General features: G+C 38.9%; 4 protein-coding genes across 16 annotated transcripts in view; 2 read left to right on the top strand and 2 right to left on the bottom strand.

Moving 5' to 3' along the window:
* CAB39L (calcium binding protein 39 like) overlaps nt 1-12,820 on the bottom strand; it is a 114,219-nt gene extending 101,399 nt beyond the window's left edge. The window contains exon 1 of one of the 3 annotated variants that reach the window (XM_045567124.1): nt 12,682-12,820. The gene's annotated coding sequence lies outside the window, so the exon portion shown is untranslated. The remainder of the gene's footprint in view (nt 1-12,681) is intronic. The other 2 variants (XM_045567128.1, XM_045567122.1) reach the window with 2 other exon arrangements.
* A 120-nt stretch (nt 12,821-12,940) lies between these two features.
* Nucleotides 12,941-59,718, top strand: SETDB2 (SET domain bifurcated histone lysine methyltransferase 2). Of its 2 annotated transcripts, XM_045567117.1 has the most exons (15): nt 12,941-13,498; nt 20,108-20,479; nt 26,802-26,927; nt 28,154-28,219; nt 33,254-33,347; nt 42,274-42,496; nt 42,620-42,837; nt 46,714-46,830; nt 47,586-47,755; nt 50,147-50,372; nt 50,742-50,841; nt 53,313-53,406; nt 56,443-56,783; nt 58,585-58,673; nt 59,254-59,718. In XM_045567117.1, the coding sequence occupies exons 2-15, from the start codon at nt 20,464-20,466 to the stop codon at nt 59,369-59,371; spliced, it is 1,998 nt and encodes a 665-aa protein (XP_045423073.1). In that variant the 5' UTR covers nt 12,941-13,498; nt 20,108-20,463; the 3' UTR covers nt 59,372-59,718. The 2 variants fall into 2 exon arrangements, with proteins under 2 accessions (XP_045423073.1, XP_045423071.1); XM_045567115.1 differs by having other exon boundaries at nt 42,274-42,837.
* Nucleotides 59,719-62,624: 2,906 nt separating this feature from the next.
* Nucleotides 62,625-93,777, top strand: PHF11 (PHD finger protein 11). Of its 3 annotated transcripts, none has more exons than XM_045567119.1 (10): nt 62,625-62,978; nt 70,445-70,566; nt 75,796-75,903; nt 81,712-81,845; nt 85,795-85,844; nt 87,750-87,817; nt 88,612-88,678; nt 89,363-89,494; nt 90,513-90,584; nt 91,308-92,588. In XM_045567119.1, the coding sequence occupies exons 1-10, from the start codon at nt 62,759-62,761 to the stop codon at nt 91,418-91,420; spliced, it is 1,086 nt and encodes a 361-aa protein (XP_045423075.1). In that variant the 5' UTR covers nt 62,625-62,758; the 3' UTR covers nt 91,421-92,588. The 3 variants fall into 3 exon arrangements, with proteins under 3 accessions (XP_045423075.1, XP_045423074.1, XP_045423076.1); XM_045567118.1 differs by lacking the exon at nt 91,308-92,588 and adding an exon at nt 92,942-93,777 and having other exon boundaries at nt 62,836-62,978; XM_045567120.1 differs by lacking the exons at nt 70,445-70,566; nt 91,308-92,588 and adding an exon at nt 92,942-93,777 and having other exon boundaries at nt 62,848-62,978.
* Nucleotides 93,778-96,564: 2,787 nt separating this feature from the next.
* RCBTB1 (RCC1 and BTB domain containing protein 1) lies at nt 96,565-142,998 on the bottom strand. 8 transcript variants are annotated; one of them, XM_045567111.1, is made up of 13 exons: nt 141,933-142,039; nt 136,151-136,329; nt 126,168-126,334; nt 125,633-125,783; nt 118,974-119,140; nt 115,274-115,432; nt 112,589-112,696; nt 112,036-112,178; nt 110,829-111,019; nt 107,270-107,396; nt 105,480-105,631; nt 104,860-104,990; nt 96,565-98,864 (listed from the first exon to the last, which is right to left on the bottom strand). In XM_045567111.1, the coding sequence occupies exons 3-13, from the start codon at nt 126,291-126,293 to the stop codon at nt 98,724-98,726; spliced, it is 1,596 nt and encodes a 531-aa protein (XP_045423067.1). In that variant the 5' UTR covers nt 126,294-126,334; nt 136,151-136,329; nt 141,933-142,039; the 3' UTR covers nt 96,565-98,723. The 8 variants fall into 8 exon arrangements, with proteins under 8 accessions (XP_045423067.1, XP_045423068.1, XP_045423066.1 ...); XM_045567112.1 differs by lacking the exons at nt 136,151-136,329; nt 141,933-142,039 and adding an exon at nt 142,980-142,998; XM_045567110.1 differs by lacking the exons at nt 136,151-136,329; nt 141,933-142,039 and adding an exon at nt 142,980-142,995 and having other exon boundaries at nt 126,168-126,337.
* Nucleotides 142,999-144,179: the final 1,181 nt, after the last annotated feature.

The following is a 144,179-nucleotide window of genomic DNA, read 5'->3' as shown; positions in this document are numbered from 1 at the left end:
TCACCCTACAGATAAAATACTTTCAAAAAAGTATTACAGCAACAATGATACTACTGAATATATCTTCCTAAGAAGGTACAGTTCAAAATCTACATTCTAAAGTCACTAGAAATTGTTCCTTTTGTGTGGTTATGTCAGCAAAGTGCTATGCAGTTATATAAACTTGTTTCAGTTCCTTTTCACATTTTTCTTTTCATTCCACCTTTTTATTTAATTTTATTTTTGAGCATATAAATATACATGATTCTAAGGTCAAAACTATTAATATATTAACAAGTTATAATTAAGGAAATCTCTCTTCCATTCTTGGCACCTTTCCCCAGTTCTTTCCTTCTGCCTATAGATTACTCTATATACTTAATATTCCCTTCCCTGCCTTTGGTTTTTTTTCTACTTTACAATATATTCTTCAGATCATTCTGTATTGATACATAGAGACTTTCTACATTCTCTTTTATGACCTCCAAGAAAAAGGGTTACTTCGAAAAGGCATCATCTACCTGGTGATTGTTTGGATGCACCTTAGTTTATCCAATCAGTCCCCTATTAATGGGCATTTTGGTTGTTTCTAATCTTTTGCTAATTACAAGTAATGCTAATGTGACTAACCTTATACAATGCCAGTTTATATTTTATTTCAGCACTCTTCTTTTTTTTTTTTTTTTTTTGAGACAGAGTCTCACTCTGTTGCCCGGGCTAGAGTGAGTGCCGTGGCGTCAGCCTAGCTCACAGCAACCTCAAACTCCTGGGCTCAAGCAATCCTTCTGCCTCAGCCTCCCAAGTAGCTGGGACTATAGGCATACGCCACCATGCCCAGCTAATTTTTTCTATATATATTTTTAGCTGCCCATATAATTTCTTTCTATTTTTAGTAGAGACGGGGGTCTCACTCTTGTTCAGGCTGGTCTCGAACTCCTGAGCTCAAAAGATCCTCCTGCCTCAGCCTCCCAGAGTGCTAGGATTACAGGCATAAGCCACCGCGCCCGGCCTTCAGCACTCTTTAGGACAAATTGCCTGTGTCTAAAGACTAATGCATAAGTAATTTGGCTGGATTTGTCACATTCCCTCCTATGCAGTTTGTCCTTTTGTCTCCCTACAGCAATGTATAAAAGTGCCTGTTTCCCCACAGTCTACAGAGTATATTCTACAACTTTGGAATTTTGGCGAGAAATGCTTTAGAATAGCTTTAATTTGTATTTCTTATTGTATGACTAAAGTTGGAACATCTTTTATCTGTCTGTCATGTGCATTTCTTTTTCTGTGAACTCTCTTCTCATATCTTTGGCCCATTTTTCTATTGGGTTGATGGTCTTGTTTGCCTGGATTTTTAGGAAGTTGTTTTCATTAAGGAGACTAGCTCTTTGTGATACATGTCCAAATATTTTTCCCCACTTTGTTGTTTGTCTTTTGACGTTGCTCGTGGCATTTTTTGCCACTTAAATACTTTTTCTTTTAATATAGTGAAATGTATCATGGTTTTTATTTTTTTCTGAGAGTGAGTTATAATTATAAAATCCTTGGTTTTTACTTTCATAGACTTTAAATGTGTTGTTCATGGCTGTTTTGCTTTCTATGTTGCTAACCTCTTGTTTTCTGCCTGGAAGCCCAGAGGAATTTTTCTTCATTATCTTAAAAGTCTAATAGTTTTTTAGGATGTGACTTGGACCTGACCCTTCTGGGTCAATTTTCCCAGTACACAATGAGCCCTTTCAATATGAAGAGTTGAATCCTCTCTTATTTCCAGAATGTTTTCATGGATTGAAATTTAAATATTATCTCTGCTATTGTCTTTTCTTCTTAGGAACTTTAATTTTACATATCTTTTATACTAATCACTTTCTATTTTTTTACATTTCTTCATTTTCATTCTCTTGGCTGTCTTCATGGCTTTTTCAGTGCCCCTTATATGTAGTCAAATCTTTTCTCCCTTAGGTACCTTAGAATTTAGATTTATTTTAAAAGATTTTTCTTTCTTTTTTCATTTTATTTCCTGAGTTTAGTAAATTCACTTTTCACAACTTCCTCTTTTTGTCCATTTGTTTTAGGGTTATGAATTTTGGATTGGAGACTTGTTATCTATACAAATGCTAGTTTAAGGATATTTAATTCACATACGGGTATTGTGCTGTCGTTTTCTTTAGCTCTACAGTTGAATGTTTTGGGGAAATTTTTCATCAGCTAAAATGTTTTTACCCTCATTTTGTTTTCTAGTTAAAGTAACTGTATAATGGGTGTTGTCTGCCATCTTCTGTTCAAAATGAAGTGTTTCATTTTTCCTAAACCGGGTAAGGGTTGTGTATAGACAGGAGTGAGGGATTTGGATGAGTTACCAGATTTCTTACTTCAACAGTACCTAAGAAAGTGTTTTCTCTCTTTCTTTTTTTTTTTTTTTTTTTTTTGAGACAGAGTCTCACTCTGTTGCCCGGGCTAGAGTGAGTGCCGTGGCGTCAGCCTTGCTCACATCAACCTCAAACTCCTGGGCTCAAGCGATCCTTCTGCCTCAGCCTCCCTGAGTAGCTGGGACTACAGGCATGCGCCACCATGCCCGGCTAACTTTTCCATATATTTTTAGCTGTCAGATCATTTCTTTCTATTTTTAGTAGAGACAGGGGTCTCACTCTTGCTCAGGCTGGTCTCGAACTCCTGACCTCGAGCCATCCACCCACCTCGGCCTTCCAGAGTGCTAGGATTACAGGCATAAGCCACCGTGCTCGGCCTCTTTTTTAAATCAATGATTCCTATTTGGGTGGAAGAAAGGATGTTCTAACTTCTATTCTGTTTTCTTCAAGATCCTTAATTTCTACTACTCTTCTTTCTCTTTACCATCAAGCCTCCAGTTGCACGGTGCCCCTGCCAAGTCACCCTCTTTCCCCAGAAGCAATACTTTCCTGATACTTTGGTCCCACTTCCTTTCAAGTCCCTACTCTTTATCTAACAGGTCTCACACCTCTTCCCCATATTTCCCTATTCAGGGTGGGCAGTCCCTTTCTGGGAGTTATTTTACCTGTGTTCTGCTGCCCCTAGGGCCTGCTTCCCTCTCCTCTTGCCACTTTTGCATGGGCTCCAGTGTTCTGCTGGATTTCCATGTTGATTTCCCTACGTGCCCACAATTTAACATTATGCTATTTAGGCAAAGATGATAGTGGTTTAATTTGCTCTCCTTATAGATCTGAATGCTTTTTTTGGAGGACATATTGAAATTGCCCCTACAAATTAATAAAAAGGGGTGCAAGGCGAGAACTGTGTTAAAGGCCTAGCTAAAAATAAGGCACAGGCCTTGCTAAAAATAATGATAATGATTAGCCACTGGCCCGGCGCGGTGGCTCACGCCTGTAATCCTAGCACTCTGGGAGGCCGAGGTGGGTGGTTCGCTCGAGGTCAGGAGTTCGAGACCAGCTTGACCAAGAGCGAGACTCTGTCTCTACTAAAAATAGAAAGATATTATCTGGCCAACTAAAAATATATATAGAAAAAAATTAGCCGGGCATGGTGGCGCATGCCTGTAGTCCCAACTACTCGGGAGGCTGAGGCAGTAGGATCACCTAAGCCCAGGAGTTTGAGGTTGCCGGGAGCTAGGCTGATGCCACAGCACTCACTCTAGCCCGGGCAACAAAGCGAGACTCTGTCTTAAAAAAAAAAAAAAAAAATGATAATAATTAGCCACTGTCCCCCTGTTTACTTCTTTATAATTGCCACTCTGGAGCCACATAGCTGGTGATCATAAAGATTCTTAGCTTTCTCCATAGATAATATCAAATTTTTGCAACCTAGGAGTAGTTTCTGAGATATCTTCCAGGTCCTGCCTTCCAGTGGAACAGGTGACCTCCCCAGACCAGCAACCCATACGGAGGAACTAACTCAACTGGTCTTGTGACCCTCACCCAAGAACCTGGTCAGCAAAGAAGACAATTTCTGCAAGCCTATGGTTCCGCCCCAAACCCAGCCAATTAGCAGATTCAATTGCCTACACCAAACTGTCTTTTAAAAACCCTGTCTCCCAAATTCTCAGGGAGGTGGATTTGAGAAATTTCTCCCATCTCCCCACTTAACGCTATGCAGAATAAACTCTTTCTCTGCTGTAAACCCTGCTGTTTCAGCATATTGGCTTCCTCTTAGCAGGCAAACGAACCTGGTTGGGCAGCAACAATACGGACAGATGTGCACCAGACAGTTGCTATCATCCTAGCAAAACTTGCAGTCAGCCATTTTTAAAAATAATTTTCTAGTTTTATTGCCTGTGGTCAGCATTTTATTTGATTTTTTTTAACAGGTTTTGTTTGTGGTCCAATAGATAAAAGATGTTTATAAATGTTCCATGTGCAGTTAAAAAGAAGTATTCCCTATTAGTGGATTCAGAGGTTAATGTAAATCTGTAAGATCTACCCTACTGATTATATGACATTTTATCCACTTATTTTGACAGGTATATTAAAGTCCCTATCAATAACTCATTTCTATCTGTTCTTACATCTCTTGTAGTTTATTGTGAATTATAGCCTTTAGCTTATAAAATGCCTTCACCTTCAAGCCTTTACTTTTCTACCTGGACTTGAACTCCTAGGCTTAATGGATGCTCCCACCTCAGCCTCCTAAGTAGTTGGGTTTACAGGCATGTGCCACTGTGCCAGGCTTCTCAGCTTATCTTTATGCTTTCTGGCCTAAATTCTGTGTTGTATGATACCAAGATGACGAACCCTGCCTTTTTAAAAGTAGCATTTACCTGGTATTATCTTTGTCCTTGGCTTTATTGTTACTAAAAATAGTTTTTAATTATTCTTAGTTTATCTTTAATTCCCTTTATTATTCATACTTTTTACAGCTGTACCTTTTTTTTTTTTTTTTTTTTTTGAGGTAGAATCTCACTCTGTTGCCTGGGCTAGAGTTTCCTGGTGTCAGCCTAGCTCATAGCAACCTCAAACTCCTGGGCTCAAACAATCCTTCTGCCTCAGCCTCCCGAGTAGCTGGGACTACAGGCATGCACCACCATGCCCAGCTAATTTTTTCTATATATGTTTAGATATATATATGTTTCTATATATGTTGTACAGCTAACTTCTTCTTCTTTCTATTTTTATTAGAGATGGGGTCTCGCACTTGGTCAGGCTGGTCTCGAATTCCTGAGCTCAAATGATCTGCCCGCCTCAGCCTCCCAGAGTGCTGGGATTACAGGCGTGAGCCACCACGCCTGGCCCAGCTATACCTTTTGTATACAGCAATCTGAAAATCTTTTTTCCATGAAGTTAAGCCCATTTATATTTATCAATACACCTGTAAAGAGAAAACAAACTCATTTCTCTATATACTCACACACACATCTGACACCAAATAGGTGAATTTTCCCCACACATCAAGCAATCCTCCTCTGGACATCAACTGGGTGTCTTACAATTCAATTATGACACTAGTCATAGTGCACACCCCACAAGTTAAGGGCTCAATCTCACATGACTGTCTCCCACTTCAGACACCAGTTGCAAGTCCTAGGTTGTGACCTGTACTTCTGATACCTGGCTCTAAATCGGAGGTTCCCATAACCCCCTCCTTAGTTTCATTAATTTGTTAGAACAGCTCAAAAAGCTCAGGAGAGTGCTTCACTTACTAGTTTATTATAAAGGACACAACTCAGGAATGGCTAAACAGAAGAGATACACAGCTCCCATGCCCTCTGGCATGCCACCCTCCCAGCAAGTCAATGTGTTCACCAACTCAGAAGCTCTCTGAAATGTATCATTTAGGGTTTTTATGGAGGCCCCATCATGCAGGCTCGATTGATTAAGTCACTGGCCATTGGTAATTGAACTCAATCTCCAGACCCTCTCCCCTCCCTGGGGGTGAAAGGGTGGGGCTCAAAGTTCTAATCCTCTCATCACATGTTTGGTTCTTTTGTAAATCAGTCCCCATCCTCCAAGTCACCTCATTAACATACTCAGGTAAGTTTGAGAGGGGTTATTATGAATAACAAAAGACAATCCTCTCACCTCTATCATTCAGGAAATTCCAAGAGCTTGAGGAGCTCTATGACCGGAACCAGGGACAAAGACCAAATATACATTTTCTCACTGTATTACAGTATTACAACCTGTTATTTTTGGTGTTGTGATAATTTTCTATGTTCTGTGCATTGTGTAGTGTGTGTACACAAATGTTAATACATATAGAGAATGTAGCACTATGTGGTCTGTTCTTTGCTCTTTTTTTGAGTGGTATATTTCTTTTAGTATTTAGGAAATTTTTGTGTATTTTGTTGTGGTTAACTCTGTATTATTATTATTTTTTGAGACAGATTCTCACTCTGTTGCCCGGGCTAGAGTGAGTGCCGTGGCGTCAGCCTAGCTCACAGCGACCTCAAACTCCTGGGCTCAAGCGATCCTATTGCCTCAGCCTCCTGAGTAGCTGGGACTACAGGCATGCGCCACCATGCCAGGCTAATTTTTTCCATATATATTTTTAGTTGGCCAGATAATTTCTTTTTATTTTTAGTAGAGACGGGGTCTCACTCTTGGTCAGGCTGGTCTCGAACCCCTGACCTTGAGCGCCTGCCTCGGCCTCCCAGAGTGCTAGGATTACAGGCGTGAGCCACCGCGCCCGGCCCGTAGTATTATTTTTATATAACATTTTTCATTCCCCCACCCCTTTTAAGATACTGTTAGGTCCCCGCTATAAGCAATAACAAAATTAGGTAGTAACTTTCTCTTCCCTCCCTTCTCTCTTACCATCTAGCTTTGATCTGTTGGGAGGTTCAGAAGACGATACCCCAAAGTATGGCACTTTGGCACGTGAAGCACTTGAATTTAAAGAAATTGAAAGGCCTTGGAAGCTGCCTTAGAATCAAGGTCTCTCTGACCTTCCCTTGTTACTCCTCCCCAAAGGCAGGAACAGTATTTCTCTGAAGTTCTCTTATTTACTAAGGGAAGATTTCTAAAAAGAAATGCCATTGCCTTCCATTCTGTCTGAAAACTCATTAAGCAGGGAAGATTAATTACCAGAAGAAACTTAATGTCATCATGATGCTCACCTGGACAGACTTTTCATCTATTCTTTTGAGAGCTATTACCTGAGAGACTTTAACTGCCTAATAAGATAACCAACCATGGTTCACAGTGCAGTTCCACCCCTCACCTTCCCATAACTTGTCACCACCTCCCCCAGAGCCCATAGGAACTTTTCACAGGCCCATTCATCTACCCTAAAAATCATTTACTTTTCCTCTAAAATTGTCTACATCTCCCACTTCCTTCTCCCCTATGAAGATGGTATTTAACCTTCAACCATTTGGCTGTTCTTTGAGTTTCATGTTTTGTGTGATTCCCATGCACTTGCATGTTAATAAATTTCATGTCTTTCCACCTGTTCATCTGTCTTTTGTCAGTGTATTTCAGCAGATTCAATTACCAAACCATCAGAGAGAAAGTTTAAATTTCTGCCCTACTGATCACGGTATTATTTTTATTAGCGTTTTATCTTATACATCTGCGTATGCTTAAGCTTCCATCAGTCAACTTCAAGTGCTATCATTTTCCTCTTAGCTAATCCCTAAGCAGCAAACAACCATATTCTACTTCTCATTCACTCTCCCCTTTTCCTATTTTTTATGGATTATATTATTTATACAATGTTAGACTATACAACACTTACATACTACTCTATCACCACTATCCCCATCTTTTAATCATGGTGCAACACATGAAATACATTCATTTATCTCCACCTGACCTTATGCTGAAGCTTTTCCAATCATTTTGTGATTGTCTGAAATTTGTTCTCTAGTATATTCTTCAGGAAGGATTCATGAGAACAATATTCCTTGAATTATTTCATTTTTATAAACATTTTTCAATGCCCTAAATTCTTGAAGGATAGTTTGGTGACATATGAACTATGTATTTCTTTGAATACTTTTAAAAATATTGCTTTGTTATTATCTAGCATAAAATGTTCCTGCCCAAAAATCTAATCCAATCTGATTTTCTTTCCAACTGACTTGGTCTTTTTTTCCATGGATGCAAAAAGGTTTTATTCTTAAAATCCAACAATTTTACAAGACCACATCTCAGTGTTAACTGTTGTGGGTTGATTTCTCCAGATTTACAGTGTGCCTTTCAACATACGTAGATTTAAACCTTTTTTAGTGTTAAGTGTTCTTGAATTATAGTTCTAATAGCTTTTCTGGTTCATTGTGTTGGTTTACATTTTTTATTGTGGTATAATAAACAGCATAAAATTTATCATTTTAACCCCTTTTAAGTATACAATCCAGTAGCATTACATATACTCACAATGTTATATAACCATGACCATTATGCTTTCGTTTACATTTGGGGAATTCTATTTATATACGTTTTGGCTCTCTGCCCGTCTTGTCACCTCTTGACTCCCTTTTAAAAATCTCTTTGATTTTCTTCACTTTTCTCCTTTCTATCCTTTATTTCTGCTTTCTGTGAGGCACATTTACTCTTGCTTTCTAATTTAATCATTTTTAAATGTCTCCTTTTTCCACTTATTTCCTGAGCTATGTCAGCTCTCATTTTACATCCCTCTATGGTCTAGCCAGCTCATTCCTGAGTTCATTCTATTTCTGATTTTTGTGGTTCTTTCAAAGTCTTCATCTTTTCCTTCATTTCTCTTAGTGTATTCTGAAATATTTAGATTACCAACCATATTCCCTTTTCCCATCAAAACTTCATGAAATCATAACAGCAGTGATGAAATTGTTTCTTAAAGGTTTTTGGTTTTTTTTTTTTTTTTTTGGTGACAATGTAAAAAGGACTTCAAAAAATTACGGTAAGGAAGGAAATCCTACTCCTACCACCACTTGCAAATATTGTGTCCTCTACTACAGCGCATTTTACCCTTCCATTTAAGCATGTGGTATGTAACAGCAGGATGTGAAGCAGCCATGCTGGTCCACAAGATGAAGCTGCATCATAAGGATAGCAGAGCAATAGGCTAGAAGGAGCATGGGCCCCGACAACTGTGTATAGCAAAGCTACCTTATCAGCTAGCTCATGCTTTTCCACTGGAAAGAAATAAATTTCATTTTTTAAGGCTATAATTATATTTAATTTCTCCATCACAGTAGCCCAATCTATATCTTAACTAATAGAAATTCCAAATAAGAAGTATTGGGCTTTCTCAATAATATAATGGCATATAAAATTTTTTTTAAAACATAAGAGCAGCTAAATTAGGGCAGGGCAGTAAGAATCGAAAGATGAAGAGGAAAGCCATTTTGGAGACTGAAGCTATTGAATATCCAGTTGGACAAGAGAGGTAAGTATTTGAAGTTTTAAATCTGAGCCACAGAGAAGATACCTATACCATTACGCCCTAAAAAACATAAAAGAAAAAAAAGAGTTGTATACAAATTGAGTAGATTTAACTGTCCAAAAGGCTATGAGAAATGTGTATTAAGTGCTCAGAGCAGAATTTGAGATAGATTTAGGGTCATTTGCATTAAAATGATCGTTTAAGGAATGGGAACAAAGGGAAAAAAATCACAGAAGGTTTACTTAAGATTCTTCTATCCTCTAATAAAAGCAAAATATATAATACTTCACATTTTCTTCTTTAAATGAAACAATCTGTATGTTGTACATGTTTATCTAACACACATTGTCAGTTAATGGAAATCTTCATGATTCAGGCATTCAATTAGTTATCATTGATTAGCTCAACACCACAAACTGCAGTGGTCATTTTGACCTTTATACAGTTTTAAGTCAATTTTTATTTTTAGTCACATTGTTTAATTTATCCCCATAATGGACCATATTGGTTAAATACTAGAAAGGTGATGGTGAAATGCCCAAAATTAACGAGGAATATAGAAACATTTCTGCAAAATCATTTAGATTTTTAGGCCGGGCGCGGTGGCTCACGCCTGTAATCCTATTTGGGAGGCTAAGGCGGGTGGATCGTTTGAGCTCAGGAGTTTGAGCTGGTGAGCCTGAGCAAGAGCAAGATCCCGTCTCTACTAAAAAAAAATAGAAAGAAATTAGCTGGACACCTAAAAACATATAGAAAAAATTAGCCGGGCATGGTGGCGCATGCCTGTAATCCCAGCTACGGGAGGCTGAAGCAGGAGGATTGCTGGAGCCCAGGAGTTTGAGGTTGCTGTGAGCTAGGCTGATGCCACAGCACTGTAGCCCAGGCAACAGAGTGAGACTCTTGTCTCAAAAAAAAAAAAAAAAAAAAAGAAATCATTTAGATTTTTAAAGTAGCAAATGCAAGAATTCCAAACAGATCCTGAAAGTTTTTATTTATTTTTATGCTGTTATATAAACAGATTTTAACGTATATTCTGTCACAAAACACTACATTCATTTAAAAGATGTTAGCAATTTTTTCTTTTACAATTAAACAGAGTACATCACTTGAAAATGGGACAAATTTAAACTTGTATATACTATGAGATTTCATTGGAAAATTAACATACCAATCTAGTGAAAATCATTTTTAGTCATTTAACATAGTTCATGCAAAAAATGACGTTTTAAAAAATTTCTAAAGATCTTCAGATTATATATTATGAAATCTAGAGGACTATATTCTTCAAAGAAAGACCTAAAGATATTTGCCTATTTTAAAATTGCTTATCTACTTCAAAGTACAGAACATATTCGTGCAATATAGTAAATTTAAAGTATTTTAGGCCAGGCACAGTGGCTCACACCTGTAGTTCTAGCACTCTGGAAGCTGAGGCAGGACTGCTTGAGCTCAGGAGTTTAAGACCAGCCTGAGCAAGAGTGGTGGCATGTGCCTGCCATCCCAGCTACTCATGAGGCTGAGTGAGGCAGGAAGACAGTTTTAGCCCAGGAGTATAAGTATGCTGCGAGCTAAGATGACACCACTTCACTCTAACAAGGGTGACAGAGTAAGACCCTGTCTCCAAGGAAAAAAAATGTGCAGTATTTTGACTTTAAATCATATTTAAAAAAAGAAACTAGAAAAATAATAAATTTTCTTCAGCAAAAGAGATTTAAGGCACTGAGGTTAAGTTTGGTATTCATCTACTGGAATTTTATATGCTTTCAAGAAAACAATGGCAAATAGAGCATTATTGCTTGAGGGCTCATCTTAATTATTTAAATTTTTCTATAGTAAGATCTCGTAACAGATTTCTAACAAAAATGATTATGAATCAATCCTTGATATTATTTGCATGCACAAACTGGAAGAAATAAATTTAATCCAAACTGAAAGTCAAGTTTTCCAGAAAACAAGTTAAAAAATTATTTTTCAGTTAAGCTAAAAAAACATACCCTCCATATCTCCCAATTACTGCATTCTTTTATTCGTTCATTCAACAATTACGTTGTCTAATATATGCCCAGCAGTTTTGTAGGTGAATGAGATACAAATGTTTCAGCAAACATTTACTGAGCTCCTCCCATGTCATTGTTTCTTACTCATGATCTCTTCCCGATGCTGATAAGATGGTTTGTATTAACACTCACTTTAGCCACCAACTCAACACTAAATTACCGATATTTGAACTTTTGCAACTTAGATTTTATAAGGACCTTGGATTAAAAAGTAAATTAAAAAACAAAATTAATTTTAAGCTCGTTTTGCTTTGTTTTTGGTCTGTTTTTTAGTATTCCTGTCACAAAATGTCTACATCATGTACTGTTAACTCGGCTAGGTCATCAACTGACCCTGAATCACTGAAAACTAAACTCTAGGCAATAAAATACATATATTTGCTTGCTTCTCATGCGTGTCAAAAGTGCTAAACCTAATCACAGAATATTAGCCTTTCATGGGCTTGGTTTTCAGATCCAATAAATTTTCCCCTCAAATGAGAGACGATGGGTACCTTCCACTTTGATATAAAAAGAGGACAATGAGGTTTAATCCTCTTTCCTCCCACCCCCAAAGAGTTCATGAAGGTGCTTTCCCCTCACAAAAACCTCCTCCTGCTCCGTGACGAAGTAACTAACCATGTGTCACGGTAGACCCAGATAAGATTTATAAATCTTCAACACATTGAAATCTGGGAAATCAAGATCTGACAAAATGCTTCCTTCACTTCCTGTTTCTGCAAAGACCACCACTTTCTAGCTTTTAAAAAAAGACCGCTGCTGGAATGCTTGCCCGCACGCTAATGAACACCACAGCCAAAGTGCAGAACTTGATACCCACTTGGCTTTAAATGCTAATTCTTGAGAAAAGGAAACAGTTTAGCAGCTGCTGTCTCACAAACGGCAGAAGATGAAGAGATGTCTTTTGAACCTGAGGATAGCGGTGAGGCACTCCCCTTCCCTAACCAGCTTTGTTCCTTTCTGAACCAGGCAGTCCATGAGCTAGGCTCCTTTGTCAATACAGAGGGGGTTGAAGGTCAGAATCTTTCCAAGACAGATTGCTCAAAGATCTCCCCGAATCCAAGGAATCAATGTTAAGGCATCAAAGCCCCCGCCTAGTCCCCAAAATGACCAACAAACCAAAGCCTGGAATCCCACCACCCCCACCATTCCTCGCTCTCCCTAGCCAAAGATGAAACTCAGGCCGAGAAAACCCATCTTTTCAAGCAAGTAAGAAGGCATCCAACCTCTTTCCTTACGTCCCTCCTCTCCCCTACTCTTCCCCCGGACCCCTTTACAACTACAAGCCGCTACGTAGGTTTCTAACCCCCAAGAAGCCCGCTCTCAGCCACACACAAGATGGCAGCCCCATACCTACCGGAGGAAACAGCTGCGCCACCACTCCAGCGATGCCGGTCTCTCCACTGCGGGTAACCCCATTGGCCCAGCCAGCGAGCGCGAGACAAGCCGAGAGCGATGGCAGCCAATCAGGAGGCGGCGCGCTAGGGCGCCGCTGCTGTTCAGACGGGATGCGAGTCGAGCCTGTGAGGTGTGACTCGGCCGGGCGGGTGACCAATGGGCTCCCGGCCAGTGCCTTCGGTGTCGGACTCCTCCCATTTAGTGATCGGGTTAGGTGGGGCTGAACATTAGAGGTGGCGCACTACCTCCTCCCCGGCTGAGGCGAGGAGGCACAGTTGTTGCAGAGGAGAGGGCTAAGGAATGGAGTACTTCCCTGCCAGGGGGCACCTGGGGCCGTAGGGTCTCGGCGGCGTGCAGTCGGAAAAGAGTCCAAGCGGCGGAGGAATCTAGCTTTGCCAACAGCAGCGGGCGGAGTGCAGCCTTCAGGTGCGGTGTGAAAAACGGAGCGGAGCCGGTGTAGCCTAGGCACGGCCTTCGGTGGCCCCCCGACGGTTCCTTTGGCCAGACTGTCAGAGGACCTGAAAACGCCGCGGAGTCCTCGCGCTTGCATCCTGCCTTCTCCTTGCACCCACGTGCAGTCCCGGGCTGGAGAAGGGACCGGGGCACGCTGAGTTCTCAACCCCCATTTCCATCTCTGTCTCTTGGTGCACACCTTAATGAAAGTTGATTCCTAAGCAGCTGGGAACCCGAGGCTGTAAAAGGGGCTGCAGGAAATGGATAGCAGTATAAAATCCAGAAGCAGAATTTCGAGGTTTAACCACTGACCCATTTCACAGGTAAGATTACACAAGCCCTAAATACAGCAAGTGAAATCATTTATCCAAGATCATGGAGTTGAGATTAGAAACTAAGACCTCCTGACTCTCATCAAGCACAACCCAATAAGTAATTAAATAAAATGAGGAAAGGTATGTAATTAATTGTGTTCTTCGGCATTGGGAAACCTGCAATAAGTTCTGTAAATACTAATGCATAAAGCCAAGGAGAATGGGTAACTTTGAGGCGGTAGAGTGTAGTAAGCAAAACATGAGGTCTGCAACCAGGCTGCCTGGTTCCTTACTTTGCTTTTGTTACCTAAAGTATGATACGCCTCATCAGAAAAACTGGCATGCTAGTTTATCCTACATGTTTGTTATGCGGCTTAAATTGGTACACGAAGTATTCAGAAGCGTGACTGACACGTGGTTTTATATTCAGTAAACGTTCATTACTGTCATCATATTTAAAACATAAGGAGCCGAGAAGAAATGGTCACGGCGTCCTAAGAGCCTATTTTTAAAAACAAAAGGGAATCATATACTGAAATGAAGCAGTTTGCCAAAATGAAAAAGAAGGGGGAAAAGAACACATTTTAAAATCTCAGTTACTCTGAAATATTAACACTGGCTGTCTCTGGAAGATGAGAGTGTGATTTAAATTTTCTTCTTCATGGTTTATTGTATTTTGCAAATTTTCTTAAATATGTTGTCTTTTGTAAGTTCACTTATTTCAAATTTTCAGAAGGTGTGAACAACACTGGTGAGAGCTTTTTTAAAATAAAGCTATTACTCAGTGTGCTTAGGTGGGAAGTATAAGTTGGTAGAACCTTTCTGGAAGGCAGTTTGACAATATGCTATAGAAGGCTTTAAAATGGACAATTCGTTTTTGAAAACCTACATATACTTAATTTTTAAGATTAAGTACGTTTTTACATTCTCTTTTTACAAAATTAAGAACCTTACAGACGAACACTATCCAGAATCCCTGAATGTCTCCTCACTCTTCCTCCTCCTCCCCTCACCCCCACTGAAGACTTTGGTACAGAGCCTTAAAGTCCTCTTTTATACTTTTTAACATTTTTATATATTCTGTGTATGTGCATTTGTAATTTTTTTTGGGGGGGGTAGAAACCGGCAGGTGAGAAGGGGGGGGAATCTCGCTCTTGCTCAGGCTGGTTTCAAACTCCTGAATTCAAGTAGCCCTCCCGCCTTGGCCTCCCAGAGTGCTAGGATTACAGGCATGAGCCACTGCGCCCAGCCAACATTTGTACCTTTTTAATGGAAATAGTGTACTGTATCATTCTATGACTTTATTTCCTGACTGTTTTTGCAGTGTATACATGTTATTTATAGCTCATTATAATATTTATGGACCATTTCTTTTACCTGATGCATAGTGTTCCATTGTATGACTGAATTGTTCTGTTAATGTAATATATTTCTCTTTGTCGGTTTTATTGGTTTTCATATTAAATCCTATTTTGTTTGATATGTGTTTTATATATAGAAAGAGAGCACATTTTGCCCTTCTTTTGATGGATATTAGATTGTTTCCAGTTTTTCACCTTACAAACAGTGCTGCAAGGAAAATTATTGTGTTTTCTTTGCACATGTGCTATTTCTCAAGAATATATACCTAAAAGTGGAATTGCTTGGTTTTTAAATTATGGACATTTTTTAGTTTTAATAGGTCATCCTAAATTTGCCTCCAAAACACCTCTACTAATTTCCACATCCCACAAGTAGTTGGAGTTTAATTTCCCTACAATTTAGACCAACACAAGATCTTATCTTTCCCTACAGTTTAGACAAACACAAGATATTATCTTTATTTTTGTCCATTTGATGGCTGAAAATGATACTGATTTTTAATTTTCATTCTGTGATTTAAGGTTGGATTATCTATTCATATGTTTGTTAACCTATAACTTATAAATATAAATTTCCATAATTTCTTTAAAAAGCCTATGTTTCTATTGGGTCATCTTTTTCTTAATGATTTAGAGAATTCTTTATGTGTCTTAATTACTGTGTATCCTGTATCATTTTTAAAATCTCTTATCTGTGGTTAATTATGACTCCTTTTTGTAGCTTTTTAAAAAATATGTCACAAACATTTTCCCTCAATTCCTTGGTTGGCTTTTGACTTTACTTTTTGTTAGTTTTATTTATTTGTTCTACAGATAGATTTTTGTCTACTTCTAATCTTTAGGTCTCTTTTTATCTTACTGCACTTCTCTAAGACTTTCAGTACAGTATTGAATAAGAGTAGTGATAGCAAGTGTCTTCATCCTGGTCCTGACTGATGAAAATGCTTCTAATGTTTCATCATTGACTGTGATGTTTGCTGCTAGGTTTTGGTAGTCTCTATAAGATTAAGGAAGTTCTCTTTTATTCCTAGTTTGCTAAGGGTACCCCTTTTCCACAGAATAGTTAACTTTAACTGTTTTGTTTTTCTGCATCTGAGATGATAGTTTTCTTCCCTTCATCATTAATACAGGAATTCACATTGATAAACTTTTCAAGTTAAATTTTTTGAGTATTCCTGGGATAAATCCTACTTGGTAGTACACAGTATCTACTGCTAGATATCTTTATTTAATATTTTTATATCTACACCCAAAAGTGATTTTGGCCTTGAATTTTTTTGCTTGTGTGTCAAGGTTATGCTAATCTCATAAAGAGTTTAATAGCTTCCCATATTTTTCCTGCTCTGTTTGTATGTGATAGAAATTATCCATTCCTTGAAAGCTTTGTACAATTCATCTATAAAACCATGGACCTGGTATACTGAGAGTGAGGGGTGAGGATGTGTGGCATGAAGGTCTGGTAAGATTTTTATTGTTTTAATTTTTTATACTTATTCATCTATGTGGAATTTTCACTTCTTGAGCCTATTTGGTAATTTATATTTTCCTGGAAAATTGTTCAGTTCATCTGTGCTTTCAAATTCATTAGTATAAAATTGTTTGAACCTTAAAATATTTAAAAAATCTCTCCAGTAGCTTTAGCTATATTTTCCCTTTGTTGTTATTTATTTTGTTGATTTTTCCCAGCTTCTTAAATTGAATATTCAATAATTTCAATTTTCTCTTTTCTAATGATTAAAATTCATGTAAGACTTAAATAGCTCTCTGCATGCTGCTTTGGTAGAATCCTTCAGGTTTTGATACATATTATTTCAACTGATAGCCGTTTCTAAATATATTTCAATTTCTACTTTGATTTCCTTAGTAAGCCATAAATTATTTGGAAATTTGTTTTTTAAATTTCCAGAGGTAATGTGGAGTAGGGGGTAACATTAATGTTACTCATTTTGATTTTTACTGCATTCGGTGACTACTTGTGTAATATTCCTTTGGAACTTGTTGAATTTCTTTTGATCTAGTACACAGTCAATTTTTATAGATTTCATTCTTGTTCCCCAACAAAGTGTATTTTCTATTGGGTGCAGAGTTCTATGCATTTGTTAGATTAAGCTTGCTAATTTATCTGTCATTTAAATCCTTTGTATCCTGATTTTTTGCCCAGTTTATCTGTCAGTTACTGAGAAAGATTTGTTACACTCCTACCACATTTTGGATTTGTATATTTTCCTTGTGTTTCTTTGTTTTGTTGTATATATTTCAGTGATATTAATTGGTTTTCATATTAAACTCTTGTTTGATATGAATGTTTCTTATATTTGCTGGTGTGTCTTTTTTCACATCGTTTCATTTTCAACCTTTCTTTGACATTTTGTGTAATTTAAGTGGGTCTCTTATTTTAAAATATCATAGCCAGGCCAGGTGTGGTGACTCATGCCTATAATCCCAGCACTTTGGCAGGCTGAGGTGGGAGGATTGCTTGAGGCCTGGAGTTTTGAGGCCAGCCTGAGCAAGATAGTGAGACCTTGTCTCTACAAAAAAAAAAAAAAAAATTTAGCCAGTTGTGGTGGCCCATGCCTGTAGTACCAGCTACTTGGGAGACTGAGGCAGAAGCATCACTTAAGGCCAGGAGTTCGAGGCTGTGGTGAGTCATGATCTCGCCACTGCACTCCAGCCTGGGCAACAGAGTGAGAACCTGTGTCAAAAAAAAAAAAAAAAAAAACATAGCTATGTATGATTCAGTCTGAGAGTCTGTCCTTTAATAGGTAAGATTAACATATTTGCCTTTTTTGTGATTATTTACATATTTGGCCTTATTGTCTTATTTACTGTGCTTCCCTTTGTATCTTTTATCTTTTTCCACTTTTTAAAATTTCAGTCTAGCCCCAAGTTTTCTTTGTTTTGTTTTCTTTTAGTAGATTCACTTTACATTTCAGCACAGTTCTTAAATTTATATTTTCCCAACAAAGTGTAATGAATATTGATTTCTTCTCTATAAAGAAGAATTTAGCATGCTTCTACTTTCTCTGATCTATTTCATTTGCTATTAAAATCTATTTTAATCCATATTTACTGAACATTAACGTGTTTTACTCATTTATTTCCTATTGCTTCTTGTACCTCCGTACTTTCTTCAAGCTTCATTTTTCTTCATAGGGTACTTCCTCATTTTTTTTTCTTTTAGAGAGTCTCTGAGTGGCTCTTTAAATGTCTATAAAAATCTCTTTTTTTTCCACCCTTAATATTGAAAGATAGCTTGGCAAGACATAGAATTGTAGGTACATACTTAATTTCCTTTAGTATTTTGCATCTGACATTTCTGGTGAGAAGTCCCCTTACTGGTCTGATACACTTTCCTTTTAGATAATCTAAATTTTCTGGAAGCTTCTAAGACTTTGTATTTTTGATATTCTGAAGTTTGTCACAGTACATCTAGTGGTTTGAATTAAGAATTTTATCCTCCTTGGACTCAGTGGACTTACGTGCTTTCCAGTTCTAAGAAATTCTTGGTCATTATTGCCTTATTTCCATTCTGTCTTATGCTTCTTTTTGTTTCTTTGCTTTGTGTTCTCAATGAATTACTCAATTCAAACATCCAGTTTACTAACTGGCTATCCGTGAGTCTGTTCTATTATTCAGTCATGTATTAAGTTTATTTCAACAGCTGGGTTTTTTTTTTTTTTTTTTTTTTGAGACAGAGTCTCACTCTGTTGCCCGGCTAGAGTGAGTGCCATGGCATCAGCCTAGCTCACAGCAACCTCAAACTGCTGGGCTTAAGCAATCCTACTGCCTCAGCCTCCCGAGTAGCTGGGACTACAGGCATGCGCCACCATGCCCGGCTAATTTTTTCTATATATATTTTTAGTTGTCCAGATAATTTCTTTCTATTTTTAGTAGAGACAGGGTCTCGCTCTCACTCAGGCTGATCTCGAACTCCTGACCTCGAGCGATCCACCCGCCTCGTCCTCCCAGAGTGCTAGGATTACAGGCGTGAGCCACTGCGCCTGGCCAACAGTTGTTTTTGTATCCAAGATATCTAATAGGTTATTTTTCACATTATGTATTTCATGGATGAGTTTTCTTTTTTAGCTCTTTGAGGATGTTAAATACAAACATTTTTGTTTTAAAATTATTTTCAGGATGCTCTATTAATTCTCTCCTTGAACATAAGTCCATTGATTTGGTGGGCTTGTTAAGTCTCTTTCATGATGTAGCCGCCTTCAGATGTTTACAGACTCTCAGTTGTGCATTCCTCTCCTCTGAGAGGATTCCTGCTCATCCATCTTTTTGCTGTTGTGATTGTGATTTGTATCATCTCTGCAGCTTCCCATCTGTTTCCTTTCCCCAGAGAGGCCTCACAAATTTGGTCCATAGAGAGTTCCCTTTTTGTTTTCAGTGTGACTCTATATTTTTTAAAAATTTCCTAACACTTCCATGAGTTTGATGTGAAAGTGGAAGAAGAATTTACCATATATTGACCAACATCTTGGGAATGAAAATTGTTGATCTTTTTTTGACCTATTAGTTCCATCTAGGTGTATATCCTAGGGAAATAATCAGGCATGTGCATAAAGTATATTTATTCTAGCATTATTTATTATACTGAAAAATAACCACAATCGAAAAAATAAAAACAACCTAATGTCTAATATAGAATCTGATGCTAATTAATAATTTATTAAAATTTAATTATCAAAATCTTTACTATAATGTATGGATTATTGACCAAAGTACATTATATAGCCACTTAGTTGTATTATACAAAAATATTAATGACAGAGGAAAGTGCAAGATATGTTATTAAGGAAAGATTATTAAAAAATTACACTAAATCCAAATTTTGTTTTAAATTATATACTGAAAAAATAATAATTGCTAGCATTTTTTGAAGCTTTCATATGTCAGCCATTATTCTAAGTAATTAAGTCTTATCAGCACAACAGTCTAAGACGTAGATGGCATTATTTTCCCCATAGAAAATGTTTTTATAAAGTATAAATTGAAATACCTTAATTGTTAGCTAACAATATAATGTAAATGTTAATCAACAAATATGTTAACCATGGGTGATAAGATTATAGGTGATTCTTCTCTGTGATATTCCTAATTTTGATATTTTACACATTTTTCTCAGTTAATAGTATTTTTGTGATGGCTTATGCCATCTTACAAGATAGAGCTGTTGTTATAACAATATATTTTTTCCTTATGTATCTTGTTCTTTACAGATATACACTATTCTTTATTGTTTTTCTTACAGAATGTTTCATGCATTTATGGACCAAAGATGGAGTTGGTTTTTATTTTTAAAAAAGGTATTGTCAGTGATCTGATACAACTATAAATATTCTCTTGAAGATGCATGGACTTGTCTTTGGGTTGGACTGTTGGTCATTTCTGAAAGTTTCTTCAATCACAGTTTCTATTTGAAAATTCAAGTATCAAAGGATATCAGGTTTAAAATGGTATAATGATGTATTTTGTTTGAGGACTGCAAATTTCACAGAGACCACAATTGGATTCCAGTTATATTCTCCAATCAAAGTGATTCATATCATTCAGTCCTTCAATAAACCTAATGTTGAAGACTCTTATATTTATTAACAACACCAAAAGATGGGAGAAAAAAATGGTAGGTTGAAGAATACATTGTTAAACTTTGTTTAAAAGTATATAGACAAGTTAAGCTGAATTGTGGAATTTTCAAGGTTTTTCATTGCAAGTAACTTTTCTGAATTAGAGGGAATTAAGGGTTTATTCTCATGTATCTACCAGTTTTGACTGTTTTATAATTAATTGTGTATTGTAATGCTATGTTAGTACTTCAGTGTACTTTCTTAAAAATAGACTTTTTTAAAAGAAAACTTTTAGTGTTACAGAAAAATTGAGAGGATAGTGCAGAGAGTTCAAATACACATAGTACCTAGTTTTACCTATGACTAACATTTTACGCTTGGATGTTACAATTAATGAACCAGTATTTACACATTATTATTAACTAAAGTTAGTTTATTCAGATTTACTTAGTTTTTACCTGTTGTCTTTTTCCATTCTAAGATCCCATCCAGGATTCCACATTACATTTGCTTATCTTGTCTCCTTGACTGTGATAGTTTCTCAGACTTTTCTTGTTTTTGATTTTTGGAATTTCATATCCAAGTATTTTGTAGGATGCCTCTCCATTGGAATTATTTTGTGATGTTTTTCTCATGATTTAACTGGGGTTTTTGGGGAATAAGATTATAAAGGTAAAGTGCCATTTTCATAACACCCTGTCAAGGGTACATGTCATCAGCATGATTTCTCACTGTTAATAATCTGCTTAATCACTTGTCCAGCATAGGTAGTGTTATCAGGTTTCTCCATTGTAAAGTTAACTCCTTTTTTCCCCATTCCCTGCTGTACTCTTTGAAATCACTATGTGCAGCCCACATTTAAGGAGTAGTAATTTATGCTTTCCCTCCTTGAGAACTGAATATCTACATGAATTATGTGGAATTTTCCTGCAAGGGAGATTTAGCTCTTCTTTCCCATGTATTTATTCAATCAATCATTTATTTATCTCAGTGTGAACTCATGGATATTTATTTTATACTTTGGGTTACAGTTCAGTACTTCTTTATTTTGTTCAAATTGTCCCAGGTTTGGCTGTTGGGAGCTCTTTCAGTTAGCTCATATCCCTTTGACATACCTTCATCAATATAGGTGTTTGCTTTATGGTACATCCTTATATTCATATTTTTTTAGCCTTAGAACATGCTGCAGGTTCATCGTGTGTATTTCTTGCCCCAGGCATTTCTTAAATTAACTCTGGTTTCTTTTTTTGGAAGATGATATTAGAAACCAGTATCCAGGTGATAGGTTTGCTTGTTACTGGTATGTCCTTGCTTTTAGGCCCTCAGCTGACAGAGCAAGAAAATAATGTATATACTAACATTTCTATATGTAATCATCTGTATCTGTATTAAGCTAAACATGAGTTTACACTAGTGTTTCCAACTCCAATCCATTATCACATGAATCATTTTACTCTTCTTTCCTTGCTCATCTATAAACTCACACTCCAGTAGTGAGAAACTTGGTTCCTACCAGCCGTCATCCATTTACTTAATTATTTAATTCCAGTATATATGTGTAGCAGTGTCAGAATTGTAAACCCCATTCCCAGGCGGGAAAATGCCTTATCATTTAGATTACAGTACTTATGTGCAGTCCTTTTGCCTTTACCTTACAGATTTCATTCTTTTCCAGAGTTACTTAGATCAGCACCTTTTCTACCCAGCCCTTTAGCAAGGTTGTTTGTACATTTGTATAATAATACAGTTAGATTCTCTTCGCAGTCTGCATTAATTCTGTGGGTTTTGACAACTATGTACTGTCATGTATCTGTAATTACAGTATCATACAGAATAATTTCACTACCTTTAACATATTTGTAATGTATGGATTGTTATAAAGATCATAGTTCTAATTTCACCAGACTATGATCTAAGCCAGTGGTTCTCAAACTTTTTTTTGGTCTCAGGATTATTTTATACTCTTTAAAGAGTATATGTGGGTAATATCTGTTGATATTTACTGTATTAGAAATTGAGAAGTTTCAAAAAATATTAATTGGCTCATTTTTAAGAAAATAATAGATCTAACATGTTAAAAATATAAAAAACAGCTATTTCCTAAAGCAAAAATATTAGTGAAAAAGATAACATTGTTTTACATTGTTACAAATATCTTTAATACCTGGCTTAATAGAAGAGATTCTTATTTCTGCTTCTGCATTCAGTCTGCTATCATATGTTGTTTTGGTTGAATGTATTGACAGTGAAGCTTCACACAGAGGAGAAGTTGGAAAAGGAAGAGTATTTTATTAGCCTTTCATGTCATTGTGGATATTTTTCTTTGTTATGACTCCAAAACTCAACAAGTAGTCATTCCTTAAAGGTTAGTTGCAGTGTGGAATCTGACATGTCATAGAGGCTTTTTTACACTCTGTTCCATTAAAATCCATTGGTCTATCTTGCACTTTGTATGAGTCTTTTACCCATGTATGATTTTACAATATTATGTAGTGCCCACTTGTGCAATATTGGTTCTGTTAATTATGCAGATATTCCAAATGTTGATAAATCATAATTAAATTTAATTGTATAATATAGAAAAATCACATTTGTTAATATTGTTACTGACCTTATTAAAAAGGTGGTTAATTATTGAGAAACTTTCAGGATGGCAGATGCAAGGTTTCCAAAATTCTGATTTTCACTTGGTAGGTTGAATTTTGTCATTAGCAACAAATATTGTCAGCTTTGTCCTTTAAGGGATAGGCTTACTTTGTTCATTGTCAAGAAAATATATGTCAGACACCCAAGTCTGAAAACCCATAGTTTTATCAGTGGTTCTTTTAAGTAAAAACAGTCTTCTATTTAAAAAAAAAAAAAAAATCAACTAGTTTAGCTGGCAAATCAAACAATACCACTAGTGCTTTTCCTTGTACTGTAAAGGCTGTACAAGTGATTATACTCATTTATTTTGCTTTATCAAAAATATTCTTAAGTGAAATTGATGGTACAAGTCACAATGACTTACTAGTAGTTTGGTGCCACTACCTTGATTCATCCTAAGACACTAGCAGTTTTACTCACCAATGCCTTTTTATACTATCAGTTAATGTCAATACAATGAAAAAGACAAATATATTAGTACTGTTTCTAAAATAGTTTGGCCTCATGAATTTGGGGATCCCCAGGGGTTCACAGACCACATTTTGCTGATCACAGGCCCAAAGATGCCTTAGAGATCCTCTATACCAATGCCCTGAAGCAGCTCAGTATATATGTTTCTGTGTACTGAGGTCATTATCAATGTATTTGGTAAGTATTCCATTAAATATTCACCTAGCAAGTGAACTCGGATTAATATGATTCATGAGCATTGACTATTTACAAAGACTATCTTAAGTGAGATTGGGAGATATACAGTATAACCATACAATTTAATTGGCTTCATTCTTTACAAAGCTGCTATACTTCTTGCTTCATGGTTATAGTCTTGCAATAAATAGTCATATCTAGCTAAGTAAAAGCAAATTTAAACAGATATTAGAGTTATCAGATGGTATTCTTCATTTCTGCAGGCAAGTAGCAATATTAATAGTATACTGAATTGATATTCAATGCAAATGCTTTCTCTTGTATTCCTTGTAAATATCTTCTAGTGAAATACACTGAAATATCTACAGTTTTAGGTTGTAACTCTTAGGATGTGTACAGTGTACAAATAAAGAGCAGAAGCAAGAAGCTAAAACTGTTTGCATTGAGGTAACCATCTGTATACAGTCTGCAGTTGAAATGACAGTCACCCAAATGTTTCTTCTTGTGATACTTAGTCTCTTTGTGCATAGTTGTTAACTGGATCTATTAGTTTCATTTATCAGAAAGTTTGGTTTCCTTTTCCTTAATATTACTGTGGCTAAAGGTTTCTATAGCAAGAAGCCAAGGAAAAATGATCTAGGGAAGATGTGAGGAACAAGTGCAATTTTAATCAGCATTAAACTTTATTATGGATAATAAGGATGTCATAAGGAACAATATATTTAAAACCCAGAACAAATAAATATGAATTGCTTAGTTACATTCATTTATTATAGAACCAGGTGGTTTCACTATTTTCTTTGATTGCCTTTGCTTTCTTATATTTTATTGCCAGTGTTCTCTTTATTAATTAGTTCCAAGACTAAGCATTTACTATTTACTTTTTGAATAATTCATCTTCAGTATTTCCTATCAGAATAATTTAGTAGCATATGTTGGCATTTCTAAGACAATTTTAAATGATAGTCACTGAAAAATAAAAATACAGTGAGTCCCAATTGCTGTCCTTCAGGATCACTGCCAAAAGCTATTTTTAAATGCTTTGAAAATCCTTCCCATCTAGATTTCCACCTCTAACAAAGATTAATCCCTAGTATGTGGTATTGAGTCATGTGCGTGAAAAGAAATGTGGTAACGATAATTCATTAAGTGCTTTCAAAATAATTTTCCCTAAAAGCAGTGATTTTTGTTGAACTTAATGATTTTAGGGACCCTGGGAAATCCCTACTTCATAAAATATTTTCCTCTCTAAGAAGAATGATCTCTCAAATTCTGTGTTAAGTAATATACAGTAATTCCTTGCTAACTGCTACATGCTTACCTGCACATCAGCTCTATTAGGTAGATACTACTGTTACTCCTCTATTTTATAGATATGGTCACATATCTAATAAATAGCAGTACTGGGATTCAGACCCAAATACATCTGAACTCCAAACCCTAGATTGTTAATCACCACTCCTGTTTTTTCCTTGACCTCTGAGGTACTACCCTGCTGGGTTTCCTTTCTACCTTCTAGGTGTCTGTGATTCCTTTTCCTTGTATTCATCCCTTACATGGTGGTATTCTACAGAAGACCCTTTCTTTTTATTCTATACATTCTCCCTAAGGGATCACATCTATGCTGTGGTGCTTCAGCAAGCATTTGTATGCTAAATGACTACAAAATTTCTGAACCAACTCTTGCTCTGGAGCCTGTGTATCCAGTTTGCTCAATGAGCCTCTCCCTACTTGAATCTCCCACCTGTCCGTCTTTGTCCGTCTTTATTTCCTACCTAAATGAATAGCATTATTATCCATGTGGTTGCCCAGTAGAGAAAAATGGCAGTCATTTTTGACTCCTCCCACTGCCACCTGAGTGATCTTTCTGAGAAACATATCTAATGGCATAAGATGCTTACATCTCTTGAGTAGCTTTCCACATAAAAGTAAAATTGACATGGCACACAAGACTCTCCATGTCATGGCCCCTACCTGCCTCCCATAAGCACCAATTCTCATTCATTTTGTCCTCTCACATTGTATTTGTTTCAAATCTTGAACCTTGTCTGAGCTGTGCTATGGGGAATTAAAAATAGGCTTAGTCTTATGTAGTACACATTCAAACCACAGTGTTAACAGGGAAACAGCATCCCTCCTGAGGCTTCTGTTTTGGCAGCAGCCCTAATTATCCAGAGTTCTCCTTTGGGTAAGGTGACTTTCCCAGTGGTAGTTGGAACTCTGGTGTCTACATCTTTTTCCTTATGAAGATTCTCCCTCCATTGCCAAACTTGAAGGTTCTGGGTTTAATTTTTATTAAGGAAAATGTATTTTTTGTAAACTCTCTGGACCCTCTCTGCTCATTAATCCTCCCAATGCCTACTCAAGCAATCTTTCTAAAATGTGTTATATCCCTCCTTTACTTAAGGCCCTATTAATTAATTTTAAATAATTTTATACATTGTAATATTTTATAAATTATAGTTAACATTTTAAGTATTTTTGTTGCTTTTAAACATGGTGTTAAGTATGAGATTTGGCTTCTGCCAATTTATTTTAAATGTCGTTCATATTTCTGTTTTCAATTTTGAAAGAATTATTTCTCTAAGAAAATGTTGATTAAGGTGTTAGCTTGCTGGCCATCGGAAATGTTGGCTCATATATATAACTTTACCTATAAATTAAAGTTAATACTAAACAGTTTTTAAAAAGCAATATTGTTGGACATTTAGTTATTTTAGTAATTATTGAGATGTTTTATTCTGAAACCATACCCAGTGGAGGTTATATCCCTGAAACTTTAAAAAATGCGTGTGTATCTATACGTACACCCCTCTGCCACTCTAGAGGGAAGTCATTTTTCTGTTTTCCAGTCAAAAAACAATGTCACTAAAGTTTTCATTATGTATTTTAAAAATTAGCAGAAATATGTGGCATACTTAGATCATATTCTTTGTGTCTAGTTCTTTGTAAGGAAAAAGTCATAGACCAGTTGAATCTTGATTTTATTTAAAAACCAAATAAGTTTTTCTGAAACATGTGCCTTAAGGAAATTGTAGTATATTTCTTTTAAACTCTTAGGCTAGTTACTTATTTTTATTACAGATGATGCAAAAACTTTCTGGATGGAGCTAGAAGATGATGGAAAAGTAGACTTCATATTTGAACAAGTGCAAAATGTGCTACAGTCACTGAAACAGAAGATCAAAGATGGGTCTGCAACAAATAAAGGTATGAAGCAATAAAAACTTTAAATATGTTTAATACTAAATATTGCCCTCTGAGAGCACAGTATAATTCTATTTCCAATATTGTTTGTAAAATTAGGTGAATATACATATTTGTGAATAATGGCTACTGTATTTTTATCTCAGACTTCTTTTTTACCTTTGTGTCTTTTAGGGGAGAATATTACAAAAGTAATATTTTCTCATTATATGACATTTGGCACTTAAAAAAATATATAACAAAGAAAAATTATCCATTACTGCATCACTCAGAGACTAGTTTTTCTTATATGTATTAAAGTACATATAACTATATTTTGCCTGCTTGAAACAGAACTTGCTCCACTAGTCTTTTGAAAGGAAAATTTGTGTTCTACGTAGGCAGTCAGTTCAGTCATCCAAGTTTTTATTTTTTCTCTTTGTCTTCAACCCTGGTTGGTTGTAGAACATAAGACTTTAATGTGGACCTCCTTGACTACATCAGGACATATGGGGGGGGGGAGTTGTTTTTTGTTTTTCGTTTTTTTTGAGACAGAGTCTCGCTCTGTTGCCCGGGCTAGAGTGCCCTGGCATCAGCCTAGCTCACAGCAACCTCAAACTCCTGGGCTCGAGCAATTCTCCTGCCTCAGCCTCCCGAGTAGCTGGGACTACAGGCGTGTACCACCATGCCCGGCTAATTTTTCTACATATATTTTTTTTTTTTAGCTGTCCACATAATTTCTTTCTATTTTTAGTAGAGACGAGGTCTCACTCTTGCTCAGGCTGGTCTCGAACTCCTGAGCTCAAACAATCCGTCCGCCTCAGCCTCCCAGAGTGCTAGGATAACAGGCGTGAGCCACCACGCCTGGCCAGGACATATGGTTTTAAAGCAAATTTCCCCCCAGACTATTCTTAGTACTTTCTGGATGGTCTTATGACAATGTATTATGTGCTTGTCAAAAAAGTTGCTACTATTTTTTGTTTTAATGTTCCTTCTCAGTCTTGCATGAGTCAAATATATGTAGATTTGAATCCAGTTCTATTACTTCCTAGCTGAATGGCCTGGAATAAGCAGTTTAACCTCTGAGCCTCAGTTTCTTTATCTCTGATACAGATAGTCACAATAACCTTGGAGGGAAGTAGTGAAGATTAAATGAGATAAATTATATAAATTGTTTGGCACAGTCGCTGGCATCATGAATAAAGGTGTTGGTGATGCTGTTTTTATTCCTTTTCTTCTTTCCTTGACAGAATATATCCAAGCAATGATTCTAGTGAATGAAGCAACTATAAGTAAAAATTCAGCTTTGATAAAGGGTATGTACACCTCAAATCCCAATCTAGAGTATTCTCTGATATTTTCTTGCCATGAAGCAGGCCAGCCTTAATATGTCAGGTTAATTAAAGATACTTCAAAATAAAATGTAGGATCCAGATTTCTAAGTTGTTGTATCAGGAACAGTTTCCTCTATTAAATGAAAAGTCCTACCTATCCAGAGATAGGAAATGCACACACCCATCTAAGCATCCTAGGGAAAGAATGAACAAATGTGCCATCTTCAAAAAAACTTCTCATATAAAGAGAGCAAATAGAGCTCTTAAGACTTTTAACCACTATAAAGCTCTTTCTGTGAGGAACACTATTAGAAAGGCATATTCTGATATAAATAAGTTGGTGGGTAATTTCTAGATTGTTTTTAGACTGTCAGTCTTCCAAGCTCTAAACAAATTAAATTTAGAAGAATCAGTGATAACATATTAAAGTAAAACTGTTTCTCTTATATTTATTTTCACAGACCAAATATATATTTCTTATTATGTTACATGTACTAACACTAGAAAAAGAAAAATTGAAGTTATTTTATCGCAATCACCATTCCATAAATCGTATTCTATCACAAATTTGCTAAAGTATTGGGGAAGTAAAATCTTTATAAGATTTTAATTAATGCTGTTAGATATTGTCAATGAATTTCAATTATTTTGTTTTACTGTCATAATTTGGAGGCTTAAGGCTTTTCAATCTCTGAAAATGTAGTCTAGCATCACCAGTCTGTTTTAAAGAAACCTTTTGTTATTCAAAAGTGTTCTCAATTTCAGTAGCTAAAGTATAGTTTTAGAAGAATAGTTTCTTCAATAATACTAGCAATTGTAGAGGAGGAAAAACTTTTTGTCTATCTCAGTAGCTGGGGGTTGGGACTGTGAATTAAACTGACAAAAGACAGATTAATGGGAGAAAAGGCATACAATGTGTTAACTTTTAATTTTACATGCACAGGAACATCACATAAAGAAGTGAATACCCAAAGCAGTGGTGAGATTTGAGAGCATATTATATACTGCCTTAATCCATGAAAGGGAGGGGAAGGAGGGGCCCTCTGAAAGAACAAATGACTTTTTAGAAGAGAAGGGAGAGAGAGGACACTTAAGGAAGCACAAATGACTTTTGAAAGATAAATGGACCCTGAGAAGAGTTGGGAGTTATAATAGTTTGTAACAGTGCCTGTCTGAATATGGTGCCAACTTCCTCTGTTCTCCTGTGATGAAAGTCAATCTCTCCTGATGGATGAAACTTCCATGGGAGGGGATTTATGACAAATAAGTTCTTTTTTTTTGGAGGATCTGTTTTTAGACAGAAATGGGGAAGTTCAGAGAAAACCTCTTCCTGCATTTGTTAATTGTCTTATGTCTTTAGTTCAAAATAATCCTTGCACTAGACAATCCTCAAGGGATTATATTAGCTTTTCAAGAGAGAGGCTTTTAACTTCACTTGTTACCAGGAGAGGTAGTAACAAGTAACCAATTCTAAACATTTTTTTTCTTTTTCAAACGATTTATTTTCCACTAAAAGTAAATTGGTTTTTGTTTTGGGTCTTTGAGGTAATTGCATCAAAAGAAAGGCTTATATTATAATTTCATATTTTTATATAGTTTGTTCATCTGAAATGTAACAAATTTATCAAAATAAAAGTATATTTGCCAGTGGTAGAGAAATGTTTTTAATTAATTGGGGAGAGTTGTGTAATTGACATTGTTGGCAAATACAAGGATTAAAAACCTTCTAGTAATAAAGTTTCATGCATTTATTTTAAAAAGAATTTTGAAACTGAGTGAAACAAAAGGACCTAGTGTTCAAGTCAAAACAAGCCATCCTGGATCCAACCTAAACTACCCAAGCTGTGATCAAATCACTAATTAACCTTTTTTTCTCACTTTGTTAGGCCGGAAAGCCTACTTAGGTGCTTACAGTGCAGGTGGAGAAAGATTTCTCAGAGATTAAGATATATCAAAGTAAAATTTATTTTATCTTCTTGCGGGGAGGGGGGGGGAATAAAGAAGGGAGACGGTGTGGCATCCCAAAGGAAGAGAAGTGGGTATCAGCAGCGAGGCCAAGTGGCTTGCCAATTTTAAGGGGGACAAACAGAAAAAAAATAGTGATGGCTGTCAGTTGATAACAAAAGCGGGAGCAGGATGTCAAAGTCCAAGACTTGGTTTCCTGCCTTTCGGTGGAGAAGGAGTTACCACAGGAGATGTGACTCTGCCTTCAAGATGTGGTGGAGCTCATTCTCCTGCTGTTTACTCAGGAACTCTGTAAAAGCAGATTCTCAAAAAAACAGTTTTGAAAGAGGGGGATTTACATCTTTTCCATCCATTCAGCTCTTTTCAGAAGTTGTGCAAAACAGAACTCCTGCAGGGTGCCTATTAGTGAGAGAACTCATAGGATTGATCTTTAACTGTTAGTAGGGAAATTGTGAGATTAGATATTTTCCCGTAGTTTTTGCAAGGCTGCCGCTTTCAGCTTATGTATAACTTTGTCAGTATTTGCTGTGTCCCCATGTAAAGGATTGGATACTGTTTTCTTGAGAGGAATTATGTCCCCTTCCCCCCTTATCCAATGACTAATTTTGAATCCCCATGTTTTTTAGTAAATCTTATTTCTAACTATGCTTATATATATTTGGTTTGTTCATGTTTGTTAATATAGATTTATATGACTCATGCAGTGAAATTAGCTGGGGAAAAATCAGAAATTTCCTAATTTGTAAAAATTAGTTGCCATAAAATCAAGTATCCAAAAAAATTTTCTAATTAGTTATAACTCTCTTCAACTATCAGATTTTAAACTTTCTTTCTTTACTGGGTAATTAAAAAGGGATATCTGTTTTCCAATTATCCAAGGAGCCAGCTGCCTTGGTTTAGAGACAGAGTCTCACTCTGCTCCTCAAGCCTTGGTTCATAACTCAAAATACTCTTTTATTTGTTGTTTCTTTCTTTTTTTTTTTTTTTTTTTTTTTTGGTAAAACTGTGCTAAAGGACCACTGTGATGACAAAGATTCTTTACTTGACCAAAGTTTTGTCAGGCTCCTGAACTTCCTCCTTGGCCTGTCTGAGTACAATAGTACTCCTTTACCCACCATTTCACTCACTTCTCAAGGTTTCAGTTACCCAAGGTCAACCATGATCTCAAAATATTAAATGGAAAATTCCAAAAATAAACATTCACAAGTTTTAACTTGTGTGCCGTTCTGAATAGTGTGATGAAATCTCACCCTGTCCTGCTTTGTCAGCCTGAGTCACCTCCTTTGTGCAGTATCCATGCTGTGTATGCTACTGTACACTTATTAGTTGCTGTCTCAGTTATCAGATCATTGTATTACAAGAAGAAGGGTGAGCACAGAACAGTAAGACATTTTGAGAAAGAGACCACATTCACATAATTTTTATTACAATATATTGTTATAATTCTATTTTATTATTAATCTCTGATTTATAAATTAAACTTAATTATAGGTATGTATGTATAGGAAAAAAACATAATGTAATATATATATAGAGAGAGAGAGAGTTCAGTACTATCCTGAGGTTTCAGGCATCTACTGGGGGGTCTTAGAACGTATCCCCTGAGTAAAAGGGGAGACTACTATACTTCCTTGTAAAATCCAATTTTAACAGGAATCCTGCTAAGTCATTTTGGTAAGAAATCCCTACCCTTGAAATTTGATCACCCTCAGTGTGTAATCAGATTCTTCCTCGTCTACCATCCCCAAGTGATGTCTGATCAACATAGTCTGACTTCAGCAAGAATCTTGTTATGTCAGTTTAGCCAGAATCCCTCTTTCCCCTGATGTTTCCACTTAATAATTTTTCCATCTACCTCCCAAACCCATCCCACTTAGCTAAAATTCCCAGTTGCCCATGCTGTATTTAGAATTAAGCCCAATCTTCCTCCCTCACTGCAAAATCCCATTGTAGTAGTCCCATACCTATCACAATAGTCCTGAATAAAGTCTGCCTTACTGTGCTGGGGTTTTTTTTGTTTGTTTTTTGTTTTTTTGTTTTTTTTTTTTTTTGAGACAGTTGCACTCGGTTGCCCAAGCTGGAGTGCAGTGGCATGATCATAGCTCACTGCAGCCTCTTGAACTCTTGGCCTCCAGCCTCACTCAGCCTCCTGAGCAGTGAGGACCACAGACACATGCCATTATGCTCAGCTAATTTTAATTTTAATATTTTTTTGTAGAGACAGGGTCTCTCTCTGTTTCCCAGGTTGGTCTCAAACTCCTGGCCTCAAAAGATCCTTCCGCCTTGACCTCCCAAATTGCTGGGATTATAGGTGTGAGCACTGTGCCTGACCCTTACTGTGCTTTAATAAATATTATTGAATAATTTTTTCTAACAAGATAATAATCTAAGTCTGGATAAGAATCACTGTTTTGCCTAAGGTCTATCAGTTCATAAGAAAAAGTCAGCAGAAAAAGTATGTAAGAAAAGTTTTAAGCCAAACATAGACTATTCCACATATCTACTTTCCAAAATAAGAACAGGAAATCTCTAAGCTTGTTCATTAAATACAAAGCTTTATTTTTATATCATAGTCATATGAGAGGGTAAAAATAGATGAAATATAAAAAGAAGAGACAAGAAATGAGATAAAATTAAGTGTAAAAAAATACGTGAAGAAATATGAAAAGACAAATAGAAAGATGAAAAGCAGTACCCAAATACCTTCCCTTCCCTTCCAAGACAGTTGTAGAACAATGGGAAAACAAAAGATACATAAACATTCCGTTTTCTGACCTTTTATAGAGCCTTAAAATGCAGATCAAGTTCAAGCCAAACTAGAGTTTCTCCAGCAGAATTCTCTTCTAAGTGATTTATCCTATCATATTTTCTTAATGTTTTTGAAAGTATTTATAGGAAATCTTTTGGCTCAATTTTGAAATGTTAATATGTTTGCTAATTTTAGGGCTCCATCTGGGCAGAATCTCTAGTTAATGAAGATATTATTTGCATAGTAAAGTGAATGATTTTTAAGTTGGTATACTGTTTTTCACATTTGTATTTTTTGTGTAGATCATATGCCCGTGACTCAGAATGAACAGGAAAACAAATCAAATACATCTCCCTCTACATCATGTGAAAACTTTCCTGAAGACTGTACATTTCTGTATGTATATAAATTACTTACGTTGTTTCTGCTTTTGCTCCTAGAAAGAGATTTACACTTTCTAAATCATTTGACATTAGAGTAGATAAAATATGTAATAAAGATTTTTCCCCATTAAAGCTTTAAAAGTAGTAAATTTTAGTATTTCATGTAGGATGAAGTTTCTTGAGTTGCTTAATAGGTTATTTGCTTGTTAATATCCCTAGGTAATCAAGTCTTCTTATAAAATTTAGTGTAAGATATCTTTGCATATTTCATTAATACACCGAAATCTATCAAGTTACTTTCTTTTATTTCCTGAATTATTTGGAGTAATAAAAAGGGTCAAAGTTTCTTTCAGTATCAGTTCAGTTTTTAGAATACATGATAGCTCTAAAGTAGTGCCAAAAAATTTTGAGGAGTAGACTAAATTTTTTTGACCTTCCTTTTCTCCTTTTACCATTACTTTCACTAAAAATTCTTCAGCATAAAGGAGAATTGTACAAGGCAGAATCTGACACTCTTTCACATAGTCTTTATTTCTATTAATAGGTAATACCTGCACCAAAACCTTCAAGTATTAATATTAAAGGGAATTTTCTGAAAGTATTTTGTGCTGGAGCAGAAAACATAGTTTCAAAAAAGAAAAAAAGTGGCTGAGCAAGGTGGCTCACGTCTATAATCCTAGCACTCTGGGAGGCTGGGAGGAGCACTTGAGCTCAGGAGTTGGAGACCAGCCTGAGCAAGAGCAAGACCCTGTCTCTACAAAAAATAGAACAATTAGCTGGACGTGGTGGTGTGCACCTATAGTCTCAGCTACTTGGGACGCTGAGGCAGGAGGATCACTTGAGCCCAAGAATTTGAGGTTGTAGTAAGCTACCTCTGCACTCTAGCCAGGGTGACAGAGCGAGACTCTCTCTCTCAAAAAAAAAAAAAAAGTGTCTTTAGAAAATTCTTAAATAGGTGCCCCAATTTCATCTGTCCTTTCAGCTAAATATTAAATTAACAAAAAAGATTCTCAGTATAGAATTTTCATTTTAGTGTCTGTGAGAGTTGTAGATAGACACTATTTCATATTATTTCTATTTACAAATACAAGAGATGTCATTACAGTTTTAGTGAGTCTAAAAGACCCCTAAAACTTATTTTTACATGCTCTCAGAGAAAGCGAAGTTTATACTTTTTATGACTCCTTAACTGGGCATTTCAGTTAAGCTCACAAAACAAATTTTTTCTTGACATTCTGACCTTTTAATATATAGCCTAAAATTTCATTAGTTTTTAAAAGCACATTCAATCACTATATCACTAAAATATAAGGATCTTTTTCATATAAATCAGCACCAAACAAGCTCTTTCACCAAATAATTGTTTATATATTTATTTAGGCAATTGTATTTTAAATCTAAGTGCAGGAAGAGTTAGCTTACTCCTGTTAAGTATCATTTTTTAGTTTAAGTTTGTTATGCCAACTTATCAGAATTTTTTTGAATTTTGGATCAGATCTTATCTAATATTTTCTGTACTTTCTAACTTGTACAAATAAAAAAGCTTTCTAGTGTTTGTTATGGTCCCTGAAAACAGTAATGAATAGGACATAACCAAAGACAAAACCGTGTAGCTACCAGAGACCTCTTTTGTTCTTCACAAAGAACTGTTCAACCAACTGTGAATTTACTTAGCTCTACTAGTGTCCCACCTACGTTTCTCTCTTATAAGGCTGTCATGGAAAGTCAAAGTTTACTGCTAGAGCATTCTATAGGATTACCAAATTTTATCAAAATTTACGAAAAACCTTATCATAAAGGAAAATTCCCTTAATTTGGACTTTTTCTCATCTAGTTGTTGATTCAGCACCTAGTGTTAGCTTTTTAAAATCCTAAGTACTTAGAATTCACACACTTGATACCCTCTTCTAGAAATTTTTAAGAGATCATTGTTAAGGTTGTCATTCTATATTTTCGGAATCTGCCTTTTTACCTTTTTTACAAAAATCAGTGCAGCATTTAAAAATTCTTTTTCCTCTGTGTTTGAAGTTTTTTCAAGACCTTGAGATTTAATTTGTTTGGGTGTACAGTCTTAAATATGTTTAAATAAACTCGGTTCTAGTACCCTCTTTTTAACTATTACAGACTTCCACTTCTTTTCATTTTTGTCTGTTGTTTCCCCCTTGAAGGCCACACTTACAGATGAAAAAGACAAAGGCAAATTTTTAAAGAAACTCTTGCTTCTCTCTGTTATCAGTCAACGTTATGCCATCTTTCCCCTAATAGATTATTTTCTTGTCCAAGCATAGCTTCAAAAATTTTTGTTGTTTCAATAGCATTTTTGGAAACCTCAGTTCTTACTGTGCTTGTGCCTTTGTGACACTTTTGTTGAAGGTTCACACCAATATTTTGTATTCATAATTAGTCATCTTTTGTACATACATATTCTTTTAAAAATCTGAGCTTCCCAGATAAATTGGTTCTCTAACTGCTTTCCCATCTCATTAGAAATAGTTGTGATTATATAATCAGAAGTTTATTTCCTGAAGAATCTCCCATCCTTCATGTGCTATATTCCCATTCAGAGACTTTGTCCATGAGATCATACCTAACGTTGTGTTGAACTCTCAGATCTTTTCAGATGAAGGGATATGTCTTATTAGGCTCAGGATTTTCTTCTTTGCCATTAAGAATTCTAAGGCAACGTTTCATTCTTAACCAGAATCATGTTGAAATAATTCCTTTTATATTTCCTCTGCAGGTCACAAGATTGTTACTTATTTTACTTTCAGTAGCTAAACCCCTTAGCAGGCCAGTGGTCATATAGGCTGACTGGCAAGCTAAATGGTCAGTAGCTTAAGCCATGGCTTGTTAACCCCGGCTCAATTGCTCAAGTTATACAATTTGTCAATGGCGAATTGACAGGGATGGAAATCTTAAGTCTAATAAAAAAAAGGCTTTCAGTGTTTTATTTTTAAGCTGAATTGAATTTCCACTGCATGTAAATGAGCTATGGAATAGGTAAATGTAAAAATGAAAATTTTATTTAAGTGATAAGTCTTTTAAGATATCTACTTTTGTGATTTTAGGAAACCTGACAATTCCTTTTTTTAATTAAGTACGTTGGTTTGTCAGGAACACATAACCTAGTCAAGCTAGCTAAGTAGTGGATTTGGTTAGAGATATAGGAGGTATGCAGCTTTGGCTAACATACAGGGTGAAAGTGGCCATGCCCCACTGCTAAAAGACAGAGGTGTAAATTTAAGCCATTTGGCTGTCACATGACTTGCACACAAGCCCAAAAGATTATTTTTTAAAAATATATACATACTTATACCTATATATACATACACACACACATATATATATATATAAATAAACTGGGTGTAGAAGAACAAAAAATGTAATGCAGCAGGCCACATAGGCACTAGAATTGGGATTGGAAAGTCCGTACCTAAGCTGGGTATGGTGGCCCACACCTGTAATCCTAGCACTTTGGGAGGCCGAGGCAGGAGGATTGCTTGAGGTCAGGAGTGTGAGACCAGCCTAAGCAAGAGTGAGACCTCGTCTCTACAAAAAAAATAGAAAAATTAGCCAAGCGTAGTGATGTGAGCCTGTAGTCCCATCTACTCTGGAAGCTGGGACAGGAGAATTGCTTGAGCCCAGGAGTTTGAGGTTGCAGTCAGCTATGATGACACCACTGCACTCTAGCCTGGGTGACAGAGTGAGTCCCTGTCTCAGAAAAGAAAAAAAAAAGTACCTAAGGTCAACGTTTATACTGTCTCAGCTCTACTTTTCTCCATCTGCATGTCATTTCTCATTAAATGGAACCATGGTTCCTTGGAGAAATGTCTGATTCCAGTCCTGGGACATCGTGTAACAGAAAACAAAAAAAAATGATCAAAGACTATTGGTTATGTTAGAATGATACAGGAACAAACTTGAAGAAGCTCCCACTGGCCAAAAAATGACACAATTTGAACATCAAAAAGAATAATCACTGTGATTATTTTAAGTACACTAAATATGTAAAAATCCATGAGTTCATAATAACATTTTAAAAATCAGTCACTTTGGCAGTTGCTAGGATATACTTATTATTCTGAATACTGGTAAATAAAGAGAATCAAGCGATTATCCTGTCTTTGCTATACCGATGGCATAGCAAAATAACCCAAGAGTTGGCAAGGAAAATCTCTCCTTTATAAAAGAATGCCAGCTGGAAAATTCAGTGGGAATGGTATCATAGAATTAGAAGGTTGTTATTTTTGCAACCTTCATCCCCTTGATCCCCACCGTTGTCCTCAAAACAGTGGCCTTAGGCCAGTGCTCCCAGACTAACTGTGGTAAGAACAGGTGTTTTCTTTTGTTTTAAACTTCCAGTTTATTGAGGAGTGATATTCTTGTAAAATGCAGTAAGATGTTGCTGCAATGTTAAATTGCTGTAAAAGTTTCTAAACCTTTTCAATTTTTCAGTTATCACAAATTGGTAGCAAATCACTGGGGCCTGGCACCACCACACCTTGAGTAGCACTGGCCTAAACAGTGGTCTTAAGTGAATGCCAAAACCAGTAAGTGAAAGATTCATAAGGAACTTGAAAATGGATTTGGCTGAAAACACCCAGACCCTCTTACTGCTAAATGAGACAGCCAGACATTGTGTGCCTCCTGACGTGACACAACAGGAAATTCACAGCACCCCCCATGAACTGTTCTTGCCACCCTTCTCCCCCCAAAAATTTGAACCTGAATCTAATCAAGCTTCTAGAATTGACTACCAGTTTACCAGGAATGCAAGGGATAGAGGAGTGAGTTAAATGATACACCGCACGCAAAGCATCAGCCAAATTCCAGAATGTGGGAAATGCTACAGGATGAATGATACGATTTATACAACTTGAACAAGTGTTATATAATGTAATGGGAGGGTTCCTTGCTATAAGGGTAAAGAGATATAAAAGGACATCTGAATCAGATACAACTTGTAGGAATGTGAAAATGGACCACTGAACTTATATATACATCTTTTTTAAGCTTTATCTGTTAGAAATACCGAATTATTTCAGGTAAAAAGATGTGATGTCATCTGGGATTGGTTTTAACATACTGCAGAAAAAGTGGGTGTGTGTTTCAGGGAAGGATAAGAAGGAGGGAAAGTAGATGAAATAAGCAAAAATGTTGATAATTATTGAAACTTGGTACCAAGTGTCAAAGATAAACAAAGCTGGACATTGGTTAAAGTCTTGAAAACAGATTTTACTCAGTAACATTGGCAGAAGGGGAAAGAGCTGAGCTCCAGTCTCATTTGTGCAGAGATGACAGTATCTTAAAGGAACAGTGAGGGAGTAGGGTAGGGAGTAGTCAGGGGCTCAAGTGAAAAATTACAAAGGGTGGGTCAGTGTAAATGTGATTGGGCCAGTTGTGTCTGCTAGCAGGCAGTTATCGAAGTTAGCATCCCATCCTTCCTGATAATTACATTTCAAAGGAATGGCTTTCATGTCTTTGAGAAAGACACTCCTGAGTTGCAGGAGATAGGTACATATAAATCTCAATGGGACAGAGGAAAGATTTGTAAACGTTAGTCGTTTTTAGTAAATGCTCTAAGAAAAAGGAGATCAGAGGCCTGTTGGCCTATGCTCATCATCAGATGTTGGCTGGAACAAACAGTTATCCTGGCAGTGATAAACTTTCTCAGGCAGACATTTTAAGAGAGGGCTGGGGTCATCCTAGGGACATGGCCATATGCTGTAAGCCATGCCAAAGTTTGGTCGTCTGTTAGTGCAGAGGTCTAAACAGACTTGTGTGCTGAGAGTTCCGCAGTTCTGACAGTTACATGGGGGTCCAGTATAGTCTCTTTTTATGAGAAAAATGCACTCTTAAGAGTTTTATTGGCCGGGTGTGGTGGCTCACGCCTGTAATCCTAGCACTCTGGGAAGCCAAGGTGGGCAGATCGTTTGAGCTCCGGTGTTCAAGACCGGCCTGAGCAAAAGCGAGACCCTGCTCTACTAACAAAAAAATAGAAAGAAATTAGCTGGACAACTAAAAATATATAGAAAAAAATTAGCCAGGCACGGTGGCGCATGCCTGTAGTCCCAGCTGCTCGGGAGGTTGAGGCAGAAGGATCGCTTGAGCCCAGGAGTTTGACGTTGCTGTGAGCTAGGCTGACACCACAACACTCTAGCCTGGGCAATAGAGTGAGACTCTGTCTCAACAAAAATTAAAAAAAAAAAAAGAGTTTTATTAATAAAAAGGTGTTTTTTAGTGTGTATTCCTGTTGACCTAGTAATTCCCCTTAAAGGAATGTATCCTAAGATGGTAATCAGAAATTTGGTCAAGGATTTACGTATAAGGATGTTCATCAAAGTAGTAACATAGAGACAAATTAGAAACATATAGGCTGGGCATGGCAGCTCACACCTGTAATCCTAGCACTTTGGGAGGCCTAGACAGGAGGATCACTTGGGGCCAGGAGTTCGAGACCAACCTGAGCAACACAGCAAGACCCTGTCTCTGCAAAAAGAAAAATAGAATAATTAGCCAGGCCTGGTGGTACATGCCTGTGGTCCCAGCTACGGGGGAGGCCAAGCCAGGGAGATCACTTGAGCCCAGGAGTTTGAGGCTACAGTGAGCTATGGTGACGCCACTGTGCCACTGCCTAGGCAACATGCCAAGACTCTGTCTAAGAAAAAGAAACAAACATTTCCAACATTAAAAGATTTATAAATAAATTACAGTACATCCTTTTACCTATTAGATTCTCTGAAATCCAAAAGCATCAAGACCTACTTGATTGATGAAGCTCTGTGAAAGCAGGCACTCATATATTACTAAAGGAGCTGACCCCATGGAGAGCAATTTGGCAATATTAACAAAACTGCTAATCCATTTACCCTGTGACCTAGCACTCCCAATTCTGGGATTGTGTTCTGTAGCAATATCTTTACATGTATGAAATTGTTATATATATTATCATTCTATCATGATTTGTGATAGCAAAGATTATTATAATAAGATTAGTTATTAAAAGATTACTGGTAAGTTCCATAATTTACACAGCTAGTCCACTGTTTTGGTCTAATATATGCTACATGTTATGGGAAAAAGCCCACGTTTATAGACTAGTTTAATTATGCACTTATGCAGAGGATTACTGTACAGCTGCAGAAAGGATGAGGCTGTTCCATATCTGCACACCTAATATGGCAGCCACTAGCTACATGTGGCTATTTAAATTTGAATTAATTAAAATTAGATAGGCCGGGCACGGTGGCTCACACCTGTAATCCTAGCACCCTGGGAGGCCGAGGCGGGAGGATCGCTCGAAGATCAAGACCAGCCTGAGCAAGAGCGAGACCCTGTCTCTACTAAAAAATAGAAAGAAAGTATCTGGACAACTAAAAATATATATAGAAAAAAATTAGCTGGGCATGGTGGCACATGCCTGTAGTCCCAGCTACTTGGGAGGCTGAGGCAAGATGATTGCTTGAGCCTGGGAGATTGAGGTTGCTGTGAGCTAGGCTGACGCCGTGGCACTCTAGCCTGAGCAACAGAGTGAGACTCTGTCTCAAAAAAAAAAAATAACTTTAAAATTAGATAAAACTTAAAAATTCTGTTCTTTGGTCATACTACCCACATTTAAAAGTGCTCAATATGTGCCTAGTGGCTACCATATTGGACAGCACAGGTATAGACCATTTCTATCAATGGAGAAAGTTATATTGGACAGCTCTGCTTTATGTTTTAAAAAATTTTTAATATATAAAATATAAATATTTTTTAAATCCCTAAAATACCCTTATTATTGCATATAACAGATACTTAAAGATAGGTAGAAAATATATAAAACAAAACCTAGTTTCTTTGTGAAAATTTAAAACCTGATTTCCCAACACATAGAATCTTTTCACAGATTTATTTTCTTAAAATCAATAACTATCCTGTTTTCTCGTGTCAGTTTCCCATCATTTTCAGATGTGGCAGTATAATTGCAAGGTGGATTACATATTATGGAAAAAATTGAGTTGGTACAATTGTTGAAGGCAAATAATGTATAGGATTCTTGACAAATTAATTTTTCAGTTAGCTTTTACTGTTTTCTGCAGGCAAAAAGCTTGAACCAAGCATGCCTGAAGAAGTAACCTTCCTCAGCTCTTTGTTGAGTACATATTCTAAATGAACTCTAAATTTAATAGGTGCTTGTAAAGTACCTACCAGAAAGTTACGTCTGTCATCCCGGCTTCTTGGAGTATTCCACAATTAGATATAAGGCAGGCACAGTGGCATGTACCTATAGTCTCAGCTACTGGGAGATTGAGGCAGGAGGATTGCACGAGGCCAGGGAGTTCAAGACTGCAGTGCGCTATAATAGTGCCTGTGAATACCCACCGGGCTTAAGCCTGGATAACATAGCTAGACTCCGTCTCTTAAAAAAATTCTTTTTAATTAGGTGTAATCTTTATATGGATGCAGGCAATCCTAAAATGTTTATTTAGAGTCTGGGTTATTTTAATGTTGTCTAAGATGAAGACAATAGGAACTAATTACCACCTTAGGGTTTGGTTTGGTTTGGTTTTTTTTTTTTTTTTTTTTACTGAGGCAGAGTCTCACTCTGTTGCCCAGGCTAGAGTGCCATCGTGTCAGCCTAGCTCACAGCAACCTCAAACTCCTGGGCTCAAGTGATCCTCCTGCCTCAGCTTCCCAAGTAGCTGGGACTACAGGCGTGCACCACCACGCCCGGCTAATTTTTTCTATTTTTGGTTGCCCAGCTGATTTCTTTCTATTTTTAGTAGAGATGGGGTCTCAATCTTGCTGAGACTGGTCTCAAACTCCTGAACTCAAGCAATCCTCCCGCCTCAGCCTCCCAGAGTGCTAGGATCACAGGAGTGAGCCACTGTGCAGTGTTTTAAAGTAGGCAATTGAACTATACATTTGTGATACTAATAAATAATTTATTTTAATAGATCTACAGAAAATGAGGAAATTCTGTCTCTGGAAAATAAAGTTGTAGACCTTAGAGAGAAAGAATCATCTTTGAATTTATCTTACCAAAGTCATGACTGCTCTGGTGCCTGTCTGATGAAAATGCCACCAACCTTCAAGGGAGAAAACCCTCTGCAGCTACCAATTAAATGTCACTTCCAAAGACGACATGCGAAGACAAACTCTCATTCTTCAGCACTCCATGTGAGTTATAAAACCCCCTGTGGAAGAAGCCTACGAAACATGGAGGAAGTTTTTCGTTACCTGCTTGAGACAGAGTGTAACTTTTTATTTACAGATAACTTTTCTTTCAATACATATGTTCAGTTGACTCGGAACTCCCCAAAGCAAGAAGAAATTGTTTCTGATGTGGATATTAGCAATGGAGTGGAATCAGTACCCATTTCTTTCTGTAACGAAATTGATAGTAGAAAGCTTCCGCAGTTTAAGTACAGAAAGACTTTGTGGCCACGAGCATACTATCTAAACAGCTTTTCCAACATGTTTACTGACTCATGTGACTGTTCTGAGGGCTGCATAGACATGTGAGTAGAAAAACAGCATTTCAAAAAATCTTCTGAATGTAGCAATACTTGTTAAAAAGTCCTGCTCTGTATCAATTTATCTGTCTTTCTATCCAAAACCTGTTAACCAAAAGTCTGAAATGGAGAGATGCATTCTCACTAGCAATAGAAAACTGTCAAATATAGTAATTTGAAAATTAGTCTTCCAAGCATGAGTATTTCCTTTAATCTCATACCGTAATCATAAATTAGCAATTACAGCAAATGCCACAGTGACAAGCACTTTACAGACATGTTTTTAATCCTCACAAAAACCCCTGAGGTAGGTAATATTATCTCCATGATACAAATGAGGAGGTTGAAACCAGTTTAGAGAGGTCACGGGACAAATTGTAGAGCCAAGATTTGAACCCATGTTCTTAACCACTGTGTTATATGTTGTATTTTACGTTTAAAAATCATTTCCTGACTAATTTTTTAAGAAAGATAATGGTGCTTATAACTAGTATTCTCTTGATCATGGTCAGTATTGACAATCCTTAAAAAAACAAAATGTTCTAACATATGAGGACTTTGAAAAACATTTTGTTTTAAGGGTTTGTAGTGTACATTTATAGGTATACAGATGTCCAGTGGCATTGAATCATATATGCATTTAATTTAATGCAAATGTAGTGACCCTTACTAGCAAAAGAATAAGAGAAAGAGAAATAATTTAAGTAATACAGATAATAGTTTTCACCATCGTCTCAGTTAGTTGGAGTACGAAGTGAGAGATATGAATCTACTGTTACCTAAGTTTGGCTCAGTTCTTTAGGCCTCTCATAGAGAAAACCTCTCACTGTGCTAAGTTTAAAAATAAGTATTTATTTTATAAACATTGCCTCTAAATGGAGCCCAACTGCTTCATGTGGGCTCTCCAGGGGGATAGAAACAGGTACTGGCACAAGACTGGGAACTGGGCTAATGTCTCATTAGCCTTAGAATTAATGAACACCTGGTTTACAACTGTGAAACCAATATGGTCAGAACCAAAGTAATGGAGAAAGCACCCAAGATAGAGGAGCACACAGGAGTAAACCCCACATAAAGTATAATTTCAAACATTGAAAGCACACAAAGATGTTTAAGACCATGAAAGCAGCATGAGTCCCAACAGGTCGGGAGAATTCACACCTAAGGAATCAGAGACAAATGTAGACTCTGATTGAAAGGGACTTTGAACATTTTGAACATACCTATTTTAAAGAGATAAAATATTTACATCCACAAAGTAAGAAAAGAAGATTATAAAAGGAAAATGAGTCCAAATGTGGTGGCTCACACCTGTAATCCCAGAACTTTGGGAGTCTGAGGCAGGAGGATTGCTTGAGGCCAAGAGTTCAAGATCAGTCTGGACAACATAGCGAGACCCCATCTCTATTAAAAAAAAATAGAAAAATTAGCTGAATGTGATGGTGCATGCCTGTAACCCCAGCTACTCAGGAGGCTGAGGCAGGAGGATCACTTGAGCCCTGTCAGTTTGAGGTTGCAGTAAGCAATGATGATGCCACTGCGCTCTAGCCTGGACAGCAGAGTGAGACCCTATCTTATAGGAAAAAAAGAGAAGGTAAATGATATATATGAAAAGAAAAAGAACCATTTGGATATGTGGAAAACAAAACATATAGTCATTGAAATAAAAACTAAGTAGATGAACTAAATGGTAGGGTTGGTATGCTGAAGAAAGAATTAGTGAATTGCAAGGCAAAACTAAAGAGGTCTCCCAAAATGCAGAGATAAAGATATGGGGAAAATAACTTTACAGGGTAAAAAATATGGAGCATAAAATGAGAAATTTCATCATATACCTGAGCATAAGAGAAAATGGGAAAGATAACATTCAAAGAGATAATCACTGAGAATTTTTCAGAATTGAAAAAAGATAGGAGTCCTCAGATTCAAAAAACCTACTCTATACAAAGAAGGGAAGATGAGATAAAGGTTCATCTAAATATATGATGGTACAACTTTAAAAATATCTGGGGTAAAGAGTAAATCCCAAAAGCTGTCAGATAGAAAAGACAGATTTCCTACAAAGGAAAAACAGATTGACAACAAACACATTTTTCATCAGAAATAATAGAAGACAGAAAAAATGGCCTATTAGCTTAAAGTGCTGAAGGAAAATAAATGTAAAACTAGAATTCTATACCCAGCTAATCATTGAAGGGGGCAAGGGTGATTTTTTTTCAATTATACAGCAATTAATGAGATGTATACCTACTTTTCCCAGCAACAGTACATTTAGGTACATCTAGAGCATCATTTTTCAAACTACAAGTTTAGTGGGATGTGAAATCATTTAATGAGCTATAATCAGCATTTTTAAAATTAAATGGTACAGAAAATACCCAAGTACCTCACACATAAGCATAAAGTTTCATGCCACTGTTGTTTCAGTTTATACACATACACATGTATATAAATATATGTGCCTATACAGGAGCATGAAGAAAATGTATTTCTGTGACTCATAGTCAAAATATTGGAAAGCCATTACCTTAGAGATGTTTACACATCTTCATAAGGATGTTCATTGTAATGTTTGTTATATTGAAAAACTGTAGGCAACTTTATTGTTTATCAAATGGGCAATAGCTAAATGGTGTAGAAAAGTTCAAAGGAGTTAACCAGATTTGTATGTAACACATGGTTCTCAAAACATTGAACAAAAAAAGCAAGTTGTAGAATAATACCTATATAAATTTTTTAAATGAAAGACTATACAATATATCGTTTGTAGATATGTGTGTATATAAAAGTATAAAGGACACCATACCAAATCTCTTCAGACTTTAGTTTTACCTATAATGTTTTATTAATTTTTTAAGAAGACCGTGTGTATATATGAGATATATATATACATATATATGGTATATATCTTTTAAATTATATACATAGGAAAAACGAGGACTAGACAAAATGCTGACAGCTAATTCTGGGTAGTGGAAATATGGGTGTTTATTATATTATTATTTGTATTTTTCTGTACCTTTCAAACTTTGCAAACCAAATCACATGGAAAAAAGCAACTATAGGTTTTTACATCTGTAAACAGAATCCAAATTAATGAATTTGTTGATTTTTTTTTTTCCCCTCTTGGAAGCAGCAGCCACCAATCTGATGTGTATTATGTATAAACAGAAAATACAGAAGAGAATCGTAGAAGAAAAGACCTTAAAGTTACTTCTTCAACAAAGGAGATTAAGATCCAGAGATTTTCACCAGCTTACCAGTAGTCACATAACCAGTTTACAGCTGATTCCAAGTTCCTTACTCTCTATTGAATTATGAATCGCTGTCAAGTTGGATAATCATTTAAGTAGTTAGACTGAAAAATACATGCATTAAAATTTATGGCTGCAAGTTTCTTGCCTGGCAACAATGTGAAAAAATTTTAGTAGCCAGGTACCCAGCATCAGTCTCTCTCTCATCTGTTTTTGTTTTGCTGGAATGGTAAAGAACTTAAGACGCCTGCAAAACTACATACCCTTGTGGATTTTACACACTCAAGTTTGTCTGTTGTAGAACAGAACTAGCAGAATTTTCACAAACTAACACAGAATAGGAAGTGAAAGGAATTCATTTTGAAAAGCTAAGGAAAACTCATAGAGTTAAGTATGTATTTACTTCAGGAGCAAATAGCGGTGCAATGTAATATATAATTACTTAAAAACTTTTGGTAGATATTGCCTTTCAAAGAGTTCTATTATATTTAGAGAAGAAGTCTATACTGTCCATGAACCAAACAACTATTCTGAATGCTATTGTATCCTTTACTACATCATTTACACCTTTATCAAGACTGCCTCTTGGTGCTTTTTTATTCTGACTTCTCCGTCTATTGCCTTTTAGAACAAAATGTGCATGTCTTCAACTGACAGCAAGGAATGCCAAAACTTGTCCCTTGTCAAGTAATAAAATAACCACTGGATATAAATATAAAAAACTACAGAGACAAATACCTACTGGGTAAGATACCTTCAGGATTTGTTACAGGGTGTTTGTATCTTTGAAGGTGGGTGCTTTTTTATTGTGGTCTACAATCTTACAAATGTTGCTAAATCTCAGTTTCTAATACCAAAAATTAAATTACTAAGGAATAAGAAATCTTTATTATTCTTGGAAATGGAAGTTAGAGACCACACATAATATCATGCAGAGTGTACTCTAACACTGATCTGCTTTGATTCTGGCTCTTATGCCTTCAGGGTCAGCCTATGTTGGATAGCCATTTCCCCATTAAGAAATATACTGTGCGGAGCTCATCTAAGCATTGGGAATTTTCAACTTTTCATGGTTGGTATTAACAAATAATAACAACTTTGGAAACAGAATTTTTCTTCCTACATATTTCCTTTTGAGACATTTGCTTCCTAGATAGATTTAAAGAGCTAACATTTACTATGCATGAGGCATTGTCTCAAGCACCTTGTAAATATTGATTCACTTAATTTTCACAAAACAGTCCTGTGAGGTAGGTACTATCACATCATCCGTACTTTTAATTGGAAAATTAAAGCACAGAGAAGTTAAATAACTCATCCAAGGTTACACAGCTAGTAAATGTGGAAGCTATGTTGGAAACCCAGTCAGTCTAGCTCTAAGAGCTTTCACATTTAGTCTGCTTCCCTCAGTAGTTATCATTGCCAGTGAAGTGACAATAGGAAGTGCTTTTTGCTTTTGGGGGATATCTGATTTTTCTCTTTTGCTTATTTTACTGACAGCATTTATGAATGCAGCCTGTTGTGCAAATGTAATCGACAATTGTGTCAAAACCGAGTTGTCCAACATGGTCCTCAAGTAAGGCTACAGGTGTTCAAAACTGAGAAGAAGGGATGGGGGGTACGCTGCCTGGATGACATTGACAGAGGGACGTTTGTTTGTATCTATTCAGGTAAAGCAAAGGTTTATTTTCAAATTATTTTGTAATAGGATCTACTTTTCTGAATATCCATTTGCCTAGTCAGGGCCGTTGAGATCTTATAAGCGGAAGAGCAGCAGTATCTAAGAGGAGCATCAGAGGAAAGCAAGTGACTGGGAACTTGAGCACTGAAGGGATGACATGCCTTAGGAGGTACCATGTGCTCCAGAAAAGAAAGTCTTAGAATTAAAACTTGGCGTGAAGGTCAGTGGTTCACCTTGTAATCCCAGCACTTTCGGAGGCCAAAGTTAAGCCCAGGAGTTGAAGGTTGCAGTGAGCTATGATGGCACCACTACACTCTAGCCTGGGTGACAGAGAGAGACCCTGTCTCTAAAAAAAGAAAAAAAGGCAAAACTTGGGTTATTGCATGAGGGTCTGTTATGTACAAGGCACACTTGTTTGGTCTGTATGGCTACACATGCTTTGGAGGAAGGGAAGAAAACTTTTTTAAATAAAAAAACTAAATGACTGACTTGCTTTAAGGTAAAGATTATCAATCAGCTATCTTGTTTCATGCTTTGAGCTATTATTAAAGTTTAACAAGTTAATTTTGTAATATCTGAATGTGATGATTCAGGCAGTAACTTTAGGCAACTCACCCCATTTCAGGGACTCTAGAGAGTTGCCTATGCTCCAGAGCAAAACTTCTCAAGCAGTGTGTTCCAGTTGGGCAGTTACTGATTCTGTGGGGCCACAGCGTCCAAGGCCAAATACATCAGTCTCCAGTAGTCTTAGCCATTTACCCCCAGCGTGTCCGGCAGAAATACTTATCTTCTGTGTGCACCATTATGTGACAAAGTTTGGGAAACAGGTTTTAGAGCCAATCTAAAGGAAATGTGCTGGACCAAGTTTTGGCAGCTAGGCAGCAGGGACCAGGGCAGTGCCCCTCATCTGAAATTTCAGGTTTACTTCAGGGAGGGCAAGCAGAAGCTTGCAGTTATCTGAATTCAGAGTAGTCACACTTATGGATCCCTGCCACACCCCAATTACAGACATACGTAGTACACAGCCTCCCTAGATGTTGGTCTCTCACGTTTCTCAAAATAACACTGGGATGAAAGCTGCCTATAAAATGCCACAGTGTCCAGGAAGCATCATTAATTTTTTTGCATTGCTAGAAAGTGCACCTCGCACAGAGGTGGGGAACCTGCAGCCTTCTGATTTCAAGATTGTTCTTTTTTAATCACCAAAAAGGAAAGAAAAGCTTCATCTTTCTCTGCTGCACTCCTTTTAATAAAAGAATTTGTTGTATAAAATTTGGATTCAGTCAAAAGGCCACACTCGAGGATCCAGAAGACCACATGTGGGTGGGTAATAATGTCCTGCTGCTAATTTTGGCTTAGTAACTATAATTTTGAGTCCCTTAAAAGAAAATGCATTAACTTTAATGAGAGTTTAATGTTATACAAGACTTAATATTATATGAGAGCTATACATACATATCACAGATTTAAGTAGGTCATTTTATTAAAAAGAGTGTAGGTTTCAAATGTAAAGCCTTTTAAAGCCTTTTTAACTAGACACAAAAGGTACAATTTTAAGACTAGAGATCACCTCTCTAATTTTCTAAAACACTTTCTGATGGATATTTTTGTTTTATATTACTATAGCAAAATCTCTTTCATATTATACCAAAACAGACAAATGATTCATTTAGATACCCTGTATTTTTTTAATATACTGGAAAATAAGAAATGCCTCTCACTGGTCTTTTGTCTATCTTGCAACAGTGTTTTTAGGATGAGTTAATGTGTTTAATCTTCATTTTAGAAATGAAGCACATAGTACAGGGTTCTTTAATCATGGAGCAGAAATAGGTATGTCTGAAAGGACAGCATTGCTAATAAACTAACAGGAAAAAACTATCAAACAGAAAGTAAAAAAAGGAGAGAAAGATCATAGCACACAACTGCCCCTTTGTTTGATTAACCACCTGTGGCTTAACTTGTTGTCTTTGAGTTTGTTTTAGTAGCACTTGAAAAGAACCAAGCAGACAGCAGGGGTTCGAGCATCCACCAGAACACATTCCAAGGAAACTGATAAAGACAGCCTGGCAGAGAAGAGAAACAAACACAGCTGCCTTCTGTTTACCTTTTTGCAGCAATAACTCTTTTTCTCTTTCTGTTTATCCCAATAAAAACCACAAACCCCTTATTCTCAGGCTGGCACAACTACTTCTTTCTTTCATGCCATGCCCTTTCCTCTCTTGGAAAGTAAAATAAATTTTCTGTTTAAAACCTATCCTGATCTTTATGTCGAGCATTCTCTCTCATCCTGCGTTGAGAGTTTCCACCCTGATGATGTCCAGTTGTTGTTGGCAATTATATTCTGTCTCATGCAAACTTTTTTACTTTTTTCTCTTAGGAAGATTACTAAGCAGAGCTACCACTGAGAAATCTAATGCTATTGATGAAAACGGGAAAGAAAAGAATACTATGAAAAATATACTTTCAAAAAAGAGGAAAATAGAAGTTGCATGTTCAGATTGTGAGGTTGAAGTTACCCCGTTAGAACTGGAAACAGATCTTAGAAGTGCTGAAGCTGAGGAATCTCCACCAAAGTTCAGTAATAATTCCAAAGAACTTATCATGTAAGTAAGAGCGGAGGATCCCAGAGTAAATATAAGTTATTATTGATCAAGAGTGGTTCTTTCTCCTTCCTGCCTTTCTTAGTGCCCTCAACCCCTACCTCTGTATATCTTCTTGCTTCACAGATGTAAGTTCAACACATCCTCATTCTATCTGAAAAGCTTTCATAGGTTTTCTTCATTTTTTTTAACATACTTCAAAAATTACTGACTTATAAGTATGATTATATTTCTTTTCTCATGAGGAACAGGCATAGATGTTCTTAGATTAATTTCCAATAATAGATATTTATGTAATAGTGACATTATATTTCAAGGTCCAATAAAGATAATTTTTAGTGATATACAGAATAACTTTTTTTTCCTTTTCAGGGAAATGAAGTATAACAATATTTCGAGAATTCAGTATCATTCAGTTATTAGAAGTCCTGAATCCAAGACAGCAACTTTTCAACACAATGGGAAAAAGATGGTAAAAACTACAAAATGTAAATGGGGTCCTTCTGTAAACATGAGCTATTAGGTTGGTAGAAAAGTAATTGCGGTTTTGGACCATGAATTTTAAATCATTATAACTAGGTTCAGACACACCTTTATTAATCAAAATAGGAACCATTACAATCAACACATTTTTGCCAATGAGAAATAAGTTTGTTTATGCCTAGGGCGTAAAAATCCATACTTTAGGATTCAACAAACTCTTGGAAAGCATTTTCCCTGCAAAAAGTTGTTGATATGTTTGAAGAAGTGGTAGTTGTTTGGTGAGAGGTCAGGTGAATATGGCGGTTGAGGCAAAACTTTGTAGCCCAATTTGGTCAATTTTTGAAGCATTGGTTGTGCGACGTTTGGTCAGGCGTTGTTGTGCAAAAGAATTGGGCCCTTTCTGTTGACCAAGGCTGGCTGTAGGCCTTGCAGTTTTTGGTGCATCTCATCTATTTGCTGAGCATATGCTCAGATGTGATGGTTTCACCGGGATTCAGAAAACTGTAGTGAATCAGACCGGCAGCAGACCACCAAACAGTGACTGTTACCTTTTTTTGGTGCAAGTTTGGCTTTGGGATGTGCTTTGGAGCTTCTTCCTGGTCCAACCACTGAGCTGGTCATCGCAAGTCATATAAAATCCACTTTTCATTGCACGTCACAATCCAATGGTGAAATGATTCGTTATTGTGTAGAGTAAGAGAAGATGACACTTCAAAACAACAATTTTTTTGATTTTTGGTCAGCTCATGAGGCACCCACTTATTGAGCTTTTTCATCTTTCCAGTGTGCTTCAAAAGCCAAAGGAACATGGTATGGCTGATACTGAGTTCTTCGGCAACTTCTTATGTCATTTTTAAGAGGATCAGCTTCAATGATTGGTTTCAACTGGTCATTGTCAACTTCCGATGGCTGGCCACTGCACTTCTCATCTTCAAGGCTCTTGTCTCCTTTGCAAAACTTCTTGAACCACCACTGCACTGTACATTCATTAGCAGTTCCTGGGCCAGATGAGTTGTCTCTGCTGCTTTGTGACCCATTTTGCACTTGCATAAAAAAAAAAAATCACTCGAATTTGCTTTTTGCCTAACATCATTTCCATAGTCTAAAATAAATATAAAATAAACATCAAGTAATATATCATTAACAAAAAACATAAAGTGAGAAATGCACATTAAAATGACATATAACATAACCACATTTACTTAAGAATGTATTCCAGTATCTAAAACGGCAAATTTCAACAATGCTAAAAACCGCAATTACTTTTGCACCAACCTAATACTATCTCACTTTTCTATCTTTAGTTCAAAATGTTTATGTTACTGAATAGTGTGTAGAATTTCTTGTATTGTTTTGGAATGGGTGGGCTGTTGAATGTTAGAACCATGTTTTATTTGCTTAGTATCCTCTGTGGCAGTTGGCATGTTTCCAGCTTAGATACATGAGGAGAGTGTTAGTCATGATCTCACAGTGTGCTCTACTGAGACTGAGAGCTATCCCATTCTGAGAATTTGTGGGAGAAGCTAAAGTGTTCAACAGTTAATAGTGATATATAATAAGAAAAGAAACAGAGTAATTTAGGTTAAATAGAAGAAGGTTTTAAGATGTAGGAAAAAAGAGATGCAACTTTACAAAGGAATCGTATCACATAATTATGAAAAGATTGGGCCATGGGGGTCACATAGGCCTGGGTTTAACCTCTAGCTCTGCTACTTACTAGTTGAGTGACATCTCCATACATATATTTCTTTTATCTGTAAAGGGATAGTAGTATGTATGTCAGAGTTATGAGGATTAAATGCAATAAACATCAGAAACTTGTTTAGCAGAATGCTTGGCACCCAAAGGCTTCAGTGTTGACCGTTCAAATACTGAGAACTTGAACCATAATATTAATAATCAACATTTATTGAACACTTAATTGGGTGTTTCTGCTAAGCATATACCCCTCTTTTAAAGTTAATGTTACTATTTAAAGTGACTGCGTTGTCTTTAATGGGTAAAGACAGGCAAATTCTTTAACCTTTTTTTGAAGTAGAACCTAGCCAATGAGTGTTTTTATCTTTGCACAATTTATGTAATAGTTGAAGCGAAATTCATAATGTAACAATATTTTCTCAGTATTTAGGATGATCAGAATGATTAGAATTGAGGGATACAGACAGATGTATTTGGATTTTAATGCTCAAAGTATGTCTTGATAGTGTTTTATAGCTGTGGCTTAATAAAGCACCTAGAGGTAGAACCCAGTCAGAAGGAATGACACATTTTGGCTCCATTAGTCTAAAGACTTCTTATGATACCAGCCTTGAGGCTTTTCAAAACTAATCCAGTACATACAGCCTGTGAAGATTGACATTTCATGAAAGAGGCCCAACTGTTAGATACTTTTTCCTGACCTAGAAAATAAAGACACCTTCCTTGTTGTTTTTTTTTTTTTTTTTTTTTTTTTTTTTTTAGGAATTTGTTTCCTTGGAGTCTGTCACCTCAGAAGATAATGATGGATTTAAACCAACCCTGGAACATCTGAACTCTAAAGCCAAGGAAGCACAAAGTAGGCTTTATTTCATTCTGTGATTCCTTCCTCTTCCGCCAGTTCATCTCTCTCTTACTCAATATCTGTGGCTCATTTTTCTCAGATTCTATAACAAACATGCTGCATTTGTGACAAAAGTTATAACTCGTCAGTGAACTATGGTTTGTGGGCGTACCACCTGTTAAGTATGGCATGTGAGCTAAGAGTGATTTTTACATTTTTAAAATAGTTGAAAAAAAATCAAAGGTGAATCATATTTTGTAACACTTGACAATTAGATAAAATTACAATTTTAGTGTTCATAAGTAACGTTTTATTGGAATACAGCCAACTTAAATTACATATTGTCTACTTTCACACCACAGCACCACAGTTGAATAGTCACTACAGAGACCACATGGCAGGCAAAGCCTAAAATATTTGCTGTTTAGTCTTGTACAGAAGAGTTTACTGACCTCTGGTCTAGTTGCTAACAGTGACTTGATGTGCAACAGGAGGGGTGGAGTGGACAACTCTGACTCTGTTAATACAATGGCCTTCAGGTATTGAAGGCCATTCTGTGGCTTTGGAAGCATTGTCCAAGGCAGCCACTTTTTTTTTTTTTTTTTTTTTTTTTTGAGACAAAGTCTCACTCTGTTTCCCCAGGCTAGAGTGACGTGCCGTTAGCCTAGCTAACTGCAACCTCAAACTCTTGGGCTCAAGAGATCCTTCTGCCTCCCTGCTGAGTAGCTGGGACTACAGGCATGCGCCACCATGCCCGGCTAATTTTTTTCTGTATATTTTTAGTTGTCTGGTTAATTTCTTTCTATTTTTTAGTAGAGATGGGGTCTCGCTCTTGCTCAGACTGGTCTCGAACTCCTGACTTCGAGCAATCCTCCCGCCTCAGCCTCCCAGGGTGATGGGATTACAGGCGTGAGCCACCGCGCCCGGCCTCAAGGCAGCCACTTTCTACTTCTTTGTTTTGGACTCCTTTAAAAACACAGACACATTATTGTCCTGCAGTAGTCTAGCCAGCACTGCTACAGAGGATATTCAGCATGACTGTAGCAAAAGGGTAAATGTCACTACCCTCTGAGTACTTGTCTTTCAGAGTTACCAGTCCCTGCCATAGTTAATATTACAATTGGACAAACCTTGTTTTGAGCACTTTTTTTAAGAGACGGGTGCTCTGTCACCCAGGCTGGAGTGCAGTGGTGTGATCATAGCTCACTGCAGCCTTGAATTCCTGGGCTCAAACAATCCTCCCACCTCAGCATCCTGAGTAGCTGGGACCACAGGCATGGGCCACAATTAAAAAAGAAAGAAAAAATAATTTTTTTTTTTTTAATTTTTTGTAGAGATGGGTCTCACTCACTATGTTGTCTAAGCTGGTCTTGAACTCCTGACCTTTTGCATTTTTATGTGTTTGTCAGTGTGGAAACATTGTTGAGAAATGTCCTTTTGTGAAGAACCGACTAGCCTTTGCTGCCTCTTCTGCCTTGCACCCTCTTTGCCTCTGCAGCCCGAACTCCCCACCTAGTATTAAAAGATAGAGATTGGAAGAAGCATGGCAGTTCCTTGATAGAAAAGGCCTATCAAGAAAGAGCATTTTATGTATTATATTTCACATTTAATGCACGTGAGCCACAATACATACTATTGCTTTTGGTTCTTTTGCCATGCCCTTTTCTTTCCTTTTCTTTTCTTTTTTCTTTTCTTTTTTTTTTTTTTTTTTGGAGGAGAAGGAACGAGGAGTTTAATTCATTTGCCAGTAAATGAGGAAGATGGAGACTCTTGTCTGAAATGCCATTGTCCTAATAATAAGCAGAAATATAGAGCTTTTAAAAGGGAGGCCATTCAGCTTCATTGCCATCTTCTTTGCTACCACGTGTATAGCAGGCACTCTAAAAATCATAAGTTATACACTTTTTGGATCAAAAATCCAAAGACATATACTAGAGTGCTTATAGGTAAGCAGTGATTAAAATGAGTACATTTAGGAACAGCAGCCAGCAACAGTAATGATTAAATCAATAGTGGAGTATAATTTCTTTGTGCCACTGAATTAGGTGGCACAAGTGGCTTTTTTAAAATAGATGATTTTACTTATTCTATCTGACATATATTCATACTTTTGAATACTCTGAAAAAATTATCTTATTGGATAAGAAAAATGATTAAGCAGTACATCCACTTTTAAAATATTATTGTGTATAAAAGTGTAATTATTCAGTGGTCACCTAGCAAAACACCAAATACTAATGTGTACAAAACCCCTAGCAGTACACTTGTCACTGTTGGGACTTGTGGAGGGTGACTGACACGGTTTTCTCTGGCCTTTCATCGGCATCATAAAGGACTACAGTGTCTCCAAAACACCCCTCTGTAACGTCTGTTTAGAATATACTTAAATGCAAATTCCAGAGTTAAAGAGAAGAAGGCCAGTTTAAAAGATCGAAGCCAGTCACGGTGGCTCATGCCTATAATCCTTGCACTTTGGGAGGCCAAGGCAGGAGGATTGCTTGAAGCCAGGAGTAGGAGACCAGCCTGAGCAAGAGAGAGACCCCATCTCTACAAAAAAAAGTAAAAATTAGCCATTGTGGTGACTGTAGTCCCAGCTACTCAGGAGGGAGGCTAAGGCAGGAGGGTCACTTGAGCCGAGGAGTTTGAGGCTGCAGTGAGCTGTGATGAGGCCACTACACTCCAGCCTGAGTGAGAGAGTGAACTCTGTCTCAAAAAAAGAAAAAAAAGAGAGTAAAGATTAAATATAGTAATGAGAAAATAACATGTAGATTCATAAAAAGGCATTGTTCTGTAGTAGAAAGCAGTCAGACTTTGGGAGCCAAACATTTCTGGGTGTCTTGCCCCAGTCCTTATTATTATTTTGGGTCAGGTGAATCTCTTAACCTCTCAGAGACTCAAAGTTTTCATTTGAAAAATGAAAGTAATACTACTTACCTAACACATTATAAGGATTAATGATAAAGGAACTGACATCTAATTAGTGTTGTGAATTTCAGCAGTATTGCTCAGCCAAGTATATTTTCTGACATTTCCTTTCAAAATATCTATTAGAGGACTCAAGTTCAAACCAAGTTGAAGATTCTGAAGACAACCTGCTGATTGCATCAGATGTGATAGATATCACTAGATGTAGAGAAGAAACTCCACCAGGGGGCAGATGTAACCAAGCAACCATATTAGATTATCAGAATATTAAAAAGGAGTTTCAGGTTCAAACACAAAAGCCTCAAGAGGAACAATCTTCAGCATGTCAAAAACAGCAGATCTTTTTTGATGAAGAGTTGCCGAATGAAACCAAGAATACTTCATCTGATTCTCTAAGGAAGTTCAGTAAAGGGAATCTGTTTTTATTGGATGCCACAAAAGAAGGAAATGTGGGCCGCTTCCTTAATGTGAGTATAGAGGCTGAGATTCATATTTCTAAGCAACTGTTTTTCTATGTTTCTTAACAAAATCATGAGGAAAATATGATATACAGACTCTGAAGCAGACTACCCGTGTTAGAGTTATAGTCCTCCATGTGTGTGACTGTGGGCATGTTACTTGACCTCTGATGCCTCATTTTCTACCTCTGTAATACAGGGATAATAATAACAACTGTCTCAGGATGTTGTGAGGATCGAATTAATTAATATAAGGTGTTTAAATCAGGCTTAGGACATAGTAAGCATTTGCTTTAAAAAGCTGTAAGAAATAGTGTGTAAGGAAAGTATTTAAATATACTGAAAGGTTTTCAGGCTCACCTGCCCAAGTTGAAAAAAATGTTTGGATGAGAAGTTATCATTGAAATTAAATGGTGGCAGGCATGACCAAGGAATATTGTGGAGTTTTGATCCCTTTATGAATCTTGCAGTAGATGAATGTGTGAAGGGGACAGCTAGTAGGCAATGGAACAATACTGGAATGGTGGTAATATGAAAGAAATAGTATTATCTTGGAATGAAGATATATAACGGCTCTGTTCAGCAGGGAAATCAGTTGCTTACATATGTCTCTCTCCAAAGGCCCTGTTTTTTACTATGATGTAAAACTTGGGTTGTATACATTCTTCATATTAAACTTTTTTGTGAAAACTGTTTTATTGAAAAAAAAAAAGCCGGCCGGGCTCAGTGGCTCATGCCTGTAATCCTAGCCCTCTGGGAGGCCGAGGCAGGTGGATGGTTCAAGGTCAGGAGTTCGAGACCAGCCTGAACGAGACCCCGTCTCTACCAAAAATAGAAAGAAATTATCTGGCCAACTAAAAATATATATAGAAAAAAATTAGCTGGGCATGGTGGCGCATGCCTGTAGTCCCAGCTACTCGGGAGGCTGAGGCAGTAGGATCGCTTGAGCCCAGGAGTTTGAGGTTGCTGTGAGCTAGGCTGACGCCACGGCACTCACTCTAGCCCGGGCAACAAAGTGAGACTCTGTCTCAAAAAAAAAAAAAAAAAGCCATACCTTGAGAAGTACTATGCCCATATTTCATTTTCCCTGGCCTCACTCCACTCTCTATCTATAGATAATCACTTTTATTACTTTCTTATATATTCTTCTAGTGTTTGTTTCTGCAAATACAAGTAAATATAAACATCTGTTCTTATTTCTCCCCTTTTTTCACATAAAAGAAAACATATTCACTGTCCTACACTTTGCTTTTTAAATTATCAATACATTCTGGACATCTTTCCATATCAGTACACAGAGCTCCTCATTCTTTTTGTGTGTTTTGTTTATAACTGCATAAAATTTCATTATGTGGCTACACCAAAGTTTGTTTAACCATTTCTCTTTAAGCAAACATTTGTGTTATTTCCAAGCTTTTACCATTAAAAACAATGCTCAATGAATAATCTTATACCTAGACACATATGCAGAGGAATTTGTAGAATACATTCCTAGATGTGGGATTGGTGAATCAAAAGAAAAATGCATTTTATAATAATGATAAATATTAACAAATTATCTTTTATAAGGGTTTATACCATTTTTGCATTTCTACCAGCAAGATATGACTGTCAGGGCTTTTTTGAATGGGTTCCTGCTATTAATATAACTGTCCTGAGCTATGATACTCTATATATTACCAAAAAAAAAAAAGAGAGAGAGAGAGAGAAAATCAGTAAGATGTGTTGGAAACAATGGTATTCTAATGCTTTAAAGTACAAAGCATCATACTTTATGCCATATCTAACTGCTCTTTATTTTTTTTAACAGCATAGTTGTTGCCCAAATCTCTTGGTACAGAATGTTTTTGTAGAAACACACGACAGGAATTTTCCATTGGCGGCATTCTTCACCAACAGGTTTGAAATTGATTTTGCTTGGGTGATTTAATTCTGAAATTGTGACTTAAAAATATAAAAAGATGATACATACTGTAGCCCCAAATATCTGGTACCCTAGAATACACAATTGTCCTAAACTGTTCCTAGTCAATAATATTTGAACACCTGAAATTTCACTTGCTATTCCCACTTAGAATTAATGCCCCAAAGGGGGCTGAGGATGTCAGTTCTCACCCAGTTCAATTCAGGGGATAAATGACTCACTGCTACATCATCTTTAAATCAGAGCTATCCCCCAACTGCTTCCACACTGCAGGCCTCACCATATCACTGTGTACCACTGTTTGCAAAATATGCTTGCTTCCTCGTGGGTATTGACAGGTTCCTTCTTACTTAGGATTTAAGTAGATTTGAAATAAAACTCAATGATTATTCTTAATAAAGGATCATTCCTAATTGGTGGATGTCTGGTGACAGGACAGATCATATTTTTGAAGATGGTTCATGATGTTAATGTGAAAATTGATACAATCAAGTGTGGTTCATTTGGTAGTTATTTTGGGTAATTTATGATTCTTTTTTAATTTATACTTTCTAGGTATGTGAAAGCAAGAACAGAACTAACATGGGATTATGGTTATGAAGCCGGGACTACGCCTGAGAAGGAAATCCTCTGCCAATGTGGGGTTAATAAGTGTAGGAAAAAAATATTATGAATATGTAGCTAATGCCTGTTCATGAAGTTACTTTATAGGATGAAATTAGAGCCATGCAAAAGAATCCTCAGTAGTGGAATTAATTTAGGTTTAGGTGCATCCAGGTAATTCCTCTCAGTTTTCCCTTGTTAGGGGGTTCATATTTTATTTCTAATTTTATATGTGTGACTTAAAAATTCCAGGAACAAAATAAGGACATTTTCATATGCATAGGGTATCTCTTGTTCTTACTGCTGTTCAACTTTACATGAGTAGGATGAAAGTGTATATTTTATAAAAAACACCACTGTACAATTTATAACTTATTTATAAATTAAATATTAAGAGACAAAAATGTCATAGCAGAACTCAGCTGTTTCTAATTGGTTTTGTGATTATTATTTTTTAGTTCATGCCCCAAAGAGCCAAATTTCATATCTTTACCTACAAAATTGATGTTTAATTCCTGGCAAATCATTTACCATTGTGAGATACAAGGTGGGTAACAGAGCATGAGCAACATGTAAGAACTTATCTTATGCATATTACTCCCAAATATTTTAACACTTGTTGGAGAAGCTCTACATCTGGCTCCATGAAGCACAGTCCATCAACCATTTGAGTGGGGCCGGGGGGAGAAGCTCTTCTATAAGGTTCTGACAAACTCTTTGAGATGATGAATCTTTTTTCCACAGATTTTCTCCACTCCTTCAATACAAACAGATAGGAAATGAGGGAATAGAAACCTGGAGGCATATGAATATTTTTGTTCTAGATAGAGTAGAGCTATAAGAAAAGGAAATCTAGAAACTAGTTAAATTTGGCTTATTTAGGGCAGAAGGAATTGTGCTGGGCAAGAATGTCACTTCAAAAACACAAGAAAACAAAACAATTCTCAGCTGCAAAATCCAAAACAGCCTCTTGGTATCTCCTGGGCATGATTTGCAAATTGTTTTTCTGGAGAAAATGGGTAGGAGTTACCACTTTACTATCGGTTACCCAGCCCAGATCACCTGGTGCAAAAGGGGACTCGGAAGACCCTAGAGTCAAAACTAATTTTATCCCTAAGAAACATACACATTTGGCTGCCAGGAACTTTCCCTGAGAACCACAACGGGGAAACTAGTTTGAAAAGAAGTAATTAAAAGTAATTCTGGTTTTTGAGGGATTTTTTTTTTTTTCCCTGTTTTGGACTTGATTCCGGGTTTAGTTTGGTTACCTTTCAAACGAAAATCTGTTCTAAATTTGGACCGAGTTTAATTTCTTAAAAATATTGAACTAGATAAAAATTGAACTTGAAATTGTTCAATTTCACTGCTGGTTCCAATCACACAGCGCTTGTGTGCACGCGGCATGGGTCTGTTGGGCAGGTGTCCTGGAGTGGTGAGGATGGAAGACAGAGTGTCACTTGCTATTGTTGTAGGCACAGGTTATTAAAATGCTAAATATTGCAAATTAAAAAAAAATAGAAACCCATTTAGAATGGGAAACCAAAGAACTAGGAAAAGGAGCAAAAAATTAAAGCCCAACAGCCTACAGACAGATGAGGAAAGTTGAGAAATCCATTTATTCACAGTAAAGGTAGAGGAATTTTAGGCAATACACAAAAATAAAGAAACTTGATCAATGTGGGAAATATTTTTGTGCAGAAGGGACTATCGTGGATCTGCCAGTATTTCATTGAGATTGCCTCTGGAGTGTCCATTTGACATTCAGAAACATGAGGTATTCTATCAATTACCTTCTTGGAGAAATTTTTCCTGAAATCTTGATTTGCCTCAGTTTTATGTCAGATCTTTGTCCTTGTAGACCCCATTATTTTCCTTTTCTCTGTTTATTCGCACATATTAGTAAAACACATCCTTCAAGGAAAAATGAGAAGTATATGTTTTTGAGTCTCTGCATGTTTGGAAATATCTTTATTTTACCCTTACACTTGATTGCTACTTTGGTGGGGTATAGAATTGTTGAGCAGTCTCTATGCCCAATTTTGAAGGCATCTGCTAGCTCTCAGTGTTGTTCCTTGAAGTCCGAAAATGTTCTGTCTTCTGGCTTCCAGGCTGACTGTTGGAAGTTGGACTCATTTTTATCTCTCTTGAAGCTTATAGGATTATCTTTCTCCCCATGTTCCATCCGTGATAAAGGTCCATTTTCATCCTTTGTACTGGGTGCCTGGTAGGATCATTCAATCTGAAAACGAATGATTTCTTGTCTCTTCTCTCTCTTTTTGGAATTCCTGTTATCCAGATGTTAGACCTCCAGGATTGGTTCTCTAATTTTCTTATCTTTTTTCTTCATTTCCAGCTCTGTCTTCCTTCTCTACTTTCCTAGGACCTTTCCTCAATTTAATCTTCCAATTCATCTCTTACTGTGTTTTTCTGGTCTCATAGTCTTAATTTCTAAATGCAGTCTTCTTTGAATATTCTTTTCTTTAAGAGCATCTGATTTTTGGCTTATAGTTGCAATATTTTATCTCTGAAAATATTTGTGTGTATATATACACAAACACATACATACGTGCATTCATGTCATTTTCTTCTTACTACATATTCTGTGTCCTCCAAGGTTTGTTTCTTTGTTTTCCCTGGATGTTTGCTTGGTCTTGATCTTTCATGCTATAGGCTTTCCTCAGAGTTAGTGATCTTGGTAGTCTACTCATATTTAAGAGTAGAACACTGAAAAGCTTATTAAAAGAGTATAGAAAAAGGCTCTTAGCTTTACCATGACCTACCTAAGCTGTACTCCCATCCTCCTTTCCCCAGGGCAAAACAACTTGGCTGCTAGGGTCTGCTCATTTCCCGTTTTCCCTCTTTTGCAGCCCCCACACTCTTGCTTCTGTAATCCATTTCATATTTGTCAAGACTAAGTTGTCCTTTTTAATGTTGTTTCTCCCTTCTTTCACCAATATGCATTTCCCTGTTTAGAACCTGCTGAAAGTGCAAGACCTCCAAAGTGCCCCTTTATTTCCTCAGCAAACCACCATTATATGGTTCTTTTCGAGAACAACTTATGTCTTAACTATAATTTAATTATATGCATTTATGTTTTCTACATGTATATTTATTATATGCACTGAAAACCTCATCTTGTATGGTGCTTTGTACCCCATGGGTGCTAAATAAAGGCTTGCTACTGGTAACTGGATTTAGGATTGGTTAATTCAGTGTCGGTTTAAAATATGGTTATGTAGGCCAAACTCAGCGTGATAAAATTTTTAGAACTAACCCTCAGAAGAGGGATCCTTTCTCCAGCTGAGCTGTGGGGGCGTTGTAGGGGCGCCGGGCGCTTTGTTTTTTTAAATCTAAGACCCCGGTCTGGAGAAGTGTGCTTGAGCTTGAGCACCCCTGTCTGCGCACCCATCTAGTTTCTTCTCGCTCCGGACTTGCCCGGGCAAGCTGATGCCTCGCAATGACAGTTCTTTTTCTTAAATACACGGATTTAAGAAACGAAACCCGAAGCAGCCGAGCCACTTCCGGGAACGCGGGCAGAGCGCGCAGCCGTCGGGCCGCCGCCGCCCCCAGCGACTGCGAAGCTATGGCCCAAGCGTCGCCGCGCCGCGCGGAGTGTGTGCGCCCCGCCGGCAGCCCCGAGGCCCAGCCCGCGCGGGACGGGCTCCCTTGCCCCACCGGTGAGTACCGCGCGAGGGCCGGGCCGGAGGCCTGCTTTCCCGCCACGGCCTCGCGGGGGTTCCGACCTGCCGCCGCTCCGGGCCGGCCCCCATCGACGGGCAGCGCTGGACCGACTCGGCCCCGCACTCGCGCGCCAGTCCGCGGCGGGAGGGGCGGGCATGGCTTCGGTGTGTCTCCCGCTGGTGACAGCCCAGGGGTCCTGCCACCTCACTGGAACTGCCGGCATCCCGCAAACCCATGGAAACCCTCCTGGCGCGACTCCACCCGCCCGTGAACCAGTATGGCGGGAGGGGTGCTCTGCTAGGGGGAGGCAGGAGGAGGCCCCCGGGGAGGGGTCTGAGGAAGCAGCCGGGAAAGCTTTCACAGAAGATGTGACTGGAACCCATCTCGCCTCCATCCAGAGGTCCCAGTTCTCCTCTGCCATCTGCTTCAGTGCTTCTGTTGGGGACCTTCCCTTCGTTTGAACGTGTATATGGACTCCTACTGTGAGCCAGGCTGTGGGGATACGGCAGACTGCCGTCAGAGAACCGAATACCAGGTGGTCAGAACCACAGAGGCGCAAATGAGGGACCCCTAACTCCGTCTGTTCAGGGAAAGCTTTTAGGAGAGGATGTCTGATCTTAGTCTTTTTTTTTTTTTTTTGAGACAGAGTCTTGCTCTGTCCCCTGGGCTAGAGTGCAGTGGCATCATCATAGCTCACTACAACCTCAAACTCCTGGGCTTAAGGGATCCCCCTGCCTCCCCAGTAGCTGGGACTACAGGCCCGCACCCCCCCCCCGCGCCTGGCTAATTTTTTCTATTTTTAGTAAAGACAGGGTCTTGCTCTTGCTCAGGTTGGTCTCCAGCTCCTCAGACCAAGTGATCCTCCCTCCCCCCCTCCGCCCCGCCCCTACCTCCCAGAGTGCTAGGATTACAGGCCACCGTGATCTTAGTTTTAAAGGGCAAATCAGCAAAGGTAGAAAGGTTGATAGGATGTTCCAGGAAGAGGATGGGGGGGGGGGACTCACAGGCTCTCCCTAGTGGCTTCTTCCTTCTACATAACCCAGCATCATAGTGTCCTAAAAGATCTTGGTTCTTCTAGCTCATTTATTATTCTAGACTGGAGGAAGCACATGACTCTGTAGTTGAGAGAGTGACACTGGGGACTTTTACATGGATAGGCATATCTTACTACCTGAACTCTTGCTAAGCGTTATTTGAAACTCATTTGGGCAACCTGTTATCCTTTGCCATCTGAACTCAGGAACCAAATGGATTCAGATAGGGAGGGATACTATAGTTGTGTCTTATATTTTAGGGAGAAACCCATCGGTTTCCATCAGTAGCTGAGACCCAAGAACAATGACCATCAGCAGTGCTCCCCAGGGGACCTCTAGGTTTAGCAACCCTGAGGACTCACAGAAACTGACCTGATAACACTACAGGATTTTATTTTTTATATTTTTACCTACAGGATTGTAGAATTCTCAAAAATGAAATTGGTAGCCAAGAAAGGTTCTACAGAATGAAGCTGCAGAAAGTTACAAACCCGAAACATGAGAACTATGACTCATTCAAACAACACAGTGATTCTCTCTGGCAATCTCTACACCCACCTCCACCAGGCAATGGATTGCTAAGGCTATAGACTCTATAAGGGTATCCTTCTCTAAGCTTCTCTACCTAGAGACGGTCTTAAAGCCCACCAGACAAGGGCAGTCCACCCAGGAGACAGAATCTGGGGTAGCCAGAAAGGATGGCCGAGGAACACATTCTGCCACTAATGAAATGAGTGAAACTGAAACTATGAATTTGAAATTAAAAAAAGAAAAAGAAAAAGAAATGAGTGAAACTGAAACTATGAATTTGAAATTAAAAGAAAAAGAAATGAGTAAGACTGATGAATAAGATTCACTAATCCTATAACTTCATTTACCACATTCCAGTAGGATATGGTTATGTTCTAGACTGGTAAACCAGTGCTGGTTTGGAGATTTAGAGATTTCCTCTAAATCATGTTCATTTTTAATAATTTTTATCTTTTTTTTTTTTTTTTTTTTTTTTTTTGAGACAGAGTCTTGTTCTGTTGCCCAGGCTAGAGTGAGTGCCGTGGCATCAGCCTAGCTCACAGCAACCTCAAACTCCTGGGCTCAGGTGATCCTCCTGTCTCAGCCTTCCTAGTAGCTGGGACTCCAGGCACTCGCCACTGCGCCCAGCTAATTTTTTTTTTTCTATTTTTAGTAGAGAGTGTGTGGGTATCCTTTCCAGTGAGGAAAACAAGAGTTTTCTCTGGGACATATTCAGTTTGAGAAAATTCCAGACATGGAAGAAGTTGGTTATAGCAATCTGGAGTTTGGGGAGGAAGTCAGGATGGAACTTCATCTCTTGTGCCTCCTCATCTTACAGCCCATCTATGTACTAATTGAATGAAATATTCATTTCATATGGTTGGCACATAGGATGTTTTGTGGCTTGATGCCTTTGTTCATGTCATCTTCTTCCTGGAAAGGAGTTTTTTTGGGTTTTTTGGGGATTTTTTTGTTCTTTTTGAGACAAGGTCTCTCTCTGTCACCCAGGCTGGAGTGCAGTGGTGCAATCATAGCTCACTGCAACCTTGAACTCCTGGACTCAAGGGATCCTCCTGCCTCAGCCTCTTGAGTAGCTGGGACAATAGGCGTGCGCCACCATACCCAGATAATTTTCTACTTTTGTAGAGACAGGTTCTCAGTATATTGCTCAGGCTGGTCTCAAACTCCTGGCCTCAAGGAATCCTCCTGCCTTGGCCTCCCAGAGTGCTAGGATTATAGGTTTGAGCCACCATGCCCAGCCTGAAAAGGAGATTTTAAACAAGTAGCTAACCGTTATAAAATAAGTTAGATCTCATCTCATATTTTATAATAAAATAAATTCCATATTAATATTTCCATTTTTAAAATAAATTAAAATTGTAGAAGAAAATAGAGGTAAATGTTTTCTAAGTGTGTCCCTCCTCACCCAGGAATAGAAACCATAAAATAAACGATGGTTGTAATTTCATCAAATAAAACATTTAAACATCTCTATATCAAAGAACATTATAAACAAAGTTAAATGACCAACATATAGGACCAACAAAGGGTTAATACGCTGACTACATAACAAGCTCTTATAAACCAATAAGAAAACAGTGGGTAACTCAATAGAAAAATGGGCTAAGAACATCAGTGCCTTAGAGAAAAGAAATGCAAATGCCACTTTATTTCATATTAAATTCACGTCTACATTATGATCCACTTCTCTCTGCACTTTCCTTTGGCTTCATCATCTAACCTATCCTAGCTGTCCCTTTATGTTTTTAAATCCAGTAGGCTCCCTGGCAGCCTTTCACCTTTGTTTCTCAAATCCTTCTCTAGGTTCTTGTGCACAGCCTCTCCTTTCCAGACTGGCTGGTTTACCATCTCTGCGCAGACCTCAGGGCCTTTTCCCACGTGGCAGGTCCATCTGCAACATCCCTCCCATTCTACACCCCTTTCTCTCATCTCCGCGTTGTACCAGGTCAAGGCCCGTGCCTTTGACAACACTCCTTGCCACAAGGAGCACTTCCTTGGTAGTTGTATTACTTTGTGGCATTTCGTCAGCCTAGCTCACAGCAACCTCAAACTCCTGGGCTTAAGCGATCCTTCTGCCTCAGCCGCCGGAGTAGCTGGGACTACAGGCATGCGCCACCATGCTTGGCTAATTTTTTCTATATATATTTTTAGTTGTCCAGCTAATTTCTTTCTATTTTTAGTAGAGATAGGGTCTTGCTCTTGCTCAGGCTGGTCTCAAACTCCTGACCTCAAGCGATCCTCCCGCCTCAGCCTCCCAGAGTGCTGGGATTACAGGCGTGAGCCACCGTGCCCGGCCTCACATTTCTTTATATCCTCTGCTGTGCTGTTCAGTACAGTAGCCACCCACCACATGTGCCTGTAGAGCACTTAAAATGTGGCTTTTCCAGTGGAGACCGCGCTATAAGCACAAAACACACTGGAGTTCAAAGACTCAGTACAAAGAATAAGTTATAATTTTTACATTGACTAAATGCTGAAGGGATATAGTGTTCTTGGATATATTTGCTTATATAAAGCAAGTATTAAAATTGGTTTCACCTGTTTCTTTTTTTGCTTTTTAATTTTTTTTTTTTTTTTTTTTTTTGAGACAGGGTCACCCAGGTGAGAGAACAATTGATTTGGAGGCGGGATAGTTAGTAGGCAAGGGAACACAGGTGGCACTGAAAGAGCTCAGGTGTTGGAAACAATAGGAACAAAATTAGGGTTATAGATCAGTGAAGACAAAAGCTGTGGGCAAGCTGCAGTGCCTATTGTAGATAGACCTTGCCGACTCCGGCTTGGGGGGAGTCCCGCGGGAGCGGCCTGCGCCCATGGAGGGTAAGAGTGCCCGCAGATGAGCCTGACTTCATCCATCATTACCATAGATTAGCCTTGCAGCTTCCCGGTCCTCCTTTCCCCGCCCATGGGCTTTGAGAGCCACTACAAATCCGGGCCTGAACTAATAAAGTAAAACACTCCCCCGCCCAACTGATGGGAGGAGATAACTTTCCCATTGGCCAGGGGACTGCAATCCAAGAATGAGGAAGTCAGGAGAAAGAAGAGGAGAACCCCAAGGAGACCCCAGGGCCACTGTCTGCTGGGACTTGTTCCTGCTCCTGCCCGCTTTTGGAGTGTATCATCTCTTGCTAATCTTTCTTGACACGCCCCCCGCCACCATGCTTGGAGGTATACTTGCTTGATAAATTTCTTTCACTGCGCTTTACTGCTTTGGTGTTCGGTTTCAATTCTTTGTGTCCGAACACAAGGACCGGGGACAGTCACTCTCTGGTAACAATGTGGTCATAGCTCACTGCAGCCTGGAACTCCTGGGCTCAAGTCATCCTCCCGCCTCAGCCTCCCAAAGCACTGGGATTACAGGCGTGAGCCACCGTGCCTTGCCTCGTTTTTGCTTTTTAAATGAGGCTTCTAAAAATTTTTCATTGACACCTGTAGCTCACATTTGTGGCTTGCTTTATGTTTCTGTTGGACAGCGCTGGTCTAGAGCACCCAGCAGTGACTCGCACGCTCCCAAATCCTGGGTTGTTTGAGATGAATGAAAAAAACAAAAAACAAGCCCATTTCATCTGAGCAGTTTTCACTCTATCTCACTCCTTTTTCTTGGTTGGTGGAGAGCAAGGTGCTACTAATTTGTATCCTCACTAGGCGGGACCCAAATCCAAGAAACAAATTAATTAAACTCATATGAGTGTGAAATAAATGCTAGCTCCAGTGCAGTCTTCTAACTTTGTAAAATGAAAGACCTGATTTAGAAAGAGGAAAACTGAAAGAGAGAGGGAGAAAACGCGAACAAGAGATCTGACTAACAAATGGGACTTTTAGGAACCATTTAAGTAGTTAACCTCATCTAAATTTAAAACTTTTGCCATTAAAGCCTGGGTAGGGTAGTGTAGCATTTTGGAAGGCTGAAGGAAGAGGATAGCTTAAGCCCAGGAATTAGAGACCAGCCTGAGCAACACTGCAAGTCAAAATACAATAGAAAAGTAGAAAAATTAGCTGGGCATGGTGGCTCACACCTGTAGTCCCAACTGCTGGGGAGGGAGGCTAAGGCGGAGGATCCCTTGAGCACAGGAGCTCAAGGTTGCAGTGAGCTATGATGATGCCGCTGCACCATAGCTCGGGCAACACAGAGAGACCCTACCTCAAAAAATAATAATAAATAAAAAATAAAACTTTCATCATTAAATGGCAAAATAAATCTGTTTCAAAACTAAAATTTGAAGATGAAAAATAAAAGCTGTTTTCTACTTCAGAAAGCCAAAGGAATTAAGAAGACGAGCATTTCAGTGGGCAGAAAAATCTTAAATGGATTCTTTTGGCCAAATTAATAGCAAATGAGTTTGAGCAGCTCACCTCTTACTGACAACACCGGTGGAGATCTTCCTAACTGCTGGCTTTTTTCTCCCTCTCTTTGCCTCTTTCCTTTTCTTCTTAGTTCTCCTTCCCTTGGGTTTCTTTCCTGTCTTCCATTCCTCTCCTTTAAAAAAAAACAAACCTATTTCCTACCTTTGTTAGAGTAGGTAGTCAGCAGGGGAGTAGTATGAGCAGGGGAGGAAGGTGGGGCACTTGCTCCTTTCGAGTTTCTCTCTTTCTTGGGCGTGTACTCTCGCATCTGCACGAGCCTGTCCTAAGCCTGTCCCCTTTCATTCAATAAACTCGCCACTATCACTGGGTTGTGTGCACATCCTGAAATTCCTTTCTGTGACATTAGCAAGAACCTTTACACTGGTGACACCTTCATATATCTTTCTTGCCTAACTAATCAAGACATTGAATTACATTACTCATTTACTTCTTTAATTCTCCTAGAATTTATTTTTAATATAATATGGCATGGGAATCTAACTTTTTTTTTTTACAAACAGTTAACAAGAACACTATTTCTTGAATACACCATTGTTTTCTGCTTGATTTGTATTGACAGTAACGATGATTATTATTGAGAACTGGATATGGGCAAGGCAATGTTTTGGGAGCTTTGCCTATATTTAAATTCCTGGTTATTATTAACAGAAGAAAACAAACTCTGTAAAGTAATTTAAAGAGGTTTATTCTGAGCCAATATGAATGACCATGGGAGGGGTGGGGAGGGACACACACCCAAGAAGCCTTGAGTGAGTGGTCCCAAGGTGGTCAGATGACAGTTTGGTTTCATACATTTCAGGGAGGCAGGAGTTACAGACAAAGACATACATCAGTACATGGAAGGTATACATTCGTTCGGCCCCAAAGGGCGGGCTATCTTGAAGTGAGGAGTGGGGAGGTGCTTACAAGCCTTAGGTGGATTTAGAGATTCTTTAATTTGCAACTGGTTAAAGGAATAAAGCTTTGTCTAAAAACTTGGAGTTAGCAGAAGAGATGACTGGGTCAAAATGACCTGTTTAACAATGTAGATGGCCTTCAGGTTTAACCCTTAACTGGCATTGCTTTAGGCCTTGTTTATAATTTGGTCTCTTATTGCCACAAAGAGTCTGTTTTGTCAGTCTTATGATCTCTATTTTAACATTAATGCTGGTCAGTTGTGTCTCAACTCCAAAAGGGAGGGCTTGTGAGGCATGTCCAACCTCCCTTCCTTCCAGTCGTGGCCAGGAACTCAATTTTAAGGTTTTTTTGGGGTCTCCTTGGCCACGAGGGGGTCCATTCAGTCAGTGAGGCGCTTAGGATTTTATTTTTAGTTTACATTGTGTTTCTTGAATACAGGTTTTCCTCACTCTTAGGCATTTTTATGATTCATTAATTTTTTTATTAGCCCATTAGAAAACAAAGTTGATTTTCTACTTGTATCCTTGATTTTTTTGTCTATCTGGAAATTGAGAATTTTCTACTTTAAGACTGGAGGAGAAGTTAGTGAGACCAAGAAATTCCACTTGTCCGTTTCTCACCAGGAATGTCACTTATAGGTGTCTTTCAGGTTGCAGAAAAGATGGAAAAAAGGGCGTGTGCACTCTGCCCCAAAGATGTCGAGTATAGTGTCCTGTACTTTGCACAAGCAGAGAATATAGCTGCTCATGAAAATTGTTTGGTAAGTTACTCGAAAACTTACTTGAAAGTACGTAAGTACTTCTAGGGTAGAACATACCAGAATAGATAAATGGTGCTTTGAATACAAAGAATAACAAGTTAACCATGGTTTGAGCTTTTAAGTGAGGATTTGGGGAGCTTATTTTTCTAACTTTGAACTGTTTCAGACCTTATCATTTTAGGATTACTTTTAATTTTATTTATAACTGGTCAAACACACAAAGAAAAAGAATTATGGTGAAGAAACTTCTTTAAAAATATTTTAATGAAATATTTCATATATAACAGACAGCCATAGACCTTCTAGTCAGATATAATTTCTATCAAACTCTACAGATTTTTGAGATTTATCCACGTTGGTGAACATAGCTCTAAGTTTTTCATTTTAAATATAGTGTTTCATTTCATGACTATAACACCATTTAAATATTCTTCTGTGAGTGGACATTTTTTCCAGTATTTTCTTTTCTATGACTAACAAGTTGTCATGAACATTCTTGTCTAGGTCTCCTTATATATGTGAGAACTTCTCTGGTCTAGGGTATAGTTAAGAGCAGAATTGCTAGGGCCCAGGGAGGGGGCATTTTGCACTTCACTAAATTTGCCAAATTGTTCTCCAAAGAGATTATACTAACTTTGACTTCCACCATTGTTTCAGAGTATGTTTCTCTTCATCCTTGCCAACATTTGATATTATGAGATTTTAATTTTTTCCTCTCTCATAGGTGTGAAACAGTATCTTATTTTCATTTGCATTTCCCTGGCTCCTGGTGGGATTGCATATCATTTGATGTGCTTATGCACCGTTTGGTTTCTGCTTCTGAGAATGGTGTGTTCATGGGCTTTACTTTATCTTTGAGACTTTTTTTTTTTTTTGCTTATATGTATTTATTTATATAGAAATAGATCCTAATGCTTTATTACGTATCTTGGCTTTTAATTATACTTATCGTGTTTTCTGTCAGACAGACGTTTATACTGTAGTTAAATTCATTATTATTTTCTTTTATAATTTGGGGTTTTTTCCCCCTAAGAAATTCTTTTCTGTACTAAGATTCTACCTTTTCCCCCCCCCAAGTTTTAAAATTTTGCTTTTCTCATTTAGTTTCTTAACCCAACTGGAATTTTACTATTGTAAAGTAGAAATCTAATTTTATTTTACCACATGGTTAACAACTTTCCACAGCTCTATTTATTGAATAATCTATCCCTTCCTTTGGATTTGTAGTTATAATTACTAAGGATTTGTAATAACAATAATGATAGCTATTATTATTATTTGGTGTTCACTGTGTGCAAGGTAATGTTCTGGGAGCCTTACCTACATTAAACTATTAATCCTCACAGCAACCCTAACAAGTAGGTACTGTTACTATTCTCAAACTAAAGATGAAACAAACCACTGATGCATGGAGAGACCTTTCCCAAGGTCCCATGGCTAGTAAGTGACTGAGCAAGGATCCTCACCCGGGTAGTCTAGTTCTAGAACCCTCAAGCTTTAGATCTAAAGTGCTGGTAATATCATATGTCATGTGCATGTGGATCTGTTTCTGGTTTTCTGTCCCTGTGCTGGTATAACACTGTCTTAATTACAGTCAGCTCTCCACATCTGCTGATTCAGCCAACCGCAGATCGAAAATATTTGGGGAAAAAAACACACTAAAAAATAACAATACAACAATTTTTAAATCACAATTAATTTTTTAAAAAATATAAACAATTTACGTAGCATTTACATTGCATTAGATAAGTAATCTAGAGATGATTTAATGTACAGATGCTCCTCGACTTAGGATGAAGTTATGTCCCCATAAACCCATTGTAAATTGAAAATACCATAAATTGAAAATGCATTTAATATACCTAACTTACCAAACATCATAGCTTAGCCTCGCCTACCTTAAACATGCCCAAAACACTTACATTAGCCTACAGTTGGATAAAAATCATCTAACACAAAGCCTCTTTTAATAATAAAGTGTTGAATATCGCATGTAATTTATTGAATACTGTCCTGAAAGTGAAAAACAGAATGGTTGTATGAGTGCTTGAAGTATGGTTTCCGCAGATTTTTCCACCACTGTAAAGTCAAAAAAAATCCCAAGTTGAACCATTGTATATTGGGGACCGTCTGTGTACAGGGGGAGGTGTGTAGGTTATATGCAAATATTATGCTATTTTATATGTAAGGGACTCTGAGCACTGGATTTTGGCAGGGGTTCCTGGATCCAGTCCCCCAAAGATACTGAAGGACAACTACGCTATGGCTTTAGAATAAGCCTTGGTTATTGTTTTGGTGCTTTGAATTTTGGGATCAGTTTTTCAGATTTCACAAAAATTCCATTTAATTTGTAGATCAATTGGAAAAAATAGACACCCTCATGATATGTGAGTCAATATTTTTTTTTTTCTTTATAGAGGTCTAGAACTTTGGGTTAGGCCTGCTGGGTTTGTTTTTTGTTCTTTTCTATTACTTTTTTCTAATACCTTTTTAAATGAGCTATTATCTATGTATTTAAACTCTGTTGATTTTTATTTATCTCATCCAGCAACCTTCCCAAATCTTATTAGTTCTAAAAGTCTCTAGGTGTATCTGGATATTGTATTTGGACAATTCTCATCTGTGAATAAAGGCAATTTTATTTATTTACCTTTAATTTTGGGGCCTCTTAATTTCTTTTCCTTGTTTTATTGCATTTCTAAAACATTCTATCATAGTGGTGATTAGAAGCAGTTAAAGTAGGGAGCCCTGTCTTGTTTCAGATATCAATGGGATGCTTCTAAGGTCTTACCAATAAATTTCTGTATGCTTTAGGTTTTTAATGATTTCATTTTATTAAAATAAGGGAGTTACCTTTTATCTCTAGTTTGCTAAAAATTAGAGTATTGAATATTATGAAATGCTTGTTCTGCATCTATTGAAATGATCTTCTGGGTTCTTTGTCCTTCTGTGGCTGCAAACAGGGCTGGATGCTTTATTTCATTTTACTTTTTATGTTCATAATTTGATAGTTTTTTAAAATCTCAAACTTACAGAAAAGTTGCACATATAGTGCAAAGAATTTTCTTTTTTTCTGACCAGAACCATTTTAAATTAAATGATTTGTCATCTCTCCTGAATACTTTGTATTTTATACATACAAAGACATGCTCTTACATAATCACAAAATAACCATCACAATTAGGAAATTAATATTATTACATTACTACCACCTAATCTTCAAACCACTCCAGTTTCACCTGTTGTGCTAATAACATCCTTTATAACAAACGATTCCAGTTCATGGGTTGCATTTAGTTTTCATATCTCAGGTTTTTCCCCTTTTTAATGTTAGTAATGTGTGAGATACTTATATTTTTTTCTGCTGTTAAACCATTCTAAAATTAACACTGTTTGATCATGATATTTTATTCCAGTGTACTTCTGATGTTGATTTGCTACTATTTTTAGCTAATTTTATTGGTATAATTTGCATAAAACAAAATAGACCCATTTTAAGTGTCCAGTTTGAAAAGTTTTGAGACATGTACGCACCCATGTAACCACGACTGCAATCAAGCTATAGAACATTGCCATTACCTCAGAAGGTTCCCTCATGCCTTTTGCCATTAATCCTTCCTACCCCAAGTCCCTAGATTGGCCTTATCAGGCTGAGCGTGGTAGCACATGCCTGTAGTTCCAGCTGCTCAAGAGGCTGAGGCAGGAGGATCACTTGAGCCCAGGAGTTTGAGACTGCAGTGAGCTATGATGATGCCACTGCACTCCAGCTTGAGCAACAGAGTGAGACTCTGTCTAAAAAAAAAAAAAAAAAATTAGTCTTTCTTTTCTCAAATTTCATATGAAAGGAATCCTGCAATATGTACTCTTTTCTGTCTGGCTTCGTTTCTCAGCACAATGTTTTAGAGATTCGTCCATGTTGTTGCCTATATGTGTGTATTTCGTTCCTTTTATTTCTTCATGGTATTCAATTGAATGGGTATATCACAATTTTTCTATTCACCTTTGATAGACGTGTTATTTCCAGTTTAGGGCTATTATGATAAAATCTGCTATGAATATATGTTTTTGAGTCTTTGTGTGGACATAGGCTTTTATTTCTCTTGGGTGCATACCTAGAAGTACAATTGCTAGGTCATGAAGTAAGTATATAGTAACTTTAAAGTTGATTGTGTCATTTTATACTTCTGCCAAAAATATGGCAGAGTTTCATTTGCTCCACATCCTCAACAACACTTGGTATTTTCAGTCTTTTTATTTTTGGCCAGTCTAGCAGGTATATGTTGGTATCTCGTGTCTTAGTTTGCCTGAGGGTTGATGATATTGAGCGTCTTGTTGTGTATTTATTTGCCATTCATAAACCTTCTGTTATGAAGTGTCTGTTCAAATTTTTTGCCCACTTTTAATTGAATTGCTTGTCTTATTATTGAGCTGTAAGTTTTTTCTATATTCTGATAGAAGTCTTTTGTCAGATATATGTATTGTGAATATTTTCTCCCAATCCCTGGCTTGCCTTTCTTTCTTAGTGATGGCTTTCAAAGAGCAAACAATTTTTATTGTGAAGTCCAACTTATTAGCTTTTTCTTTATGGTTTCTGCTTTGATAAGAAATTTTTGCCTGTACCAATGTCAGAAAAATTTTCTCTTTCATGCCCTTTGTTATCTGAATTATGTGTAACATTGATCTTTAATTCAGAAGGGAGGTTGGATTCTTTTGGTTTCAAGTAGCCCACAGAAACTTGAGCAGGCCTAGATATAAAAGGAGGTTTGGAATAAGGTTGTGGGGCATTTCGTGGCTCCTAAAGGCAGGCATGTAGGTGGGTCTAGGAAACAGGAGCTGGAAAGCCATCAGGAACCCAGAATGGCCTCTCTCTAGCCCTTGTTTTTGCTTTTCTTTCTTTGCAGACTGACTTACTCTGACCCTGTGGCTTTGGCTGTTGCTCAGAGCCTACTCCACATTTTCAGGACAGGAAATCAGATTGGCCCAATGTGGCATCAGGGTCCAGTTAGCCACTAGGGGTCAGGATTACAGAGTATGAAACATGCCTGGAGAATAGGGTCACTCCCAAAGAAGTGGGGTGGCTTGTGGTCTGCTCATCCACCCCAAAAGGTGGTCACTGTTCTACCCTCAATCCATCTTCCACCCTGGTGAGAACTTTTTGGTATGACTTTCTGACTTGTGGCTTTCAGTATTACTTTAGTGCATACTTTGGGTTTTTTCCCCAATCTGCAGCTGTATTCTTCAGCACTAGTGGAAAGTGAGGATCATGATGCACGGAATCTTGACAGGAACTTTGATGTGGAATCAGTAAAGAAAGAAATCCACAGAGGAAGGAGACTGGTGAGTGTCAATGATTTTATTACTCCTACAGGATGAACAGCCCCCTGGGGATGAATTCGAAAGAAAGTCTATTTGATTGATAAACCAGGCATAGAGAAGCGTCTTGGAGAGCTGAAAGAAGTAGGACCCATATTGGAAACTTAGATTCAACTGAAAATTTAATATTTTAAAATAAACTACCACACTCTTCATCAGTAAAGTAGTTAAGAGTTAGGATGCTTTTGGCTGTAAGTAGAGAAAACCCCAACTCAAACAGGCTTTAACAAAGAGGATGCTTATTTTCTCACTTACCGAGGGAAAACATCTACTTCAAAGTTGCTTGCTTCAGTGGCTCCATGATGTCATCAGGGGCCCAGGTTCTCCCTCTCTGCCCTCCTGTCCCCAGCGTCAGCTGGTCCCCTTGTGGTCACAGGGCGGCTGCAGGCAGAAACTAGAGCACCAGGCTTTCTTTCTCACATTTAGTGGAACAGAAAGTTCACCCCCACGCGTGGAACCAGAGCCCTTCGGAAAGTTTAATCAGGTTGCACCCCTCTTTCTGCACCAGTTGGTGGGGGTGACCGTAACTAATCAGGATCTGCCCTTGGAACCGGGGCAGCACCCCCTGGGGCCTGAGGGGGATCTCAGGGAAGGAAGGAGTGCTGAGGAGCTATCCTGCTGGGTCCATTGCCATCCGCTTCCTCTGTGAAAGGCCCTTCTCAGCTCAGCAAGCAGGACAGCAAGTGTGAGCACCTCACACTGTGACCACAACCACAGTGAGGTTAATGACTAGAGACAAACATTCATTTAGTCCTTGCAAGGTGGCAGCATCCTGTGGTAGGTGTTACACACATCGCTGGACGTGAGCTTCCTGCTGTAGGTGTAATGATTCATTTCATGAATAGAAGAAATAGTCCAGAGTGAAAGGGAACAGTCCAGATGGAATTCTGCAATTAGGCTCTCTCCGGCAGTGGACACAATACTGCAGGGAGAAAGTCATAAAAATGGAGTGTGCGGCCCCTGCCCTAGATGTCTGTATTGTCCTAGGAATTGGCAAGACTGGCCACCGCCATCATTAGTGCTGACAGGGCAGCATCCCCAGGACTTGGGTGTGGTAAGATGGGTGAGCGGGGAGCCCCTCTGATTAGAAAGCATCAGACAGTCCTCAACTGAAAGATTACTGTGGCTGCTCTTTGTTAAGTGGATCTGAGTGAGGAGACATAGAGCTCAGGAAAGCCGCCTTAGATTCCAGTGGTTGCTCACATACGAAGAGGTGCAGGCTGAGGAATGAGCGGGGTTGGCTGACCGGAGGCATAATATTCAGAAAGAAGCAGGAGCACCGGAGAGTTTGTGCAGACTTTGGGATGCAGATTTCCCTCCTGGGAAGGCTCTGGGGTGAGTTGGCAGTGGAGGACAGAGGAGAGAGAAGGAAAAAGTCACCTGACGTGATAGTCCCCCACTCACTAACAAGGACCCCTGGGAATAGCGGGCAGGCACACCGAGCCCACCCATGCGGGAGACAGGCCGGTGCGGGGACGGTTTCGCTTCGGCGGGGCACGAGCTCAGAGAGGGGCACAAGGCCGCAGGCTCCTCCCGCAGCCGGGCTCAGCAAGCCTTCCTAGTGGGGTGGGAGGTGACAGGAAGGTGGCGAAGGGGGATTCCAGAGAGGGAACGGGAGGCGCAGCAGTGTGGAAGGCCAGAATGATCAGGGCACGTTGCCAATACTGCGAGCGCAGAACCCCACGGGACGCTCTTGCCGGAGCGCCAGAAGCCGCGAAACCGCTCCCTTGGGTAATGAGTCGACTCCGGGTTGTCACTAGCATAAGTAATGCTGCTATAACATCTTTGTCCACATATCCTTGCGTCCTTGTTTGAGTATTACTGTAGAAATGGAATTGCTGAGTCTAAGAGAATTCCCTTTAGCATTTTTCAACCGTCCCCCAGGAAGGCTTGCACCAGTTTATACTCTGGTGCATGGTGGATGAAAGAGCGCTTTTCCCAGCCCTGGACAAAAACGAGTATCGCTACTCTGGTTCATTTTTGTAAGGCTGATGGAGAACTTTTACCTTGCATTTCGCTGGTCGCTGAAGAGGCTGGACATTATTTCTCTTCAGGCAGCTCCCATGGTCCCAGCTCCAGCAGTTCTTCAGAGATCCCGGTACCCAGGGGTCCCACCACGCGGCTGCTGCCCCCCACTGCAAAGCCCCCGGCCTCCCCCTCCTCCTGCCCACACGCACCATCCCCTGGCACCTGGCACAGCCCCGCCCGGGCGTTGAACCCGCCGGTCTGCGGTCGGCACTGGCACTGGAGCAGGTGCACAACTGGGAAAAACCCACAGCTGTGCTGCCCCTTCTCAGATTGGTGGCCACAGACCTCAGAAGGGCCTTCAGCACTTCCCTTGCACGTTTGCTTCACCTCCGCCCTCCACATTTGCTGTTTCACATCCTCTTCTCTCTCTTCAGAACCTCTCCCAACCCCAGGTTGGCTGTGCCTGATTGTCACTGAGCAAATGGAAACAATTAGGCAGGAACTGCCCTCACCCCATGCTTCTGCCCACCCAGCTCTGTCCCCTGACGCTCTGACCTCCCTCCTGTCAACCCTCCACGTGGGCTGTGGGGGCCTCCCCTGAAGGACCAGGCCTTTGCATTTCCCTCCACCCCCTTCACACCAGTGTCTCCCTTTCTACTGGGGTGTCCCCCTCAGCATACAAACATGATCCGTGGTCCTGTCATCTTAAAAAAGAAATCCTCCTTTATACACAAGAAACTGGTCACACTGTCACTTCTCTGTCCTTATTTATTCCTTCAGCAGCGCTCACCATACAGTTGTCCATGCCCTGCACCTTGAAGTACTTTCTTCTTTTGCCATCCTTGACACACACTCCCAGTGTCCCCTACCGTTCTGGCCATTTCTTACCAGGTGGCTGGCTGCTTTCTCCTCTGCTCGATCTCTAAAAGTTGGAGTGCCCCAAGGCTCTGTCCTGGGCTCCTTTCTGGATCTGAATATCCTTCTAGGTGGCTTACCCAGTTCCCATGGCTTAAAACTATACCCCTGCCAAGGCCTCTCAAATCTATCTGTAACTCCAGCCCTGTCCTCTCCCTAGAATCCCAGACTACCAACCTGATCCATCCACCTGGATATCTGATAGCATCTCTGGCCAAAAAAGAACACAATTCCACCCCTTGTCACACACGTGCACGCATGCACACACACACATATACTCCAGCTCAATCCTGCTTCATCCCAATAAATGGCACCATTATTATCCATTTGCCCAAGCCAGAAGCGTAAGGATTATCTCTTCCTCGTCGACCTCCCAGCCCATCAGTGTCACCTGCTAGATACATCTTGCATCCATCCACCCACTTCCCTCAGTGCCACTACGCCAGTACGGTGAAGCCACCAGCCCCGCTCTCTCAGTGGTTGCTGAAGAGTACTGACACTCGTCCTGCTGCTCTGCTGCCATCCCTACCCCAGCTGCTTCTCTATCCGGCAGTCCAGCAGCCGAAATGATCTCTTAAAAACATTAATCAGTTTTTGTTCCCCTTGCCCCAAGATAAAACCCCAACTCCTTACTCTGGCTCTAAGCCCTACGTGACCCAGCCCTTTCTTACTCCTTTGATCTTACCTGAAACTCTCCCTTGCCCACTTCACTGTGCCAGAGGGACTGGCTGTCCCTCTGGTCCTTCCAGTCAGCTGGCCAAGGCTCACTCTTGCCACAAGGACTTAAGGCCCTCAACCTAGCATGTCTTTCCCCTGCATTTTCGCATGCTAGGAGGCCTCGTCATTAATCAGATCTTGGCTTCTGTGTCACCTCCTTAAAGGTGATACCTTACTGACCACCCAGTCTGACGTAGGGACGCAATGACACTGTCACTTGGCTTTATTTTAAATTCTATACAATGCATATATCACTTCATGAGATGCTTTAAAATATGCTTTATTTGACCATAGTACATTCTCTCCGCTAGAACATACACATCATGCAGGCAGGTACCTTCTCTGCTTTGCCCACTTCTGTTTTCCTCCTCCTAGGGCCGGGCCTGCCACCTCACAGCCACCACACACTGAATAAATGCCACATTCTTCTATAGTCTTTAAATGAATGAATGTTTATTGGCCACTTGTTATTTCTTTTTCTGTGATTTGCCTGTTACTATTTTTCTGTGGGTTATCAGAATCTGAACACTTTAATAGGCTGCAAACATTTTCTTTCAGTCTTTTCCTTGTCTTTTCATATTTTTTAAATGGTATCTGTCACTATACAAATGGAAGTTTAAAATTTTTATACAGTCAGATCTGTCGGTCTTTTTCTTTGTGGCTTCTGGGTTTCCTGTCTTCCTCAGAAAGCCTTCCTCACCCCGATACCACGTCTCTTTCTCCTGCATTTCCTAATTTTTTTGAAGAGTTTTTTGTGTTGTTGTTGTTCTTGTTTTGCTTCATGTAGTTCGAGATTTTAAATAGTAGAATTTGGGCGGGCGCGGTGGCTCACCCTGTAATGCTAGCACTCTGGGAGGCCGACGCGGGCGGATCGTTTGAGCTCAGGAGTTCGAGACCAGCCTGAGCAAGAGCAAGACCCTGTCTCTACTAAAAATAGAAAGAAATGATCTGGATAATTAAAAATATATAGAGAAAAAAATTAGCCAGGCATGGTGGCACATGCCTGTAGTCACAGCTACTCGGGAGGCTGAGGCAGGAGGATCACTTGAGCCCAGGAGTTTGAGGTTGCTGTGAGCTAGGCTGATGCCACAGCACTCACTCTAGCCCGGGCAACAGAGTGAGACTCTGTCTCAAAAAAAAAAAAAAGAAATGAAAAGAAAAAAAAGAATTTATTTGAGAGCAGCATACTGTGGTGGGGATCTAATTTTATTTTTTTCCTAGATGCACAGCCTGCTGCCCCACCACCACCAAAATTAAATGGCCATTGTTGTATGCACTGATGTGAAATTCCACCTTTGTCATAATCTTATTTGTCACCTATGTTTGAATTTTCTTTAACTATTTATATGCTTGCTTATGCTGCTACTAGGATATCATGTGAGCATCTCCTGTTGGCAAGGTGCCCCTGGGTCACTCAGCTAGAATATGATGCCAGCAGCCTCGCCCTGGCTGTGTTCCCCTTAACCAGTGAGGCTGCAGCGGGCACACACTGTCTGCCCAGCCGTCCCCACACCACTTTCGTCTGTAAAATACCAAAAGACCAGATAGATAGATAAAAGCAAGGGATCAAATAAATTGAACTAAGAAAAAAAAGGTTGTTACTCAAGAGGGTTGGTTTTTTTGTTTGTTTTTGCCTTACTACATAGATTCCAAAGAGGCTTCCCTTACTTTAGCTCACGTAACTCTGTAAGAAAAATGCTGTTGCCCTAGGGAGGAATCAGTCTGAGCGAGGAGGAGTACCTGGCTCGAGATCACACAGCTCTTACTGTCCTAGCCAGCAGCTGCTCCTTGCCCCAGTCTCAGTGCCCCCAATAGTCCTCTTGCCTAGAGCTGGGTAAGTGTGTAGCTCTGCTTTTTAGAAATCTCTTTTTAAAAGAAAGAAAGAGGTTGTTTTTGAAAAAAAAAAAAAAAAGCATTCTTTGCTTTTAATCATATCATTAATCAGATCTGTGCCAAGCATTCTAGTTAGCTGAGGTGTGGCTGAAATCTCTACGTGAGCGGCCAAACGTAAGAACTATACCTGATGTTTGTAGCTGAGAATGGAATTTTGCTAATGACATCCAGGCTGAAAATATAGGGCTGCTAACTTAAATAATACTTAATGATACTTTTAAATTTTAACAAAAATTATGGAAAACAGGTGCTTACTTAGCAAAATCTATTTTTCTGTAGAAATGCTCATATTGTGGTAAAAGAGGAGCCACCGTGGGATGCGACGTAAGAGCTTGTAACAAGTCATACCACTTTTTCTGTGCCAAGGAGGACTACGCAGTTCCACTAAGTGATAAAGCTCAAGGAACTTATAAGTATTGAATAAAACATTTTTAAAACCATATTTTGGGGAACTGGGGTAAAGAATGGTTACATTATGACAAGGAGGCTTTCGGAACTAATTTCACGTAAATGGCTTTCAAATGAGAACATGGTTTGGGGAACACCCCCCCCCCAGGTGGGAACCTAACTTCACAAGATCTTCTCTAAATATCATAGGGAGAAAATAATGCATGGTTTTGTTGTTTTTGTTTTTGTAAGATAGTCTCACCTCGTCGCCCTGGGTAGAGTGCAGTGTCATCATCATAGCTCACTGCAACCTCCAACTCCTGGGCTCAAGCAATCCTCCTGCCTCAGCCTCCTGAGTAGCTGGGGCTGCAGGCTCGGGCCACTATGCCCAGCTAATTTTTCTATTTTTAGTAGAGACGGGGTTTCAAACTCCAGACCTCAAGCAATCCTCCACCTCTGCCTTCCAGAGTGTTAGGATTACAAGCATGAGCCACCACTCCAGCCTATTTTCGTTTTTTTTTTTTTTTTTTTAAATTTCCCTGCATCCTTTTCTTCCTGGTAGAAAGCATGGCTTGTCACAGTGGCAAAGATGGCCTAAAGGGTGAGAGACAAACAGGAAAAGGTCTGTCCTTCTAAAGCCATGGGGTCATCAGCTTCTCCCTCCATTTTGTGTGTGGAATAAACAGAATTTCCCACCACCATGTGTCACCACCACCATCTTGCCTACAGATAGCTCCTAAATACAGTAAAGAAACTATGCAGCAAATACAGCCATTAATCATGCAGGCGTTGAAGAAATGTATCCTGTTTGTATTGCCTTTGGGTTTTAAATTTTTCCCAATTTCTTTCAATAATTCTTTAGTGTTAATTTGGACCCAGTAAGGCAGATCCGAAGTCCAAGAATTATATTTGTTTTATCCAGGGAGAACCCTCGTCTTCTGACAAAAGATTTCAGTGCAGTTAAATGATAGTACAGTTTGTTTGGTCAGAAGACATCAGTAAGCCAGTTAACTGAGTTGATTCAGATCAGGTTCAATTGAACAACTCTTTTTGGTGTGTAGATGCAGCCCATGACGTGTCACACAAAGATGAAGGAACAGGGCCTGGCGCAGTGGCTCATGCCTGTAATCCTAGCACTCTGGGAGGCCAAGGCAGGAGGATCTCCTGAGCTAAGGAGTTAGAGACCATCCTAAGCCAGTGCGAGACCTGTGTCTACTAAAAATAGAAAAATTAGCCGGGCATCATGGCTTATGCCTATAGTCCCAGCTACTCGGGACGCTGAGGCAGGAGAATCCCAGGAGCTTAAGGTTGTAGTGAGCTATGATGCCACCACTGCACTCTAGCCAGGGTGACAGAGCGAGACAGTATCTAAAAAAAATAATAAAAATTAAGAAAGTAAAAGATGAAGGAAAAAACTGTCTTAGAAATAGTTTTGACCCTCTTAAATTTATGACATGGAATGAAAAGGAGAATGCTGGTCTGAAGTTGAAGAGCCAGGTCGACGCCTCCTACTTTTTTGGGACATGTGCGTAGATTCTGCTTGAACGTTTTAAATTTCAGTGAAATACATTTATGTTTCTCAGTCACAATATTGTGAATAATAAGATTAGTGTGAGGAGAGCATTATTTTTAAAAATCTTATTTTTGTAAGATTTGTTAAATTCTTAAAATGCTTTTTAAAAATTCTATTCAGAGGCTGAATTTTTTTTCCCCGTTGGGCATATATCCCCAACTTTACCTCAGTGTTCCTGGCACTGTTTTATTTTATTCGTTTATTTAATAACCATTTACTTTATGCCAGGCATAGTTCTAAGTGCTTTATAATTATTTTTTTTTTTGAGACGGAGTCTCGCTCTATCACCCGAGATACAGTGCAGTGGTGTCATGATAGCCCCCTGCAACCTCAAACTCCTGGGCTCAAGTTATCCTCCTGCCTCAGCCTCCCAGAGTGCTAGGATTACAGGCATGAGCCACTGTGCCTGGCCTGCTTTATAAATGTTAACTCATCTTAATCTTCATAACAGTCCAGTGAGTTAGACACTATTATCTCCATTTTACAGATGAGGGAACTGAGGCCCTGAGACACTTAGTAACTTGTCCCCTGATCACATAGCTAGTAAGTGGCAGAACTTCAGGGCTCCCAGGTCCTTGCTTTTTGCCAACAATTCATCTTTAGGTATAGAGGCCATATATTCTAGAATAATATGGGCAAGCCTACCATTAAAAGAAGTTTGCTAAATAGTTTAAAATATGATTTTGAGCAAATTTCATAGGTATTTTGTTGCTTGAGACATTAGAAAGGAAATGTGTAAATATGTTAATTTTGTACTACTTTTTATATTTGACTTGCTAAGAAACTCATGGGTTGTTAGAGTCTTGGAATTTCACTTTTATTATTTACCTTCCCAAAAGCTTGTTTTATTTTGACCTTTACAACGACCTTAAACACAATGTCAAACAAAAAGGAGTAAATTTCTTGCTACATGTTAAAGTTTGAAAAAAAAAATATACTGATCACACATTAGTAGAACTAATGAATAAGGACTTGATAAAAGTCTATTTTATCATTGTTTTATCAAGGAACAGGTGAACTTTTATGCATTTTTTACTTGAATTTAAACATTCCGAGTGCCTATCATACACAGACACCCTGAGATATGAAGAGGAGTCCGGAGTGTGGTGGCTCACGCCTGTATGCCCAGCACTTTGGGAGGCTGAGGCAGGAGGATCGCTTGAGGCCAGAAGTTGGAGACCAGCCTGGGAAACAGTGAGACTTCATCTCCACCAAAAAAATAAAAAATTAGCCTGGCTTGGTGGTGCACAACTATAGTCCCAGCTACTCGGGAGGCTGAGGTGGGGGGATCACTTGAGCCCAGGAGTTTAAGGTTGCAGTGAGCTATGATCACACCACTGCACTCCAGCCTGGGTGGCAGAGCCAGACCCTGTCGCTAAAAACAAAAAGGGTGGGGGAGGATAAGATACTGACTGAACCTCAGAGAGGTTATCTCCTGGTGGGAAAACAAGAAAGGTCAATGCTAGCAGAAGTACAGGCCATGGCAGGAGCAGGAGGGGGTTTGCATGAAGGGAGCTTGGCCTTGAGAGTTGTCGACACGGGAATGGTGGGGACATGGGGATTCATCCTCATATTTTCTACACTGTCAATATGGTTGAAAAATTTAAGTACTTGGCAAATGAAAGTGCTCAGAGATACAAAATCCAAAGGGGGAGAATAATTTTGAATGGGTGTTGCTGGGAAGGCTGCATGGAGGAGGTGGGAAGAAACCACACCTTCCGCTAGGCAAGGCGGGGTCTGCGTCAGGGAGTCAGCACTACACGGAAAGGAAGGGAGGTGAGCTGGGGCTGGGGAGGAAGAAAGGCTGGAAAGAAAATGGGACTTGAGTAGTTTCTTAAAATTCACTCCATTTCTTCTTCATCATAGCCTGCTATACTAACTTTTTTTCTCTTGGAGGACACTGATCTACAAGGACAGGTTCCTTGTAGGTCAAATCTAAGACCTGGAGGAGACACTTGTTGATTCTGAGAACTACGTGTCCCCAAGTTAATGCATGCAATTTTGTGGTGCTTATTGTTGAAAATCAGTAGAATTTTGTGTAGTCAGGTGGAAACTTGCCTGCCTTAGAAGATGCTGGATCTTTAGATATCTCTATACAGCAAAATCCCACTGACCACTGTATATGAACTAGTATTGCTGAAGACAGTTTAATCAGCACTCACTCCTTCAGAGAATGTCATGACCTCCTGAGGCTCAGAGGGCGGAGAAGCATCCATCTGCACTTGATGTGGGTCGCTAATTTTACACAGGCTGCTTAAACAGCACTTTTTAAATACATAAATTAATAAATAAGGTGAAACCATCATGAAAAATAGATTAGTACCTTTTAAAATCACAATAGACATAATTGGAAAACTATAAATAAAAATATTTTACAGTTCTTTGAAATTGCATATTTTCAGATTGTTATGCCGAAGACATGCTCCTACATTACCAGACATCACTTCAAGAGGTAAGTTTCTAAAATTCAGTACTGTGGGTTTAAAGAAAGGTACATTTAGGCATGATGAGGAATAGTCTGATTTAGTAGCCTCATTGAATTAAAAGACAAATTTTTGAGTTAAAATTTTACATACCTATAAAACTGTCAGTTTCTTTGTTTACCATGTAATTGACTGATTTTTCTTCTTGGTCAAGGAAACCTATTCTCTCTAGGCCATTCTCTGGTATCTTTCATCCTCACTGCACTCACAGGACCAAACTAAGACACTGTGAAAAGCATTGACTTTTGTGACTGCTTCTCTTCTAGAAGAATATTAGAATTTTTAGTAGATAAAATTAATAAAGTGCTGCACATTCCCTGAATGAAAATTTCCTAAGAATGCATGGTTAGCATTTTAGTTCTAATTAAGGCAAATTGGGCTTGGGTAACTAGAGTTATGGGATGTACATTCATTCATGAGTGGGACAGCAGTGTCTTAGCAGCACTGAATCTGGAATGTTCACCGTGAACTGGAGTCAGGACCTCTTTGGAAAAGACTTAGTTCTGTGTCCTACCAACTGCACTTTGACGGTAAACACCACTCCCTAAACAGCATCTCTACCCTCATTTTTCAGTCACTACCCTTTTAACTCATTAGGAAATTCTATCAAAAATACTGCTTTCCATCAGTGTTTATTAACAGGGAAAGAAGACAATCACGTTATTAGGTTTAAAAAGAAGATTAAGATTATAACACTGTCTAAAATGAATCGTCTCCCGCAAACAAATTGTTGTTTCTTTTGATGATTCCAAAAATTTTCTGTTTATATGATCACACCTGCTATTATGCTTTGCTTTTTTCACGTGGTATAGCTTAGAGATACTTCCACATCAGCACAAATGGAATCTACCTCATTTTTAAAAGTCTGCATAATATTCTATTGTATAGCTGTGACACAATTGGACTATTTTCTGCTTGATGAACATTTAGGTTAGTTCCACCTTTTTCTATTACATTTCATACTATAGTTAACATTGTTCTCTACACATCTTTGTGTCTTTATGTAACATATTAGGAAAACTTCCTATAAATTGCTGGGTCAAAGAATATAAACAATGAATCTCTGGACCAAACTATTGGCTAGTTATCTTCCAAAGAGGCTGTACCAGCAGTACACATTCACCCATATTCTTGCAAACATATATATTAAACATCTTTATCTTTATCAATCTGATAGGTGAAAATGTTTTATGTTGCGTATCTTTATTTATGGGTCAAATTAAGTGCATCCCGTATCTTTTCACCAATTATTTTCTTATGACCCAATTTGTTCATTTTTCTATTCCGTGAACCCTCTCTATAGGGTTCCCCATTTGCCCATTTTTCTATTCGATTATTTATCTTTTTTGCATTAACTTTTAAGATCTTTTTATATTTTAAAAATTAACCCTTTATCATATGTGGTACAAATGCTCAGTCTTAAGTTTGCCATATCTTTTGACTTTATATTAATAATAATTTTTGGCATATAAGAGTTTTATATTCGGCCAGGTGTGCTGGCTCGTGCCTGTAATTCTAGCACTTTGGGAGGCTGAGGCAGGAGGATCAGTTGAGGTCAGGAGTTCAAGACCAAACTGAGCAAAAGCGAGATGCCAGCGCTATAAAAAATGGAAAAATTAACCAGCCATGGTAGTGTGCACCTGTAGTCCCAGTTACTCAGGAGGCTGAGGCAGGAGAATCGCTTGAGCTCAGGAGTTTGAGGTTGCAGTGAGCTATGATGATGCCCCTGCACTCCAGTCCAAGCAACAGAGTGAGACCCTGTCTCAAAAAAAAAAAAAAAAAAAATGAAAAAGAAAAAAGAATTGTATATTTTATGTAGTTAACAGTAATCTTTTCCTTTATGGCTTCTAATTTTACATGATTTATATTTCTAGCTGAGTTCCCAGAAGTGAAAAGGAAAAGAGGAAGGAAGAAATGTCGCCCGACAGACATTCATATACAGGTAATTTGACTTAATTTTTATAGCTTTAAATTTCTTCATATGGTTCTTATTTAAACCATTCTGAATTTCCAGTGAAATGTACTTTCCAAATCATTTGAATGAACAGCATTTGTATAATACACATCTTCATTTGTGTTCTCAGCCCAGATGGAGCTGAGACTGCCCCTGAAGGTGTTTCGGGAAGAATCCCATATTCAGGAAAGTCTTACATAACTTCTAGATGATAGAACCATAATGAGATGAGTATTCATGAGCAGCTGGAAGTCCCAAGCACATAACCTTCAGAAAGTGACATACCCACAGCTCCCATAAAGCATCCTCTGGCATCAAATTAGTGAGAGCATCTGACTCCACAGGGCGCTCAAGGTCTTACAGTGGGCGGAGGGTACAGTCAGTCATCCTCACAGAGCCAAGCATGTCCCAGCTACATGGTCCACACCTGATCTAATTTGTAACTCCTATCGATTGCTGGATTATTATATGTAAAATATATGAAAATATTTTGGGGATTTGAAAGTTTTTACACATCAGCTCATATAAGCTAAATTCATGAGCCAGCAACCTTCACCTCTTCCTGTTTATACAAGAGATGCTCGTGAAATGCCTCTTGATGTTTTATTACACAAAACAAAAATACATCTGATGTTTACATCCATGTAAGAATATGGGGCATGATTCTGACCACAGGCATATCATATAATTATACACAGCAAAAGCCTTGTTGTCATTTCACGCAATATTAAATGCCAATAGTGAAATCAATGTAAAATAATATTGATTTTCTCTCCTTCTAGGCACTCGAAACAATGGAATTAAATACATCCATGAGACAAATGAAGGAAGAGCCTGGCAGACACACAGGTTTGCTATAAGTGGTATCTGTACCAAATATGTGCTACATAAAGTACTTACAAACATGTCAACCCATGCCTTTCAAAGGTCCTATCCCACTTTAATCTTTATTCTTCTAGACTTATAGTAACTAAGAAGAGTATAAATCTTTATCATAAGTATGCACTCTGTCATAACCCCAGCATAGCAAAATAACTTGGGTTAGAATCTTTTCTTCAGTAATTATTAAGAAAAAAATACACTTCTTAATAAAGAAGCTGCAAGGCTTGCAGCGCTCAGAATCCAATGATGTGCCACCCCTCACACTGTGACACCAGTGACTGCAGCTCTCTGTTCCTTAAGGAAATAGACATTCCACTGACAACACATAGTAACGGTGACAGGAAAATGACAGGGGCTGTCATCTCAAAGATTTGAAGCTGAATTTTTAAAAATCCTCTTCATTCATATAGTCATAGTAAAGCAGAGATGTTTTTATTTTCATTTTTTGTAACATTTCATTCATTGTTTCAGCTGGCAAAAAATGAGGTATGATGCAATTACAGCCAATAGAAAAAGTAAAGGTGCCGTTTTATTTTACTAATTATGCTCCTCCACTGCAGGGCAAGGCCTGAGGAAGGAAGCAGAGAGTCATTTATCATCAGCTGCCCTGAGACAGACCATTTCCTCCTAAAGTGTTTTTCTTATTCTTAGATGCAATTGTGAAAGTTCCTTTCCTTAAGAAACTTAAGGAAGCAGGACTTCTCAATGAGTTATTTGAAGAAATATTAGACAAACTTCATTTGATTCAAGAAAGACTCATGGATGAGAAGACTTCAGAAGCAGGTACTGAAATACCAGTATTTCTAAGTACAGAGACTTCTCGTAGACGTAGGTGTGACACAAAACCAAACCAAGAAAAAAAAAGACCCATTTCTTTTTTCCTTTCCTTCATCTCATTCTTTAATAAAAATAATTGTACCACATCTACTGTCTTTTATAAATCAACAGGATGTGGGTAATTCAAACCAAGTAATTTTGTCAGAAGTAGGCTGATGCCCCGAGTCGTGACTGTTTTCCTGAAGTGCATGGCAGGTTGGCCAGTGAGAGCGAGATTCAGTCGCACATGTGCCCCCACCGTCCTGCGTGTGTCATTAAGATCTGAAAATGGTGTTATGTTAACAGTTTTTACTGAACACAAATTCTATTGCTTGATAAACCAAGTGTCCTTTTTTAATAATGTTAAAGTGTAGAAGAAGGAATTTTAATGTTCTGATTGATGTTTAGTTAAATATGAGCTTTTTAAAAAAGTTTTTTTCTTAAAGAGCTCTTTGGGAAGCTGAAGTTCCATTTATAGGTGCAGGTATATAGCTACTTAGCCTTCTTATAACCTACATCATGAGCTTAAAAACTTTATTATAGTCATTTTACCAGGAAAAGCTTAATAGTCTATATAGTAGGTAATGATGTAAAATATGTGCTTATTTGAAAGGGATTATTTTCTATAGGACAAAGCTGAAAAGTAAAATTCAGAGTAAACATTGCCAAAAGCTTTCATTACATTCTTTTATTCGTTTATTATTTTCTCTAGACCAAGCACTTCTCAAACTTGAGTGTGCTCAAGAATCACCCTGAGGGCTTGCGAAAACAGAGATAGCTGGGCCTTGTCCCCCCCCCAGGCTCTGATGCAGTAGAAATGCTAAGAACTGACATTTCCCTGGGTCGCTGGGGCTGCAGTCTAACACTAAAGTGCCACAGTAGACGACTGCTCTCTTTACTGTTCCCTGTTTGGGGTTATTTTCTGAGGAGTTTCTGCCTATACAAATTATTTAAATTAATACTGAAAATGTTTTTCTCCCTCCAGAGTATGAAGAAATTGGGACTTCACTTTTTGACTGTAGATTGTTTGAAGACACGTTTGTACATTTTGAAGCAGGTACATGAGTTATATAATAACCAAACAGCACGGTTTAGAAATATTTGTCATAGATATTGAAATAATATCATAGTATATAGGTGATAAAAATCATTTTGTAAGAATGTTCATTGTTTTATTAAATGAAAGCCCATTACAAAAACAGTATGACCCCACCACACACAGAAGAAAACAATATACGTACGTGCACATGCGCACTGAACAACTGCACCGAGACAGTAGGTATTTGTAGGTGGCTGGATTACAGTGATTTCTTTTGTCTGTTCTTTTAGTGCTGTATTGTATTTTCCAAATTTTGTACATATACACAAATACTTTTGTAATCAGAAAAAACTCATTAGAAGAGTAGAAACAAAAAATCGATTCCAAAATTGGAGAGCGCTGCGCGGGCACAGGCAGGTGGCCCAGCTGCAATAAACCATCTGCCGCTTGCCTCCCTCACTTGCAAAAATTTCAGTCGTCCCAACACTAATCTTCAAATCTAATCGCTTATCAACGGGAGGAGGGTTTTGACAGATTCTAAAAGTTCATCGGAAAAAAAATGAGCAAAAATAGCCAAGAAATTTTCGTAGAAGAAAAACTGGTGTGAGGAGTTGGGGGAGGGAGACTTCACTTTTATAAAATGTCAACCATTTATTGAGTGAGTCCTCCTTTCACATTAAGATGTTTTCAAGACAGGCCAAATTTCCCCTTACTTATGAGTCTGTTCTGACTTCTCTCAAGGCTGCCACACATGGCTGGGCAGGCTGAGCACAGCCCCACGGAAACCGGTGGGAGCGGCTGCCCCTGAAGTTGCACACACGGCGCCCTGCACGCTGTTCTTTCCACGGAGATAATCGTCTCTCCAGCAAGTGGTGTTGACACACTAGCTTTTCCCTGTGGGGAAAACAGTTCATATCCCTGTACCAACATATACTTTCTCATTTTGGCTTTCTATATTATACACATTTCTGTTTGAATTTTGTACTATATATATAATTAGCTGAAAAAAATGTTTTTAAAAATCTACTAAACATAGTGTCTCTTGAGGATATCCGCTAATGGCAGTATCTGGTTTTGTTTTGTTTTGAAGAAGCAGCCTTTAAAATCTTTTTCTAAAAAGCTTTAGTTTGTAGGGGACTTTGTGTTTTTCTTTCATGTGAAAGTTACACATTGGGAACATGTCACACGTCATTACTTGGAGGGGCTGGCTGGGAGCATGTACAGTACAATGCAGTGTTTGGGGGGAGCAGGACTCCAGGGGACACTACTTGCAAATGCACAAGGACCAACCTAAAAGGCTTAACTTTTGACACCCTAAGTGATAAAGACCTGCTTGATCTAGCCTTAGTAATGTTCCAAGTTAACTACCGGCAGCATTTATTCTGAAGAAACATTACGTGTATCTGTGTATTTTAAAACTATTCAATTTTGAGGCTTTTAAAAATTATGCTGCCACTGAGTACTACTCATTATTTATAAGGCCTAACTAAAGTAACTTCTTCCTAAGTTTCTACACTAAAAGTCTTCCTATTTCTAAAGAAAACCAAAAGCTTTCGTGTAACATTAAAAATTGGATGCCTTGTATAGAAGACTTGCCCTTATCCTTGCTAGTCTAGCTGCATTCTCTCTCCAGTTACCATCTCTCAGCAAGTGGATGTAGTGTAGCATGAAGGTGATAGTCGCTGGCTTTTGTGTTTTTTGCTGTTCATTACAGACATTTTGTGCACTGTTTTTAAGTTCTTCAAGATATATATGAGAGACTTGTTCTGCTGTAAATGTATACCAAAATCTTAAAGATTTACTCACCAGCTTTATATGTGATAAATGCTAGAATTCTATCCTGAATTAGAAAAAAGAGGAAGCAAAGGTATAAAAGAACCAGTTTTTGCTCGCAAGACTCTAGATTCTTTTCATTTGAAGCACAAGTATTGTGTACTCCGGGCCCAGTGAGGTGGCTCACGCCTGGAATCCTAGCACTCTGGGAGGCCAAGGCGGGCGGATCGTTTGAGCTCAGGAGTTTGATACCAGCCTGAGCAAGAGCGAGACCCCATCTCTACTAAAAATAGAAAGAAATTGGCTGGACAACTAAAAACATATAGAGAAAAAATTAGCCAAGCATGGTGGTGCATGCCTGTAGTCCCAACTACTTGGGAGGCTGAGGCAGGAGGATCTCTTGAGCCCAGGAGTTTGAGGTTGCTGTGAGCTAGGCTGATGCCACGGTACTCTAGCCCGGGCAACAGAGTGAGACTCTGTCTCAAAAAAAAAAAAAAAGGTATTGTGTACTCTGTCCTTGCAGGTGAAAGCAGCTAGAAATAATAGTACATTATTTCTAACAAAACTACCGAAAAATCTGAAATCACTTTTTCTTTTCATAGAAATAGAGAATAAAATTCGTGAATCTCAAGAAAGGGTGCAGAAGCTAAAGGAAGAGATTGAACTACTTCAGGACCTAAAACAAACCTTGGGCTCTTTTCAAGAAAATAGAGACCTTGGGTCAAGTTCCACATCCATATCGTCCATGTCTTCCTAAGGATTACCATTTCCTAAACCAGACGCCAGGCAAAATGGCAATCAAACTCATAATGAGAGATCTGTGAAAAACTGCATCTTCAGGACTAGGCCTCTTACCTCACCCTGGGCCTGAACTGCAATTCCCACCAGCTCTTACCTCTTCTTGCCAATGGGGTGTTTATTGCCTCCCTCTGTCATCATCTCACTTCTACCTGCCCCCTCCACTAAAATGTTTCTCAGATTCAGTTCATTGATCCTGCCTCCTGTCTCTCCCTCCCTATGCACTTAAAATCCTGTAGGTGGCCTCTTGCTGGAGCATTCCCTCCCCCCATGGTGATCTAAGTGGATTCCAGTAACATATCAGGTGCTACTAACCCAGGGCCTTTGCAAACATCTTTGCCTACCTGCTTCTCCTGCAGACTTCATTATAAATCTTCCTTTATTCCCTCTGAGAGGACTTTTCCTTCACATCATTTCTCAGTGTAACTGTCTCACATCACCCCAATAGAGTACAAGCTCTCTGAGGGCAGAAACTCACCATTCCTGTGTTTTGCTCACTCTCGCATTTCCAGCACCTACCATGCTCAATAAACATTTGTGGACAAATGCATAAAATGTTCTTAACTTTTCAGACTAGTTCCACAACGAGACTGTAATGACTGCTAGATATAATAAATTTGAATGTACTACTTAATTGTAACAAATTTACCTGTCTTCAGGTCACAAAGTCTACTTTTTTAAAAATTTTTTTCTTACCGCTCAGTTTAAGCAAAAAAATAAAAATTTTTTAAAAAAAAATTTTTCAGCCTCAGTTATCACATGGGCATTTGTCATCTTCAAAACAAACACCTCAATTTTAAAATGGACTCTTTGAATACGAACATTGGTGGGAATATCCAAGAAGGAAAAAAAAATTAATAGGTTTTTCTCAACTGAATATACAATTCAGATTTTTATGCCCACACTAGCATGCCTGACTCCTGAAAACTTCACATTCACAGTTCTAATTTTTTACCATGGTCCTCTGATTTCCAGTAACGCTACATTTCAAAATGGGTTGGAACTGAGTCCCACCATGGTGCCTGGCCTGTCACAGCACCTAAAACCTGTTGAAGGAAAAATATGACAGAGATGAAAAGGAACATTCCGTTCCTGCTGTAATGGCAGTCCTGGCCCAAGTCCTTATACCTAAAGGACAAAATCTAAATTGGTGGTTTTCAAATTTGGCTGCACGTCAGAATCACCTGGGACACTTCAAAAACTACAGAGGCCAAGACTCCACGGAGACCTCTGAATGAAGATTTCCCCTAGTGTTACTGTCCAACCAGGTTCATTTGCCGGCTGTCCAAGAGGAAACCAATACACTCAGACAGCAGGGGTTACAGCAGAGAAAGAGTTTAATTCCACATAGTGCTAACCGGGGAGACAGGAGGAGTTTCTCAAATCAGCCTCCCCAGGCATTTGGGAGACAGGGTTTTTAAGGATAGTTTGGTGGGCAAAGGATTAGGCAATTAGGTTTGCTAATTGGTTGAGTTCGGGGTGGAGCCATCAGCTCCTTGGGATGGGTACCTGGGTGGGTCAGCCAATCTGCTGGAATGCAGGTTCTTGGGTGGGAGTCACAAGACCAGTTGAGTCAGCTTGTTGGTACGGGCCACCGGCCTGGGTGGGTCAGCCAATCCACTGGAATGCAGGACCTGGAAGATATCTCAGAAACTACCCCTACGTTTTGAAAGGGTAATCTTATCTACAGAGAAAGCTAAGAATATTTACCACCACCAGGTATGTGACTCCAGAGTAGCAGACAAGGGGACAGTGGCTAATTATCATTATTTTAGCTGGGCCTGTGCCTTATTTTTGGCTAGGCCCTTACCACAGTTCTCACCTTGCACCTCTTTATTAATTCGTAGGGGTGGTTTCCCTAGTCTGTGATCACTGCAGCTTCAGCTCCCCATCTCGATATAACACATCTTACAGCAAAGCTCATCTACTTGTCTTGATGTCATGATCTTCATTCAAAAATCTTTGTCCCCACTTTACTGTCAAATTGAATCTGTCATTCGCAGCAGGTAACTTGGCACAAGGGAGCACTATTCATGCTCCATGTTCAGAAGAGGGACATCAGAGCAGGAAATCAAATTCACTAAGGGAGCTCACACAGATGCGAATGAGTTCATAGCCCAGAGAGCAAAACAAAGCTTTGTTCTCAAAGTGAGCTCACTGGACACACATGAGAAAACTCAAAGTAGACCATTCTTACATGCCAAAGTCACGCTTCATAACCAGCTGTCCTTTAATAGGATCTTTTCAGGAACAGCATAATTTTGGGGTCATAAAGGTAGGCAAATATTGGCTAACTGCTAAAACAGACTTGGGTCTGTACTTCAGCTACCCCTCTACTGAAGAACTTTACTCAAATTCTTTAAATCTATCTGGGAATAATTCTATCAGATGGGACAAAATACAGACACTAAATAAGAAAATGTATGTGAAGCACAGGGTGCAATGCCTGGCACAATGTGGGAAATAAATGTTATCTCTCACACAGTCCCCTTGCCAACATTTCCTGGCTTATTTTCTCCATTCTAACCAAACAAACTTGCTTATGGTAAGTTCTGGAAGGCTCATCAGCCCCCACCTCTAAGGCTTTACTTGTGCCCATTGTTTTGGAGATGAACTAAGAGAACACTTTGTGTTTCCCCCGTACTACACAAGCATAATCTTCAAACCAACTGCTTGTCATGTTAACCTTATTTGGTTTTCTCTCATTGACTATTATGAAAAGCTATTTATAAATATCTTACTGTGCTGTTAATTCCTAAACCTATCTCCCCTCTCTCCCTTCTCTCCTAATAATTTATATATTACTTGAGGATAGGGACTGTCTTTCCCTTCATTTATAAGTACCCCCAAAGGATTCAGATACATTTTTCTGAGGTGACAGTTCAACTGTACTATCTTTTAGCAGGAATAAAATCCAAGGATTTCTGTGATGTGTGTTTGTGTATAGTTGAAAATCAAGCAGTTGACATGTTCATAGTGGTATCTATTTTTAGCCTGATACTTGCTAAGAGTACACTGATTTTTTTAAAAAATTGTGGCACAATATACACAACATAAAATTTACCATCTCAACCATTTTTAAGTGTACAGTTTAGTGGCACTAAATACATTCACATTATTCTGTAACCAACACCACCATCCACCCAAAGAACTCTTCATACTGCAAAACTGAAACTGTCCCCATCAAACAACAGCTCCCCGCTCCCCTCTTCCTCCAGCCCCCGGAAACCACCATTCTACTTTATGTATCTAAGTACTCTAGGTACCTCACACAAGGGGAATTCACACAGTATTTGTCTTTTTGTGACTAGCTTATTTCACTTAGCATAATGTCCCCAAGGTTCAACCAAGTGCACCAGTTGTCATAATTTCCTTCCTTTTAAAAGCTGCATACTAATGATTTTAAGGGGAAAAACAACTCTACAAGCCTGTTTTAACAGGTTACTTTATTAACATGTCATTTTAAACATAAGTACAGCCTACATACTACAATATCAAACATTGTTCCAGTAAGAAGTTCAAGAGTACATTTAGGGCTATTTTAAGAAATGTAAATACTTTGGCTTCTGTTATTACATCAGACGAAAAAAAAAAAAATCAAAGAACAGTTTCGTCTCCTGCTATGATTAACAACAAAACCAAGTAGAAAAATAAGAGGGAGTATTAAAGAAAAAAAACTCAAGTACTTTTTCAAGGACGCATTCTCTTTACTACCATACATACTCATACAAGCTACTCAGTAATCTAATGTGAGAAGTGGTTGTTTACCTATATTAGGAACTCAGTAAATATTTGTTCAATGTACTATCTATGGATATGGATCTACTACTTTAATTTGTGCTTTTCTTAAGAAGTTTCCTTTTCAAGTAAAAGAGCAATAGTAAACATACTGAAGTTCTCATTTTGTTCAGATCATAAGCCTACAGAACAGCAATTGTTACAAACACTACCCATCATAATTAATAATAAAATTAATACGTTTTTAACAAACTAGTAAGAAAAATTCCATGATGTTTCAGAACTAATTCTAACCTAGTAATTTACTGGGCTTCAATCACTTGTGATATGCTCAAGAAAAGTGGGTGGGACTGCTAGGTTTGAATTTGTTTCACCTACTGATGAATTCCTATCTTTGGGGTCTCACTCCCCCCTGACACTCCAATAAACACACATTTAAAAACATGGCTAAAAATAGTAGCTACAGCATGTCTTTGCCCTTTTGTTAGTTTGGCTCTGAAAACTATCCATGCTCCCGTCCACGTTCAGAAGAGGGACATCAGAGCAGGAAACAAAATTCACTAAGGGAGCTCACACAGATGCAAATGAGTTCACAGACCAGAGAACAAAACAAAGCTTTGTTCTTAAAGTGAGCTCACTGGACACACATGAGAAAACTCAAAGTTGACCACTCTTACATGCCAAAGTCACGTTTCATAACTAACTGTCCTTTAATAGGATCTTTTCAGGAACAGCATAATTGTGACCTTTTTCAAGATTAAATTATGCTAAATATTATACCTAACAGTTAAAAGCAGAGGAACACCAACAGTGAAAGAAAGGTGGTAAAGTTTCAAATGAGCAAATTTGTGATGGCCTAAAGTAGATAAAGCAAATTCCAGTAAGCCCTGTAAGAAAGCAGATTTTAAGAACCACTTCTTCAAGTCATATGTAGCAGATGTGATGATCTGGCAGTCATAATTTAAAAAGGCAACAGTATACTGCACGCCATTATTTTCCTCTTAAGAGTTAACATTTACAGAAAGGGGGGCAATTTTAACTTGAGTTCTCAAATTCTATCTTATCCAAATAAATAGTAGAGATTCTAATTTATATAACATTCACTTTTGCCCAAAGGAAGTTTCTTTTGTTATCAATGTTTCATGGATAGTTCTAAATTACTATTCTTTATGCACTTAAATCTTAAGAGAAATCCTCGCTAACTTAGAAATGTATCTTTACATAATTATCGTTTCAGTAGGTTTAACTCATGTTAAACTGAATATTACTTTGATACACCTTGAAATTAAAAAAAGTCATCAATAGCGCAAGCACACGAACAAAAGCCTCACATAATCTTTACTATTCCTTCACAGTAAGGATCCTAACTAGCAACTAATACAGCACATCAACAAGCCCCAGGTCAGCACCCTTAATTCAGGGTGGGACCTCTACGTTCATCTAAGTTCATCTTGCAATTCACAAACTATCACAACTCCCAGTATCAAAAGGCTGTTGATATGTAACCCAGGAAAGTTGTCCCCAACTTCTACTTTTCAAGTTCAGAAGTTCCTCTAATCAAAAAAATTAAAACAAACCCAACAGCTAAACTCTCACCCTTTTACAATGTTCCAGCCCAAATGTAAGAAAGGCCACATTTAAAATACACGTATCTGGAAACAAGAGTTATTTAAAATGGGCTCAAGAAAAGCCTTTCATCTTTCATATATTCCTACGCAGAGAACTGTGTCTCAGATGTGGAAAAAACAACCTGATAGATTTTTTACCTGCAGAATCACATTACCCGTAGAGCACAAGCTGGACAGCAGTGCCTGAGAGCACTCACACAAGACCCAGCGCCCTTGTGCTTCAGTTCTTAAAGGCTCCACATTTACTGGCTTTAGCAATGAATTCCTTTAGCAGAGGGCCATCCATTTGCCAAAATGCTGCGGTCTGTGTAACTTCTGTCAAATGATTGATGCAAAACTTAAAGCAGAATTCTTCTAAATCCTGGACACACACAACAAAAATAAAAACAAAAACAAGCCTTTTAAAATTAACTTTGATTAACTTATTTCTCTCCAAGACCCTCACCCCAAATCTGTAACCCTCCCCCAAAAAAGGTATTTGAGGCCAGATACCTAAAACTAGGCAAACAAGTGACCACAGGAAGGCGTCAGAAAAACACATGCTATTTACTCATAACACAGTAAAAGCAATGGTTCCCTAACTCGAGTGTGACCCTTCAAAATAGACACACACACACATAAACACGCACAAGATCACATGAACAAGTTTCCTGCATGGTTATTACATAGTCTAGTTATACTCAAAGACATTGTTGTAAAAGGCAGAATCCCACTTTAGTTCGTATGTGTTTTGTCATATTCAAGAAATCAGAGAAAAGAATTAAGAAGTAGGTTAGTTTAAGAAAGAGAAGACTTTAAAAAATAGAAAAGTGATGAAGAGATGCAGTCAACTTAAAGTGACACATTAAAAAGAAAATCCCCCAAACCTTACATTCATTTTCATGCTCTCCTAATAAAAATGACTTTGTTTTTAAAGCCACAAAGAATAATACACTGTGACTTCCATCACACTAATTTCTCACATAGTCAACCCCAGAGAAGTATATTCACACAGACTGGATTTTTCAGTCAGATAAATGGAAGTCACCAACTACTAACATTGTGAAGAAAGTAACCTATACAAGTGGTCAACCAGAACAATTTAAAAATCAATTTCTGCCTATGCTAATACATCCCCTTTCATCTCTGGCAAAACTCTAATACTGTCTGTTCCTTCAAATGTTAGAACATATTTAATATATGTATTAAATCAATTAGGTACCTGGAATATACACAAAGACTAAATATATAAAAGCAAATCACACTAAAAGCTCTTATCATAAATAGCTTGATTTTTATAACTTGGCCAGCTGGTAAGTTCTACATTGAAGGTCAGTACTCAAGGTTCTGACACCTAAACTGCAACATTAAAAGTTCACATTTCCTGCCACCACAAGGTGGGAATTTTAGACAGAGTGGGGAAGGGCCCACAGAAACATATAGAAAGTCCCTTGTTCTGCTTTCTCAGGGCAAACCTCTGCAAACGATGATCTCCTTGTTCGAAGGGTCCTTCTCCCTGGCTGAAAGATGCTCTAGAGTAAACTAAGGAAACCCACAGAATCATGTAACCGTTAAGTGATAAAACCACACCTAATGTGTACCAGCCAGCTGCTGCCAGAGTTTTTTTTCTAGGTAATTCAAAATGCATTTAAAATGTTAGCACAATGTCTGGATGCATGTCTTTTAATCAGAGATTCTCTGTGGGCTAAATGTACAGCTGAATGCTCCGTTATCATAAATTAAAATGTTGAACTATATAAAGCATTCCCTCTCAGATTATCATTCAAGAAAAAGCACTACTCCTGGTATTATAACCCAATGATTAATAAATAGCTCTTAGGACTAAATTATATTCCACAGGAACACAAAAGTCACATTTTAATCTTATTTAGTTATCAAAAATGGGAAACTATTTACATATAACTTAGATACTACATTTCATCTTAGCCAAAAGGCTGAGAAGCGGTATTTACACATAACTTAGGAAATAGCCAGTCATAAGCACAGAAAGTTCTTCAAACTGTGTAATGTATAAGGATACTTAAATTTTAATTATATAATTTCAAATTCACAGGATAAGAATACACTAAATTCTGGATCATAAAACCTTATCACTTTGGTGTCTAGTAATTTGGAATTCAAGATCTTTTTAGGGTACATGAAAAAGTGAGTTTAAAGTGAGTTTATTCAACTAACTGCAGAAATTACCTTGAGTATAAACTTTAAGAACTTTTTATATAGTAGAGGTATGCAAATGATGCTAATTACAATCTTTATACATTTATGAAAATAGTTCTATCAAACTGCCTTCCCTTTTCCTCCAATTAGTTTGAATTAGTGAGATACCCTGGTATTCAATAAATGTTCAACAGTTTCAAACACTGAAAGTCAAAACTAGAGAATACTGAAAAGAATCTAAATCTGGGTTGTTTAAACAACTAATTGAACCTTGGTTAAGGTGGAGCTACGTAAAAGGAAGCACTTAATGCATCTGGAGAGAATGATTTGAATTTACAAGTTCTTTCACATGAACCAGAGAATGGCATCATCAAGCAGAACCACTTAGCAAGCAAGGCCCTGAGTCGGTTTGCCTTTGATAGGTGAATTAATAAACACCCTTCTGGTGCGATCCCTCTTTAATATCACAAAAGCCTACATGAGCTGTTCATCTCATGCTGCAAATGATCAGATCTTCAGTTACCTAGACAAGACAATGCAACTCTTGCCCAACTAATAAGTCAACTGTAACACGATTGCTGGGCTTTAAATAAAACAACTCCAAGAAGGATGAGAAGGATCATTTGATCAGTAAGTGAAAAAAGTTCATGATAGAATGAGTCTTCTTACAGCCCATGGAATAGGGAAGTGGAGAGAGTGTAAAATCATAGGGTCTAATGCAGTCCTCTTTGTATCAGAAACTAAACTGTATGTTTATGACATTTGGTGGTGAAATTATTATGGTGGTTCTGAATGAGGCAAATGAGATAAAATACCCCATTTATTGTTATTGGCAAAGAAGATAAAAATTAAAAATTGCTATTCTGAAGTAATTTATAGATTCTAAATCTTTAAACATTTAGACTATTCCAATCACTATACATACTCTGAAAATAAGTTGTTTTTCCTTTCCACAGATTTTCTTTAGTAACAAAACATAGACAGTTGATAGTCTTAACATCCTCATTTAAAAAAATGCTAATGCAGCCTTCAACAGAATTCTTATCCAGTCCTAAAATTCCAAAGCTAACACTTCTTGGAAAGACGACTTGGCCGGGATGAGACAGGTACCTCCACATCACAAGCCAGCTTGACAGACATCCAGATGGCAAAAGATCACAACCCACACCTGACTCTGTCTAAATGTGTTGTTAAGGAAATTACAAAACAGAACTCCAAAACCATTAAGTCTATAATTAATTTTATAGTAATATCAAGTACAAAATATTCCAGATCAAAGTGGCTTTTGGTTTTGTTTTTTAGAACGCATTTAAACGTCTGACCATATGGGAAAAAATAAAGTTCCTTTCATCACACAAAAAACATTTTACAGCCTACTGCTCACGAACACTGTTAGTCTGGCCCTCTGAAAGAAGAAAAATGTGCTGGTTATCTCGCCTTAGCATCAAGCTTTCCAATACTCATATCCCCAACCAACTTTTCTGTTAGATTCCTAGGCCATATTTACTGCTGCCCACCAAAAGCAAGATCATAAGATATAAGATGCTCAGCAGCAGGATTTTCTGGAAAGTTCTCTACTCTGGTTAAGCAAATAATACTTCCCAACTGTTTCTCCTAACATTCAAATATACGTAAAAGCCAAAAATTTGCTGAAAAGCATCAGTATAAATAGAGAAGCATTCTAAAATGTTTGCGATGTGATACTGAACTACCTTGAGACAATGTTTTTATTCACATGTTCTCCCTTGATACCAATAGTTATTCAGGTTTGTCCAGAGGAATATTTAAGTGTCCCTTCTTCAAGGCCTTCTTTGTAAAATTTGTAGACCATTGAATAATGAATTTATAATACAAGGGCTCCTCAAGAATCAGCTCACTTTTAAAAATCCTTGTAACTACTCAGTCTACACATTTTTGTTGCTTTTATGTATGTCTATTTGCTTCAAAATCATCTTGTCAAAAAGGGGGGAAGGAGGAACTGCAATAACTTTTACAGAAAAGAGGAGAAATGCTTGAAGCAGGCAGTCTCCATCTTCCTCGCAGTCTCACCCACAGCATGAAGGCAAAGTCATCTAGTGTCCCCAAATTGGGCTTCTGAGAATCATAGTTTTTGCAATTAATCTCCAATCTGACTTATCAGTAACTTCCAATCAACTGGAAGATACAGTAAGTGGGTTTTATTTTTGTACTCGAAATATTTCATTTATTTACTTATTACCTTCTACAGTTATCAAGGAAATAAAACGTAAAAGCCCATTAGTCAATTGTATAGCTCCTATCAGAACCTAAAAAATGCACCCTAGAAAGAAAGAAGCAATTCTTCTTCTTTTTATCTTCTCTCTATTCTCTAATTTTTCTACATTGAATGTGTAATATTTGTGGGATTTCAGGTTTTAATTTTTTTTTAAACCATACCTTCACAGTGAGGGGTTTCAAATATATTCATTCACTCACTTAATTCGACATACATTTTTGAGTGCCAACCCACTGTGACAGACTCCAGGGAATTGTGTACAGCTGCAGCCTCTCTAAAAGAACAGTTTTTAATGTGTTTATATTTCATAGGAGAAAAATTGAAAGTAGTAAAAGAAATGACGGGCAGAAGTGGCAAAAGGTTTTTCTGTAAACTTCCTGGGACAGATCTTAGCTGAGTGAGGAAGAACTCTCCAGCAGCTAGCGCTGTCTGCCTCTGCCCGGGCCGGGCTGTTCTGGCTGGTGTGGGCTACCCAGAGCAGGGAACTCACTAAGACGGAGGGGGAGTGCGGGGAGACACAGAGGAGATTCTAAAATCAGTCACCAAGTGGAGGTGAAAGGCATTGACCCAGCTGAAAATTATATCACTGGGAGGAAATAAAATCTAAAGAAATAACATTTCTAATAAAGAGGCTCATGAGGCCACAGGAAGGGTAGGAAAAAAAATCATACCTCCATTTTCTATTAGAAATGATTTCCTTTGATCATCATTCCATCTCTTGTCAGGCTGCAGATAAAGTCAGATATAACTGACCTTATCAAATATTTATAATCATAATATAACCTCAAACAAAAATAGGATACAATTTGAAAATGCAAGATATAATGGTCAACTTCGATCCCTAATTGTGATAAATATGAAGTTTGTCCTCTGTTACACCCCAAAGGCCACAGCTGCAGTTCTTTGCAGGTGTTTAATAAATTCCTTGATACCAAATATTCTGCCTTGTCAAATGATGACAAAATACCTATAAGAACAGGCTAATTGTGTCACTTGACACGCATACCATTGCTAGATAGACATCTTGAACCTCCAAGACTATTGCTCTCTACCTTGCTCATGGAATCTACCTTTTATTCTCTATAATTTTGTAAAGCCAACCATACCAGCCTTTAGCTCAGTGATTATCATTAATGCTTCCTTTAGGTGGTACTGTGTCCACTGAGTTCAACATACATTTATCATCAATTAGCGAATATGTGCCGGGAACTACAGAGTACACAAACGAGTAAAATACAATCCCTGCTCTTGAGGAGCTCACAATCTGATGCTTTGGTTCTTAACTTCAAGAAAATGCACATGAACACCAAATTGCAGACTCTCCAAAGCTCATTAACTCACAGACTCTCTAGAGATCTGTGAACCCCAGATTAAGAACTCAATCTAGTGCAAAAAACCAAAAAGGAGTCCACAGCAAGTTCTTAACCTATGAATAACTGAGTTATAGTTAGACAATGATAGAATTTCAGAGCAAAGACTGATATATAAATCATATGGCATCATCAGGGATGACAGTGTGCTTAAATCAATCAATCAATCATCAATCATATGGCATCCCTGGCTTATGACAGCGTAGAGCTGGAGAGATAGCAAAGTGGGTCTTAAAAAAAACATATATGCTGATATTGACAAAGATTTGAAATTAAAATATGCTGTTTGCTAGTCCAATTAGGTGTGGTACTTTATGTTCCAACCTGCAGTACAGCTGCTGGGACCTCAGTTTCTTATCTTAGTTAAAAATGTAAGTGAGGAAAAACCACTTTGATACAACGAACAGAAACTAAATAAGCAGGACCAGATTTCAGTTCTTAAGGATCAGTTGGCTGATTCCCTAAACAGAAGTGAAGCCACTCATCATTTTCCTTGGCCACACGAGGAGCAGGGGGAGACAGGCACACAGGGAGGTGAGGGTGGCTTGGGTTTTCTGTTTGCTGTTTTATGTTACCTCTGCATCATATCTGACTGCAGCAGAGAATAATGAGAAGGCATTCTCCACAGTGATTCCTCGCTTGATAATGTGCTGACAAAGTTTTTTCAGTCTGTTTTCACAGTAAGAAGTTGCCAAATCCAAAAGACCTAAAAGCAAGAAGTGTGAAAGTCTTAATCGAGTTTACAATAATTTCCCATATTTATAAACATCTATGTTTCATCTTGGTGAACAGCTGAAGTTTCTTAGTGAATAATATTCTTAATTTGGGTAAATAAATTCTTTTACTCCCTACCTTCTTCCCAACTCCAAAAACATACCCCTCTCCTATACTCACTTGTTATACAATTTCTTCTACAGTACAAAGGAATGGCAAAAAATGGAATTTCCCCCTCATTTTGATTAGCCATTTATAACTCAATATTAAGTCCACAGTGATAAATAAACTGTGTCCATAATTATAATATTAACCACAATAACTACACGATACAATTTTTAAGGACATTTACTTTGAATGTTTTTTAAAAAACCAAGTAAAAGCCAATGAATCTGAAACTTCTTCCATTTCAGTACTCCAAGAACAAGAGGAGATAAATTCTCAACCACATGGCTCGGCCATCCCACTGCAGCCACGGTACCTATAGCATCCTCCGGCGGCAGGTCCACTGTGTCTGTGTAGAGGTACTGCAGAAAGGCACGATACACGGGGTAAGAGAACTGGTCGATTTCTATCACTTCCTTCATGTCCTCGTTCCAATATGACTGGAACATGGAACGAAAGTGCTCACATCTAAAACAGAAAAGCAAAAGCTACCTAATTAAGTTGATGAAATCAGATAAACAGAGACTAGAGATATCCTTATCTTCTAAGTCTGGGCCCACACACACCAGGATCATGAATCTTTAGTTAGTACTGTAGAAAGATTTCATGTGTAAGGGGTTTTATATACACTCATTTCACTTTTATATCTGCTATTAAATATTACAAATTGTATGTAGAGCCTAGAAGTACCTAGCACTTCAACAGTACCACTGTTTCTATTTGATGGTCACCAAGTTTTTCTGCTCACTTGTTTTGTTTTTTAAGGAGGTACAGAAATGTATTTTAACAATGAAATGAAAGAAATTCAGACATGAGAGTTCAGAACTTTTGACTACTAACATCATTTAAATAACTCATTTGTTTTTATTTTATGTAATAAGTATATTCTTAAAACTGCTTTAAATGTTAACTGGATTATATTAAGCTGATTATTTGTTCCATTATCTGACAGGATGACGTTTCTTCTTTTCTGCCTTGTCTTCAAAACAGCCATCACCCACATTTTGTTTTTCTGCATTGCCTGCTCTCTTCCCTCTCTCCCCAAGTCTGTTACCACTTATTTATAGACTCACATTCCCTAGGACAGTCACATATTTCAAGAAAACCTAAGTGGGTCTTTTTGCATTGTATTTACATGTACAAATCCACTTGCAAGAGGAACTGATTTCTGAATTCTGGATTTTCTTAAAGTATAATATATATTTTTTAAGTATCATCTTTTCAAATTCTTTTAAAGTGAGACATGGTACAAAGAGAAAAAATATTTTCAAAATCCATTCAGAATACTAAAAGCACAGCTCCACTTACTTAAGAAAAGAAACAGTTGTCTAAAGCAAGGAATAATGGATGTAACGGTCACAGAACTGTGCACGAAAGGAACAGACTGAATGCAGCTGCACAGATAGAATCACTCTCAGTGCATCTTTTCAACTAATACTGTGCTTCAGATATTTATTTCCTTAGGTAATAAATGACATAGGGCTTTTCCAGTCCCTTAAAATGTATCATTTTGCAAATAGGTTTTAACTAAATTTCCAAAAAGACTTGTAAATGGCCAATTTAATGGTCTTGTTTCACGTGCCTTTCTCTGTAAGGGCAGCCTCGGTGAGAACAGCCCAAACAGTTATTACTAATGCACAGTTCCCTCCCATTTCTACAGGGAACTCCTGCCATTTACGGTACCCTGAAGAACTTTTCTTTAATTGGTAATCAGAAGTAACTGGTAACAGAAGCCCAGCAGTCCTGACTATGGGAGTTTTCTGCTTGGGGAAAATGAATCTTTAATCAAGAGTAAAAGGGAACACTTTTCAATGACAACCTTTGTATTTTTTTTAACCATTTAAATAAATTTTACAATAGAAATGAGTATTCACAAGACCCTTAATTTAAAAATAATATAGACAAATACTTATACTGCCACAGAGTACATGCAAAACTCTTCGACAATAAATGGACTGATACTACCTGCAAAAATGCTAAGTTGTGAGATTTCCCTCTACTACTGAGGCTACTTCTTATCCGTATCCATTTTGTGGAATACGAAATAAACAGAAATGGCAAAAAGAAAGCAAGGTTATTGGTGTCTCTAAGCTCATACAAACATACCTGATTTTCAAAACAGCTTTATGGACATGAATGTATTTCCCATCAATTCGAAACTTCAGATCGGCAGTTTCTGGACTATCAAATTCTTTCTTCAGTGACTCTGCAACTGTTAAAAAGTCTTCATGCTCTGAAGGCAATGAACACACTATTAATACAGAAAGCTCAGGGAACAGATTCAAGATTTGAAAGACTTCAATTAGTACAGTGGATAATTTCATCTGTGTTTCTTCAAGAGTTCATACCTTATTTAACAAATCAATTTTATAGTATTAAAATAAATATCCTGCATCTATAAACTACCAAAAATTACAAGTATTTAGAAAGGCCAAATACCAGTCTTACATGCTTAGACATAAGAAATGTGTGTTTTTTAAAAAAAAGTTATAGGTAGTTCATGATGATATAACCACTCTCTCAAAACATGAGCAGTTCTCTTCTAAAGCTAAAAATTTATCGATTTTCCTTGACTGAAACCCTAAGAATATCTATTCTCTGCTTTGGGAGAGTGTCAGGTGGTCAACACACCCAACTCAAGGAGGCCCAAAAAACAAACATACCACTTAAGTGGTAATGCTAAGCAGTCATGTGCTTAAAGCAGAGAAACTTTTTCCTAGGTATCTGGAATCTAAACATCCCCCTTAACCCTAAAAAGCAATGTACAAACAATAATCCTTACACACTATCTAAAAACAGAGAAAATTTACTTGGCAACAACATATATGCAAAGGGAACAGTTTTACAAGAGCATAGGATCACCTTGCCTGATAAAAAGAATTATGTTATGATTATATGTAAGTAAAACTGTGTTGTTATGAAGAAAAGTAAAGGCATTTGTATAATTCCTGCAACACTTTCTTGTGCTTTATACATATAAAAGCAGGAAAAAAAAATAGAAGGCAGCTAAGAGGGAAATCAAAAAATTCCAAAAACACTCACTGGGCACTGAACCAAGCTGCTATAGACACAGGAGACAGGTTTCAACTATCCACAGCTGAGAACAGTGACTTAATCAAAGAGCTCAGCTTCCAAGCTTTGGAAGAATCTGTGATGCTCAGTACCCTGGTGTGACCAGGATAACTCCTAGAGGAGGGGCAATAACTAAAACCTAGCCTGAAATTTAAGAAATAAGCTTATCCACAGCTTTATTATCAGAGTCTCCCAAGGAAATATCACCTGCCCAAGCCTTGTGACCTTAACCAATAGCCCTCCCTTCAACCCCACACAAAGCACAGTTCTCCTAGCTATGAAGGAAAAGGGGAAAAAATCTCTTAAAAACCAGGGTTTTGGCTGGGAGCAGTGGCTTGCGCCTATAATCCCAGCACTTTGGGAGGCCAAAGTGGGAGGATCACTTGAGCCAGGGGTTCGAGACCAGCCTGGGTAACACAGCAAGATCCCATCTCGACAAAAAATTAAAAAATTAGCCAGGCGTAGTGGTGCACCCCTGTAGTCCCAGCTACTTGGGAGGCTGAGGCAGGAGGATCACTTGAAGCCAGGCTGCAGTAGCTATGATTGCCCACTGCACTCCAGCCTGGGGCTGGGGTTAGGAGGGTTTCCTTGACCCTGTAACTCCGAACACTGGTGGATAAAAGAAAGGAAATGATAAAGATGGGCACAGAGTCTGGGCATCTAGATTGCTACCCAACCCATCTGAAAAACATCAACTTCCTGTTACTGCCTCAACTTCTGCATCTAATCTTAGGGTTGAAATGAGATGACCCTTTCCCTGTTGCTGGCAACAGTGTAATACTCCTTTCAGAGAAGAAATACTCCTCAGAGATGTGAATTCACCATTTGACTTTCTTCCTAACACTCAGCCTTGATCATAAACTGAAAGGAAAAAAACACTTCTGACATTTAGTGTGTGAATGGGAAAGAAGTTATCTAGGAGATATATTCAATGGCCATAGTTTTTCCAAACTTAACATAAAAAATGTTAGGACATTTGTTCTGAAAGGATGCCTGTGCCATTTTAAGATGCAAGACCCTGAAAAACCTTTTATAAACAGATCCAGGTTAAGTAGCATATATAAATCTGAAGGTGTGTACAGAATGCTTTGGCTGTGTATATTATACATATGTGCAATTATGGCCAAATGGCCGCATTCAGTAAACTAAATTTTTCTAAACATAATAGTCACTGCAGAAAAAAAAAAAGCCATTGTATTATCGCTAAAGAATTTGGCAAAGTGAATTTAAAAGAAATGCTCAGTTTGTTTTACTTTAAGTTAAACAGCAGTTTAACTCTTCCTAAACACACTCTTGCCCCCATCACAACTGGTCTCCTAATCATGGGGCAATTCCAACTGTCTGACACACCTGGGCATGACATGTATCAGAAGAGGAACCTTCAATATCAATTGCTGAGCAACCCAGACACCTTAATTGTCAAGAACTACATTAATTTTCAAGCACAAGGCATCATGACCCACTTATTTTCTATGCTTACAAACAGAAGCACTTGGAAGAAATACGTTGGCAAAAAGGCATAAATGAACACGAATTAAAAGAAAAAGATTAAAATCACCTTGTAAATGGCCACTCAGCTTTAAGACATCTTAGCTTTTTCGACCAATAATAGACTCTTAAAGGAGACAACATTCGGAAAAAGTACCGATTATATAACTGAAGATCACCCTGAATTCCACTACCATTTATAATATCTCTGTTTTGATGTCCTTCCAAAATAAAAGAATTTGAAATCAGTTAAAAGACAAAGACAGATAGAAAGAAGGTGGGGTCAACTTGTCACTTTAAAAACCACAAGTTCTTCACTTCTTTTCAAGTTCACTCTTGATGAGTACTATATTGAATTATGTAACAAATCTAGTATAACAAAAGCGCTTAAGAAAGGTTACCCAAATACTTATACACGAATGTTCATAACAGCATTATTCATAATATTCAACAGGTGGAAACAACTCAAGTGTTCATAAACAGATAAATGGACAAACAAAATGGAGTGCGTATACGTATACACACACACACACACACACACACACACACACACACAAACTGGAATATTATTCAGTCCTAAAAGGGAATAAAGCACGGATGCTACAACACAGCTAGGCCTCAGAAACATGAAGTAAAAGCAGCCAGACACCATAGGTCATGCTGAAATATCCAGCACAGGTAAATCCACGGGGAAAAAAACCAGACTGGTTGTTAAGGGCAAGGGGGAGGTAACAAAGAGAGGACGTCTTTCTGAGTATGGGGTTTTCTTTTGAGGTGATGAAAACATTTGGAACTCGATAAATGGTGGATGCACAATATTGTAAGTATACTAATGCCACTGAATTATATATTTTAAAATGGTTAATTTTATGTTATGTGAACTTGATATCAATTAAAAAGAAAGCACTTAAGGAGAGAAAATAAGTCCGTGGGAATATTTCATAATATTTAATAAATGTGATTATGAAAATCTAATTTGGAGAAAAGTATTAATATGAAAGCTAATAGAGAATAAACATTCTAGAACCTTAAAAAGCCCACAACCAGCAAATACGCAGGAAGAATGGTCAGTTGATGGTACTATTCTTCCTGGGTGCTTTCTTACCCACAGACAGGAGGCGCCATGAGACAGCGGGAGTGGCAAAGCAGGCGAACACGTCATCGGTGCAGGAGAAGTGGGTGAGGTGGGGGAGGACCACCGACTGGCCCCGGCACTGGCCCCACATGTACACGTGCCCTCCCTGGGTCTTAGCAGCAGACGTGTGTGCAGAGTGACAGGCTGCGATCTCCACTACCCTGAAAAGTTTTAAGAAAGATGTATGTTACTTCATTATCACAGAAGCCCAAACCACACCACACAAGGCAATGAAAAAGTTCATGCTTGTTACACCTCAGAAAACAGCCCAGGATCCTGGAACATTAGCTGCCAAGGCACATCGACAAAACCAAAGATCAGAGCAAGAGCACTGTATTTCTCCCTAACTGCCCACTTTGCATCCTAAGCTCACACTGAGTTGGGATAAACAACACATACTGTTGAGGAAAACTTGGAAAACGGACTAGAAATCAAAGTAAATTAGGAAAGCAGACAATTAAAAAAATGCGCTGACAGTTCTGGGGGCTTATACAGTAGCAAAAAATACTGTCTTCAAGATACTATTTCCTCACAGAGACAACTTTTTCTGTCATCCCCTAAAGAGCTCAGAACACGCATCAGGCTGGTAAGCACTAGGGGAGGGGTCACGGACTCTGAGCATTCCCATACAAAGGGACAGCAGGGCAAACTTCCTACACTTCTCAGGAGTATGCGTCTGAGGCAGAGTCCCAGGGCTGGAAGTCAGTATCCCAAGACTTAGTGGGTAAGACCTCACAATTTGGCTGAGCAAACAGTAGCATCTATTCCAGTAATACACATTACATCAAATCAATATTTAAACAGATAATGTCCTTTCAAGGGCACATTTATTGAAAAGTTATTTTAGTTGGCTCAAAGGAAAAATTCACGCTACATCTTGGATATCAACATAGTCCCAGACCCTCTCTCTGTCTTCCCCACTAAACGGGTAACAACAAGCCTGTAGAAATTACACCAAGATGCGTTCATGTCTGTCAATCACAGGAGGTTATTTCAGAAAGCTGCTTAAGAATTGTATGAACTTTATGTTCATTCTGGCTGGTAGTCAACATTCTTTTGTTCAGAACAAGAATATTAATAAACAGAAGAGTCACAAAGCCAAACACCACAGCTCTGCCACACGCAGTCCCAAGGGCACAATGCACACACAGACCCAAGACACAGCACAGCAAGTTACCTTTCTTTCTCCACCATGATGTGTGCTGGGCTTAGCAGGTTATTTTTATTGCCAGTTCCCAGCTGCCCATATGTGTTAGCTCCCCAGGCATAGAGCAAGCCCTCATCTGTTAGTGCTAGAGTATGTGCATAGCCGCAGACAATCTGCAAGTAAATTTCAACGGTTACCATTAACAGGAAAACAGGAAGGGCAGGGAAAACATCTACTTAAAGGCTACAGCCAGCTTGTGCAGAATGCCAATTCATCATCAGGTGTGGACTGACATTTGCTAGAACATTAAAAAAGCATTAGAAAAGCCTAAACCTTAGACTATTGAATTTTTCCATTAGTTTTTTTTCTTTTTCTTTTTTTTTTTTTTTTAACTTGTCAAGACTAATATGCCTGCACTGTCTTCCTTCTCCTAGTAGGAATTTAGGGAAGATCTAACATTAAATGTGGAAGATGAAGGCACCGGGTATTGCCAGAAAAAACTGATGGAAGAGTAAATCTCCAATATCTCTCCAAGTTGGAGCAGTAGAAGGGGACCGGCTAGCTGAGAGGTCACCACACGTACCTGGTTCACACAAACACTGTGCAAGGCTGCCACTCTCACAGGGGTCAGCTGATTGCCATTGTTTCCCAAGCCCAGCTGACCGTTGCCATTGTAACCCCAGCCATACACCTTAGAGAGGAGAGAAAGGGAATGAACAGGCTTTTAAAACCGCTAGTAGGAAGGAAGAGATAAAAATCCAGTCCACCCCAAAAAATCAAATACTTCCAACACCATATTCTGCTCCACGGGATCCTACAACTGATCTCCAAATAGAAGATATTTTGGGGGTGGGGATGACAGTTTGGCATCAGTTCCTACCTATTCCATAACTTACTAGTTAGATAGCCTGAGGCACATCACTCTTTCCTGTTTTATATATGAGAAAGCTGGGGCTCACTAACAATTATTAAGCACCTACTGGGTGTCAAGATGCTGTGAAAGGTAACAGGAATAAGTTTTTGGTTACAGTTTAACACGGGAGATCAACACATGCAAATTTTTTGCAGACAGGCAGCAAATGCTACCGTAGAGACACAATCAAGGCACTATAGGAACAGCAAGGAAGGCTTTAGCTCTAGGAAGAAAGTTTAGGGAAGACTTTTCAGAAAGTGGAGATCTGAGCAGGCTGAAGGATGAATGAGGGCAAAGGCATTCCAGAGAGAAGTCGCTGAATGTGTTGGAGGCCAGCTCAGAAGACAAGCAGGTGGGCCTGGCTGGACACATCTGGGGTAAAGGTAAGAGAAAAGACTTAGAAGGAACGCAAGGGCCAGGAGACAAAGTGACCAACACACACCAGGGAAAGGGAAATACGACTAAATTTTCCACTGAAATATGTCAGAATAGATGAATTAAATTTGCATTTTCAAAGATCCCTTTGGCCACAACATGAGGGGTGATAGGAGCATGTAAGACTAGAGGCAGGAAGACCATTTGAGAGCTAATTTGGTCTCTCATCACAGTGAGCTCGGGAGTGACCACAGGGCCAACAGAGGGATAGAGAGGAAGGGGAGGAGCAGGGACTTCCCAGCACGTGGTGAGCCCTAAATGTCTGGAGCAGGAAGGTCCATCTGCTGAGAGTAACACAGCTGGGTGCAGGTTTGACAGGACTGTTAAAGGTTTACAACAGCCAGTAGAAACAGGAAAAAAGCATTGACCAGGAACAAATAAAGGTCTAGCTCAAATTAGAAACCCAAGATTGGTGCGGCACCAAGCCCCACAGCAACACAGGGCCACAGACATATACTGGGGCTTTGCGGGGCAATGCCATGGAGGGGAAAGGGGGCGTGAACTTGAGGGTCCTAGTGAGAGATGGTTTAAGGCACTTTCATCCAATTCCAGAAGTGTAACAGCTGTGCAATTTCTGGAGGGAAATTTGGCAATAGCTATCAACATTTTAAATGGCATGCACCTTGACCAAGAAATTCTATTTCCAGGAATTTATTCTATAGAAATAATTGCCTAAGTGTACAAAGATACACACACACAAACACACAGTAACACAGAAAATCAGTGTAACATTGCTCATAACAGCAAAAAATTAGAAACAACTGAAATGTCCATCAGTAGAGCTCTGAATGTGGGTCATTCGTAGAGACAAAACTAAGCAGCCACTGGGATGAAAAGGTCTGTACAAATGGTCTGAAAACAGACACAGATAAATACATGCTGTCAAATGGGGCAGGGGGAAGCAAGCTGAGGAACAGCAGAGAAAAGCAGCAGAGAAAATCATGCCATTTTAAAAAAAACAATTATAAACATCCATATATAATTGTCTACAGAAAAAAAGTCCAAAAGGATATGCATGAAACTATTAACAAGATATAGAAAAAGGTATTCACTTTTTACTTTATGTTTCACCTATTGTCTTCCTTTGTTAAAATAACCACATACTAATGATTTAAAAATTAAACTTATTTTTAAAAATAAAGGAGAAATGAAGAATACTGGAATGGAGGGTATCTGATGGCTATCTCAAGGAATTCTAAAGTCAGCCGGGATGATACCAGAATTGATAAAAAATAAGTTAACATAGGTGAGGATTCAGTAAACTCTAAGGTCCCCTAGGACCCCAATGCATGATGCCATAATATCTATGTCCAAAATTTGTATAATTTTCATGCACTTAAACATGCACAGGAAGTAACTGGCCCATTTAAGTAGAAGTTGCAACCAGAGATAATTTCATAGAAATAACTATCAGCTCAAAGGTGATCACAGTAGAGGGTAACTGAAAGGTAAGTTTTAAAAAGTAGCTAACAACAATCAGGACAAAAAAAATCTGCTTTTGCAAATTGCTTCTTCCTGTAAACAAACATTCAAAATGCAGATGGGTAGTTCTACAAAGACTTTATCAGCTATCTTTAAAAAATTTGCACAGCTGACATTTTCATTGAAAGAGAGGTAGTATCAAATTATTTAATCCATTACATTAAACACCACAAATACCTATAAGCATCAGGCCATCTGGAGCTTGGCCAAAAATAAAATTTAGACACGCTAGAATCTTTACTTGCAGACAAATCTTGGAATTTAAAAAAGTCATCCTGAGGCGCAAACATCCCCTGGTTACTCCTCAGTCAACTCTCAATGGAGCTACCAAAACAAAGCACTCTTCCTTCCGTGATCTGATACATGCATCTCATGAAGAAACTGACATTTATTTGAAAAACGAGGTAGACGGGGAGCAGAAATGGAGAGAGAGCTCACCTCACCATTGTCTAGGACAGCCATGGATGATGTCTGACCACAGGCAATGCCAACCACCCGCTTAATATTTAAACAGGTTGTAACTTTTCGAGGAGTTGGTTGATTTGCTGTAGAACCTGATCCCACCTGACCACAGTTGTTATATCCCCAAGCAAACACCTACAAAAGAAGAGAAAAAGAAAAAGAAATAGGGTGAAAATTTGACTTCTAACACAATCATAAAATCAAAGTAAACCCACTTAATGAGTATTTACTATGGGCTAAAAGGTACTAAATGCTTTACACACATTAACCTATTTAATCCTCTTAGTAATCCTGCAAAGTGACCTTGGCCTACGTAATATTATAATCCCCATTTTATATATGGCAACTGAAACACAGAGAGGTTAAGTGACTTGATAGCGGTCCCACAGCTAGTAGGTAGTGCAAGTGGAATTCAGGCTCAAGCAGTCTCCCTATGCTCTTAACCACTAAGCTACGGTGCCTCTATAATTATTGCAACTATATAGATGCACATATATAATTGGGCCAGAGGGGCCTCACTATGTTGCCCAGGCAGGTCTCAAACTCCTGGGCTCAAGCAATCCTCTGGGCTCAGCCTCCCCGGTAGCTGGGACTGCAGGTACATGCCACCATAGGTACATGCCACTGTGCCAGCCTTCTATATATTTCTCAATGTGGCATCAATAGGAAATGAGGCATATGCCACATAACTATCAATAATGTAAAAAATTTGGTCAACTCTTTGGGCACAAATATTCATTGTTTTTCATGGAAACCTTTCTAAACAGAAACGTAAACAGAGAGAAGAATTAGGGAAGGGGTGTTGGCAGTAGAGGAAATAACTTCCTCTAACACCAGGAGAATTTCTAAGACCCCAACCCCCACTGCCCTTCACTTGCCTGCCGGAAGTGATCCATGCACATCCTGAGTTTGGCCTCCACAATTCTTTCTTTCCTCTGTCAGCACTTTCTATTTAAGTTCACATGTTGGATGTTGCCCAAGGCAACAACAGCAAAACCCACTGCTGATGTCTTAAAGAATATGTGCTACACAGGTTCATTTCACAGATACAAAGAAATAACCTGCAATACTTCCTCAAAATATATTCACAGGAATATCTAGCACAATAATCCAAATATTTAGCACAATTATCCAAAGTAGCATATGCTTATGGTTAAAATAAAGCAGGAATCCAGCCTGTACAAATTAGCAAATTTTGTCTAATTTCAACAATCATTCTTCTGGCACTACTCAAATATAGCAAGTTCCTTTGCAATGCTGCTACCTTTCATTTAAAAATTGGAACTGTAGTTCCACCAACTGTAGTTCCACCAGGAAACAGTGGATTCTAGGCATAAAGCCTGTGTGCTATGTCTGGCTCCAGCACATCCCAGGCCATGAAACCTGGAGCTTTTTGGTTTCTTCATCTATAACTTGTCCTACTTCGTAAAATCACTATCACACCACTGAAGAACTTTAAACAGGGGAACAATATGATCTAATCTATGTTTTAGAAATCATAGGAAGATAGAGATGTGAGACCGGACAGGTAGATCAATTAAAAAGTTAGGAACAGAAGAGACTGTGGCAGTAGTCCAAGTAGACGACAACAAGACCTGACCAAAGGCGATGGAGATGGAGAGGACAAATGATATAAGAGATTAGAAGGGAGAATCAGCAGGACGAGTAATCTTTAAAGTGAGTACAGAACTTGGGGCTGAACACGTGGTACATTTTCTCCAACATCATTACGTATACTGAAAAACAAAATAGACCTTAAGGGATGGAGGTAATTAAAAAAAATACGTACAGAAAACTGTTCCACAAATCTGATTTGCAGTCTTAGCAGAACATGAGACTCGGCTGCCTTAAGATCGAATTCTGTCAGCAAGAGTGGTACTGTTTACATAATATATATTTTGTTAGAGAAAGAGTGTGTTCCCACAATGTTTTTAGCTACACACACAGGGCTACTATGTTCATATCATACCAAATACAAAAATGGTCATTATTTCATTTTTTTTTTTTTTTTAAAAGCAAGGAACTTTCATGATAGCCAAAAGTAAAAGCAACCCAAGTGTCCATCAATGGATAAACAAAATGTGGTATACAGGCCGGGCGCGGTGGCTCACGCCTGTAATCCTAGCACTCTGGGAGGCCGAGGCCAGTGGATCACTCAAGGTCAGGAGTTCGAGACCAGCCTGAGCAAGAGCGAGACCCCGTCTCTACTAAAAAATAGAAAGAAATTATCTGACCAACTAAAAATATATATATATAGAAAAAAAATTAGCCGGGCATGGTGGCACATGCCTGTAGTCCCAGCTACTCGGGAGGCTAAGGCAGTAGGATCGCTTACGCCCAGGAGTTTGAGGTTGCTGTGAGCTAGGCTGATGCCATGGCACTCACTCTAGCCCGGGCAACAGAGCGAGACTCTGTCTCAAAAAAACAAAAACAAAAACAAAAACAAAATGTGGTATACAGCAAGTCCTCAAATAACGTTGTTATAACATTAATGAGAAAAAGAAATTGATTCCTGGCCAGGGCCACTGTCTTTGTAGCGTTTGCTCGTCCTCCCCACAACTGTGTGGGTTTTCTCTGGGTTCTCCGGTTTCCTCCCACATGCCAAAGCTGTGTACGATAGGCTGTGTCTAAGCTGTGCATGTGTTGTAGCAGTCCCATGGACGCACCCTGCGACAGGATGGCGTCCTGTCCAGGGCTTGTCCCCACCTTATACCCTGAGCTTCGGACCACTCATGACTCTGAACTGAGTAAATGAGTTGGAAAATGAATACATGAAAATACAAATTATTGTAAAATAAAAATTCACAGAGTAGATGATAATCATACAAATTCATGACAATACATGCAGTTCAAAAGTGCTCAGCAAGCTGTCATGTTTGTGATTGTTCTTGAACTGTGTGGTGGCAGGATGTACTACTCAGTTTTTGATTTGCAAATATTTATTCCTTCATTTAACCTCACCACCACTATGACCACCATCACTCACTGATTCACCAAAAACTGGGTTAATAATTCTCTTTTTACTAATACTTCTTTAATACATGTGTAGCTCACATTTATTTCAATTTTTAATATGAGATGTGGTTTGGGTCTTCATTTAGAAGTTTGGTGATGTTTTTGTGAATAGAAATATGCCACAAGAACTTAACTATTGCTTATATCAATCAGCCCATGACAAAACTGGTTTTATTACATGTCATTTCGCTTAAAGTCACAGTTTCCATGAACCTGTCCATGACGGTAAGTGAGGACTTACTACATGCATACAATGGAATATTATGCGGCCTTAAAAGGAAGTAAATCCTGTCACATGCTCAATGTGGGAAGAACCTTGAGGACATCGTGCTAAGTGAAATAAGTCAGTCACAAAGGACAAATACTGCACGATTCCACTTATATGAGGTACCTGGAGTAGTCAAACTCATAGCAACAAAGTAGAAAGGTGGTTGCCGGGGGTTAGAGTGAGGAGAGAATGGGGAGTTTAACAGGTACAGAATTTCAGTTTTGCAAGATGAAAAAAGTTCTGTGGGCAGGTAGGGATGACGGTTGCACAATAATGTGAACGTACTTAATGCCAATGAACTATACCCTTAAAAATAGTTAAGATGGCAAATTTTAGGTGTATTTTACCACGGTTTTAAAAATACAGAATAAAGAATAAAAGCAGCGTACTTACCTCTCCATCAGCTGCCAGAGCCATTGAATGGTGTGAGCCACAAGCTACTTCAACTACTTGCTTGATCAAGAGATTGGTACAGACTTGGACGGGAGCGATGCCTTGGTTGGTCGTCCCATTCCCAAGCTGGCTATATCCATTGTGGCCCCAGGCATAAACCACCCCATCTATACACAAAGTACACAAAGAATCAGCTCCAAGAAATGGTAACCCTTGTACTTTGTTCAATTCATTCTCCAATCTTCATTTCTCTCACATTGCCCCCTTATCTTTATTACGAAACCACTGATGGGGTGGGGGTGAGAGGAATGGATGAGAGAACAGGATAGACAGATATAAAATCTTTATATAAAATCCTTAAAGATAGGACTTGGTACTAACATAGATGGAAGATCAGCTTCATGGCTAGAAGTCAAAATTTATATACATATAAAAATTAGGCCGGGCGCGGTGGCTCACGCCTGTAATCCTAGCACTCTGGGAGGCCCAGGTGGGTGGATCACTCGAGGTCAGGAGTTCGAGACCAGCCTGAGCAAGAGTGAGGCCCTGTCTCTACTAAAAATTAGAAAGAAATTATCTGGCCAACTAAAAATATATATACAAAAAATTAGCCAGGCATGGTGACGCATGCCTGTAGTCCCAGCTACTCGGGAGGCTGAGGCAGTAGGATCGCTTAAGCCCAGGAGTTTGAGGTTGCTGTGAGCTAGGCTGATGCCACGGCACTCACTCTAGCCCGGGCAACAGAGCAAGACTCTGTCTCCAAAAAAAAAAAAAAATTTATATATATATAAAAATTAGACTTTCTAAACACTTTGATGCATCTCAGCAGTTTCTGTGTCAGGTACCAAGCAAAAGAAAGAAGATGCAAAAAAGCTCAACACTAATGTTTACCATCACTTTACCAAATACCAAGTCTCAGGGAACCCCTGGGAGGTGTATGTGTCACTCACTCACAAAGTACAGACGAAAGATGTATACTGTTTGCAAGGGAAGCAAAAAATCTCAGAGCCTCTCTCAAGCAGACTATTTTAGTGGCATGAAATCTGGGTTAATTTTTTTTTTTTTTTTACATAAAGCAACCATTTTATTATTATTCTGTATATCAGGAATCTGGACAGAGGACAATGGAGATGACTTGTCTTTGCTTCATGATATGTGTGATCTCAGGAAGATTCAAAGGCTGAGGATGACTCAATGGCTGGGGGCTGGCATCATCTGGAGGCATCTTCACTGCCATTGTGTGGCTATCTTTGGAAAGTATAATCAGTTTCCTATAAAGCACACAACTCAAGAACAGCCAAATGGAGGAGAGGCATACAGCAAGGTAAGGGGTGGGCTGCACAGAGCTTCCATGCCCTCCCTGGCCACAGCACCTTGACATGTTCACCAACCTGGAAGCTCCTCTGTCTGCATTTTTTTAAGAGACAGGGTCTCTCTGTCACCCAGGCTGGAGTGCGGTTGGCGCAATCATAGTTCACTGCAGCCTTGAACTCCTGGGCTCAGGCAATCCTCCTCCCTCAGCCTCCTGAATAGTTGGGACTACAGGCACGGGCCACTACACTGACTAATTTTTCTTTCTTTCTTTCTTTGTTTTTTTTTCTATGTAGAGACAGGGTCTCGCTGTGTTGCCTCAGCTGGTCTCGAACTTCTGGGTTCAAACAATCCTCCCCCTGCCTAAGCCTCCCAAAGTGCTGGGATTACAGGCGTGAGCCACCATGCCCAGCTTTGTCTGAATTATTTTAAAATGACTTGGGTTGAAATAAATAATTAGACAGTCTTATTGAAAAATTAGATTAATTCCTCATACCGTACACCATGATAACTTCTCAATAAATCAGAAATTTAAAAGTAAAAAATAAAACTGTATAGGATCTAGAAGGAAAAAATTAGTGAATTTGTTCATAAGCTGGGAATAGAGAAAACTTTCCTGACTCAAAAATCCAGAAACAATAAGAAAAAAGACTGATAAATCCAGTTACATTAAAAAAAGTTTTTTTACATGGAAAAAAACACCATGAGCAAAGAAAAAATTAAATACTGGGAAAAAATATTTTATATCACTAAAAGATAATATCCCAAATATAAAAAGAGCTCCTAAAAACACAAAAGAAAAAGACCAAATGGTACTTAACCATACAAAAAGGTGCTCAACCTCACTCCTAAGAAGAAAAATGCAAATGACATCTTAACACAACAGAAGACCAGGCTCCTACTTATCAAGGCTGATCTAGCTACTACCATTGCTGAACACCCACTATGCCAGTAGCAGAGACCAATGCAGAGCCCCCAACATGGCACCATCCCTCAGGGAGATCACTCAGCCATTTGGTGACAAGTTGATCACAATGGACCTACTGGATTCTAGAAGGACAAGACATTTGTATTGACAGAAATCAACATATAATCCAGGTATGTTTCCTGCCCACAGGGCCTTAGCCAGCACCACTATCTGAGGGCTTACAGAATATTTAATCCACTGACACAGGATCCCACAAAACATCTCATCAGACCAACAGATCAACTTTACAGCAAAAGAGGTGCAGCAGTGTGTGCATATGACCATGGGGTTCACAGGCCCTATGACATACTGCAACACACAAAGGCTGCTGGCCAGAATGTGACGGATGAGCTGGCCAAAGGGACTGCTAAGGCACCAGCCTGGAGATGATGCCATGTGCGGATGGGATGCCATCCACCAAGAGAAGTGTATTCTTTAATCAGTGGCCACTATATGGTGCTGCGTCTCATAACAGGTAGAATACATGGGTCCAGGAACCAACAGTGGATATATAAGAGGCCCTGCTGACCAGTACTCCCAGTGACTGACTTGGGGAACTTGGGCTTCCTGTCCCTGCAATTCTAGTTTCCCCAAGTTTATAAGTCCTGGTTCCCAAAGAGAGAACACTTCCACTAAGGGACACAATGAGAGTCCCGCTGAACTTGAAGCTATGGCTGCCATAGGAACTCTGATCCTCTAGCCAAAGTCCAACAGGAAAGAAGAGCTGCCCTCTTGCCAGGGGCAAATGACCCCATTGACAGAAGAGGTAGGACTGTTGTTATGTAACAGGGGCAGAGAGGAATATATTTGGCATCCAGGTGACACTTGGGAGTCTTTTTGTGCACACTTGCCCAATACTTATGGTAAACAGAAATGTACAGCAGCCATGGCCTGAGTACAGCAACGGTCTCAGCTCTTACTCCTCATGGACGAGAGTCTGGGCCACCCAAGCCAGGTGCCAGCCACTACTTGTAAGACGGTATACATACACCTCTCTTTCCTTTTTCCTTGATGAAGCTCTAGAAAGGTGAACTCCATCACAAGATGGCTTAGTCCCAAATCCTGGTGAAGCCCTCAAAGCAACACAACCCCCAGACATCAGCACCCACTTCCCCAGCCCTGCTCTGGCCACACAGTCTTGAGCAGACCAATGATGAATCTTTAGGAACACGTGAGGCTTAAAAGATGAGCAAAATTACCCAAGGATGTGAGAGTGAAACAAGCTCAAAGAGAAAATAATCGAGAGGGGCCCTGAAGGTAGCTACGAGGCCCTGTAGTGAGAAGAGGAGAATTACAAGGCCACATACCGAATACTGAGATCCTACACTTCCCTTGCTCAGCTCCCAGAAAGCTGGCAAAAAAGCTTTATATCCCCAGGTCAGGAAACTGGCAGATTCTACTTTATAGAAATTCACAGTTATTACCTCCCTCAGTACTTGACGGGCCACACCCATGAACACAGAACTCCCAACATGTGTAAAGTGCCCTGCTCTTACCTGTGAACCGACAGCCAGGATCGCCACACTTTAGAAGAAAGCCTCTAACATGAAAGTCAGAGACCAAAACAAAGAGAAACAAGAAATTTGGGAGGAGAAAAAGAAACAATGTAGAGAACAGAAGATAACTTAGAAATAACCTACAATTATAAATAGCCTCAAAGAGAAGATATTGAATCCATCCAACAATAGCAAGAAGCTCTAGAAAGGAACATTTAAAGAACAAGAAAGCACTTGGAAATGTAACAGCAGAAATGTTAAAATCTGACATAAGGCTTGTAAGATAAAGTTGAAGAAATTTTCCAGAACATAGATGGGAGAGAAAACAAAAGAAAATAAGGAAGATCAGTACAGAATCTCTAACTTCCTTCCAAGAAAAACTCCAAAAAAGAGGGAACAGAGAAAACAGAGGGGAAATTGTCATGAAATATTACAAGAAAGTTTTCTAGAAATGAAAGAATTTCCAGATTAAAAGGCCTATAAGAATGACCTTTTTAATACAATTAAAAATTACACCAGAGTACAGAGTCATAATTATTTCAGAACACTTGGAATAAAGAAAAGATTCTTAAAGCTTCCAAAGAGGAAAAAAAATCATATACAAAATAGCAAAAGTCAGAAAGTCACCAGACTCTCAACAGCAACCCTGAAACTTGAAAAGCACAAAGACTTCAACATTCTGAGGAAATAAGATTTCCAACCTAGAATTCTAAGCCCAGCCAAACCACTGACAGGCATTAGTAAGGGTAAAGACATTTTAGGACAGGATCTCAAAGATTTCTCACACCCTCTTTTCTGGAAAGCTTCTAGAGAATGTGTTTCACCCAAATGAGGGTATAATCCAAAGAAGACAACGTGAGACATAAAAAATAGGGAGTCCAGAAAGGACAAAGTGAAGGGACTTCTGAGGACAAAGGTGAAGTGAATAGCTGTGTATAGGTTTAGAGAGTGACCAGTCCAGACTGGAGCAAGGGACAGAGGGCTCCAGACATTCCCTGATATGCTTAGAAGTGCTGTGAAATGATGTGCTGCTCTGCGGAAGAGTTTGGGCATACATTAATGATGGCTGTATAGAAAAGTAAGTAAATGAAAAAACCTGAGGCAATTATCGACTCCAGGAAAACAAACAGTTGTACAAGGAAGGAGGCGGCTCAGCTATAAATAATACCCATATGGTCCAAATAATATAAACACTGAATACTGATTTAACTAAAATGATATCACTATATTGAAAGGATCAGGAGAGGGAAGGGTAGGCGGAAAAGCTAAATTCTATCTGCCACTACAGAAAGTTAAAGGATAATATTTAAAATTGAAAATTCAGAAATAGGAGTATAAGCATGTTATTTTAAAAATATGAGATTAAATACCAGAAGTATATGAAAGAGTTAAAAGTGGTTCCCTCTAAAGAGTAGTTACTAAGAGAAGCAAGATAAGGCAGAGGCACTCCTAATTTTCACCAAAAAACTGATACTATTTGATGGTTTGATGAGTAAAATTGTTTTAAAACTATTTGTTTTTAATACATATATAACACATATGCAACATGCATAATGACACGTAATATAAAGCACGATGTATACTGTATAAAATGTGTTATAAAAATCAAAACTTAATTAACCACAAAAAGAAAGATATCCCCACAAAAAATGGTTATTTATTTGTTTATATCTGAAATGTACCACTCAATATATTTAAAACTGTATGATCCGGACTCAGAAAATAATTCCAAAAGAGTTATAGTTTCCTAAGGTCACCACTTTGAAGAAAACCAAGAAACTGAATGTATATGTTTTAGTATGTTTGCTCTAAAAAAAACCTGCCTCAGTATTTTATGGTCAAAAATCAGGGGCAAATTACATTTGATATGTGCTAGGAAGAAATTAAATCCTTAGGTCACAATGGCTGACAAGATGAACCAGTCAGTAATGCAGTAACTGTTTGAAAGAACCAGCGTGATGCCACGAGGCATGATTACACAAAGCAGAAGTGAGATAATCACCTCATTATGCACAACTCCAGTTGGACTTGTATTAGATGATCACGCTCAGCTCTGGACCTCACAGCTTGTGAAAGATGCAGAGAACTTGGAGTGGATTCAGAGATGAGCTACAGGCAATTAAAACGCTAGATACCTGGGCCTATGGCAGCATCTAAGGAAGCTGCGATTCCTCAGTCTAGACACAGAAAGGTAGGGATGCAAACCCTTTCCCAGATGCCACCCTAGACTATTATTCAATAAAAATCTGAGGACCTCTGCAAAAGAGAAAGCAAAAGCTAATGTGCCTAAAATATAAAGGGAAGCATTTAAAGTTATATGTAACATACTTTCAGAGAGTGCTGGTTACCCACAGTGCGGATAAATCACCAAAGAAAAATGTCTCCTCCCTTTAGTGATCTTGAAGAGACAGAGAAAAAAAGGACAAGAATCTATCAACCCACATCCCCGACTCTTTCAATATGACCCACGTGAATGCCAAGGAATAAACTATGATTTCTCCATTCAAATGATTCAGGAATTATACAAGGAGGGAAAACCAGTAGGATCTGTGTTTATAAAAATATACCCAAGAGACCCTGAAAGTTGCCTTGCAACCACAAATCCACTGGAAAATTAGGCTGGAAGGACCACTCCATTTGCTATATCTAGCTGTCTACAGCTTTACATAAGTGGTCTAAAACCTCAGAAGTCTGCCCAGTTTGCAAGACTTCCTCTATGGCTGTTCCTGAGTTAGCCTGAAGTGTTTAACCTGTTTTGTGTACTTCTCCTCAGAAATTAAGAAACAAACAGTCCAAAATTAATTAATACAGCTCTACCTTCTCTTAGCTTAGAGTTAACTGCTCGACTTTCCCAAAACTGAAAAGCTAGATTTGTTTCTCTTTACCTTCAGTGCTGAGAAGAACGTGTGGTCCACTCCCGTAACTGAGGCTTTTAATCTTCTTTCCACATAAGGCTTCTAGCTTTTTGGGCACAAGCGTACTCTGGTTATCTCCAGTTCCTAGACAGTTACTATAGTTCAGTCCAAATACAAAGACCTAGAAAATAAATGGTTTTGTTGGAGTCATTTGGCATAACGCTATAGTAAAAGCTCCCTTCTCTGCTCTGAAAATAAGACACTTCAAATTCAACTGGATAATTCAGTAGGTAAGAAGGGACTGATAAGGTTGTTAAACACTCAACCTCTGCTGGCATTACTAAAGTTTTAGAATATTTGTCTATACCATGAAACTCAAAGAGCAGTCTGGAGGGGTATAAATCATGACAGTGAAAGAAGAGGGAAACTGTATCAAAGGCATAGTCTTCCTGAACTTCAGGTTCTCTTTATCCCCCACCTTTTCTCTGTGTTTGAATGGCACACGTTGAAGCCCAATCCCAAAGTAAGCCCTGAAACTAAACTCTAGGTTTTAAGAGAGGCTTACCTCATCATTGTCAGTAACGTAGAGTGCTTCACTGGCTGAGGTGCCAAAGACACAAGCTTTCCGAATAGATGCAATTTCTTGAGGTGACAGCAGAGTGAAGATTGGCCACTTCCCTACATCCACCATGACTCTGGCTTCGAGCAACTCCTATAAATAAGCTGACATCTCTGCTGGAACAAACAAAAAGGATTCCAAGAAGAAATTAAATAACCATTTAGCTAACTTTAAAAATAAAAGACCTGTTAACAAAAGCTAACAAAAGCCAGCTCCAGAATAAATGAACTATCTTTAGTTAAACGGAGCACTCACTTTCCCCAGCAACGTGTCCAACCCTTCTTCTACCTCAAATCTGGGCCTGTTTCTGTAATGATAGGACAACCTGCTAGAACTGGTTGTTTGTCTTGCTCACTTATTATCAGTGCTTATCTGTTCCATAAGTGCTTCCTACTCACCCTCTTCCTAGACCTCTAAAATAGCCAAGAGAGGGAGGTTCAAGACCAAGTTTGGTGCCGGGCATGGTGGCTCACGCCTGTATTCCTAGCACTGTGGGAGGCTGAGGTGGGTAGATCGCTTGAGGTCAGGAGTTCGAGACCAGCCTGAGCAAGAGCGAGACCCCATCTCTACTAAAATAGAAAGTAAGTATCTGGACAACTAAAAATATATATAGAAAAAATTAGCCGGGCATGGTAGCGCATGCCTGTAGTCCCAGCTACTCGGGAGGCTGAGGCAGTAGGATCGCTTAAGCCCAGGAGTTTGAGGTTGCTGTGAGCTAGGCTGACGCCACGGCACTCACTCTAGCCCGGACAACAGAGCGAGACTCTGTCTCAAAAAAAAAAAAAAGACCAAGTTTGTTCCGGCTCCAGCACCTCCAATAGCACCACACACAGAGAGGGGCTCAGGACTTGAGCATACTTAGCCAAGGCCTCAGTTCCCTGCATCCAGAGAGACTTTTCCCAGCAGCACCAACTTGGATGACAAAGACCAGGTGTCTGCTCTCAGCCCCAAGTATCACACCATATATTCAATAAGGATTAAACACCATCACATCAGGCTATTCACTGTCACCACACAGCCAGACAACTCGAGTAGCATGTGAATGTTCTGACAAATGTGTGTGTGTGTGTGTGTGTGTGTGTGTGTGTGTGTGTGTGTGTGTGTGTGTGTATGTTGGTAGGGACAGGTAAAGGATTTGAGGGAATAATACATGAACATGATAAAAAAAATTTTGTTCCAAATAATACGAAAGAGTAGAAGAAAGTAACTCTCCTTACCATCCCTCCCTGACCCTCATCTCAAAGACAACCACTGTTACCAGTTGTTTGTAATTCCTTCCAGAGACAGTGTACACTCACAAAAGCACGACATGTATGCTATGTATGTGTAGCCTGAAAAACAAAAACACAAATAGAAGCTTTTCCCCCCACTTAACAGTATATCATAGAAATCATTCTATATTAGCACATGCAGACCTATTTCATTTCTTTTCGATGGTACTATAGCATTCCATTACATGGATTTAACAATTTACCCGTTTCCTACTGAGACGCATTTCTAGTCTTTTGCTGGAATACCACTGCAATTATTGCTTGCATATATTATTGTATATATGTGTCTTGTTTCATACATAAATGTCTAAGATAAATCCCTAAAAATGGAATTGCTAGGTCAAAGTCTAATAAGCTATTTTACCTTTAATAGCAACTTCCAACTGTCCTCCAATGTAGTAGTACCAATACATAAAATCGCCATCAATGCAAGGTAGAGCCTGTTTACCCACACTCTTCCCACACAGCCTATTACCATGGCATCTCAGTTTTGTTTAAACTGGCACTTCTCCTATGGTAAGTGAGGCCAGGCATCATTTAAAAAAATAATCAGAATATAGCAACAATAACAACTAACTTATTAAGCACCAAGGGCCAAGCACTGTTCTAAGTGCTTTGACATTTATTATTTAATCCTCACTTTACCAATAAGGAAATAGAGTCAAAGAGACTTTAAGAATTTGCTTGAGCTCGTAAGTGGCAGCATCAGGATCTGAGTCCAGGAGGTCTAGAGCTGGAGCCTGCTCTCTTCACCTGCTGCCAACATATGTTTAAGAGCCACATGTCAGCCTTCTGTGTCATGTGCCTAGTTTTCCTATTGGATCATGGTTCTTTTTCTTGTTCTTGATTTATAAGTATTCTTTGTATGGTAAGATTATCTCCAATGCTTTTAAAAGAAGTAAAGATAACAAAACCAGGTGGCCCTCAAATGACCTGCCTGGTGCCTCTTACAAAACAGATGGGGAAAGGAGTCACAAGAAGTCAAGCCATATAAACCCCTATAAGCAGGTAGACAAATTTCAAGAAAATCCAGATGCATATTTTCCTGTAATATGAACCATACAAGTTAGTCTTCAAAATTTTAAATTTTACATGATATAAAATTAGCCAAAAATATAAAGAGTCACTGCCTTTGAAATCATAACACAAAGGGCTCTTACCTTTCAAAACCGTACAATTTCCTGACAGCAGTACAATTATTCTGAAATCATTAATCGGATGCAAGCAGCTCTGCCCTAAGGGTTTGGTAACCTACTGCAAGATCAGGCTAACCTTCATAATGACAGTGTATTATATGAATTGACTTTACTCACTGCTAAATTACCTCAAACTTTATTTTACAAGGTATTTCTCCAAAGACTTGTAATTTAAGACTCAATTTAAAAAACAGTCCGTATATCTTACATGTCCACACCCTTCATAAAAGAAAAAAGCATCCCCAATAGTCTTGGTATGGTGGAAACCAGAGTCCTGCCTGAGGCCTGTGCTTTGGTCCCAGGTCTACTTTGAATCAGTAAGTATGACATGCTATTTGCCTTTTTGAGCCTGGGTTTCCCACAAATCTGTCCCAGCTCTAAAAATTTTTGATTTTATGTTTAAGATGCAATGAAGAAGCTATGGGGGATTACTTGAATGCATGAGAACAACAGGGGTAGTAATGTTGGCCAAGCAAGTAATTATTCCTAGCAACACAATCAGGCAAAGCAAATAAGAGCAGGGACGAAGAAACTAACAATTACCAAGAACCTGCCTTGTCACAGACACTGTGTTTGGTAGCCACCCACACTCTTTCACTTAATCTTCACAATAATCTTGTAAGGAGGCGACTATAAACCATTCTTGACAGATGGTGAATGAGCTCAGAGATGAAATGTCTTGCCAAGGTCACAAGGCAGTAAGTGGCACAGTCAGGATTCAACCCCCACCATTCTGATTCTTCCCATGGAGAATGTTGGTCCTGGCCCTTCAATGGCTAAACTCCAAACTCCACCATTACTTCCTTCTGACTTTGTCTTGTCTTGTCTCATAAATGTACACCATCAACTGTTTTTAAAGTATTCCAAATATAAAAAATACTCCCCCCCTCAAAAGAAAAGCATTGCCAAAAATGCCTCTGCCTAGATTTGCCTGGTTAAACCTCATGAATGTCTGTTTCCTTCACTCTTCCAACAACCTTTGGGAGGCCCTGGAGACCAAATGTGACCTCTCCCCTCAGGGAGCTCTCAACATTACAAGGTACATCTTTGGGCGATAGATTACTAAGGTACAAAGTATGTCTTTATTAGACCATGCTCAGCCAGGGCAGGTGATGACCTGAATAGGTATCCTGAGAATTCAGACAAGCTTCTCTGAGAGGTTTTGTGGAGCTATCAAAAAACCCAGGATATGCTACGCATCATACAGAACAACAAAACAGAGTCCTTAACTCGGGCATGTGGCATTTTCTTCCTAAGGCAGCAAAATATAAATGTAAATACCACCAAAATTTTCTAATTAACTCAAAATTACCACCATCACCATTACAAGCTGATTATTGTGGTGAGATGTTTAATTACCCCACTTTCCTTAGGGCAGTGGCGCCTTTTGCTATTATTAAGAAAACCATACTAAGCATAATTATTCAATCAACTTCAAGAATTAATGTTCGACCTTCCATCATAAAATTATGAAGTGTACATACTAAGAATCCAATAAGCTAAAGCAGATGGGATAATTAAAAATTAACTAGTATTTAATCTGTTATAAAATCTACATCAGACTTAAGAACCCTGTGGCTATCAATGACTCAAAAATACAAGAGCAATATTAGGACAGCTCTGATGTCATGACATCTACTAAATATGAAATAGAGGTATTAAAAGATTTGTATGGATTTTATTTTAAAGTAATATAAATATAGTTCAACTAAATTTCACTTAAATCACCATTCCAGAGGTTGCAGAGTAATTTAGATGCTTCAAAGAGTAAGATTTGAAGTGATTCTATCATGTACTGAGGAGGCACTGCTAATAGGGAAGAACCTTACCTGGCCTACTCAACCCAAGCCTTCCCTGATAGGCAGGTACCTTGGATAAGGACCCAACAGTGCCTAACTAAGTGCCCTAGGAAAAGCAGCCCAACTCTTTTCCTTCCCATGGCACTACGCATCCTCCAAATCATGACCACTCCCAAGGAAAGATGCCAAGAAAAAGTATAATACAACTAAATTATGTGCTTATCCCCAAATACAAAACAAAAAAAACATAAAAATAAATGTACCCTGTAAGACTTAGCTATGTTATAAAATATGTATTGTATGATTATAATTTTTTAATATACACAAAAACATATATAGCAAAATGTATCTCTCTGGAGAGATTACAGGTGACATTTTCGTTCTATTTTTCATATATATTCCCAAATTTCTAGAACAAATATTTTGTGACAAATAAAAATAAGCCAATAGTTTAAATGAAAATAAAGGTTTAATTATTTGAATTACCTTTTACCCGCTAAACTGTTACAAGTTTTAAGATGTATTCTTGCCTTATATTTATAACCTAGAATGGCAGAATGTTTCAGGCAAAATCTGTAAAATGAATTATTAATGTAAAATTAAACGTGGAAGGTGGGAATGTAAGAATAGTACCGCTGCTGTGGAAAACAGTGTGGCATTGCCTCAAAAAATTAAACATAGAATTACCATATGATCTAGCAATTCCACTTCTAGCATATATATACCCAAAGAACTGAAAGCAGAGACTCAAACAGATAGTTGCTTACCAATGGTCTTGGCAGTGTTATTCACAATAGTCAAAATGTGGAAACTCTCCAAATGTCCACGGACAGATGAATGAATAAAATGTGGTACATACATACGATGGAATGTTATTCAGCCTTAGGAAGGAAATCTGATACCTGCTACAACAGGGTTGAACTTTGAAGACATTATGCTAATGGAAAATAAGCTAGACACAAAAGGACAAATATTGTACAATGCCACTTATATGAGGTACCTACAGTAGTGAAATTCACAGACAGATAGTAGAATGTTGGTTGCCAAGACATGGAAAGAGGGTGGGGATAGGGAATTATTGTTCAATGGGTACAGAGTTTCACCTTGAAATGAGGAAAAAGTTCTAGAGATGGATGGTGGTGATGGTTACACAACAATGTGAAGGTACTCAGTGTCATTAAAATGTATACTTAAAAATGGTTAAAATGGCAAATTTTATGTTATGTATCTTTTACCGATAATTTTAAAAAAATCAAATAATGATCCCATGAGCTCATATCAAGCCTGCATTAATAAACTCAAAGATTTCATTTTTTTTTTTTTTTGAGACAGGGTCTCACTCTGTTACCCAGCTGGAATGCAGTGGCCTCATCATAGCTCACTGCAATCTCAAACTCCTGGGCTCAATGGGTCCTCCTGCCTCAGCCTTCTGAGTAGGTAAGACTACAGGTACATGCCACCATGCCTGACTAATTTTTCTTTTTTCTTTTAATAGAGACAGGGTCTCGCTCTTGCTCAGGCTTGTTTCAAACTCCTGGCCGCAAGCAATCCTCCTGCCTTGGCGTCCCAAAGTGCTACGATTACAGGCATGAGCCACTGCACGCGGCCTCAAAGATACATTTTTAAAATTAAAGTAGAAAGGTTTCAGTCCTAAAAAATACTTTTGGGAAAGTATAATCATACTTCATTAATTCTGTCTTGGGAACACAAGTTCAGATTAGAGAAATGCTCCACTGAACATTTCCAAAAGAAATACAGCCTCCTTAGAACTTCCCAGCACATACAGCAATTCAAACTAGACCAAATCTCACTTACTAAGATGAGAGGTCCTTCCAGGGCTTGATTGATAATCATAAAAATGATGAGTTGTAATCAGCATGTCAGTCATATAAAATAGTTACTTCTGAAGTACCTCATTAAGATGGCAATTTTTTGCAACCTTTTTTATCTATTATTTTACCTAGGAAATACTTTCACATACATAGCACTGATATCTTCAGCCTGAATTATCACTCACTGTGCATTACTAATAAGTGAATCAATGGTTTTTTTTTATTGTATGGAGATAAAGAAGGGTAGAACAGAAAAGAGAAATGCAAGCAGAAGTAGGAAAAGAATTTAACAACCTCAAAAAGAATAATATGCCAACCCACTTGGATCTCCATATTTTCTTTAGCACTTAAAAATATATCCTGCATTATTAGTACTATACATCAATATCCATTCCCTGGGATGACTTTTCCTAGCAACTGGCACTGTCCCTCAGAGAACTGTGGCCTGGGGAAGAAAAAAGGTTTATACACTGAAAGTAAATTCAGTCAGGAGGACAAACACAGACCATCCAATTTTAGAAATCTACATTTAGAACTGGAGGACTGGAGAAGTAATGTAGCAACCAATCTTTTGATTCCTCTAAGAGCACATTTATGTTACTTTCCCCTAGGAACCAAGTATTAAGGAAAGGTGGGGGAGGATTCTATTAATATTTTACTGATCTAGCAAAAATATATTTGAATATGTTTACAGAGTTTGAAAAACAGGAAATGGGGAAAAATAGTACAGGAAAACTTTGACTTTAATGAAATAATGGTCTCAAAATTAAAAAATACTAGGAATTTATGGTTGACCTATAAGCATGTGGCTTCCACACAGACTTCAACTTCCCCCCCATTCTAACCAGAATATACCTGTCACATGAGACTGATACCTCCAACAGAACTTTTTACCTCAGACCTGTGTTCTGCTGACCTAAAAGATTTCTAAGGAAAAGAGGTCAGAATAATGTGAGCAACCCTTCAGGACTGGTCAGCACCAAGATTCTGACTCTTCCAGTGTCATTTTTGGAGCATGAAATGAATTTGTGTCATTCTTTATTGAAAGCCGATTCTCAGAGGGAACTGGAAGAAGGACTCTGAATGCTGGAACAATCCACTTAAAATGGCCTAAACATTCTTCAGCACGTAAGCTATAGCCAGGTTTAGACTACTTGAAATAGCAATGTCAAACACGCAAAATGACTTTTCTAATTGCAAAAATTTTTCAAAGCACTTACACTGAAAATTCCTAATAGAGGTTTCTCTATTTTCAAAAACTGAAGGGGTGATTTTTGTTATCAGTTTAAGTTACTAAGCTTCCTTACAATAGGAATTTATTTATAGTCAATGAGCTACTGATAAAGTTTAGGATGCCTCACAAAAAAGCACTACCATGTAATAATGTGAAAAAAATAGTCTTCCCTCAGTATCCTTGGGGGATTGGTTCCAGGAACCTGGAGGATACCAAAATCTGTGGATACTCAAGTCCCTGATATAAAATGGCATAGTATTTACATATAACCTACACACATCCTCCCATATACTTTAAATCATCTCTAATTACTTGTAATACCTAATACAACGTAAAGGCTTGTAAATAGCTGTTATACTGTATTGCTTAGGAATAATGACAAGAAAAAAACTCTGTACATGTTGAATACAGATGCAATTTTTTTTCCGCATATTTTCAATCCTCAGTTAGTTGAATCCACAGATTTGCAACCCATAGATACAGAAGGCCAACTTTAACAGCCTAAATTAATTCTTCTGCTGTGACCCCAGATACCAAGAATGCTATGAACATCATAAAGAATAAGACAATCGTGGTCCCTGCCTCTGAGGAGCTGAAGGTCTAACAGTCAGATCCTAAGTAAGTAGGAACTTAGAATGCAAATACAACTGGAATAATTAAGCAAATGATGGGATGCCACATGCAAGTACACAGTACATGTGATACATGTTAATGTGTTAAATGGGAAAAAATTATATATCCCAGAAAACTGTTACATGAAACCCCAGAAACCAAACTCTCATACTTTATCATTTGCTAGAATATTAAGTATTTCCTCAGCAAAGATCATTCAGTTTCCTCAAAAAACAAGTGTTCTTCATAGCCATCTTTTCTTTTTTTTTTGAGATAGGGTCTCCCTTTGTCACCCAGACTAGAGTGCAGTGGTACAATCATAGCTTACTGCAACCTCCAATTCTCGGGCTCAAGGGATCCTCCTGGCTCAGACTCCCGAGTAGCTGGGACTACAGATGTACATCACCATGACCGGCTAATTTTTTTTTTTTTTTTGTAGAGGTCTCACTATATTTCCCAGGCTGCTCTAGGAACTCCTGGGCTCAAGTGATCCTCCCACTTCAGCCTCCCAAAGTGTTGGGATTACAGGCATAAGCCACCACACCCAGCTGCCATCTTCCTTTTTTACCTGATACAAGTTCCCATTTAAGCACAAAAAATTTAAGGATGTGACCATCTTTTCTCTATTTTTGAGTAATTCTAGGAAAACGTACATAGAGAGTTCTAGGGTTTTAGGTAAGCTTTTTTGTATACAACATTATAACTTACGTCTTTCACCTACACTACAACAAAAGCAATTCAAAACCCTCTGAAGGTACAGAAGAGCCAAATGTCACTCTTACCAATTTCTTCCATACTTATTTTGATGGGCTTTTTGAGACTGAGTAGATGCTACACCCCTGATTTAGACACTGAATGTATTTCCCAGGTCCAGGTAAGCCTCTAAGATAGAATCAGCCTCAAACAAAAATACAACTTTAAACCATTTCCCCCATTCGATAGTACAAGGGAGAAAAGTGTCAGATTTGCTGAGACACCACTCTTCATAAAGATGCAGTGGAAGCCACCTCTACAGGTAGCTAAAGGTAATCTTCCCACCTTCATTTAAAGAACAGCATTACTGCTGTTTTTGAATTTCCTAACACTGACTGTGACTGCCTTTTGCCTCATCTGTTTTACTCAAATTCATCACTCATTTAAGAGGAAAAGGTAAGGTCTTAGAACTGTCATTTCCCAATTGCTAGTTAAGTTATATGACTTAAAGCACGACTGTAATAATGGCCTCTGGAAGCATTTCTTTAGCCCCATCACCCATGGGGCTGCTTTCACTCCACTGCACTGAAGCTTTAGGCAATTCTAGGACACAGGGAATATGACTGCTCATTGTAAATAAAGGAATAGTTTTACTGGAACCATGTGCTCAGGTTAGAAAAGCAAACAACCCAAGTGGCAACAGTATTAGCAGTAAAAAAAAACAAAAACAAAAAATGAAAAAAAAAAAAAAAACATATCCAGGGTTGTGAAGCTGACTGTGATCTTATAAAAGTACTGCTTTTATGGGATATTATTATTTTCAAAAGAAAACCAGAAAAGAAATCTCAATGTTTAGAAATAATGTTTTTCTACAGTTTCGTTCTCTGCTGCACCGAACATACAGATATCACAAAATAGACCAGATAAAAATAGGTCAAAGATTAAAGAAATGGATAAAAACACAATAATAGTCAAAGGTTAATGAGTAAAACACAATGATACAAGTTCAAGGCCGGAATAGAAGGGTCAAGTTCAAATCTATTTATGGTTTCACAAACCTTTTGTATATGAATATCCCAAAAGTGATTTCAAATACTACTCTCCGGCTATATGAAAAGTATGAACTGTACTTTGCAATGACCTACAGTCAAACTAAAATTCCAGCAATGGAAAGGCAGAACCTATAAACAAAACCCATAAACAAGCAGGACAGTAAAGCAAAAAATATTTACAAAATAGGTAAATAGGACACGGAGACAACACCATGACCCTCGGCTCCCAGCAGAACTTACATGGCGGCGGGGGCAGAATCTAGACACATAAACTGATGCTCACAACAGTGTGGTCAGTGCTCTGATGGGAAGGCTCAGATGCTGTGGAAGCACCACAATTGGAAGGTGTGCTTCATCTACCTGAAGAGGTAGCACCTGCAACAGTGAGCACGTAGCTAGGTAAAGGCCTGGAGAAGGAACTGAAAGACAGTCAGTCAGCATGGCTGTAGCCAACAGCTCAGGCTTTATCCTAAGAGCACCATGTATTCCCTGAAGGGTCTTAGGCAGGGAAGTGGCAGGACCAGATGCAGGTCTGGGAAAGATGACTATAGCTGAATGTAGAGACTAGATGGGGGCAAGAAACCAGTGCTTAGAGGGAGCCCAAGGAGGCTCTGGTAAGCCAGGAAAGAAAGATGCAAGCCCACACCAGGGAAATGGAGAAAACCAGACAAGAGGGAAACTCCAGAGGATTCTGTGGCCAACTGAATGGGACGAAGGGAGCTGGATAAGGAGAAAGGCAGAGGCAAGGATTACACCAGATGCTCAGCGCAGTGAGTGAGCAGAGAACACAGCAGGTTTCAGAGGCAACAAGTTCTACTCTGGACATTTTAAAATTCAGGTATCTGTGGGATATTAAAGCAGACATGTCCCAACAGATAGATTTATAAATCGAAGCTCAAGAAAAAGGTCTGGATTGGAGACTTGAGAATTTGGCATGAGACCACCCAGGAGAATGTATGTGGTGTAAGAACAACAGAGGATCTTGAACAGAACTCTAAGAAACTCCAATAGTAAAGGGACAAGGAGTACCTCACAGAACACACCGTGAAGGAACAGGCAGAGCAGGAGGAAAACCAGGAGAGGACAGTGTCATGGAAGTCCAGGACGTGAGCATCACAAGGAGGTATGTTAGTGTCGAATACTGCTGAGACACCAACAAGGTAAGGGCTGAGAAATGTTCATTGGATTTAACAGGGAGAGTCATTGGTGACCTTAACAAGAAGAGTCTCGCTGAGGTTACGGGAAGAAGAAGCCAGAATGCAGCAGGTTGAGAAGTATGTGAAAGATGAAGAAAAGGAAGCAATGAGTATAAACAACTTGTTCAAGAAAATTGCCAAGGAAAAAAACAGAAATAGGGTAGTAATCGTAGGATGAGATGGAGGGACATTTTTTGTTAATCTTTTTATTTTAAATGTGCGAGAGACTTGAATGCGTTTAAATGCTAATGAGGAGCCAGTAGAAAGATCAAAGATAGAGGAGAGGATACAAGAATTAAATAAGGTTTTTGAGAAAGTAGCGGGGAGGGGAATCTGACGCAGAGGTATAAGAGAAGCTGTGGGGCCGGGCACGGTGGCTCACGCCTGTAATCCTAGCCCTCTGGGAGGACGAGGCAGGTGGATCGCTCGAGGACAGGAGTTCGAGACCACGTCTCTACTAAAAATAGAAAGAAATTATCTGGACAACTAAAAATATATATAGAAAAAATTAGCCAGGATGGTGGCACATGCCTGTAGTCCCAGCTACTCGGGAGGCTGAGGCAGTAGGATCGCTTAAGCCCAGGAGTTTGAGGTTGCTGTGAGCTAGGCTGACGCCACGGCACTCACTCTAGCCCGGGCAACAGAGCGAGACTCTGTCTCAAAAAAAAAAAAAAAAAAGATTTATCATTAAAGCATGCTACTTCATAGGTTGACAACAATTTTGTGCTCACGGTTACTGAGCACAACTCATATGTCACTAATTTATATGTGACCTAGATTTATACCAAGAGTTTTATAGTATAAGAGGCTGTGTTGTTGTTTTAGTTATCTATTGCTGAGTAACATACCATCCCAAAACTCAGTGGCTTAAAACAGTTAACAGGGCCGGGCGCGGTGGCTCATGCCTGTAATCCTAGCCCTCTGGGAGGCCAAGGCAGGTGGATCGCTCGAGGTCAGGAGTTCGAGACCAGCCTGAGCGAGACCTCATCTCTACTAAAAATAGAAATAAAAATTATCTCGACAACTAAAAATATATATAGAAAAAAATCAGCCGGGCATGGTGGCGCATGCCTGTAGTCCCAGCTACTCGGGAGGCTGAAGCAGTAGGATTGCTTAAGCCCAGGAGTTTGAGGTTGCTGTGAGCTAGGTTGACGCCATGGCACTCACTCTAGCCCGGGCAACAAAGTGAGATTCTGTCTCAAAAAAAAAAAAAAAGTTAACAATTTATTTCTTTCCAGTCTGTGTTTTGAGTGCACCCAGCTGGTGTTACTCATGAGGTTGCAGGCACTGGGAGCTCAACTAGGGCTAAAACAAGCTTCCCTCGCATGCCTGGGACACTCCTGAGGGCTCTTTCACCAAGTTTAGCTTAAGTTTCTACACATGCTGACTGGCTTCCAAGACAGTAAAAGCTAAAGTTGCCATACACTTTAAGGACTATGCCCAGAACTGGCACAGAATCATCCTCCATTGATCAAAACACCACCTTCCGTTGATCAAAACAAGTCACAGCGCCATCCTAGATCCAAATGGAGCAGAAAGAGACTCTATCTCTTGATGGGAGGAGCTGGCAGTCAAGTATGGAGTTGGGAAGAACTAACTGCTGGCAGTCATCTTTGGAAACAATCTACCACAGTTATAAACAATACTATTGGATGTTCCCACTATACCACTTGAGTTCAGGATTGAAGCATTTGAGAGGGGATAGACCATGTCTATTTCTAAAACTAGAATTTTTTCTGAAGCATCAGAAAGAATATCATGGCAAAGAGCTGACCCTGTGGAATGTTAATCTCAGAAAAGCCATGGAATCTTCTTTTCTGGGGTTGTGGGAAAGATAGACACCATTCTTTAGGAATGGTCTGAGCATAGTATTCCCTGGATAAGATTCATCACTTCCGCAAGTCATTTCACACCTTACAATTTGTTATCGCATATGCATGAACATTTCATTTTTAAAAGTGTATCTAAAGCACCACATGTACTCACCATCAAATTGGTTTCACTGATCATCACCTAAGAGCACATTTAGGAATAATATTAATCGGGTGTCGGGCAGATGTGGGGGGGGAGGGGATGGGTGTATCCATACATAATGAGTGCAATGAGCACCGTCTAGTGGATGGACACACTTGAAGCTCTGATTTGCCGAGGAGAGGGGGTAAGGGCAATACACATAACCTAAACTTTTGTACCCCCATAATATGCTGAAATTAAAAAAAAGTGTATCTAATACTAAAAAATATAGAGGTAACCCTAGCTATTTGAATTCTTCCTATCCAAATTATCTAAACTCAAGAATCAAATAGATCTGGGAAAGTTCTTCATTACCAAAACTTGCTACTGGCTCTCCTAAGTTCAGGAATAAGCTAGATTTGGATATCATAGTATCCCTTACAATCTGAGATCTTGCTATCTGAACAAAGGAACCCAATAAATGTGTATAGCAAAAAGTACTTATAATCCAAAATATTAACTCTTTAGATAGTATAATTATAGGTCCTATGCATTCATCTTTCTACTTGTCTGTATTTTCTAAATTTTCTTCCATTCTTGGCTTGCAAAGTTAAAGAAAAAACAAATCTATATTGTGCACTAAATGTACTTAGAAAGTTTTTTAAAAATTAAGTCCATATTGTGGATCAAATACATAATTGATTTAGATAATTATTTTATTAACTGATCTCCTCTAGTAAGTCTATTCTGGTTAAATACAGCCAACACTCATCACACCCCTCTTTTGCATTCCTCAACATGTACACAGTATGTGACACTTTTAGATTTTTTTAAAAAAATACAATAATTTTTTAAAAATGTGTCCTAATGCCTTGCCTGGACTCTAGATCCCTTAAGGGTCCAAATCTTGTTTCCTATGCATGACGTTTAATGTAGTAGACACAGAAGGAATATCATCATAATAATAAAGGTCTTTCACTTTCCTTCACAGTTTCCTTATCCCCACAATGATTCTCAGGAAAAGGAGGACACGTCTCTGACTCCTCAGCTCCTGTTTATCAAGATGGGGACAACCTCTTGCTGGAACATACCAGCACTTTCTTTTTTTTAAGAGAGAGTCTCACTCTGTTGCCTGGGATAGAGTGCAGTGCTGTTATCACAGCTCACTGCAACCTCAAACTCCTGGGCTCAAGTGACTCTCCTGCCTCAGCCTCCCAGAGTGCTAGGATCACAGGTGTGAGCCACCACGTCTGACCAATACCAGCACTTTTTTTATTTTTTTTGGAGACAGAATCTCGCTCTGTTGCCTGGTAGAGTGCCGTGGCATCAGCTTAGCTCACAGCAATCTCAAACTCCTGGGCTCAAGTGATCCTCCTGCCTCAGCCTCCCAAGTAGCTAGGACTACAGGTGTGGGCCATTAAGCCTGGCTAATTTTTTTAACATATTTTTAGTTGCCCAGCCAAATTTCTTTCTATTTTTTAGTAGAGACGGGGTCTCACTCTTGCTCAGGCTGGTCTCGAACTCCTTAGCTCAAGCAATCCTCCCACCTCGGCCTGCAAGAGTGCTAGGAGTACAGGAGTGAGCCGCCACGCCCCGCCAGCACTCTTTAATTTTAAAAATTTCCAAAGACTTTTCTTAAAGCTACAAGCTTCACAGCTTTGAATTTTATGGCTATTTGTTTTCTGAAGTTCCCAGAACTTGATCATTTGGATCACACAAACAAAAATCACTTGCAAAAGAAATCTCTTTGAAGATTAACATGCTTCCTCTTCAAGAGAAACAGACTAGAGGGTGGAAGAAAAAGGATCTGTCTAGAAATATTAATAAATAGACTGGTCTTCACACGATGGATTAAATGGATTAGAATCCATCCCACAGATGAACTGCTATATTAATAGAATCTAAATATACAATTACACACTTAACCCTGAAAGCAGTTCAAAGGGGTAAAATTCACCCAGTGCTCACTTGAAATGGATACTCTAAAATTTAAAGTATACTATAAACTGCCGTCAAGTCTCAATCATTTTTCCATTTCTTCCAACATCATACACACCAGTTTCAGAAAGTCAGCTTTTGCCCTCTAAGGGCTTTAATCTTTCCCCAAAAAAGGGTAGGGCAAAGGCAAAAAAAGACCATAAATCTGGTTTTTAAAAAGCATTAGTAAAAGATTGCTTTATAAAATTGTAATTCCTAGCTGCAAAGAGTTCTGCAGATGGCTTTGAAGTGTCTCACGTGCAAATAAATAAAAACAAAAAGCCACTTACGAGAGCAGAACAGAGCGTACTCGATGGTCACCTTAAATAAAATCAGAGGCAGGACAAGGGAAACGTCATTCACTCAGTTCACCGCGCTCCTGGATAAAGGTCTCCGCTAAGGGAGTCCCCCCTTTCTGGACTGCGTATCGTAGGGGAAAGGGAAACAGTCAAGAATACGGTTTGTGACAGCACTACCTTCGGGAGGCAAAGGAGAAATGCTAAACTGTTGGGAAAGGCCGAGTAAGGATGGGGAGAGTCAGAGGGGAGGTTTCCTCTCAGCAAAGCGGCGCCCAGAGCAGTGACAAACTTCAGCTACGAGCAAAACCGAGTCCATTCAGCTCAAAACAGAGACGGAGCACGGAAAACTTTCCCTCGCCTCTGCCCACCCTTCCCTCCTCCTCCTCCTCCTTTAGCAGAGGTGTGAGCGCCGCGGCCGACGGCCCCATCACTCGCCCCGGGCACAGCACCCCGCGGGGCGGACCTGGAGCCGGAGGGAGGGAGGCAGGAGGTGCAGGAGTAACGGGGCACACCCGGCCCGGCGGGCGGGGAAGGGAAGCAGGGGAAGGGCGGGAGGGAAGCGGCCTCTGCGAGCTCCACCCGGCGCCCACCAGCTACCTGCGAGGCCAGCTGCTGCCGTGCCCAGCCGCCAGGGCGCCCCGGGGACCTCGGAAGCTCCGCCGGCCTTAAAAATGGGAGCGAGCGGTGGCGCCGAAGGGGAGGAGCCGGAGGCCGCGCGCGAGGGCGCCGGGCCCGCCGGGTCACGTGGCCCAGGCCGCCTCACGTGACCCGGTGCCGCGCGCGCCCGGGACGCTCCGGAGCCCGGCGCCCCGCCCTGCGCGGCCGGGCGGCCGGAAGGAGTCCTGCTGTTTGCTCCCTCGGCCCCGGGACTTCTGGAGGAGCCCACTGGCCGTCCGAGGCCAGCCCCGAGGCCCTGCCACCGGAGAGTCGCGGCGAAGCCTCGTGGCTTTTGTCTCCGGGGAAAGCAGGGAGGAGCGAGGGGCGGGCTCCTGCGCCCCTCCCGGAGGTGGCTTGGCTGTGGAGAGGGCCGGCCTCCCACCCCAGGGGACCCAGGGCGGAAAAGCGACCGGGAAACCCGGCTCCCTGCCCACTCTAGGGCGCGTCTGGCCCTGAGAGACCCCCCAGGTGGTGCTGCCTGGGACGAAGGGCCGCGGAGAGCAGACCCATTTGTTTTACCTGGAGATGTGTCTCTCTCTTCCCGCGCCCACCTCCGGATTGAAAGCACGTGAGGACGGCCAGGGGCTAGGGAAGGTGGCAAATGGACCGAGATAAGGAAGGAGCAGGTGAGGCGCAGGCGCCAGGTAATGGACGGAAGGCAGCGGTACCTTGGAAGCAAGCTGTCAAGGTTAGAAGGGACCTAAGAGGGCATCTGACCTAACCCGTTTCTTATAAGTGAGTAAACCGAAGCCAGGAGAGGGACAGCTTCGTGCCGCTGCAGCTTGTCACCTGTTGAGACTACAACCGTCCTTATAAAATACTGTACAGCTCCAGTTTGCTCTACGGCATCAAGTCCATACTTCCTGGCATAGCATTCCAAGCAAGTTTGTTCAAATTTACCTTTCCCATTTGAGTTCCCATGAATAAACAAAAACATTTCGTTTTCTAAATATCACCAAACAACTCCTTGAATTACTAAAAACCTACTTTTCTTCATCTCCTGCCACTTCCCCAACACTACTGTAGGCTCTGGCTACAGAGAATTCCTGTTTTCCTTGGCTGCTTGACTTCCTTTGGATCATTTGTTCCCCCAAGTTGCTTTACTCCCCTTTGCTTCGTTCATTCTTTTGCCTCTATCTGAAATGTCCTGAATCACTACCTCCCACCCTTAAAGAAAACCAGAGCCGGGCCCTAGTTAAAGCAGTAAAAACATTTTATTCAGAAACTTTGAGCTCAGTTCTGTATCTATTCTGAGGTCTCTTTTCCCTTATTGCAATAGTTCGTGAATAAAATGTTTTTACCGCTTTAACTGCAGTCTGGTTCTACACTTTCTTTAACAGTCTCCAAAGTACACACCAGTCTCCTACTCATCTTTCATAATCCAGGTCAAATACCACCTACTTATTCTTAATTGTCTGCCTTCCCTGCATCCTCCTCCCTGATTCAACAGCTTCAGCAATTGAAGTTCATTCAGACAGTGTCAGGTGCAACTTCTTCCCTGATTCCTAAAACACTGCCCGTATTCTGACGTAAATCTCATATTGCCTGGAACTGTACATTTCCTGTAAGAGGTATTGTCTGTTGCTATCTTCTCCCCTACATTATAAACTCTTTGAAGAGGACTCTCTGGGCTTAGTATAGTCCCTGGCATGTGATAGACCCTCAATATCCACTGAATAAAGTGGCTTTCCCAAAGTAGTAGAAGTTCAGCTAATTTACTAAAAGAGACCTTTTTTACTCAAAGAAACTGAAATCAGTTTCTTTTGGCTGGAGCCTGATCAAAAGAACTTCTGTAAAACATGTTTGAGGAAAACAACAGGGACGTGCTGTATGAGTCATCCAATATTTCCTGAGTGCTCCCTGCTTTTTCTGTGTCAGATGCCATACTTGGTGCATCTTGGAGGATGAAAAGCTGAATGAGACAGGGTTGCTGACAAGGAATGTGTACTCTGGTTCATTATTCCAGTACCAGGTGAAAAATATCATGATGCAAGGAGCTAAGAGAACACAAATAAGGGACCACAAATCAGGGAGTCAGGAAAAAATTTCCTGGGAAGGTGAATTTGGAGGACAGGCAGTAGATGAAGGGAAGGAAAGACATTCCAGGAGAGAGGCAGTATGTTCAAAGGTAGTAAGGCATGAAACAGTAATAATGGTTTAGGGAAACGCAAGCAACCCTGTATCACT

The sequence above is a fragment of the Lemur catta genome, chromosome 13, assembly GCF_020740605.2.
Source record: "Lemur catta isolate mLemCat1 chromosome 13, mLemCat1.pri, whole genome shotgun sequence".
Classification (NCBI taxonomy): domain Eukaryota; kingdom Metazoa; phylum Chordata; class Mammalia; order Primates; family Lemuridae; genus Lemur; species Lemur catta.
Note: the sequence above shows the minus strand (reverse complement) of the source record. Positions and strands in the feature narration are given on the sequence as shown.

Coding starts and splice junctions, on each gene's coding strand:
- SETDB2 (XM_045567115.1), top strand. Junction 33,348..42,273: donor CCTGAAGACTGTACATTTCT/GTATGTATATAA, acceptor TTATTTTAATAG/ATCTACAGAAAATGAGGAAA. Junction 56,784..58,584: donor ATGTGGGCCGCTTCCTTAAT/GTGAGTATAGAG, acceptor TTTTTTTAACAG/CATAGTTGTTGCCCAAATCT.
- PHF11 (XM_045567119.1), top strand. CDS start 62,759: ATGACAGTTCTTTTTCTTAAATACACGGATTTAAGAAACGAAACCCGA. Junction 75,904..81,711: donor TCCACAGAGGAAGGAGACTG/GTGAGTGTCAAT, acceptor ATTTTTCTGTAG/AAATGCTCATATTGTGGTAA. Junction 88,679..89,362: donor AGAGCCTGGCAGACACACAG/GTTTGCTATAAG, acceptor TCTTATTCTTAG/ATGCAATTGTGAAAGTTCCT.
- RCBTB1 (XM_045567112.1), bottom strand. CDS start 126,293: ATGGTGGATGTAGGGAAGTGGCCAATCTTCACTCTGCTGTCACCTCAA. Junction 119,141..125,632: donor CGTTCTTCTCAGCACTGAAG/GTAAAGAGAAAC, acceptor CTTTGTGTATAG/ATGGGGTGGTTTATGCCTGG. Junction 104,991..105,479: donor GCCGCCGGAGGATGCTATAG/GTACCGTGGCTG, acceptor TCTTGCTTTTAG/GTCTTTTGGATTTGGCAACT.